The 128,413-nt window shown below is 35.6% G+C and overlaps 16 protein-coding genes, 1 long non-coding RNA gene, 1 other non-coding gene and 1 pseudogene across 26 annotated transcripts; 10 read left to right on the plus strand and 9 right to left on the minus strand.

Moving 5' to 3' along the window:
* Positions 1 to 1,595: 1,595 nt before the first annotated feature.
* On the minus strand, positions 1,596 to 4,019 carry LOC111198048 (annotated as a pseudogene).
* Positions 4,020 to 12,955: 8,936 nt separating this feature from the next.
* On the plus strand, positions 12,956 to 14,719 carry LOC106444497 (AT-hook motif nuclear-localized protein 24). The gene has a single exon (XM_013885970.3). The coding sequence runs from the start codon at positions 13,400 to 13,402 to the stop codon at positions 14,381 to 14,383; it is 984 nt and encodes a 327-aa protein (XP_013741424.1). The 5' UTR covers positions 12,956 to 13,399; the 3' UTR covers positions 14,384 to 14,719.
* Positions 14,720 to 16,248: 1,529 nt separating this feature from the next.
* On the minus strand, positions 16,249 to 17,948 carry LOC106440478 (probable sodium/metabolite cotransporter BASS6, chloroplastic). The gene is made up of 4 exons (XM_048764336.1): positions 17,836 to 17,948; positions 17,502 to 17,779; positions 17,340 to 17,422; positions 16,249 to 17,235 (listed from the first exon to the last, which is right to left on the minus strand). The coding sequence occupies exons 1-4, from the start codon at positions 17,946 to 17,948 to the stop codon at positions 17,164 to 17,166; spliced, it is 546 nt and encodes a 181-aa protein (XP_048620293.1). The 3' UTR covers positions 16,249 to 17,163.
* A 4,306-nt stretch (positions 17,949 to 22,254) lies between these two features.
* On the plus strand, positions 22,255 to 23,999 carry LOC111214280 (probable eukaryotic translation initiation factor 5-2). The gene is made up of 2 exons (XM_022716842.2): positions 22,255 to 22,373; positions 22,498 to 23,999. Exon 2 carries the CDS (start codon positions 22,629 to 22,631, stop codon positions 23,859 to 23,861), a length of 1,233 nt encoding a protein of 410 aa, XP_022572563.2. The 5' UTR covers positions 22,255 to 22,373; positions 22,498 to 22,628; the 3' UTR covers positions 23,862 to 23,999.
* Positions 24,000 to 24,005: 6 nt separating this feature from the next.
* LOC111214279 (probable sodium/metabolite cotransporter BASS6, chloroplastic) lies at positions 24,006 to 26,006 on the minus strand. Its single transcript, XM_022716841.2, has 7 exons — positions 25,738 to 26,006; positions 25,558 to 25,643; positions 25,290 to 25,420; positions 24,763 to 25,209; positions 24,430 to 24,683; positions 24,265 to 24,347; positions 24,006 to 24,182 (listed from the first exon to the last, which is right to left on the minus strand). Exons 1-7 carry the CDS (start codon positions 25,907 to 25,909, stop codon positions 24,111 to 24,113), a joined length of 1,245 nt encoding a protein of 414 aa, XP_022572562.2. The 5' UTR covers positions 25,910 to 26,006; the 3' UTR covers positions 24,006 to 24,110.
* Positions 26,007 to 36,003: 9,997 nt separating this feature from the next.
* On the plus strand, positions 36,004 to 39,512 carry LOC106440475 (protein TPX2-like). Its single transcript, XM_013882158.3, has 17 exons — positions 36,004 to 36,445; positions 36,600 to 36,713; positions 36,822 to 36,902; positions 37,084 to 37,216; positions 37,296 to 37,398; positions 37,507 to 37,557; positions 37,690 to 37,787; positions 37,874 to 37,949; positions 38,031 to 38,093; positions 38,189 to 38,275; positions 38,366 to 38,424; positions 38,534 to 38,612; positions 38,695 to 38,760; positions 38,854 to 38,916; positions 38,998 to 39,060; positions 39,154 to 39,300; positions 39,425 to 39,512. The coding sequence occupies exons 1-16, from the start codon at positions 36,298 to 36,300 to the stop codon at positions 39,256 to 39,258; spliced, it is 1,389 nt and encodes a 462-aa protein (XP_013737612.1). The 5' UTR covers positions 36,004 to 36,297; the 3' UTR covers positions 39,259 to 39,300; positions 39,425 to 39,512.
* A 32-nt stretch (positions 39,513 to 39,544) lies between these two features.
* On the minus strand, positions 39,545 to 41,095 carry LOC106440474 (leucoanthocyanidin dioxygenase). Its single transcript, XM_048763038.1, has 2 exons — positions 40,422 to 41,095; positions 39,545 to 40,334 (listed from the first exon to the last, which is right to left on the minus strand). Exons 1-2 carry the CDS (start codon positions 40,916 to 40,918, stop codon positions 39,755 to 39,757), a joined length of 1,077 nt encoding a protein of 358 aa, XP_048618995.1. The 5' UTR covers positions 40,919 to 41,095; the 3' UTR covers positions 39,545 to 39,754.
* A 726-nt stretch (positions 41,096 to 41,821) lies between these two features.
* On the plus strand, positions 41,822 to 44,046 carry LOC106440472 (PGR5-like protein 1A, chloroplastic). Of its 2 annotated transcripts, none has more exons than XM_013882153.3 (10): positions 41,822 to 42,227; positions 42,314 to 42,426; positions 42,521 to 42,617; positions 42,699 to 42,799; positions 42,883 to 42,939; positions 43,048 to 43,124; positions 43,238 to 43,400; positions 43,485 to 43,582; positions 43,670 to 43,749; positions 43,850 to 44,046. In XM_013882153.3, exons 1-9 carry the CDS (start codon positions 42,041 to 42,043, stop codon positions 43,737 to 43,739), a joined length of 963 nt encoding a protein of 320 aa, XP_013737607.2. In that variant the 5' UTR covers positions 41,822 to 42,040; the 3' UTR covers positions 43,740 to 43,749; positions 43,850 to 44,046. The 2 variants fall into 2 exon arrangements, with proteins under 2 accessions (XP_013737607.2, XP_013737608.2); XM_013882154.3 differs by having other exon boundaries at positions 43,856 to 44,046.
* Positions 44,047 to 46,645: 2,599 nt separating this feature from the next.
* LOC125590883 lies at positions 46,646 to 46,752 on the minus strand. Its single transcript, XR_007326885.1, has one exon. It is a non-coding gene; the product is annotated as a small nucleolar RNA R71 (small nucleolar RNA).
* Positions 46,753 to 54,688: 7,936 nt separating this feature from the next.
* On the plus strand, positions 54,689 to 57,703 carry BNAC07G37690D. Its single transcript, XM_013882152.3, has one exon. It carries the CDS (start codon positions 55,366 to 55,368, stop codon positions 56,380 to 56,382), a length of 1,017 nt encoding a protein of 338 aa, XP_013737606.2. The 5' UTR covers positions 54,689 to 55,365; the 3' UTR covers positions 56,383 to 57,703.
* LOC106440470 (protein FIZZY-RELATED 2) lies at positions 57,469 to 60,730 on the plus strand. The gene is made up of 9 exons (XM_048763039.1): positions 57,469 to 57,700; positions 57,772 to 58,243; positions 58,673 to 58,795; positions 58,892 to 58,996; positions 59,313 to 59,555; positions 59,663 to 59,857; positions 59,937 to 60,038; positions 60,131 to 60,262; positions 60,365 to 60,730. Exons 2-9 carry the CDS (start codon positions 57,785 to 57,787, stop codon positions 60,416 to 60,418), a joined length of 1,413 nt encoding a protein of 470 aa, XP_048618996.1. The 5' UTR covers positions 57,469 to 57,700; positions 57,772 to 57,784; the 3' UTR covers positions 60,419 to 60,730.
* Positions 60,731 to 61,194: 464 nt separating this feature from the next.
* Positions 61,195 to 62,727, minus strand: LOC106440469 (magnesium dechelatase SGR1, chloroplastic). The gene is made up of 4 exons (XM_013882148.3): positions 62,276 to 62,727; positions 61,953 to 62,126; positions 61,721 to 61,888; positions 61,195 to 61,637 (listed from the first exon to the last, which is right to left on the minus strand). The coding sequence occupies exons 1-4, from the start codon at positions 62,408 to 62,410 to the stop codon at positions 61,314 to 61,316; spliced, it is 801 nt and encodes a 266-aa protein (XP_013737602.2). The 5' UTR covers positions 62,411 to 62,727; the 3' UTR covers positions 61,195 to 61,313.
* Positions 62,728 to 63,014: 287 nt separating this feature from the next.
* LOC106440468 (dihydroorotase, mitochondrial-like) lies at positions 63,015 to 65,861 on the plus strand. 6 transcript variants are annotated; one of them, XM_013882146.3, is made up of 9 exons: positions 63,015 to 63,082; positions 63,798 to 63,859; positions 64,021 to 64,169; positions 64,287 to 64,468; positions 64,580 to 64,716; positions 64,788 to 64,953; positions 65,036 to 65,152; positions 65,245 to 65,405; positions 65,475 to 65,861. In XM_013882146.3, the coding sequence occupies exons 2-9, from the start codon at positions 63,821 to 63,823 to the stop codon at positions 65,667 to 65,669; spliced, it is 1,146 nt and encodes a 381-aa protein (XP_013737600.2). In that variant the 5' UTR covers positions 63,015 to 63,082; positions 63,798 to 63,820; the 3' UTR covers positions 65,670 to 65,861.
* Positions 65,862 to 66,024: 163 nt separating this feature from the next.
* On the minus strand, positions 66,025 to 73,671 carry LOC106440467 (agamous-like MADS-box protein AGL19). 2 transcript variants are annotated; one of them, XM_013882142.3, is made up of 8 exons: positions 73,435 to 73,671; positions 72,958 to 73,167; positions 70,360 to 70,438; positions 70,144 to 70,205; positions 69,958 to 70,057; positions 66,685 to 66,726; positions 66,502 to 66,543; positions 66,025 to 66,408 (listed from the first exon to the last, which is right to left on the minus strand). In XM_013882142.3, exons 2-8 carry the CDS (start codon positions 73,137 to 73,139, stop codon positions 66,256 to 66,258), a joined length of 660 nt encoding a protein of 219 aa, XP_013737596.1. In that variant the 5' UTR covers positions 73,140 to 73,167; positions 73,435 to 73,671; the 3' UTR covers positions 66,025 to 66,255. The 2 variants fall into 2 exon arrangements, with proteins under 2 accessions (XP_013737596.1, XP_013737595.1); XM_013882141.3 differs by having other exon boundaries at positions 72,958 to 73,176; positions 73,435 to 73,669.
* Positions 73,672 to 80,078: 6,407 nt separating this feature from the next.
* LOC106440466 (separase) lies at positions 80,079 to 90,214 on the minus strand. The gene is made up of 27 exons (XM_013882140.3): positions 89,544 to 90,214; positions 89,295 to 89,475; positions 89,119 to 89,226; positions 88,819 to 88,953; positions 88,290 to 88,741; positions 87,834 to 87,939; positions 87,626 to 87,751; positions 87,169 to 87,456; positions 86,992 to 87,108; positions 86,584 to 86,805; positions 86,389 to 86,499; positions 86,173 to 86,307; positions 85,701 to 86,069; positions 85,524 to 85,613; positions 85,136 to 85,399; positions 84,936 to 85,059; positions 84,074 to 84,829; positions 83,490 to 83,721; positions 83,213 to 83,315; positions 82,922 to 83,119; positions 82,780 to 82,835; positions 82,465 to 82,694; positions 82,147 to 82,390; positions 81,521 to 81,929; positions 81,133 to 81,372; positions 80,954 to 81,041; positions 80,079 to 80,844 (listed from the first exon to the last, which is right to left on the minus strand). Exons 1-27 carry the CDS (start codon positions 90,113 to 90,115, stop codon positions 80,270 to 80,272), a joined length of 6,531 nt encoding a protein of 2,176 aa, XP_013737594.1. The 5' UTR covers positions 90,116 to 90,214; the 3' UTR covers positions 80,079 to 80,269.
* A 220-nt stretch (positions 90,215 to 90,434) lies between these two features.
* LOC111207881 lies at positions 90,435 to 95,601 on the plus strand. Its single transcript, XM_022706356.2, has 16 exons — positions 90,435 to 90,749; positions 90,874 to 91,205; positions 91,298 to 91,523; positions 91,610 to 91,828; positions 91,901 to 92,016; positions 92,081 to 92,179; positions 92,269 to 92,356; positions 92,464 to 92,693; positions 92,797 to 92,981; positions 93,129 to 93,328; positions 93,422 to 93,760; positions 93,860 to 93,961; positions 94,244 to 94,541; positions 94,621 to 94,769; positions 94,836 to 95,120; positions 95,242 to 95,601. The coding sequence occupies exons 2-16, from the start codon at positions 90,907 to 90,909 to the stop codon at positions 95,428 to 95,430; spliced, it is 3,024 nt and encodes a 1,007-aa protein (XP_022562077.1). The 5' UTR covers positions 90,435 to 90,749; positions 90,874 to 90,906; the 3' UTR covers positions 95,431 to 95,601.
* On the minus strand, positions 95,566 to 98,376 carry LOC106440464 (UDP-galactose/UDP-glucose transporter 2). The gene is made up of 7 exons (XM_013882138.3): positions 97,803 to 98,376; positions 97,354 to 97,382; positions 97,062 to 97,263; positions 96,747 to 96,989; positions 96,565 to 96,666; positions 96,011 to 96,118; positions 95,566 to 95,933 (listed from the first exon to the last, which is right to left on the minus strand). Exons 1-7 carry the CDS (start codon positions 97,926 to 97,928, stop codon positions 95,703 to 95,705), a joined length of 1,041 nt encoding a protein of 346 aa, XP_013737592.2. The 5' UTR covers positions 97,929 to 98,376; the 3' UTR covers positions 95,566 to 95,702.
* Positions 98,377 to 102,174: 3,798 nt separating this feature from the next.
* LOC106444496 lies at positions 102,175 to 103,418 on the plus strand. 2 transcript variants are annotated; one of them, XR_001288258.3, is made up of 3 exons: positions 102,204 to 102,446; positions 102,767 to 102,943; positions 103,025 to 103,418. It is a non-coding gene; the product is annotated as an uncharacterized LOC106444496 (long non-coding RNA). The 2 variants fall into 2 exon arrangements; XR_007326283.1 differs by having other exon boundaries at positions 102,175 to 102,446; positions 102,767 to 103,418.
* An 8,120-nt stretch (positions 103,419 to 111,538) lies between these two features.
* Positions 111,539 to 115,849, plus strand: LOC111207536 (protein DETOXIFICATION 49). The gene has a single exon (XM_022705687.2). It carries the CDS (start codon positions 114,073 to 114,075, stop codon positions 115,693 to 115,695), a length of 1,623 nt encoding a protein of 540 aa, XP_022561408.2. The 5' UTR covers positions 111,539 to 114,072; the 3' UTR covers positions 115,696 to 115,849.
* The last annotated feature ends 12,564 nt before the right edge of the window (positions 115,850 to 128,413 follow it).

Consider the following 128,413-nt stretch of genomic DNA (forward strand, 5'->3'; position numbering starts at 1 on the left):
ATCATCGCAGTTGCTCTAGGTAGCTTAAGAATTGGTCTGTGTCAAGTCGTGATAGACGTTGTATAATTCGGATTAGACTAAGTCATGTTGGATTGTCTAAAAGATTCTTAATAAAACAAGATTGTGTATTGAAACTACGTGTGTTCTTAACTTTGGTTAATCCTAGATCTTTCAGGTACTTTATATAGAAACATCTAATGTGGTTACAGGAGCCAAGTGTTGTTTTATATATGCTTTACAGGGTGTGTGAAAATTGTGTAAAGGGCACTTTGATTCTTTATCTGTAAATAAAACTAGGTTTTGACTTATCACTTTAATCATTACTTTTGTATAGCTTATTCTTTTCTTTTAGTGAAATTTAGTTTAATCAATTTCAATTCTAAAATCATTCATAAACTTTTTAGGATTATCATTGGGGAAGCAATCGTTTATTGTGATGGTATTAGGGTGTGGTAAGATTGGTCAATTAATCAAAGACTGTAATACATTAAAAACGAATACATGCTTTTAAAGCCAAAAGCCTGTCTAGCTCAGTTGGTAGAGCGCAAGGCTCTAAAACTTCTGGTCGTGTGTTCGAGACCACGGTGGTTGATTTCTTTTTCTTTCCTCAGTCCACATAATTTTTTTTTTTGGCCTTTCAAATGAAATCCTACTCAATTCATAGTTACCATACATACACTAGCTCGAAACTTCAGTTGGTAAACTCACTGGAGCTTTCCTTATTCAAGTTTTAAATTTCCTGCAAAATATACACATTTATGACGGGATGAGTCAGTTCTACTGGTTAGAGCTTTGGGGGCCAATTGTCATGCTTCCAGGTTCGACGCCAGCCGGAGGCGAACTGCTCATCCATGTCACGAAGCGGGTACTGGGCCTTCGGGCTCAGGACATACCCTCCCGGGTGAAGTCGGTCCGCTGCCTGACCGGACCCAGGGAATGACCCGCGAAGCGGGAAACCCTGGATTACCAAAAAAAAAAATAATATACACATTTATATGTTGACTCTTATCTTAACTTGAAACCTTCTAAAACGTCTACTATTATAAGATCAGTAAGAAGCTACTTGTATATGAGCGTCCTTGAACATATCTATATTATTGAAATTGAATTACATTTTGGAGTTGTTTGGATACAAAAATGATATATTAATGAGAATTGTTTGAAATTATAGATTGCAGATTAAGTACTTTTTTTATTTATACTATTAGTCATTGTATTTACAATAAATTAAGTATTTCATTTTTTTGTATTTTCTTTTATTTGCAGATTCTATCACTACATTTAAAATCACTATAGTATTATTTTATTTAGTTTAGTCAAATATAAATATTTCGAGAATTCAATTTTCAAGAAAATAAAATATCATAAAATTAATAATATTTCATAATAACTAATGCAAAAAATTAAAAAAATTAGTGTGTTGTTTCACTTTAAAATAAATTAACAAAACAAAAGACAACATGTTAATATATGAATAGTACAATTGCATCAAGTTATAAATTTTTTAATATAATATCATGTATAAATATAAAAAATTATAATCAAACATCTAAATTATAAAATAATATATTCTACTCTATATGTAAATAATAAAATATAAAAAATATACATGAAATTTTTATATAAAACCAGTATTTTATGAATTTACGATGAACACAAGTTAAATCAAAAACCCGCGCGGGGCGCGGATCAATTTCTAATTATATCTTAACACATCAAGCACATACTTCTTCACGCTCATATTGGGATCATATCTTGTTTTGAGCCTTGTAGACTTTGTTCACCCTCTGCGTCACAAGTTAGAATATGTGCTTTACCCGCCTCTTTCTCCCAATCAATCCTTGCAATAAAAATGAGCAACGTCGAGAAACAAACAGATGCTCCAACAAGAACCCCTATCAAGAACCCTACAAGCCCTAGTTTAGCTTTAAACGCCAAACTCACCCCTAACGGCAAAGCCAACAGGTAGAACCCACCAAGATTCGCATACATTCCAGGCAACGGCTTTGCTGTTGCACAAACAATCTCTCCACACACCAACAAAGGGAAGTTTATAACCTCAAAAACGGCCATTATCAGCATCAGCTTCTTCACACCGTTTATGATCATCAGGTCATGGCTAGCGTACAAAGATCCCCACACACCTCTACACGCTATCATCACTAAAGCTCCCACGCAACCCGAAACAACACCAACAACGAGTGTAGTGTACGCTGCTCTATAAGCTCCTTTTGGATTATTCGCACCGAGCTCGTTAGACACTCGTGTAGCCACGCACGTCCCCAAGGAAAGCATCACAGCGTAAAGCAAGTAGTCGAAGTTGAGAATTATGACCAAGGTGGATACAGACTCCTCAGGGTTTGGTAACCTCCCGGCTAATATGACCAAGATCTCGTAGCACCACCGCTCGAGGCAGACGGTGAGACAACACGGTCCACTACGCTTGATCAGGTTAAGCCAGTCTTGACCACGTTGGTCCGACAACCCACCTTGTTTCCATTTGTTATCTTTCAATCCCTCAGCGACTATCACATATCCAGTTAGAAGAATCACGACGATAAGATCCGTTATCCAAACCGCCATTGCAACTCCCTGGATTCCCTTTGCTCTGGAGAGGAATATGTTGATGGGGATATGAAGAGAAGTGGCTGCAGCTGTGGTGTACATGATGGGGAGCGTGACGCCTTGTGAGCTTAATTAATAAGCCTTAAGGGGACAAAGCAAAGAGACAACTGGTAGATCAGGAAGGAGGTAGAGAAGGTATCTCTTGGCTATGTAGGAGATGTCTTCTTTTTGACCAAAACTGATGAGGATCTTGTCAACGTTTAGCCACAAGAGAGATATAGGGATTGATATCAAGAGAAGCAAGAACACCGCCATCAAAAGGGTTTTGTGGAGAAGCTTAAAGTTCTTGGCTCCGAACGCTTGGCCACATATGGGTTCCATTGCAGCAGAGATTCCGTATAAAACAGCAAAACCAGTAGCGTTCGCAAATGAAAACCCTAACGAGCCACAGGCTAGGTTATGCTTGCCTTGACGGCCAAGAAACACAGATGTACTTGTTATCTTACCAAACCACAATAAGTTCATAGCCACCAATGGTAGACCTATTCTCATTTGTACCTTAAGCTCATGAAAAATGCTCTGCATCAAGGTCTTTGAACAACACCCTTCGGAGACTTTCAATCCAGAAGTCTCCAAAGAACACCCTTCAGAGGCTTCTGGATGAAAAGTTTCTAACTTTGATGTCTCTGACATTTGGGTGTGTAGAAGAAGAGGATAATTTGGGGAAAAATAAGTTGATAAGTGAAGGAACAAAAGGAAGAAAAAAACTTTGGGAGATTTCAGCCAATTTTTAGCCTGGTTTTGAGAATTGGAGAGATAATTGCTTGTTTGTTTGTTGATAAGATCAACAACTCTGCAGGTAGAAAATGGCTTTCATGTTTTCGTGGAGGACTGTAAAATTGTAAATTAAAAGCATGGTTTGCGTGAGGGGTTGCGATTTTCTGGAGAAAGTTATTGTAACGCACAAGAAAAAGAGGTGGAACAACTTGGTGGGTTTCCTATGTACGTCTTAGTGCATTGATGATGATGAAACCATATCAGTCCCATTTTGCAAAAAAAAAAAAATTGTTTTTGATTTTGTTATTTAATTTTTTTAAATTGAGCAGCTAATATTATTACAAATATCATCTTCTTAAAGATTTTCTAAACTTGATTCCAGATTTTGTTTTAACTACTATGCAAAATTCTATGATGGTCAAAAGTATATAACTATAATGCACGGATTAAGGCTCCGATGATTACTGGCAAACTGATAGTTGAGCTATTCCATCTCTTCTCAGTACCGACTAGAAACTATACTTTTTATTTATTTACATAACTATAAATCTATGAAACAATAGAACACATTAAAAATACGAGGAAAAGTAATAAATAATAAGAGTCAAAAGACAAGAAAAGAGAGGATATGCAACCTTGGCTTTCTATTTTTCTTTATAGAAAAGCAACAAATAATTGCAATAAGGCATATAACTGTGTGATGAAAATTAAAAACACATGAATTTAATATACAAACTCCTTTTACGGATCACTTGATATTTCAACTTTATTTTGGTGCTTCTCAAAAGAGCTTTCGTCTAAATTCTATAAGAACCAAAAGAGAAAAATAAAGGGTTCAAAAACAATTTGAAAAAAGGCTCAAAAAAATAAAAATAAAATAATGGTTCGACTGGTTGGTACTTTTTTTTAGATAAAAATAATAAAATTCATTACTAAACTTTTAAGTTTTTTACAGAACAACAGAAGAACCAAAAAACTGAAAAACTGAAAATAATTTAAACATAGACTCAGACCTTGCTAAGAGAACCGACTACAAGAAATTTGGCATTTTCAATGAACAGTCCTTAAAGATCTATGTTGTCAAGAACAGCTCACGTAGCCCTTTTAATCTGCAACCTCCACGAACAGACAACGATACTCGTGACAAAGTGCACCCGGTTAGAGCTGTAAACTGGGTTAGCCCACGTCCATTAATCTATATTCATTTATCCATTTATTGTTTGTGGACAAAAAACAATCATGTCTATTAAGGACCAGACCCACTAACACCCATGTTTACATAGGCTGTCAAGGAGTCCATAATGGACCATATAAGAAAATTTTAAATTTTAATCTATAAGCCTACAAATTTTACAGTATTGGCAGAAAACTTGATTTTGCGTTTTCGGTAGAAAAATCAATTTTGTGGTTTTGCCAGAAAAACTCGGTTTTGACGGACAAACTCGATTTTGCGGTTTTGGCAAGAAAACTCGATTTTCCAATCTTGCAAGGAAAATTCGATTTTGCTGTTTTGGCGGAAAAACTCGATTTTACGGTTTTGGCGGAAAAACTTGATTTTACGGTTTTGGCAGGAAAACTTGATTTTTCGGTTTTGGTAGAAAACACGATTTTTCGGTTTTGGTGGGAAAACTCGATTTTATGGTTTTGGCGGGAAACTTGATTTTCCGGGTTTGGTGGGAAAACTTGATTTTCCGGGTTTGGTGGGAAAACTTGATTTTCCGGTTTTGGTGGGAAAACTTGATTTTCCGGTTTTGGTGGAAAAAATCGATTTTCCGATTTTGGCGGGAAAACTCGATTTTGCGGTTTGTCCGGAAAACTTAATTTTGCAGTTTTGGCGGGAAAACTCAATTTTGCGGTTTTGGTGGGAAAAATTGATTTTACGGTTTTGCCGAAAAAACTGATCATGTCCTCATTCCTCAAGTTTCTGACTAGGCAAAACAACAAAATGAGTCACAATGAGTTAGTTTGGATCAAGAAAACAGTCGAATTACTTTGCGAGACGAATTACAAAGCAACAACAACAGACGAAGGATCGCGATTTGTGAGTCGCCTCCGAGAGCTCAAGAGAAGATGAATGGAGAGTCGGAGACTGGAGAACGGAGAGACGACCGGAGACACTTTCTCCGATGGAACTCAGTTTCAATCGCCAAAATCGCCAAAGGAGTCGCAGAAACTCTCTTTCACGATGAAATGAAATTTTTCAATTTTCTCCCAAATTTTGGAAACCCTAGAATTTTTTTTTTAATTGGACTGTCTATGTCCATATTAATCAAATCCACAAACACCCATAGATTAATTGGTTTTCCAATTTTGACCATTTAAAACCCATCTGGAAATATGGGTATAACTTATGAAAGCCCAAATATATTTGGACATGGACACCCATTGGACAGCCCACCCATTTTCCAGCTCTACCCCTACTCATACTGAATTGAGCTTTATTCGGATAAGAAACCACCAAAAGCCGCCACAGATCACTGAACCTACACCAATAGACAGAGAAAGAAAGCACCACCTTGAGTTAAAGTGGACAGGAGGCAATCCTAGATATCGTCCATGAAAGCAAGCACCACCTTGAGTTAAAATGGAAATCATATGCATGAAAATATGATATCATCGTTCGTACTGATATGATTGCCACTCTTTCATCGAATTAAAGATCGCAAGATTGCAACTTTAGGTGAAACATTTTCTCAGAAGGATAATTTAGAAATAACTACTGCTTTAGAATCAGAGACGTTTAGACTTTTATACGTTAATAGCCCTAGTTATCACAACTTGACAAGTATGCAACAAAGGCTCATTTATTTGTGCCGGACCATCAAAGAGTATTTCAACGTCTGTCCGACACATTAGGCAACAGAACATGTTATTACTGCCGAGTCGATCCATTTGAATAAATAGGAAAAATAAAAGTAAAAATGAGCTTTCTTCTAACCTACACAACATTAAGTGAGTCTATATATGACTGTGAAGCTCAAACAATTGTATTGCATCACTACTGAGAGCATTTCTTGAAACCGCGGGGAAAATTAAACATGTGATCCTTGGCTAACGAACATAATGATTAGGGGTGGGCAAAAAAACCGAACCGAACCGAACCAACCGAACCGAATCCGATTCAAACCGAACCAAAGTCTATTTTAAACCATTCGGTTGAAGATTTCCCCAACCCGAATGGTTTGGTTCGGTTTAAACCGAACCGAACCGAGAAACCGATGTATCTTTGTAATTATTTAAATTTAAAATATTACATATACCAATATACTAAAATTCTAATACTAAACCACATACTTTTCATTTTATATTCATTAACATAAATTCTTCTAACCTAATATGTAATCGTCAAAATATTTGATTTAAAATATTTCATTCATTGCAAGCTTTTGAATTTTAATGATATAAGATATATTACTAATGATGTTGATTTTTTTTACTTTAGTTAACTTTCATTTGTTTTAATTTTTATATACTTTTGTGAATTTTAAAAAAAAATTGTTTCAGTTTTATATTGAATTTAGTTTATATAGTTTATGTTTACATAATTTATGTTTTAAAACATAATTTCTTTTAGAAAAATCAAACTAAGAAGAATCTAATTAAACTGGTCCAAAAAACAAACCGAACCGAATATAAACTGAACCGAATACAAACTGAACCAAATATAAACCGAACCGAACACAAACCGAACCAAACTAACTATGGTTTACTTCAGTTGAAAAAATGCTAGAACCGAACTAACCAAACCGAACCGAACCCGAACCGAACCGAAAAAATAACCGAAGTGCATGTCCACTCCTATTAATGATGCTTCTGTTGATATGTCGTTTGATATGTATAAGGCTTTTTAATCAAAATTATTGGAGAAAGTTAAACGAATATTTTGCTGAAATAACTTATACCTATAATAATTTCTAGAAAAACTAAAGTTAAAATTTAAATATTGGAGAACGTAAAGAAAATTACATGTATCTTCGGAGAAGTACGATCTGGGAAAGCAAAATCTGACTACAAAACTCATGTCTTCATATATATTTTAAGTTATCTTTCAGTTACGTACTAGTATTTTATAGTAATATGATTAAGAAGAGATAATTAAAAATTGCTGGTTGGCAGAATTAAGACAATTGCTGTCCAGAAACATTTTTGTGAGCCAATAGCGGAAGAGAGATTACCGTTCAATATATATTTAAAATCTTAATTGAATTTAACCCTCGACGAGCTCCTGAAAAGTTGGACGACTAACTTATAATTATTGCACAAACCAATATAATCAAAAGACCATTATTGTTCATAATGCAAGATTCCATTCAGACTGTGTTCAACATTTTAGTTAAGATGAAGGTTTCTTTCTATATCCTAAACCTAAACTGATCCAAAAACGCCACAATTTGCATACTAGATTAAGATCTCAACTCAAACAAAAACTATTACATGTTAAATTTCGTTTCACTTCGACCACTGTTATTCCTAAATCAAAGCTCCAAACAAGCATATTTTTAATATCTAACAATCATATTCTTATATAATATCAGAAGTCTTTTTTATTAGAAGTATCAGTTTTGTAAACTAAAATTTCTTTAATAGAACCTAACTATTAGCCGATGTTTGGAGTACTATCCACCCCAAACAAGAACACAGTTAGAGATTTTAATATTTTAATGGCGATCTACTCAAAAGAGTGTGATTGTATCTATGAAATGCGTATGTATATACGGCAGATATAACTTTACTGATAACACTGAGATTCCTAATGGAAAGAACCCTTGAATCATGTGAGGTTTCTTTGAGCGTTAGTTTGTCGTTAGCTTAAGTTCCAACTAGGCCAACTAAATGGTCCTCAGAGAACCCACTTGATCACTAATTAACCCACATGCCCCCCCCCCCCCCCCCCCCCCAAATTTGCTATTAGTCCTTAACTCTCTTATCTCAATGTTAAAATAGCTCTCTTAATCTGAAACTCTAAATACACAATTCCAAAATAAAAACTATAAACTTATTTAATTTTCTTCGAGAGAAGGTTGCTAACTTATTTTGGAGGATTATTGATTATATCAACTATAAATAGTTTAGCATTCACTTGACCTAATAGAGAGAAAAGAAATTCACTTCAACGTTTATATACACATTTATTTACTTACATATGGTGGGAGGGGACCATTAAATGGGTTCGTGACAAAAGCATAAGCACGATGTGATTTACGGAATTAGGTGTCTTCCATGTGGGACTTCCATTTCAATTTAATCAGCTAGCTTAATTTACTAACTTTTAACTTAATCTGTTTATCAGTTAGTATTACTTGGAGATCAGGAATAAACTTTCCTAAAAACTGTATGAAGTCCATGTATCTATATGATTGACACAAAGAGGCGTTAAGGTTTAAGTATATGTTGGCCTGGATGATGAGGTTTATATGTTTTGATGATTTCTCGTTTGGGAAAGAATTAATTATAAATTTTGTGGGTTCACTTTTTAGTAAATGATACACAATGAGTTGTAGTATAACATATTGATTTTACTGAACAGTCTAGCTGAATTCCAAAATGAGGAAGTTTTTCGGTAAAGATTCTTCGTAAGTCTAAACGCTGAAATCGAAGTTCAAGTAGGCAAGTAAAAATTTCACACGGTGAAGTTGTGATTCATTGTTATAGCCAATCTGTGTCTTTAACCCTAAATGCAAAGACATCATGCCACAGTGTACAGCTTAACAATTGTTTATATCTTTTTTTTTTTGGGCAAACCAAACAATTGTTTATATCTTAAATCTCAAAATACAATTTATAGATTTGAACCAATAATGTATTAAAAGTATCATGACATGAAAAGCATCAAAGCTAAATACAATTTATGTAAGATACTGTAGCATATTAATAAAGGCTAGTCATCTGGAGTATTGGATAGTGGCACCGCTGGTAGCAAAACATATCAATATATCAGTTTAATAATACCAAAGCATCTATATACAGACTGAGAGTATGACGTCTAAAATGGTTAACACATGTTCATGCCTCGGTTACTAACCTAAATAATTTAACTAACCAATTCACTTTGGTTTGATAGGTTCCATGCCTTTTGAAATTAAAATAAAATAATTAGTACTGACCTCATTTCCCAATAATATTATTGATTTTGGTAATTGGATAAAAAAACGTTAACATCCCCATCTAATTATTGGAAACAATTCCTTTATGTTAACTTCTCTGAGAATATCAAATACTATTGTACTTACAATATGAAATAGAAGCACACCATTTGATAAGTTAGTTGTTTCATGTACTGTCGTCAACTTTGTTTTAGGTTTATTATAGGAGTAGAAAAATTAAAAAGTGTTGCTCAAAAAAAGAGAAAAATTTAAAAGAAACGTCTGTATATTTCTATGATATTGTACACGTTCACATTTGTTTAGCATAATCTGCAATGTAACGTACATATATATAGGTTTCGGGTCCGACTGGTGACCATCCGGGAAACAAGAGGAACGAATAAAAAAGGAATGTACGGGAATAAAATACCAGGAATGAAAAGGAATGGTTATTCCTTATCAAATTTGACAAGCAATAATTTTTTTCTTTAATTCTCTACAAAAAAAGGAATGAAAGGGAATGAGAGGAAATTATTATTCCTTGTGAATGGTAATTTTTTTTAGGAACGTTAGGGAATGCATTATTCCTCGTCGTTCCCTGGTTTCGTACCTTCATGTTTTCTGTTTTAAATGAACCAAGTGAAAGTCAACCATGAGTAAATTATATCTGTAACTATATTTTGGTAATCATGCTTATCAATACCAACATTACCAGCACAATCTTCGCTTTACCTGTCCACCTTAAAGAATCTGAGCTGAAACCCATGATATAATTAAAGTAACCCCCGCACAATTCGATTATTCGATAGAAAATTGGTATCCGAGATTTTTGCGAACTACGTTCTCAAAAATGATAAGTTGTCAAACACACGCAAGCAGGGTAACTACCACACATGGATTTGGTTTTCAGAAAGTTGCTTATTTTTACTGGTTGATATAGATCGCAAAATTGCCTCGATGTAAAAAAGAAAGGAGAGGAGTGGGAGGAGAAAGGGCACGTGGAGCATGAGAGAGCCGACAAAGAGCATCTCTTTAAGACATTGGAGTTTGTGTTTAATCTCTCTCCCAACAGTTCATGCGATGCCTCTCTTTCTGTTTCTCTCTTTCTCTCGTGGTTTTGGAGTTGTCAGCGACATCTTCGCGTCTTCTTGTTATTTCACTCTCTCCAATGCACAATCTCTATCTATATATACATATGTGTATTCACAAACTTGTACCCCCCCCCCCCCCCCCCCCCCCCCCCCCTCCAAAAAAAAGTGTTCACATAATTCTATAAACAAACAACTTTAGTTGATATTGACAAATCGATCGTTTGACTATATATCAACTATGTAGACACTACATTTTATATAGAGACCAGCTTATTATATTCAACGCACAGAGCTAGATCTTATAACCGTGATGATCGTCAAGTACTAAAATAACATTACTAAAAAACATTACTAAAGTGGCTATTTTCTTTCATGACATCTAAACGTTTTAAATAATACTAGATCTTAACCCGCGCAACCGCGCAGATTTTTATTTTCATTTATTTTTATATAAATATTTTATTTTCAATTCTAAATTGGTATATATTATAATATATGTGTCTATCAATTTTTAAAACATAATAAGTTTACTGCGCAGATTTTTGTTTTCATTTATTTTTACATAAATATTTTGTTTTCAATTCTAAATTGGTATATATTATAATATATATGTGACTATCAATTTTTAAAACATAATAAGTTTACTGTATATTTTTTTCATTGAATAGATTGTTTCAGACTTTCACATGTATTTGTATCTTCTTCTGTATATATATTTTCGGATTATTATTTCATTATTAAAATTGTAACTATATATATAAAGATTAGTAAATATTGTTTTATTGTCATATTCAAAGATATTGTAACATTTCACAAATTTAGAAAGTTTTTAAAAAATTAAACTTTTCGCTTAATAGATTTGTATTATCGAGTAAATAATTAAACATTTAGTTTTTGTTTAATTTTTAAAATAAATTATATAGTTTAAAACTTGTTTTCATTGGTTTAAGGTAGTAAAGATTAATCATTGTTAGATAATATGATTTTTGTTATTTAAAAAAAAATCTTTATAATTTTAAAAGTTAACATCAACAAATATTTAAATATTTAGCATCTAGAGGTATAGTATTACAACATTAAATTATATCTATTTAATTTATACTATCTATAAATCCAATGGATCATCTATTGTTTAAATCCAATGATTGATAGCCCAATAAAAATTTCTGGTAGATCTAAAATTTAAATGATAAGATTAGATATTAAATATAACATGACTTTCTAGGAATAGGTCAATTTTTAAAAAATCACACATGAATCAAAGTCGTGACTTCTGTTTTAATATATAAGATTCATCAGCACTAGGCATGGGACGGACGGATCCGGATATCCGGGAAATTTATGGTACCCGGATCCGGATCCGTGGATTTAATATCCGGGTCCGGATTCGTGGTTTCCGGATATCCGGATTTCGGATATCCGTCTCTATATTCTATTACCCGCGGATATCCGGATCTGGATCCGTAAAAATAATTAAAAATATATTTATATTTTTTTAAGTACTACATTTTTAAAAATAATACATCAATTAAATATTTATAAATATATATATATATATATATATATATATGTGTGTGTGTCTATAATATTGTAAAAACTAAACATAATATTATAAAATTAATTTATATGTATAAATATTAATATATAAAATATAAATATTAATGAAATTTAAAATTTTAATGTGTTTTAAAAATACGGATCCGGATCGGATATCCGGATTCGGTTTGGACGGATCCAAGATTTTACTATCCGAATTCAGATTCTGACACTCCGGATATCCTATTTTCGGAGCGGATCTCGGATCGAATCCGAATCTCGGATAATAAGTCTCAGGCCCAATCAGCACAATGACATTGATCATCACACCATCATATTACCAAAAAAAAAAATCAAACATATGCTCAAGATGCATTCCAACATATTTTTTGCAATTGATATTTTTTGTACTTATCATTGAACGAACTAGCTGTAAGTTTGTTTGTTGGTATGTATACATGCCTATCAGATAACCATAATAACTTAAGAAAAAGATAACCATAATAATTATATAGAGGATAGTCAATTAATCATTTGTATATGTATTACAAAATAATTATCATTATAATTATATTATCAGATTCCAACTTTGTTTCTGTCTAATAATTAAAAAGTTTAAACCATTGGACTCTTTTTGCATTCAACATGTAATGCGTCATGTTTATAACATATGTGTTGATGTACTGAAATTAATGGTTGTAGAACAATCACTAGCTGCCAACTTTACCTGCTGATCTAAACAATGATTCATAACAGTTTAAGGGATCACAAAGTTTACTATCCAAAGACTGCATCATTTTTTCCTATCAAATTTTGATTGGCCTAATAATGACTTACTAAGTGATGTAACATTTAAGGTTTAGTAGGAAAGAGCGAGGAAGTGGGGACCAAAAACACTGCCCATACATAGAAGGAAGGAAGTCACATTCAAAATTCGTAATAAGCACAATAAAAACAAAATGTAATGTATTTATTTAACCCTAGGTTACCAATCACAAACCAAAGGCAGACTCTAGCTCGCACACATCTCAAATAGTAGCTTAAATAAAAACCCCTTTCTCTGTTTCCAAACTTCACTTCATCCAACTCAAAAAGAAGGAGAGAGAAGCTAGCTATACAACAAAAGTAGGGAGAGAGAGAGAGAGAGAAACCCTACAAAATAAAAAGGAAGAAGAGACGAAGATGAAGAAGATCCAGCTTGGATTTAGTTGTTCATCATTACTACTCTCTTCTTGGTAGCTTCGACAACAAAACAAGAAAAAAAGGTCAACTTAAAGATCTGAGCTCTTAGATCCACAGTTTCTTCTTTCTTTTTATCCAATTCATCACGCCATCGAATCATAGATCATGGATGGAACACAAAGCTCACTCCCTCCTCCGTTCCACTCAAGAGACTTTCAGTTACATCTCCAACAACAACAGCAGCAACAGCAACAAGAGTTCTTCCTCCACCATCACCAGCAACAAAGAAACCAAACCGATCAAGATGACCAACAAGGAGGAGGAAGAAACCGACAAATCAAGATGGATCGTGAAGAGACAAGCGACAGCATAGACAACATGGCTAACAACAGTGGCAGCGAAGGCAAAGACACAAACCAAGGAGAAGGAGGAAGCGGTGGCGGCGGCGGCTCAGGAGGAGATCAGATGACAAGAAGACCAAGAGGAAGACCAGCTGGATCCAAGAACAAACCAAAGCCTCCGATTATCATCACGCGGGACAGCGCAAACGCGCTTCGAACCCACGTGATGGAGATTGGCGACGGCTGCGATCTAGTCGACAGCGTGGCGACTTTCGCGCGCAGACGCCAGAGAGGCGTTTGCGTTATGAGCGGTACTGGAAACGTCACGAACGTCACAATACGTCAGCCTGGATCTCCATCTCCTGGCTCGGTCGTTAGCCTTCACGGAAGGTTCGAGATTCTCTCTCTCTCAGGCTCTTTTTTACCCCCTCCGGCTCCTCCTAACGCCACAGGGTTAAGCGTTTACCTCGCTGGAGGACAAGGACAGGTTGTTGGAGGAAGCGTGGTGGGTCCTTTGCTATGTGCTGGACCTGTGGTGGTCATGGCAGCTTCTTTTAGCAATGCGGCGTACGAGAGGCTTCCGTTAGAGGAAGATGAGATGCAAACGCCGGTTCACGGAGGTGGAGGTGGAGGAGGAGGAGGATCGATGGAGTCTCCCCCGATGATGGGAGGACAACTGCCACATCAGCAACAAGCTATGTCGGCTCATCAAGGGTTACCACCTAATCTTCTTGGTGGTTCAGCTCATCAAGGGTTACCACAGCATGATAATCAGCCTTATTGGTCAACGGGACGACCATCGTTTTGATCATCTCTCACCATCGTAGCTAGCTATATGTATAATTTATAGCTAGCTAACCGCAGAATCACGAGTTTATGAACGAATAAGACTATGAACTTAGTCGAGTACGATCGAGTTTCACTATATTTGAGTCGGCGTGTATCAGACGAATCAGGTTTTTTTTTTTTAATTTCTCTTTTTGGTTTGTTTTAGTTGGTAGATTTTCTATGTTGATTTGAATAACATTTTTCTTTGTTTCTTGCTTTTTATTTGATGAATTTCCATTGGTAGTTTAAATTTACTTTGTGTTGTTGCCTCTACGTATGGTTTTTTCTTATCAACATTTTATGGTGTTTTCCACAATTTTTATAGTTCGTAACATGTTCTTCATATGGAACTATTTGGATACACAAGAACTCGTTTTTATGATCATGGTTGTTAGTAATTGTTTGCTTTACATTTGAGTTTCCGATAGGGAGAGATGGTTTATTCTTTTACAGGCTCTCACATAAATTTCTCATTCTTAGAGTTAACCACATTATAGATAATACATTTTAGCTCCATAGTAAGTATATGTATGTTAATTTACACTACAACTATATACATATGCTGTATAACGCAGAATGATACTGTGGTCCACGTCAACTGATATATACAGCATAACCCATCGAATGTACTGTATTACACAGTTTCTATTGACTCAAGCAACAACAAAGTTCAAGGACGTTTCCTAAACTAGAATAGCACTTATGTTTCTTTTTGTTTGGGTCCAAACATAAGTGCCTAAACTAGAAAGGCACTTCCCAAATCAGATATGATCTTTGGATGTCAGTTATACTCCGCGAGGAGCCAAATTAAAGGGGATTATTAATCATGTTGATAATTATTATTGGTATGATGAAAAGGACTAAGTATTTTTATAAGTACAAACATTTTGTAGTGAGAGGTTTCCATCTCGTCTTTAATCATTATGGATATTTAAATTTCAATCAATAAGTCTATTTGGATCATAATCACCCTTATTTAGTCTTCATAACATAATAATGATTGTGCTATACACATGTCGTTTGTCGGAGTTAAACTTCTGTTGATGATGAAAGAAAATCGCATTTTTATGTAATGATGATGATGTACGTAAACACTATATATTAGTATTTATTTGTATAAATAAACATATGATTATAAATATGTTTATGTACATTAATTTTTATATATAAGAAAAAGCTGCAATACCGGCGGCTTAAACGGGGGTTAACAATTTACGAGAAAAGTTAAGAGGTATGGGAGCTTTATGTGCATGTTCTCTCTTCATACAGAAACTTATACGCTTACATATGAGCATCAATCAATAGATCTTTGAGTGTGTGTGTAAATATTTACATATATACTATGTATGTATACGCACAAATATATGTGTATATGTGGATAAGGAGACAATACATTTGTTCAACTGCTGCCTCACACGTGCGCTTGCTGGTGAATACCATGTTCTTTCGGGACTACCAGTTACAGACTCATATTTATGCATACAATGTTAACTATGCATAATATAGTCATGTGTATATAGTGTAATTATACATATATACTAGGTGTTTTGCCCGCACATGCAGACATAATTCTTTTGTAAATATTTATTAATAAATGCACAATTAGTTTAAAGATCAAAAAATTTAAATCAAACATTAAATTTAACTATTTTTAATTTATCAATTTCTAAATTTTATTAATTAAAAAAATTATTTGGTTGACAACAGCAATATTTTTTATTTTAAAATATGTTGTTATCTTTAACCATGTTTTTACTATATTAACTTATAAACAATTATTTAATTAAATAAATAAATATATAATTGTTAATATAAAGTGATGCTATTAAACCAAATTTTTGGAATTACTAAAACTTACAAAATCTCAAAATAAATCAAAAGCACAAGAATATTTAACCAACCCAACTTTACATATTATATTAATCAAATTAATTAAAACTATTGATATTTATATAATTATATTGTGAAATACCATCCATAATAACTGAATAAACACTCAATCAGACCCACCATGTTGACAAACAAAACATTAATATGTAATGTATAAGATAAGAACATTTTCTATATATTGTTATATTCATTTCTAAATGCTATAATAAAGAAAAATATGTTATAGTCAATCTCTATTTTTTTTTTATTGTCATAAATAAAGCTTAAGGACTTCTATCTAAAGACTTCCTGCATATTACCTTATATGCTCTATCCATTACCAAAATAAAAGTTTACTTGAGTCTCAATGTTGTAAGGCGAATAGAGATGTATAATGGTAGAAAGAAAAGTTCAAAATACAAACTCAGAGCGCAAGATGACTTGCTGAAGGTGATTACAATTGAGGGCAAAGTCACTTGCAGAAACAAGAAGAATGCTTACGTACTTATGCATTGGCTTAACTCCCCAGATATGCAATCATGGTGATAAAGACTGATGATGTGGTGACAACATGTAGAGGCTGAAGCTGGCCTAGAATTTTGACAAGATACTGTAGGTGGTTTAGAGTCTTTGACGTTGAATAAATGATCAGCTATAAAAGAATGGGGTCATAGTTTAACGGGATTAGCTTTTGGATTTGGTTGAGACACAGGCCCTGAGGAGGAATGGTCTGGGTTTAGACCAGCGTCCATGGCTAAAGACTCGTTCTTTTACAAATTTGAAGTTGTAGTTTAATTTAAACTGGGTTTATAATCAAACCATCCTTTATGGTGTAATCTATTTCTTATAAATGTTACAAGAAGTTTACATAAATTAAGAATTTTACATTGTTTAAATGCTTAGCTCTTTTTCGCTAGACCATATCATAACGAGTGTGAACCCCATCAATGACATTACCACCGTCTGCAAAACACACACACAAAAAACAATGCTCTCTATTATTATTATTACAAAAAGAAGAAGATTTTTACGATGTCTAAAAAAACAATTTCTGCCTTGGAGCTTACAGATATTGCAGGAGGAATCCCAACAAGAGGATCTTGAAAGAACTTAGTCGCCAGCGCTAGAGCCAAAAGACTACTCTGCATTCCTGAGAATTTTAACAACAAAATAAAAACATTTCTCTTCTCAAAACCTTTTAAAACCAAAGAGTTGGCTAAGTTCGTTACCAGTTTCATAGGACAATGTTCTTTGCAAGGCTTTAGAGTCTGGAGCGTTTCTAAAGACTGATCCGGTGAGGAAGTATCCAGAGAAGAAAGCTGAGAGATGGAACATTGTTACTAGCAAAAGTATGGTTGCTCCAAACGGAGACATAACCGAGTTTATGTTCAACGCGAGTGGCGCTCCAACGCAGCAAGCCGTGTCAAGAACCGATAAAACTGGGAGAAACGGTCTGATCGCATTGGATAGTTTTGGGAACAATCTATAGAAGAAGAAGAAGACACAACTTTGAGGAACAACTGTGTGCTCATATCAATTCTCTTTTCTAATATTCTAACTCACTTGTTTAGTAGCAATCCTGCAGCAATTGGTGCGATCACGACCTGGAGAATGCTGGAGATCATTCCTTTTACATCAACGGGTAGTTTCTTCCCTATAAGCAAGAGTGATAGCATCGGTGTGACAAGAACCGCAGTAGCGGTTTGATAGAGATGTCATGACGATGGTTAGGTGTTAGGTGGAAAAATAAGGTTTTTATTTCATAATATAATTATAGTTTAGTTCTATAATTTTTAATAAAAATTGATCCGATCCATTGCAAAAAATTATATAATAACAATAAAAAATATTGTATATGTATAAATAAAATGATCAAATATATAAAAAGTTATCGATAATATATACAAATAAACTTACTATCACTCTATCTTATCTTATTATAAATAATGATTACTTGATGTCTGGTTAAGTCCAACGTGTGATGTTGTTTATTCAGTGTTTAAATCAAATAGGTTGAATAGTCAAACTAATCATATATTATAAATGATGGTTAGATCCAGTTTAATCAAATGCTTTCTTTGTTTATTAAATGTATAAAGCGAGTTGGTTCAAAAGTAATCTTATCCCCTGTATATTATTTGAGAATCATTACAACTTCTTTTCGTACCCACATGTCATCATTAAAATGATTCTTAGAATCATTAGAGAAATATGTTGGTCCATCTAATTATATAATACGTTTTTTATTAAACTAACAATAAATTCATCATTAATGTACTTTATTATTTCCTTAAATAAAATTTACGGAATTGCCTAATGTGGCTAAAGTATATATGAAAATTAATGATTTTGAATAATAAAGATTTGATAAAAAATAGTGTATCTTCTATCATATTTGTTTAATTTTAAACTATTAAATAAATTAAACATCCACAATAACCATATAATAAAAAGTTAGATTTTTATGTATATGTTATATTTTGAATTTTTACAAATGTCTATAAATTACTAAAACTGTTAAAAGTCTCACATTCAAATTTTATGATCCATAGTTTAAAATTTTTGTTATGACAAAATACAAATGATTACAAAAATTATATAAGTAAAAAGTCTAATTTAATTAATTAAGAAAATATATATATCGTTTTAAATTAAACTATAAACCATATAAAATACAATATTTTAGTTTCAAATTTTACTTTGAACAATTTTTTTGATAAAAGTTTTGAACGATCATTGGCAACTTATTTTTAAAAAAAAATTATAAATTACTAAAACTATTAATCCCACAATGAAAATTTTGTTATCAGTAATTTAATTTTTTTCTATAAAAGATACAAATTATCAAAAAAACTATATGAGTAGAAATCATCATTTAATAGATATTAATATTAAAAATATACTAAAATATATTATCTATACCAATATCATTTAAATTTAATAACATATCCTATCAAATAAAAAAAATATTTTTTGGATTAATAAAATTGATTTATATGTTCGCACCAATTTAATTATATATTTAATAGTTACTGACTTTTAATTATTTAATATATATTTATAATTTCATAATATGTAAAATATTTAATACATAAAATAATTTATATATATATAATGTTGATTCCGCGCAAAGCGCGAATCTTAACCTAGTCTATTACATTAAAAAAGAATTCATAACTTCGTTGATGTGTAATATTTTAAAATAGACCATCTTCAGAAAATTAATTAAATAATTGTATAACAGTTTTACTTTAGAAAGTTGAGCCTTTAATTGTATGTATACATCACGTGGCCCATTATATCTAAACGATTGCATAACAATTGTTTTGCAAGGTGGTTATACTAACCGTATTTCATAAAAACAGTTAGGACCAATTTTCTTATGATATGTTTAAAGTGGTTATTTTATTCAATCTTTCGTTGTTAAAGGCTTAAAGCACAAGCCATTGTCCAATCTTTTGTCCCCAATGCATATAACTCATTGTGAATATGAAATATGTATTTTATAATTACTTTGACATACATGTTTGTTAATATATTTTCTTATATCTTACATTAAAGTTTGATGTATTTTATAAATCACAGTGGGTTACAAATCATGTTTATAACCATTATAGTATTCTCATAAAAATCGTCTCTTTTGAAATCAAGATATGACTAAACAATTTGAAATATATAAATTTATCTTTTTTGACAATTTATAAATTAATTATTTTCTAACAATATTTCAAAATATACAAAATAAATACAGATTGTATAACCACCTTGCAAAATAGTGAGTGATGGGTACAAAATATACAAAATAATAATTCCATATTGTCTTTCCTAAATTAAAGCAAAATATTTGAAAATTTTAACTGTATTACTTGAGTAAAAATCTTAATAATTAGTGCCAGAGTATTCAAAATTTTGTTAACATATTCGTTAAGATTTATATGTAAAAATATTTAAAATAGACTTCCGTATATCCTAATTATACACTATTTTCAATATTTAAAAAATATAATCAAACTAACAAAAACCTAAGCTAAACAATATCAATATATGACCCTAAAAATAAAAATATAACTAGATCTCGATCCGCGCAACCGCGCGGATTTTTGTTTTCATTTATTTTTATATAAATATTTTATTTTCAATTCTAAATTGCTATATATTATAATATATATGTGTCTATCAATTTTTAAAACATAATAAGTTTACCATATTTTTTTTATTGAATATATTGTTTCAAACTTTCACATGTATTTGTATCTTCTTCTATATATATATTTTCGGATTATTATTTCATTATTAAAATTGTAACTATATATATAAAGATTAGTAAAATATTATTTTATTGTTATATTCAAAGATATTGTAACATTTCACAAATTTAGAAAGTTTTTTAAAAAAATATTTTTTTGCCTCATAGATTTATATTATCGAGTAAATAATTAAACATTTAGTTTTTGTTTAAATTTTTAAAATAAACTATATAGTTTAAAATTTGTTTTCATTGGTTTAAGGTAGTAAATATGAATCATTGTTAGATAATATGATTTTTGTTATTTAAAAAAAAATTATAATTTTAAAAGTTAACATCGACAAATATTTAAATATTTAACATATGGAAGTATAGTATTACAACATTAAATTATATCTATTTAATTTATACTATCTATAAATTCAATGAATCATCTATTGTTTAAATTCAATTATTGATAGCCCAATAAAAATTTCTGGTAGGCCCAAAATTTAAATGATAAGATTAGAGACTAAATGTAAGATGACTTTATATGAATAGGTCCATTAAGTCCATTTTAAAAAAAATCACACATTAATCAAGGTTATGACTTCTGTTTTAATATATAAGATATGTTGGTAAAACTGGTTAACATTAGCAAACTATATAATACATGTATAATTAACATGTATTTCATTAAAACTAATACTATAAAATCTTTGTGACTACTTTAATCATGATATTTTTTCATTTTAAATATAATTTATATATTATATTTCCAAAATTATAATAAATCTGTTGAAAAGTATTTTAATAATATCTTAATTTTCAAAACTTTCATGTAAACATTTTTACCAATTTCGTAATTAGCAATGAACTATTATTATGTATTAATATATATATATATATATTAAGTTATCGTTTATATAATGAAAAATTTAAAAATTTATCCTATTTTTATTTACTTTATAATAATAATAATCATCATGTTAGATACTATTATTATATTGAACTAAACATGGTAACTATAAAATATTTATGTTAAAAGTATAATACGATGACAAAACGGTTTAAAATTAGCAAATTATATAATGCATGTCTAAACATTAACGTATCTTTGACTTTTGTATATACAATAATATATTATATAAAATGAATAAGCGTAAAAAATATTGGTAAAAAGAAATCCAACTTTGAAAGGCATGTCAGAATTAAGCATAAATTAAATACAAAACAATTTTCAAATATGTTTTTTCATGCAATTTTTTTAATAACTAAATGCAAATATAATAAGATAAATATATAATAAGAAGTGACAAATACATGCTAATTATTTATAACATGTAAATTAAAAAACTATTGTATTTTAAATAATTATATAAGTATATAATTAGCGTTAGAAATATATACCTATAATGATCTAAAGGAAATATCTATGTATATAAAATCGAAAAAACACCCTCGATCGTATATGTGATTTATAAATGATGTCAAAATATATTTTTTTACCGTATCAATTTTATAGGCCGCGTAAGTAATTACAGCCGAGTAAGTAAAATATTAATTAAAAATAAATGAAATAAATAAAATATAATTTTTTAAGAAAACCTATTTAAAAAAAAAAAATCACATATGAAAAAATATTGTAACTTATGTTTTAGTTAAGGATACAATGATATTTTTCTATTAAAATTTTAACAGTTAGTTAAGATAGAAATAAAATATAATAGAAAAAGGGTTAGATTAGGCAAATTCCCATTTAACTAATAGGAAACGGAAAAAGTAAAGATCAGCAAACAAACGCACGCCTCTCTCTCTCTCTCTCAAAACCAAAATCTTCGTTCCGAGCTTTTGATTCACCGTCTCCGGTTCAGAGGTTTCTGTTGAGGCTTATGATAATTCTATAGAGTTGATAGCCCTCACACTGTGACACTTTATATATAATATGTATATCCATTGTCTTGTGATTGATATGTTTGTGTTTTGATCTTGTGATGCAGTTTTTCTATAGATATACATTCATCACCCCTTTGCTATCTATCTGGTTGCTTGAAAAACACTATCATACATTCAGAAGTAAGAAGTTCAACAAGCTCTTGTTCCATCCCGAGACTCCTCCTCTCTCTCAAAGATGGCGCTGGAGAACATTGGTGCTTCCAACCGTAACGATGAGTTTTACAGGTACAAGATGCCTATGATGGTTATCAAAACTGAAGGCAAAGGTAACGGCATCAAGACCAACATTGTCAACAACGTCGACATTGCAAAGGCCTTGGGGAGACCTGCATCTTACACTACCAAGTACTTTGGTTGTCAGCTTGGTGCTCAGTCCAAGTTTGATGAGAAGACCGGGACTTCACTTGTGAATGGATCTCACAGCACGCCTAAGCTTACTTCTCTTCTGGAGGCTTTTATTAAGAGGTATGTTCAGTGTTATGGGTGTGGGAACCCTGAGACTGATATTATTATTAATACAAAGATTCAGATGGTGAACTTGAAGTGTGCTGCTTGTGGGTATATCTCTGAGTGTGACATAAGGGATAAACTGACTACGTTCATTCTGAAAAACCCACCGGATGCGAAGAAGGAGGCCAAGGATAAGAAAGCTATGAGGAGAGCTGAGAAGGAGAGGCTTAAAGAAGGTGAAGCAGCTGATGACGCCCACAAAAAGCTTAAGAAGAAAGCACCTTCTAACGGGAAGGAGCATGCTGATGATGAGAATATCATACCGAAGCATTTGGAGAATGCTCATGAGGTGGATGATGATGATGATGATGATGATGATGATGGTATTCAGTGGCAAACAGATACTTCTAGAGAAGCTGCTGAGAAAAGAATGAAGGAACAGTTGAGTGCTGCTACTGCTGAGATGGTGATGCTCTCTGTAAAAAAAGAAGAGGAGAAGAGTCTCGTGCAGGAGGAGATGAAAGAGTATCTGAAGAAAGGTTTACCTTTAAGCCAGCTCAAAACGTTCATCTCCTCTCTCTCTGAGCCTCCTCAAGATGTCATGGACGCACTTTTCAACGCTCTCTTTGATGGTGTGGGCAAAGACTTTCTCAAACAAGTTATGAAGAAGAAGAAGTACTTAGTGGCTGCAACGCAAGAGGAAGGAGGATCACAGATGCATCTGCTCAACTCTATCGGATCATTCTGTGGAAAGAGTGGAAACGAAGAGGCGGCTAAAGAGGTGGCTCAGGTTCTTATGGCATTGTACGATGAAGACATTGTTGAGGAAGAGTTTGTGCTGGAATGGTACCAAAGGGGTCCGAGCGGAGTGGACAAGAGCTCGCTTGTTTGGAAGAATGTTAAGCCTTTTGTGGTGTGGCTACAGAGCGTTGAGTTCGAGTCCCAAGAGGAGGATTGAGAGTTTCTTTTGCACTGTGACTGTTTTTTTTTTTTTTAAATGTTATTTTGGTTTTCAGTATTCTCAGATTCTTTTGACGAATCTAAAATCAATTGTCTGACTTTTATTATTATTCTTCTTTTCTGTATCTAAACTCTCTTTAAATAATCAAACCGGGTTTATAAATCAAACAATCCTTTATGGTGGAATCTATTTCTTATAAATGTTACAAGAAGTTTGTACATTAAACTAAGAATTCTACATTGTTTTTTAAATGCTTTGCTCTTTACCGTTAGACCATATCATAACGAGTGTGAACCCCATCAATGACATTACCACCGTCTGCAAACACACACAAAAAAACAATGCTCTCTGTTATTAGCATCATCACCAAAAGATGATTCTACAATGGTTAAAAACTTACAGATATTGCAGGAGGAATCCCAACAAGAGGATCTTGAAAGAACTTAGTCGCCAGCGCTAGAGCCAAAAGACTACTCTGCATTCCTGAGTATTAAAACCAAAAACACAGGTTTTAAAACCAAAACACAGGTTTTAAAACCAAAAAAGAGTTAGTTAAGTTCGTTACCAGTTTCGTAGGACAATGTTCTTTGCAAGGCTTTAGCGTCTGGAGCGTTTCTAAAGACTGATCCGGTGAGGAAGTATCCAGAGAAGAAAGCTGAGAGATGGAACATTGTTACTAGCAAAAGTATCGCTGCTCCAAACGGAGACATAACCGAGTTTATGTTCAACGCGAGTGGCGCTCCAACGCAGCATGCCGTGTCAAGAACCGATAGAACTGGGAGAAACGGTCTGATCGCATTGGATAGTTTTGGGAACAACCTAAAGAAGAAGAAGAAACACAACTTTGAGTAACAACTTGAGCTCATATCAATTCTCTTTTTTTAATTTTCTAACTCACTTGTTTAGTAGCAATCCTGCAGCAATTGGTGCGATCACGACCTGGAGAATGCTGGATACCATTCCTCTCACATCAACGGGTAGTTTCTTCCCTATAAGCAAGAGTGATAGCATCGGTGTGACAAGAACCGCAGTAGCCGTTGATAGAGATGTCATGACGATGCTAAGAGGCGCCAATGCTGGATCAGTCAAGAAAGTAGCGTAGTTTGATAACTGAGCTCCACTAACACACGAAACCAACATGATTCCAGCACCTATAGGAGTTGGGAGTTGGAAAAGAGAAACAGCAGCTAAGCCAAAGATGAAACCAAGGAGAGGCTTGATGAGATACTGTCCAACGTAACCAAGGAGTATAGCTTTTGGTCTTTTGAAGGCTTCGAGAAAGTCTTTCTCGTTTGAATTGATACCAACGGCAAACATCAAGAAGCCTAACGCGGGAACAAAGTACCTTAAAAGAACAAGAGAGTAAGAAAGAGCTTTTCTTTTTTTTTTTTATAAATAAAAAAAACAGTGTAAAGAGAAGAGAACCTGGAGGTAAACCAAGTGAAAGAAGGAGGATAGAGGAGAGCTAAGACAGTACTCGCCAACACAACATGAGGAAGAATTGAGTTTGCTTTCTTCAATGTTTCCACTATAGAAGTAGGCGTCTCATTAAACATCTGACAACAGAAAATAAACAAAACTTTGTCTGAAACATAAACATGATTGGTTCGAACAAATCATATAAACCTAACTAAACAACCTCCAAGTTCAACCGTCCAAAATCAAATCAAACCAAACGCAGGAAAAGTTGCACCTTGTCTGAACCAGCTCCAGGATCCAAACCCATGTCTGAGAACTTGTCGGATGCATATCTACGCCACAAATCTATCGATCCGCCACCTATATAAGTTACAGAAAACGATGAGAGAGGAAAAAAGGAGGAAACTTTGAATGTACCCAACAACCAAACAAGACATATAAGGTGAATCGAGACCTTGAGAAAGTGAGACAATGCGAGCTGGAGAAGTCAAAGAAGAGTTAGACAAGGCGTTGAGCGGGAGAAGTTGAACACGTTGACTTCGATATGGAGCAGGGGAAGCTCGTGGTAGAAGACGAAGTTTTGATTTAAGATGTAGAGTTTCTTTGGGAGTTGTGATCACATTCATTTTTATTTGCTTCCTCAGAGTTTCACGAGTTTAGCGTAAGTAGTAGTGGCGAATCTCCGAGTAGAGAGGTAATGGGGGAGGGAGATCGAAGAGAGTGAGAGAGAGAGAGAGAACATATCATCTCTTACACGCAATTCTTTGCCGGGCCAGGCCCAACCCAGCCCATTTAAATATGTGATACTATTTTAATACATGTGACATAATGAAAACAATCTTTTCTTCTTCTTAATGTATATTCACCGTGTGGATTATAGCTGTTGGATTCAATTTTCACTGTTTGGATCATGTACTGTCACTGTCCAGTGAGATTGTTTTTAAACTATCTGTCGTTTGTGTTGCAAAGGGAATCTTGTAAGAACAACATTAGAAGAAGCATCTTCTACAGATGAAAACGGCCTTTCGGCTACACACAACATTCTCGGCTTTTTAGGAACTGTAGCTACCACTATTCTCATCACAAAGTATAGCGAAAAGACAGCTGTGGATACCATGAAGAAAGAGGAAGAAGCATTGTTGCAATAAAATCCACGTGACAAGCTCTGAGCTGCTTGCTTTTGTCTCTCTGCTTTTAACCTGAAACATTATACATTGTCTTCTTACATAGTTCAGGTCCGCTCCAGTATGTGAAACAGCTCTGTTGTGCTCTTGTCTCATTGGTACTTCGTTTCATTATTAAATAGTGTTTTAAAATAAATAGGAAAAAAAATACGGTTAACCAATATGAACCAAGGTATGTACAGATCAAATTATTGTGACATGAATGATAAAAACTTTCTTGTTATTTGCAGTGTAATTGGGAAACGATTAAAATGAGAGAATCTTCGAATAATTTACTTTTCTTGTACATGTCAAATCGAAATTATTTATAAGAATCTTGTCAGAGCAAAGTTTAATATATCTGAATGAACTTAAATTATTTCGAACATGTTAATTGATGGATAGAAGAAGAATAAGAAGAAGAAGATAACTGCATCTATTGTCATGGGGATCATGTTAGGCCAAAGTACGTGAATATAAAAGTATAAAGATAGTGCATATAACTAAATGTCCGACAAATTTGATTACATGTGCATATGAATCAAGTTTTTCTCTATATTTAGTTAAATTTTCATTTACTACCTTTGAAAACGTTCAACCAACATCTCCCCAAATAAATGTATCTTTGTACTCCCAAAAGTAGCTTTGGTCCAGAACCCAAAACCCTTTGAACAAAACTTATGCTTTCAAAAACATATTATTAGATTTTCAAATTTTGTCATACCCCAAGAACCAGAAAATGATAATTTGTCCTTTTCTTTTACACAAATTTAGGTCTTTGTGTACTCTCCCATTGAACCGTATTAAATGACAAGTTTTGCTTAAAACAAAATGATGGATAACTTATTAAAATCCACAGTCAACGTCGCACGTACCTCATTTTCATACGAAACTGATTTCAAAATACTTTAAATAATGATCTAAATATATCATTTTGAAAATGTTACTTTAAAAAGAAAGAATTTCAATTTTAATGTAAAAAGCTTCTATCATCCCTCTAGCAATGCAATAGAGTGTTGCATTCGCACATACAATGAAAAGGGAAAAAAATATGGAATTTTCAATTTTGATAATTATTCCCACTTAAAAATAGATGTCTCAAAGCTATTGTATATGTTTATCCTAACATCATTCGAAGTGTTTACCTTACAATCAGAGCCCGCTCTTGGCGATGGATTTATAATTTTTTGTGTATTGTTTTAAAGGTTCATTTAATCTGTAAAAATAATAAAGAAAAATCATACTAAGTAAATTGAATTTACTTATTAAAAACAAAAAAATAAAAAATCTATATTTTTACTATTAGTTTTGAGATACTTTTTTATTTGTCTCAAATCTTAGAATTCGAATTAAAAAAAATATGAAAAAGAAAAAATATAAAAAATATTTGGGAGAATTGCCAAGTGTGACTCAAAACTTGGAGTCAAACCCAAAACAATACCCCAACTTGGGTCAAAGGCAAAAGTAACCTAAAAAGCTATTGAAAATACAACTATCCCCTTGTGACCAAACAAAAAACGGAATTTTTTTTACGTTTCTACCCCTCGCAAGTCGTCTGTTTAGACGACTTGAAAATAAGTCGTCCAGACGACTTAACTGAAAGTCGTCTGGACAGTTAGTCTTAAACATAATTTAAAAATTTTGTAAAAAATATTTTGATAAGTGAAAAATGGGAATTATGTAATTAACATATGTCTTAGGAGGTATAAATTAAGATATAACAAATTTCAATTGTTTTCAGCATAGATGAGTGAAAGTAGTGAGTCATGATATTCTTAAGTTTATGTTTCATCAACATATGTTGTAGTATTGTATGTGTTCTTAGGGTTAGATTTTGGAAAGCATTAAAACCGTTTTTGAAAATTTTTAAAATTACTTATGCGTGTTCATTTCTGTGTATAGTAAACACTATTTAAGTATAATTTGATTTTATAACGTGGTTAGTTAGTTAATCTAGTCATTTTAGTTTAGGGGTTCATTTTAGGGTCTAGGACGACTTAATATTTTGTCGTCTGAAAACAGACGACTAAATATTAAGTCGTCTGTTGTACATTATCAGCCAGAATAAGTCGTCTAAACCGGACCAAACCTTAAAGTTTACCAATGTACTTTTAAAGCTAACCGGATTATTTACCCAATATATAAGGTGATTTTTTTTTTTTTTCATTTTTCGCGAAATTCAGAAACCCTAACAGTTCTCTCTCAAAGGCGATTTCGAATTCCCACGATTTCCGAACAAACCATCGTTCTCAACGTCGGCTATCTATCTCACTTCATTCTCACCGTTGTCGCCGCAGCTTCTTCTAACCCTAGCGCCGCCGATTCCTCTAAACCCTAGCGCCGCCGATTCCTCTAAACCCTAGCGCCGCCGCTTCCACTATTTCCGAACAAACCGTCGCCCTCGCCACCGTGGTCACCAACATTCTCACCGTTTCACGTTTATTTTTTCAGATCTATAACCGCAATGACGAGTACTCCAACTCCTTCTGCGACTGGAAGACTTGTAAGTAATTTAAGTCGTCTGGAAAGTCTTCCAACTGGACGACTTAGTAGATGACTTAAATATAAGTCATCCATTTGGAAGACTTTCCAGACGACTTAATTATAAGTTGTCTACTAAGTTGTCTGGACTTATATTGTTGTCTTTGATTATTTTGCAGACAAAAAGGATGGATATTCCAGAACTCCCCCGTAGGTTATACACATCAGGGGAAGAGCCAGAAGCCCACAATAGCATTTCGTATCATACGGATAACAGCAAGTTGCATACTGCTCTTAGGAAAGCTCTTACTGATGACGAATTTGAAGAGCTCAAGGAGTCGAGTTTGGGAGTTTTCATCAAGTTCAAGGAGCAGGGATTTGGTTGGGCTTCAAGGCTGGTTCACTACATGCTCAGTTTCAAGCTGGACATTAAGAAGAAGTATGAGATGTGGTCTCTCGTTGGTCCAGAACCTTTGAGGTTTTCACTGTTAGAGTTTGAAAACCTCACTGGTCTAAACTGCGAGTACATCGAGGACCTTGAGACACCAAAATGTGACGTTACCCCAGAGATGGTTTCTTTCTGGGGGATGCTGGGAGTTCATCTGGAAGCTGGGCCAACTACTGATCAAGATAAACAGCTTACCCCTCTTGCCAAAGAAACCGGGGGTAGAAACAAACAGGCTACCCCTCTTGCCAAAGAAACCGGGGGTAGAAACAAACAGGCTACCTCTCATGCCAATGAAACCGTGGTTAGTAACCAGCCTCCTCCTCATCAAACCAAACAGCAGCCTCCTCCTCCTCAAAAGAAACAGCAGCAGCCTCCTCCTCCTCAAAAGAAACAGCCTCCTCCTCAAAAGAAACAGCCTCCTCAAATCAAAGAGGTTAGTATCAAATCCAGGGTTAACTAGTTGTCCAGACGACTGTAAAAGTTGTCTGGACGACTAGTTGACCCTGGACGACTTAAACGTAAGTTGTCTGGACGACTAGTTGACCACAGAAGACTTAATTTTAAGTCGTCCAGGGTCAACTAGTCGTCCAGACAACTTTTATTTAAGTCGTCCAGAGTTAACTTGTGTGCAACTTTTATTGCAGAGATGGTTGCCGGAGGATACAGCAACCGAGGCGAACTCGGTAAATAAGACCTCCAAAGAGATTGTTGCTGTCACTTCCACCGATCACCAACCGAGCCTCGCTTCCACCGATCAACAACCGAGCCTCGCTTCCACCGAGCCAAGCGATCCAGTTTCAGAACCGAGCCTGGTTGTATTGGACAAGCGTGCAAAGAGTAAACGAGCGAAGAAACCTGCTCCCACTGTGAGATCTCCTTATACGGCAGAGAAAAAAAAAGATAAAGTGGCAGCCTATAATTCATTTCCGCCAGTAAACAAAGATAAGTTGAAGAAACTCGCTGATTGGTTGAAAACTGATCCGTAAGTGATTGCTTTACCCATAATAGCTTGATTTAGTCGTCGAAAACTGATTGCTTTTTTGTTTGCAGTCATTATTTAACTAAGACCGAGGACAAACCACATACATCACCAACAAGGTGGTACCACTTCCTCCGGACAGCCAGAGGATGGCTGGAAGACTGCGTAAGTCTTCTGCACACGATTTAAGTCGTCTACAAAGTCGTCCAAGTAGACTACTTTCCAGACGACTTAAAGATAAATCGTCTGGAAAGTCGTCTACTTGGACGACCACGTAGACGACTTATATTTAAGTCGTCTGGTAACTTCTAACTTGTTATATTTAATATGCAGCATATAGATGCTTGGATTAATGTGCTAAGGCAGAGGTATCAGGAGAACCCACAAGCTTTCAGGAGCGAGCGAATGTGCTTCCTGGATCACAACTTTTCCCAGTCTTGGAGAGAGCAGTATCAGCTCTTCAAAACATCGGAACCTGATCACAAAGGTTTAGGAAGAGTTCTACCTGGTGGGGCGTCGTATTTTTATGACGGATCAATACCTTCATTTTGCCAATCAAACAAGAAGTGGGGGGAGGACATTGATGATATCTATGCGCCAGTGAACTTGGACGACAAGCATTGGGTTGCTATTTGGATATCGATCCCTAAGAGGCACATAGTCGTCTGGGACAGCATACCTTCATCTAGTGTACCAGACGCATGGGATGCGATAATGGAGCCTTTTCTCCAGATGGTCCCTTATCTGCTTGTTGAGTGCGCAGCCACCGACGAAATACGGGTCAAATACGGGTTGGAGCCATACACATATGAGAGACCGCTGAAAGGTGTACCCACGGCCAACAATGGTGATTGTGGCGTGTACGCTGTAAAGTACATTGAATGTCATGCTCTTGGTGTCTCCTTTGACCCTAAAGACTTTGCTAGGTGCAACGCGAAGAAAATGAGGGATAATATGGCGGTGGATATATGGAAGGAGCTTGTTGATCAGCATCTGAAAGAAAATGTGGATGGTGATAAGTTCGTGGGCATGTATGATTGTATTTGAACTTGTCTTTGTATTTGAACATGATTTTTTAACAAGCGAAGTATTTGTATTTCAGCTTGTCTTTGTATAGATTTGTAAATATATAAGTTGTCTGGAAGAAATAAGTCGTCTGGAAGGTTTTCCAACTGGACGACTTAAAAATAAGTCGTCTAGAAGGTTTGGACGACTTATTATAAGTCGTCTGGAAGGTTTTCCAACTGGACGACTTACAAATAAGTCGTCTAGAAGGTTTGGACGACTTGAAGGGATAGTAGAAGGTAGTCTAAAAATAAAATACACTTGAAGGGATAGTAGAAGGTCGTCTAAAAATAAAATACACTGGACGACTTAGTAGAAGGTCGTCTAAAAATAAAATACACTGGACGACTAAAAATTTAGTCGTCTGGACGGGTAATCAAGACTGGACGACTTAAATTTAGGTCGTCTGGACAACTAGTCAACTGGTTGTGTACATTGTGGTTTCGTATGGCCAGTTTCCTTGCAGTTTGAGCATCTCCGTGCCCTGTGTTTCTTCCTGGGTTTGTGTCCTCTCATCCTAGATAGCTCCAACCAAGATTGCCATCTTGATTTCTTCGGTCTCCCCCGACCACGCTTTAGTTCTGGAGGAAAGCATTCTCGTTCCTCAATATGTTGTGACACGATAGGATATATATTCTCTGAGTATCCTGCATACAGATAATTCTTTGAGTACAGTGGACATACAAGTGTGGAGATATGCAAACCAGCATGTATTCCAGCAGCTATAGCATGAGAGCAAGGTATTTTCTCCACTCCATAGACACCACAATCACACTTTGCATGTTCCAAATCAACCACACAGTCCATTTTGCCACCTTTGACAAAGAAATGCCATCCATCAATTGGTTCGACCGTCATCGTACCCGCTATCTCTTCTCGAACAGCAAGCAAGTATTCAACACCCCCGCTATGTTCAGTTGTGAGACTCAAAGCATCTTGTCTCCTTTTCCAATACCATTTTCCTAACTTCTGCCTTATGAACTCCAGCAGGAACGTAATCGGAAATCCTCTTGCTCGCTTCAGTGCGGAATTAATAGATTCAGCAATGTTGCTTGTTTTTATGTTGAACCTGTTCCCCTTACAATAAACCCTTGACCATAGCCTGACGTCGGCTTTCTCCAAATACGTTGCAAGTTCCGGGTTTGCACTCCGTATCTCAGCCATGTACCGGTCAAAATCGTAAACCGTGTGAGCATAAGCAGCCCCTTTCACCAAGTACATGAGATGTTTCCCTTTAAACTTTTTGACAATGTTATCTTGAAGGTGATAATAACATATTCCTCGGGTTGCCCAAGGAAACACCTTATCACACGCACTTTTAATGGCCTTGTGCCGGTCGGAGACTATCACCAGAGGCTTGTCATGAGATATACAACTAGCCAATTTTGTGAAAAACCATTCCCAAGAAGGTATATCTTCCTCATCCACGATCCCAAAAGCCAATGGGAATATCTGAAAATTGCCATCTTGTGCGGCTGCAACTAACATAGTTCCTCCATACTTTCCACTTAGGTGAGTTCCATCCACCACAATGACCCTTCTCTGATACTTAAAACCTTTGATAGAAGCTCCAAAAGAGAGAAATAGATACTTAAATCTTTTCATAGAATCAAGTTCTATCGCCGTGATAGAATCAGGATTTGCAATGGAGATTTGCTCGAGATATGATGCCAGACGCGAATACCCTTCTTCTGCTGATCCTCTCACCAATCTTTGTGCATATAACAGTGCTCTGTATGAAGTGGTGTAATCAAGCGCCATGCCAAACATGTTCCTCATTGCATCAGTGATATGCTGCGGAGTTATCCCATCAATGATTCCAACACGATCAATGAAAAGACTACCTACATACTTCGGAGTACAGTGTCTCCGCTGAGCGATTCGGTCTCCCGCTGAGCATAAATGTTTTTCCACATACTTTGTTACCCAAAACGTGTTTGTCCCATGTTTGACACTCGCTCTGACCTTCCATCCACAATAGCTAACCGGACATGTTGCCACAACGAGAGTTTTCGTTGATTTGTATAATCTGAAAGAAAACTTACCCCTCACTGCTGCCAACCGCAGCTCTGAAAGCAGTGCACCCTTGCTAACAAGACTCTGGTTGACATAGATACTGGTACCATTCGATTTTCCTCTTTCAATAGCATTTGTCTTAGCATATGTCTTTTGGATTTCTTCAAAACAAATATTATCATCATCTTCCTCGTCCTCATCTGGAACCTTTCCATAAAGACTGTAATCCCCACCATTCTGATCCGTTTCACCAACAATAGAATTATCAGCATCCTCCTCCCCATTTTCCTCCTCCCCATCTTCTTCCCATTCACCAGTTTCATCATTATCACCAACATCTTCTTCCCATTCACCAGCTTCATCATTATCACCAACATCTTTTTCCCATTCACCAGCTTCATCAATATCCCTTTTCTCTGAAACCGTTTCGACCTTGCTGCGGCTTGATACACAAAGACATACTCTATGGGTTTTGAGTATCTCTAGCAAGTTTCGAACTTGTCTATCACTTGTAACATGAATGGGAAGACTGCCTGGAGCCATCATCATTTCTGCTGGTAATGAGTAGCTAATCTCCACACTCACTGTTCTCATGTCCAGGTTATAATCTTCTTGAGCCATTGCAACAAGTTCAGCATGTGTTGAATCTTCATTCAATAAAAACAATCTTGCTCCTTTGAGATCATCAACCACAAAATCCCAACGGAAATCTCTCAACAACCATTCTCCATACACTGCATGTAACTGAAAAATCATCTGCAAATATTCAAAATAAAACACATTAGTAAACATAGAGAAAATGAAGAAGTTCAATAAACATTGCCGCAGACGACTTAGCATTAAGTCGTCCAGAAGACTTAAAGGTAAGTCGTCTAAAGAGGTCACTTTTGCAATTGAAAATTAAAAGGGACGACTTAATTCTAAGTCGTCCGGCTTTGTTTGTTAAAAAAAAAACTTCAGACGACTTATATATAAGTCGTCTACGAGAAACGGGCTAGTTTTGCATTTGACCGAATCGTGTCAGATCTTTGACTATTTCTGGACGACTTATAATTCAGTCGTCTCTGGGAAAGTTAAAATTTCAATATTTTATGAAAACTTGACGACTTACGTGTAAGTCGTCCTAGGTTAGTTTTGTAATTGAAAAATAAAACTTGAAATTTAACTTTCTCCAGACGACTTAGATGAAAGTCGTCCAGCTAAACGACTTAATTTAAGGTCGTCCGGGATAAGCAAGGTTTGACCAGAAAATTGGGAAAAATTCTGGACGACTTTGCTTTCCCCGGACGACTTTAAATTAAGTCTTCTGGAGGGACGACTTTATATTAAGTCGTCTGGTTAAAGTTAAATTATGAAGTTTTATTTTTCAATTACAAAACTAACCTAGGACGACTTACACGTAAGTCGTCAAGTTTTCATAAAATATTGAAATTTTAACTTTCCCAGAGACGACTGAATTATAAGTCGTCCAGAAATAGTCAAAGATCTGACACGATTCGGTCAAATGCAAAACTAGCCCGTTTCTCGTAGACGACGTATATATAAGTCGTCTGGAGTGTTTTTTTTTAACAAACAAAGCTGGACGACTTAATTTAAGTCGTCCGTTTGACCAGAAGACTCATCAGTAAGTCTTCTACATACAGATGACTTACTAGTAAGTCTTCTACGCGAACAGATCTTGAAAAAAAATTCAAATTCGTACCTTAAACTAGGTGAGATGACTTCGTTTGCACACAGGGTCTTCTCCAACCACCCAGAACCTCAAACGAAAGCAACCGTAAGTCAAAACGAAAGAAATATGGCTCTGTCAACCATAGCCCATATTTTGAATCAAAAGCTTGAGTTTTTTGGATGAATATAGAGAGAAAGTGAAAGAAATGTTGTTTTTAGTTCATAACAATTGAAACAGAGAGAGTGTAAAGAGATTTACGTGCATTAAAGGGCATTAAAAGCTCCAAACAGTTCATACAAGGTTGTTGCCACTATTCATTGCAGTGGCAATATTGTAAATACTTGAAGAAGATGAGGTTGAGACAGTAAAGAAGCCATTTTCGAAAAGAAAAAAAAAAAAATGTTAATGGCATTTTCGTAGATAAAATGCAGGTGTGGGGTTAAAATCTCAAAAAAAAAAGGAGTCAAAAGAAAAGGTTAGTTTTCTGTTTGACTCCAAGTTTTGAGTCACTTTTGCAAAAAGCCCAAAATATTTATAAAAAAGTTTATATTTCGTGTTTCGTCTAGGGTTATTATATTAGTTAAGACTACAGTGCTTACGATTTCACAGGAGTAAAAAACGAACTTTCATTTACGAATTTCAACCTCAATTTCATGGAATGAAAAACTATGTCAAAAATATATTTGTATGTCAAAGCGCAATGTGGCACTGAGAAAAGAATACAACCGTCAGTGGTAGATACGTTAATAAAGACAACACTTAAGGGTAATTATCGATCCAGCCGGAATAAGAGTGTCGTCGAAGGTCAAGAAAGCTCGCAGACCCAGATGGCTCTCTTATTTTGAATAGACGAAAACACCCTTGCACAGTCTCACTCGCAGGGGTATAACCGTCTTATCGACAGTCTTAATTACAATTCAAAATTTCAAGTCGTTACAATTGGAGTCGTTACAAAAACCGGAGCGTCCTCCTCGCTTCATCACAGTGCCAATACGATGTCGTTTCGTATGGGAAATTAAAATAAATCTGTTTTTTTTCTTTTGTCCGGTAAAACAAAATTTGTGCCGTTTTCTTCTTCTTCTTCTTCTTCTTCTTAGAGATTTCTGTAGAAAATTAGGGCTTTGTCTGCTCAGTTCCGTCAGGTTTTCGCAGAAAATTAGGACTTTTCTGCGCATTGTTTACATTTAGATATGGAAATGGAGCCAATGGTGTTTGAGGTTGATCTGGAGTACGAGTTTGATGCAGCTCGGTGGTTCGATTTCACTCGGGAGGAGTCACCGGCGGAGTCTCAGTCCGCCGAGTTCTGGTTTCATTCTGCTCCCTCCTACACCCCCTCTCGTGAGTTATATCTTCATCACATCACTTTCCTTTGCAATGCTGAATGAAACAATGTGATCAGATCACACTTATGTTTAGGATTATTCTGTTTCTACGTTTAGGAGTTTGCAGCTATCTACTCATGGTTTGTTTTTGGTATTTTGTATTTTTTCAGCTTTCGTGACAAAATTGTTGCTTGGAGAGGAGATTCCTGGTGATATGACCGAGGCTGCCTCCACGAAACCAGAGGATGAAGACTTTACTGTCCATGGTGGTGAGAAGGATGGAGGTATCTATCACCATCCATATTTGAATAAGTTAAAATGATGTCTGCTTTATCTACCACTAGATACGTTTATACATCCTTAAAAATACGGCTTTCTTTTTTTGGCTTCAGGAAATGGAATGCGTTTTGGGGCATTTTCATCCCAACAAGCTCATAACTCGAAGAAATTTCCAAACCAACCCATATACATAGGTGATCACTTTCTTCTTCTTTTTTTTTTTTTTTTTTTTGGCTATAATACTTCAATTATTGTTTTTGCTTTATACAAATATACACTATGGCTCTTTAGTTGTCTTGAAAAATTAGTTATCGGTTCCTTTTTCTTTTGTATTTACTTTTTTTGTTTGTTTGTGGGTCTCTCGCTTTTTACCAGGGCCAACGGTTAGCAATCACAACCACCCTGATAAACCAAACTTCCGAGCTAAATCAAGCATCAGACCTACTCCAAGGAGCTCTACGTTAATGAGACCCACTGCTAGTCAGTTAGCTAAACAAAATAATGCCAGGTGACGTCTGTTGGAAGCATGTTTAAATCTTTCTACTTTTCTTTTCTCAGCTTATATGTGAATTCTTTTTCTTGTATAGTAAATTCCATATGCAAGTGGACCAAGTTCATGACAAAGGCTTATGTGGGACCCAAGTTCAAGCGGCCAAAAGACAGAAACTTGACGGGGGTCTTCTCCGCAAGGTAGAGTTATTTATCACTCTGAAAACAGTGTATAGTTGGTTCCCTTTTGACAGTGCACTATGTTTATCTGAAATTAGTGGCAACTAAGGTCGTTTTATCCTGTTTCAGGTTGCTGATACAAAGCCTGAGATGACTTTTGTTCACAAGATACCCAAGAAGGTTTGCTTACTATTGCTTCTTTACTCTTTAATCTTACGTAAGTCTAAACAAGTGTCTGTATATGGAATATTCATTTTTTTCCTGGTGAATATGTAGCTCTTACTTAAAAACTAAATCATTTAAGTATTGCAGGATATAACTCTTGATAGAAATTCACAATATACCAGGACAAAGATTACTGTCCCACAGGAGCCTGATTTTGCTACATCGCAGAGGGCACACAGGATACGGTCAGACCCCAACTATTTGCTGAAAATGAGTTGTTACAGTAAAGGTCTCATGTTCACAATGATTTTTTTGCTAATGATTATTTCAGCCGCAAGAATGATGAGAACTTAGAACAGGACTCAACTACCATATATAGATTCAAAGCACGTCCATTCAACCGAAAGGTTTGTATCTGCTACTAAGAACTGTATACTGGAAATGATTTCATTGTCCTGGCCCAACTCAAGCTTGTCTATGATCTCTAGATATTTGATGCTCCTTCATTGCCCATCCGGAAAAAGAGTACTCCAAAACCAACAGAGTTCCAAGTACGTATTAGAAATGAATTCGTACCAGCTGATATCTTTCCACACAATAATCTGGTTTAAGACTTAGGATTACATTTATTGAGTTTCCTTAACAGGAATTCCATTTGAAGACTTCAGAAAGGGCTATGCAACATTCTTCAGCAGTAACAACAAGGTCAAGTCAGAGAAATGATGCGTATAAGGTAGCAACACTGTTACTTTATATTAGTTTTATTGCCTGCCCTGTGATCTTAACGAGTTCATCTCTTAAAAGTGAAATTTCTTTTTAACAGGGATCAGACAAAACTAATATAACTGATGCACTTGACGGTATTAACAGGGAAAGTAGGAGGTATGGACCTATAAAATTACATAGAAAATTGAGAAGGATTGCTTGATTTCTCCACTTCAACTTGTGTTTGAGGTGTATATAAACCCAAAAAGTTTAATTACTCTTGCAGACCAAGCGCTATGGATATATCTAAGCATGATGTCTCAGAAGGAAAACACGTTTTTAAATCTCGTACTCTGAACAAGAAGGTATCCTTTCTTGAGTCTCATCCGCCTGCATTATAAATATAGGTTTTCACACCTAATATAGGTTTTCACCCCTGTGAAACAGATACTTTCAAGCAGAGGAGACATGGGCCTCTTCAAAAATAGCAAGCGAGAAACAACATTTCCTTTGGTATGATAGTCTTAACAATTATTCTTTGCATTTGATCATCTGTAAATGGAGTTTCCTGATGAGGATGCAAACTGTTTTTGGAATGCAACGCAGGAGTTTAGTTTTCATTCAGAAAAGAGAGTTCAACCAGATTTACCGACAGACCTTTTCAGCAAGGTACATCTCATGGTTTAACGTATGATTTGTCTTATCCAGATTACTTTCATAGTTTCTTGACCCGGTTTTATTAACATACAGCTCTCCATCAAACCCGAGATCAAGCAAAATAGTGGATCCCGCACAAGATTTCCTCAAGCAAAGGTACAGCTTGTGAACCTCAATTTCACTTGACTATTTTTTTTCTTTCCATTTTCCAAGTCTAATCATTGAGTTTTACTTTATTCTTGGTACAAGGGCTTCAAGGAAAACAGAGTGTACTCTTTCCAAGCAGGGAATGAGGTAAGCTCTAAACTTGTTGAAAACAAAAGCAGCTTGCAACCACTTACAATCTGGTCATAGCGGAATAGTTCCTGAAACAAATCAACAATGGACCGCCAGTAGGTAAGCTAATAAAGTCAATCATGCAACCACTATCTTTCGTTACATAGTCGTGTGGTGGATTCATTGTCATGGGCTTATATATCATGCTACAACAGGTGTTTATATTGCTTTTCTAATTTGGCAGGAGCTTAGGCATTCGCTGATGGTGTATAGAAACAGCTTTTGTAGCATATGGAATCATCATCAAAAACTCCTTTTTACAGTTAGTAGCATAAGAAAAGAAAAGATATGAAAAAACAGAATGTAAATCAGAAAATATTCTCAAGCTCTTAATACAACATGTGGTTCATATATCTTCATGTGTTACTCGTTTTTACTAACATATATATCAGTGACACATTCTGTAGACATATGTCTTCACATCTTCAATAAGACTGACACAGGATTAAGACACAAACACACAAAAGAAAAGAGAGACTTGAACACATAGTTTAACATATATATAGACTCAAACTTAATCGTCTTTTTTCTCAGGCACCAACTCCTCTTGTTCGTTTTTTCTAAACAACTTATGCTCAATATGTTGAGAAAATGTCCTTGGAGGAAACTTAGCCGGAGTCTCAGCACTCACCATCTCCGGCAACGGCTTAAGAACGATCTTATCCTTGGGTGGCTCACAAAACACAGCCCAAGAGATCCTAACCTTCTCCTTATTCACCAAACCACGGTGCAGTATACTCTTAAACTTGCCATTACTAAGAATCTCCAACGTATCGCCAATGTGCATCACAATGGAATCAGGAACACATTTTGCAATAACCCATTTGCCCTCGTAGAAAAGCTGCAGACCAGGAACCATGTTGTGTAGAATGAAGGTCAAAGCGCTTACATCGGTGTGAGCTTCCACGCCAAGTGCTAGCTCAGGCTGAGGGCATTTCGGGTAATAGTTTATCTTCTTTTGTAGAAGAAGCTCTTCTAAACCACCAACTTCTTTCTCTAGACGGTCAGGCTCTAAGCCTAGACCGATAGAGAGAGCTTTGAAAACCTTTGTTGCTAGCAAACGAAGACACTTAGCGTACTCACTCGTGGCTTCTCTACAATTATCAACAAAAAAAGTTAAATAACCAAAACAAAGAATTGGTTTTGTGACTTTGTCTTAACCAAAAGCAATCAAAACTTACACATAATCACTTGGTGTCTTGGGCCAAAGTGAGAGATCTCTCTTGTCTTCAGGATAAACAAGATGGAAGAAGTAGTCTTCCCACTCTAGCTGTCCACTCGCGTTGTTAGCTAATTTACTTCCATACCCTTGGATCTTACCGGTGGCTTGATCGTTTGCATACTTCTCCTTCTCCTCCACGGGCAAACCGAAGAACTCTTCTCCTGCTTTCTTCACACGCTCCATCAGGTCAACCGGTACGCCGTGGTTGATCAGATGCATCACTCCCCAGTCCATAGCAGCCTTCTTGAGCTCCTCTGTGCATTTCTCACGGAGCGTTTCGTCTTCGGACTCGATGTTTTGTAAGTCGATGGTGGGGACTTGAGGGCCGTCTTCTTTCTTCTCTTCTTGGAAAACGTCGTTGATGCTCTCCAGCTCTTCTTTTGGACGGATGTATTCTTTTGGGATCGATTTGATTCCGCTCTTTGCTAAATTCTCGACTCTTTCCACTTCAACCATCTTCGTTTTGGCTGGTTTTTAAAGATGAAAACAGAGTACTTACTTTCTGTTTTAGATTTGTTGCCAGTAAATGAAATGTGCAAAGGCTTTCTTATAGCAAAATATATCTCCTTTTATTTTATTTTTATTAAAAAGAAGAAGAATTAGTTGTTGTATTAAGAAGTGTAGAGCTACCGGTTGTTAGTGGATTGTGTGAAGAAGGTTGGGTAAGTGTAAGTGAGTGACACACTTCATGGTCAACAGAAGATGATAGTTTGGTTTGACTGATGGTTTCACCATCCTTATAAAGATCTAACGGTCAAAAAGTTTGTTTTCTGAAAAAGGGGAGTTGCCGAGTCCTTGTTTGGTATGGGCTATGAAGCTCATTTAAATAGGCCCAATATAATAAACCAATCACTATCGACGATGATGTTCGATTCGGTAAAATCGAACCGAACCGATTTGAACCCCAGCATCACATTAGGTGGCGTTTCTTCTGCGTCCGTGTGCACGTGCCTAAATCGTGTCTCCACGTGTCGACTATTTATGTCTTCATCAGTATAAGTGTGTACATACATTTTTTTTTTTTTTTTTTTTGGTGACAATTTTAAAACCAGTTAATTACTAAAACATTTTGACTGGTTTTATTATCAGCCAGATCTTCTTTACATTTTTTGAAAATAAAAACAAAAATATATCATATTGTTCTCTTTAAAATTTTATTTATTAACTCATTTCTTAATCTGTTTAGATCTGAAAATACATAACTATTAGAAAAAATTATTAGTAATATAAATATTAATACGGGATTGTATTTATTATAGTTCCTAGCATAAAATTATGTCTATAAGCTAGTAAATTCGGTGTTTATAATTTATAAAGGGTGGATATTAATGCTGACGTGGAAGATCTCTTTCTCACTGATGAGAAGGGAAAAAAATATCAGAGATCTCATAAGAATTCATCTCCACACCTCTCTTATCTCTTCTTCCCTCCAAATTTAAAATTTTAATAAAAAATTAAAAAATAATCAGAACAAACCTGAAGCTCACAGTAACTCAATACTCATCTTCAACCATAGGTTCATCTTGACAAAACTTCCCCGGAAAACAGAGGAAATCTCTTTTCTTTCTCCCAAGGAAAATGGGTAGCAAGATGTTGTTCAGTTTGACAAGCCCCCGTCTTTTCTCCGCCGTGTCTCGCAAACCCACCGCTTCTCTCTCTTCTCCATCTCCGAGGACTCAGTGGGCTCAGCTCAGCCCTGCAAGGTCGATCTCCTTGAGAAAAAAATTCTTCTTGTTGCCTGCAAAAGCCACCACAGAGCAATCAGGTCTTCATCCTATCTCTCTGTTTCAAACTCGTTATAATTAACCTTTTAAATTTCTGAGTTTTTAAGTCGTTTGGTCTTCGTTAAAGGTCAAGCTGGAGGAGAAGACGTTGATAGCAATATCATGCCCTATTGCAGCATCAACAAGGCTGAAAAGAAATCAATTGGTGAAATGGAACAAGAGTTTCTCCAAGCCTTGCAAGTATATACATAAACCCATCAACCATCCTCTTTTTTTTTATACAAGTAACAAATCTTCATGAAGAGCTTGAGCATTGTTACTTTCTTTCTTGTAGTCTTTCTATTATGATGGCAAGGCGACTATGTCGAATGAGGAGTTTGATAACCTTAAAGAGGAGTTGATGTGGGAAGGAAGCAGTGTTGTGATGCTAAGTACAGTAGTAATCAACTATATAGTCATATCTTTTGTTTTGGTTTCTTAGGCAGAAAGTCATTGGTTTTATGAAAACGCAGGTTCTGATGAACAACGGTTCTTGGAAGCTTCAATGGCTTATGTTTCTGGTAATCCAATCCTCAATGATGAAGAATTTGATAAGCTGAAGCTGAAACTAAAGGTTCCATTCCCTTTATGCTCCACTCAAGATAGATATATTATTTCTACTAAGCTTCAGTTTTATGAATGTTTATGCTTCTATAGATCGATGGTAGCGAGATTGTGTGTGAGGGTCCAAGATGCAGTCTCCGTAGTAAAAAGGTAAAGATAACATAAACATTCATATGCTTAGTGTTATATACTATATATAAAGATATATATATATATATATATATATATTTACAGTCTTGTTAATTTTCTTTAATACAGGTGTATAGTGATCTTGCAGTAGACTATTTCAAAATGCTCTTGCTAAATGTCCCAGCAACCGTTGTTGCTCTCGGACTGTGAGTCTCTCTTACTAATACTCTTCTTCACTTTCGAAAATTCAGATCATTACAACCCTCCAGGTTCTGTCTTTGCTAACATGTTTCTCTTTTTTTGGACTGTATACTTTCAGGTTTTTCTTCCTGGACGACATTACAGGTTTTGAGATCACATACATCTTGGAGCTTTCAGAACCATACAGTTTCATATTCACTTGGTTCGCTGCCGTTCCTTTGATTGTATATCTGGCTCTAACAATCACCAAACTGATCATCAAAGACTTCTTGATCTTGAAGGTAAAAAAGACCATGACTCTCAAGGTTTGCATAAGAAAGAGTCCTTGACGAATGTTCTTGTCTCTTTATGTTTTTGTTTGGCAGGGTCCTTGTCCGAATTGTGGAACGGAGAATACCTCCTTCTTTGGAACAATTCTGTCAATCTCCAGCGGTGGCAAAACCAACACTGTAAAATGCACAAAGTAAGATAATAGCGTTAGACCTTTGCTTAAAGAGTTTTCACATATAGCAAAGTATCTGAATCTTTGATCAATCTTGCGTGGTGATAGCTGTGGAACCGCGATGGAGTATGACTCGGGTTCTCGGTTGATCACATTGCCGGAAGGAAGCCAAGCTTGAACTCTGTGAGGTACAGTACACACCTTCATATATACTAGTTCTACTTAGTTACTTTAAATTCACATGCAACTATGAGATAGTAAATTTTTTATATGTTCTGTTACAACAAGATGAAGATGGAAAAAAGAAGAATGGGTTTTGTCAGAGGCAAAATATAGATTTGATGCTGTATACTTAAAGATCTTGCATGTTCTTTCACATGTTTTCTGATATATACGTAAGTATTGTGTAAGCAATAAGGGAAATATTTTATGAATATTTCTTCACCATACCTTTCATAGCTAATATGATAGTTAATTCAAACTGATATAAAGCCATTACAAAACAAAATTTTAGTTTGGTTTTATTTATTCTGTGTGAACCAAATTTTAACATATTAAATTATAGTTAGGTTTTAATTTGTTCTTACTTTAAAACTTACAACATGAGTAAAATAACTGAACTGAAAAGTCCTATTATTTTGTAAGGTTTTGATTTCAAATCCAACTTAAAAATGATTATATAAGAAAAAAGTTGCACATGATGTATGTGATCCACCTTCAAAATGTAAGGTACATTTTACTTTCTACCGCTGTTGTTTTTCTTGCGATAAAAATTTGAGAGTTTAGCTTAGCAACAAAAAAAATTGAGAGTTTTTACTTTGTTCTTTCTACTTGCTCTACAATAAACAAGAACAATGACAAAAAAACATATTACAAACAGTTTAGTCCGATCTTGCAGATCATAACATCTGCTTTAGATAAAAATGTTTGCAGGTTCACCCTATATTCAAACCACCGGAGCGTGAAACGAGACACAGGATCGATCATAAACATGTTCATGCGTAAATGATATTCCGTGTTTTTAACGGTTTTAAACTCGTTTTGGAGCAATTAAATGGTCGGTTTTAATTAATTTTTTGGTCTATTTGATGCGTTTTGGTGTTCTTAAGTGTAATATGCAGGTTACTAGATAGCTTGAAAGAAAAGAACGCATTCGGGATTTATTCAGAAGCAAGATGGACCGAACAATGGACGAATGAAGCATTGATCGCACAGAGCACGAGATCGACCGATCCGGGCTACTTGGATCGACCGATCCCAGGCTTTCATACACGAGATCGACCGATCCGAGCCATGTGGATCGACCGATCTCAGGCGCTACGGGCTCCACACGCACAAACGAGCTTTTCACTCCTTTTTACCCACTCCCCTCAATAATTCACAAAAGAACTCGACTTTGGAGACTCACAAAAGACCAGGGGCGACCAAGGAGGAGATTTACAAGTTCTAGAGAGAGATTTGAGTGTTTTGTACTTGTTTTGGTGTGATTTGTGAAGATTTGTAAAGGAGTTCATCTCAAAACCATTTGGAGAAGATCTTCTGAACCTTTACTCTGTTTTAATACAATCTTATCATGTTTTCTTCATCAAAATCGTTTTGTTCTTGCTTAGTTATGTGTGAGTAGTCATCTAGTTGGGTTTAGGGGTTCTCATAGGGGATTTCTTGATGTTTTGATTCATAAAACGTGTGTAGACTAAGGGATTACGTTTTGGTTCTTCATCTAATGGGTTTCTTACTGCTTGAACTGAATTGATCACTTAGTTCATGATTTCAGATTGTTTGATGCACCGAAAGTGATTGTTTGAACTTCCGAAAATACTTTAGATGAGCAAAGTGTCCTTAACCCTCGGAAGTTGATGTTATTGCGCTTTGTGAACATATTGAACCTGTTCTTAATGCTTGTTTAGAAATTGAAACTCAGCGGAAGTTAGTGTGGAGATTTCTATAACATAGAGAATTAGCGCTACGGAAGTAGGTTAATTCTAATATCGTGTTTGAGTTCTAGACGGTTCTTAATATATCCCTGTGTCTGCCATTAATTGTATCTTGATTAAAAAGAAATCCCTGAGAATTCCCAATGCCCAACGTTTGTTTTAAAATAGTTTTCAAATCGTTTAAATCATCTTTTTACATGCTTGTTTATGCTTTGTGACACTAGAGAAAATTAAATAAAAACCATCAAAAATATATCTTGATTCGCTGTAGCTATTAACTTGTCTGCAACTCTACGTGTGATCATCGGTCCCTGTGGATTCGATCCCGTATTACTACTGCGTACTTTACTGTGCACTTGCAGTTAGATAATCGGGTTAAAACTCGAGACATCAAGTTTTTGGCGCCGTTGCCGGGGACCATTTGGTCACCCTAGAGTTAATGATCAGTTTAAGACTATAGCATTTTCTTTATTTTGTCTAATGTTTCTGTCTTTCTCTTTCTGTTTGTGTTTTCAGGTGAATGAGCGGATTTCATACTAGAAGCAAAGGATCATCGAATTTAATACCTTTGGAGTTAGAGCTCGGCCGCCTAGAGAGACAAGTGAAAAAGAAAAGACTTGAGTCCGCTGAAGAGGTTGAAATGGCTGAACACCAAGAAGACCAATTTCAGGACAACCCGCAAAATCCAATTCCTGTAAATGAACGAGAAGGCAACAATGCTGGTGATAATCAGCAGGCTGGTGTAGCTGCAAGACAACAGGCTGGAGACTATGGCATGCCTAGGATGACGCTTGCACATTATGATACACCAGATGCATTCTATGCCGATCGTTCTGGGATTCGCCCACCTCCCATTGAGAGAAGAGACTTTGAGATCAAGACTGGTCTCATTAATTTGGTGGAGAAAAATCCGTTTCATGGAAACCCGTCTGAGGACCCGATGTATCACTTGGAGCATTTTGAGCGAGTCTGTGACACCAGCAGACATAATGGAGTTCCTCAAGGCGCTTTGAAATGCAGGTTGTTCCCGTTTTCCTTAGCTGATAAAGCTATCAGATGGTTAAAGTCCATCCCTCCAGGATCTCTTACTACATGGGAAGAGACAAGAGCTGCTTTTCTACAGCATTTCTTCACCAAGTCAAGGTCCACATATCTGAGAAGCAGAATTGGAAGCTTTCAGCAGCTTGATTCAGAAAGCTTTCATGAGGCTTGGGAGCGTTTCAAGGAGTACACACAGGACTGCCCTCACCATGGCTACACTGATGTGAGTTTGCTGAACATTTTCTATAATGGAGTTCATGAAGAGAGTCAAGATGCCATGGACACAGCAAGTAATGGTGATTTCATGACCAAGACTGTTGAAGAAGCTTACACCTTGCTGAACAACCTGTCATCCAGCAAAGCAAACCGCAAGTCAAGGTTTGACACCAGCCAGAAGGGTGTTGGTTATGAATCCAAGAAGATAGATGAGCTGAATGCCAAGATTGAGATGCTTCTCAAGAGAGATCAGAAATCTGTGAAATTTGTGGAGGAGCAAGGCTATCGTTCCTCACAAGAAACTGTTGGTGATGATTCAGATGATATGCAAGCTGATGTGAACTACATTGGTGGTCAAGGAAACTACAACAGAGCTACAATCAGAACCTTGGATGGAATCAAAATCAGCAAAATAATCTGTCTTACCGGAGCAACAATGTGGAGAATCCACAACATCAGTCCTACCCTCAGGCAGGAAACAGGCAGAACCAGAATCAAAACCAGAGTGTGTTCAACCAAGGATTTCAGAACAGAAATCAATATCAGGGGAACAACTCGGGCAACTCAGGATTTCAGCAAAGGCAGCAGTACAACAACTATCAGAATCAAGGAAATGCCTCTTCGTCACAGCCTTCTCAGGATAACGAAATTAAGAAGATGCTGCAAATGGTGCTAGAAGGTCAGAAGAATAGCACTGCAGAGATAAACACCAAGGTGGATAACATGTATGGAGAGCTTAATGGGAAGTTCGAAGCTTTGAACACCCATTTGAAAGTTTTGGAAAAGCAAGTTGCTCAAACCGCCTCCAGCAGCAGAACAGCACCTGGATTTCTACCAGGGAAGTCAGAGACGAATCCCAAGGAGTTTGTGAATGCTATAACACTTAGGAGTGGAAAAACGATTGAGGAATCGAAAGAGAAAGAGATCGACCGATCTCAAGAACAGATCGACCGATCCAAGGGGAAGGAGATCGACCGATCCGGTCCATCTGGATCGACCGATCCCGTGTCGACGAAGCCAAATTCCTCTGAACCTGAAGAGGTGTATGTGGCGCCTCCTGCTTATGTTCCTAAGGCTCCATACCCATCCAGACCAAGGCAGAAGATCAAAGAACGTGAGTACGAGAAGCTAAAGAACCTTGTTGGGGAGTTACATGTGAGATTGCCATTTGTTGAAGCGGTGAAGATGGTACCTTCTCTTAAAAGGTACATGAAGGAGATTCTTACCGATAAGATGAGCCTAGAGCGGGGTGTGTTGATGCTCAATGAGGAGTGTAGCGCAGTTCTACAAAATGTCATGCCTAAAAAGCGTGAAGATCCCGGAGCATTTGTTCTACCATGCCGCATTGGATCACTTACTTTTGAGAAGAGTCTCTGCGATCTGGGTTCAGGAGTGAGCCTAATGCCTTTCTCTGTCTCTGAGAGGCTAGGCATGACGAACTACAAACCTACAAGGATCTCCTTGGTCCTTGCTGACCGATCAGTGCGAAGACCAGTCGGTGTACTAGAGAACATCCCTGTTGGTGTTGGAAAGGGATACGTGCTTACCGATTTTGTAGTTCTGGAGCTGGAAGAGGAACCTAAAGATCCTCTCATTTTGGGCAGACCGTTTTTAGCTACTGCTGGAGCCATGATTGATGTACAGAATGGGCATATAGACTTACGTCTAGGAGACATGGCGATGAGATACAATGTGGAGAAGGTGCTGAAAAATCCGACTATTGATGGACAGACTTTCTGGGTTGATACATTGACTGAACTGGTGGAGGAAATGGATGAAGAGTTGCACACTGATGATCCTCTACAAGTCGCATTGACCCAAAGGGAGAGTGAGTTCGGGTTCATGAACCAAGAAGTGGTTGGATTTTCTGAGATTTTGGATTCAGCCTCACCGATTGAGAAGCATGTCGCCTATGTCAGCCTTGAAGACTCAGGCACCGATAAAACCGTCAAACCGTCATCCTCCCAACCAGATTGGAGTGAGGAGAATGCTCCAAAGGTGGAACTTAAAGCCCTCCCAGCTGGGCTGAGGTATGCATTCTTGGGACCGAATTCCACATATCCTGTTATTATTTGTGCTAACCTGAATAATGTGGAGACCGCTTTGCTTCTTTCAAAATTGCGAAAGTATAGAAAAGCATTGGGGTACTCTTTGGATGATATTACAGGTATTTCTCCAGATCTTTGCATGCACAAGATTCACTTGGAGGATGAGTCAAAGACGTCCATAGAGCACCAGCGAAGACTGAATCCCAAACTGATGGAAGTTGTGAAAAAGGAGATTCTAAAGCTGTTGAGTGCAGGGGTGATCTACCCAATTTCAGACAGCACTTGGGTGAGCCCGGTTCATGTGGTTCCTAAGAAGGGTGGCATCACTGTCATCACAAATGAGAAGGATGAGCTGATTCCTACCAGAACAGTCACAGGGCATAGGATGTGCATTGACTACAGGAAGCTAAACTCAGCCACAAGGAAGGACCACTTCCCACTTCCTTTCATTGACCAGATGCTGGAAAGACTAGCCAACCACCCCTACTACTGTTTTCTCGATGGCTACTCCGGGTTCTTTCAGATACCCATTCATCCAGACGACCAAGAGAAGACAACATTCACCTGCCCATACGGTACTTTTGCCTACAGGAGAATGCCCTTCGGATTGTGCAATGCTCCTGCAACTTTCCAGAGATGCATGATGTCGATCTTTACTGATCTTATTGAGGACATTATGGAGGTTTTTATGGACGATTTCTCAGTCTACGGTTCTTCATTTAGCGACTGCCTTGCTAATCTGTGCAAGGTGCTGGAAAGATGTGAGGAGAAGAACTTGGTGTTAAATTGGGAGAAGTGTCATTTCATGGTGAAAGATGGCATTGTTTTGGGTCACAGGATATCAGAGCAGGGTATCGAGGTTGACAAAGCAAAGATTGAAGTTATGACCAGCCTACAGCCTCCCAGGACAGTGAGGGATATTCGGAGTTTTCTGGGACATGCCGGTTTCTACAGGAGGTTTATCAAAGACTTCTCTATGATAGCGAGGCCACTCACCCGTCTGCTGTGCAAAGAAGCGAAGTTTGTTTTTGATGCTGACTGCCTCGCTGCGTTTCAGATTCTCAAGAAGTCTCTAGTCAGTGCTCCCATTGTGCAGCCACCAGATTGGGACTTGCCATTTGAAATAATGTGTGACGCAAGTGATTACGCGATTGGAGCTGTTTTGGGGCAGAGAAAAGACAAGAAACTCCATGTGATCTATTATGCCAGCCGAACGCTTGATGATGCTCAAATCAAGTATGCTACCACTGAGAAGGAGTTGCTGGCAGTAGTTTATGCTTTCGAGAAGTTCAGGTCCTATTTGGTGGGCTCGAAAGTAATTGTGCACACAGATCATGCAGCCTTGAAGTACCTGATGACGAAAAAAGATGCTAAACCGAGACTCTTAAGGTGGATCTTACTCCTACAGGAGTTTGATATTGAGATCAGAGACAAGAGAGGAGCAGAAAATGGAGTGGCAGATCATCTTTCCCGAATGAGAGTGGAAGCTGAAACACCACTGGATGATACATTACCCGAGGAGAATGTCTATGTGATCACCTTGCTGGAGGATGAGTATTTGGATCAGGCTGATTGCTGTGCCATGAGACAAATTCAGGATGATCTCCCATGGTTTGCAGACTTTGCAAACTACCTATGTGCTGGAATTGAACCACCGAACCTGAAGGGATATGAGAGGAAGAAGTTCATGAGAGATGTGAACCACTATTACTGGGATGATCCCTTCCTCTACAAGAGATGCTCAGATGGTTTATTCAGGAGATGCGTTCTGGAGAATGAGATGCAAGGGATTCTTTTCCACTGCCACAGCTCAGAATACGCAGGCCATTTTGCAACATTCAAGACGGTTTCTAAGGTCCTGCAGGCTGGTTACTGGTGGCCTACACTTTTCAGAGACGCCCATGAGTTTGTCTCAAAGTGTGATGCATGTCAGCGGAAGGGTAACATCAGTAAGAGAAATGAGATGCCCCAAAATTTCATCCTTGAAGTTGAAGTTTTTGATGTATGGGGAATTGATTTTATGGGCCCTTTCCCATCTTCTTATGGAAATGAGTACATCTTGGTTGCGGTTGATTATGTCTCCAAGTGGGTGGAAGCAGTAGCCAGCAAGACAAATGACTCTAGTGTTGTCAAGAAAATGTTCAAGACAGTCATTTTTCCAAGATTCGGGATCCCGAGAGTGGTTATTAGTGATGGAGGCTCTCACTTCATCAACAAGACGTTCGATAAACTGCTGAAGAAACATGGAGTAAAGCATAAGGTAGCTACACCTTATCATCCTCAGACAAGTGGGCAGGTTGAAATATCGAACCGAGAAATCAAGGGGATTTTGGAGAAGGCTGTAGGCAAAACAAGGAAAGACTGGGCTGTGAAGCTTGATGACGCCTTATGGGCGTATAGAACCGCCTACAAGACTCCCTTGGGCACCACTCCTTTTAATCTGGTCTATGGAAAGTCTTGTCACCTACCTGTGGAATTGGAGTACAGTGGTTTTTGGGCAACGAAGTTGATGAACTTCGACATTAAAACCGCAGCAGAAAGGAGGATGGTTCAGTTGAACGAGCTGGACGAGATTCGGTTGAACGCCTATGAGAACACCAAAATCTACAAGGAAAGAACTAAGGCATGGCATGACAGAAAGATAATCCCGAGAGACTTCGCTGCTGGAGACAAAGTCCTTCTGTTCAACTCTAGACTCAAGCTATTTCCTGGAAAGCTTAAGTCTCGTTGGTCCGGACCTTTCACCATCACAGAGGTTAGACCTTATGGAGCTGTTGTCTTGGAAGACAATGGGAGGAAATTCACCGTCAATGGGCAGAGGCTAAAACCTTACTTCACAGATGCAAAACCCGAAGAAGGAACCAATATTCCTTTATCGGAACCTGATCTCGCCTAAGGACAACAAAATAGTCAGGCTCGCGACTTTAAACAAGCGCTGAGTGGGAGGCAACCCACATGGTTTGATTTTCTTTCTCTTTTGTGATTATGTTTTCTTGTGTAAATTGATTTTTGGTTGTGTTTTTAGATGATTTTCAGGCATGTATCACGATCAGGCAGAGATCGATCGATCCGAGGCCTATGGATCGGTCGATCTAAGGCGCTCACGACACCGCTGCTGGACCTGAGGCAGCGGAGGACTCTGATGATGATGGAGCCTTGGAGAGGCGCTCCAAGAGGCGTACTGACCGCAACGCCTGATCGGTAATCTCTCTTGGAATTATTTTCACACCGAGACGGTGTGAAGTAAGTCTGGGGGAGGATGCTACTTATGTACCATATTGCTTTTATTTCTTTTATTTTCTTAGTTTATCGGATTTGCTTGTGTTTTAAAAAACTCTCTCTACGTATCTTTCTCAGACCCTGTGATGATTATTAGACTATTTCCTTGTGTGTTGTGCATTACATTTCATATTGGCCATTTTTCAGGACTGTTGGCGCAGACAAACCGAGGAACCACTTGACCAAACAACCTCTCCTTAAATCTTTTATCAAGTCTCGGTGAATTGTAATCGACTCAACTATTTTTGACCATTAATGAATTTAATTTCTTTTGACCAGGAATCAACATCAGGAAACGGTATACCATATACACATTCAGGATTTTCTTTACCACATTCTACCACTTTTTAATAATCCTGAATGGCCAGACTCATCAATAGTTTGGTACCACACCTACACCTTACCCTTTTATTTCATCTCCATGCATTCTTACACACTGATTATATGTGCATACATGTGCAAAAACAATGGAGAGATTAGGGTAGACATGGTTCATCCGACTGCTTAGGTAGGATCGGAACATTTAGGTGGTTAGACACGGACCTGTGTGTCTAGAGGTGTAAATGGAAAATTGGGTGTTGTAAGTGTGTGATTGCATCGCAGTGTATATATTCGATTTCGGTTTGTATATGTTTTCACCAAAAAAAAAAAAAAAAAAAAAAAAAAAAAAAAAAAAAAGATATGATTCGATCGATTACCACAAAACATTTGCAAGTAATCGGTTCAAAAAAAAAAAAAAAAAAAAAAAAAAAAAAAAAAAAAAAAGATATTATTCAGTATATTTGATTTAGACATTTTATTTTTATTTTGTGTACCAGAGATGATGCGTTGTTTAAATTTGGGGTTAGAGTTTGAGATTTGTTGGGTTTTGATCATTTGAAACTTGAGCAGTTCGAAAACGTGGTTATCAATATACTCGGTTTCTCCAGCGATTTTGCATAATGTTTTGCATTTTTTTTGTTATCGCCGATACCCACAAACACTTGAGCCTCACCTAATTAAACACTAAAACAGCCTCCCAAACACCGAGCCCGTTATACCTGATGGAGATATCTTTGGTGGAAAGGTCACGCCCTTTTTAATGAATGTAAAGAGTTGATTACTTGAAACTGAGACTTGCAGGTCTGAAATATGGAAAGGTTTGCGCGGTCTTGGTGGGGATTTGGAATGAATGCCTTGACAGTCTCTGATTTAAGTGGTTAGCGAAATCACAAGGTAAGGTCTACTGAGGGTTAGTGAGCTCCCAAATTTTAATCCTCTTTACTTGAGGACAAGCAAAGATTCAAGTCTGGGGGAGTTGATATTCCGTGTTTTTAACGGTTTTAAACTCGTTTTGGAGCAATTAAATGGTCGGTTTTAATTAATTTTTTGGTCTATTTGATGCGTTTTGGTGTTCTTAAGTGTAATATGCAGGTTACTAGATAGCTTGAAAGAAAAGAACGCATTCGGGATTTATTCAGAAGCAAGATGGACCGAACAATGGACGAATGAAGTATTGATCGCACAGAGCACGAGATCGACCGATCCGGGCTACTTGGATCGACCGATCCCAGGCTTTCATACACGAGATCGACCGATCCGAGCCATGTGGATCGACCGATCTCAGGCGCTACGGGCTCCACACGCACAAACGAGCTTTTCACTCCTTTTTACCCACTCCCCTCAATAATTCACAAAAGAACTCGACTTTGGAGACTCACAAAAGACCAGGGGCGACCAAGGAGGAGATTTACAAGTTCTAGAGAGAAGATTTGAGTGTTTTGTACTTGTTTTGGTGTGATTTGTGAAGATTTGTAAAGGAGTTCATCTCAAAACCATTTGGAGAAGATCTTCTGAACCTTTACTCTGTTTTAATACAATCTTATCATGTTTTCTTCATCAAAATCGTTTTGTTCTTGTTTAGTTATGTGTGAGTAGTCATCTAGTTGGGTTTAGGGGTTCTCATAGGGGATTTCTTGATGTTTTGATTCATAAAACGTGTGTAGACTAAGGGATTACGTTTTGGTTCTTCATCTAATGGGTTTCTTACTGCTTGAACTGAATTGATCACTTAGTTCATGATTTCAGATTGTTTGATGCACCGAAAGTGATTGTTTGAACTTCCGAAAATACTTTAGATGAGCAAAGTGTCCTTAACCCTCGGAAGTTGATGTTATTGCGCTTTGTGAACATATTGAACCTGTTCTTAATGCTTGTTTAGAAATTGAAACTCAGCGGAAGTTAGTGTGGAGATTTCTATAACATAGAGAATTAGCGCTACGGAAGTAGGTTAATTCTAATATCGTGTTTGAGTTCTAGACAGTTCTTAATATATCCCTGTGTCTGCCATTAATTGTATCTTGATTAAAAAGAAATCCCTGAGAATTTCCAATGCCCAACGTTTGTTTTAAAATAGTTTTCAATTCGTTTAAATCATCTTTTTACATGCTTGTTTATGCTTTGTGACACTAGAGAAAATTAAACAAAAACCATCAAAAATATATCTTGATTCGCTGTAGCTATTAACTTGTCTGCAACTCTACGTGTGATCATCGGTCCCTGTGGATTCGATCCCGTATTACTACTGCATACTTTACTGTGCACTTGCAGTTAGATAATCGGGTTAAAACTCGAGACATCAGTAAAATATTCCGAAATAGCCTTTAATTATAACCTTCAATTTTAATTCTTCTCCACTCACTGCAGCTCCCAGGGAAAAAGATGGTTTATATGATTTAACCTGTAAGATAGATTAGCGTGATTAGTGCATAGTGTGAATTTGAGTGTAAAAAGGGTTCAAATTTGTGTGTAACATAAAGATTGATTGATAACAAAGATCTAAAGTCAAGAACACACATAATAAAAGGAACAGACAAAAACCAATACACAAAAGAGGAAAAGTCACACGAATATTAGCACGCCAATGTCTCTCTTCTTCTTTTGCCTTGTATATGAAATAATTTACTAACTATATTATTATTTTTGGTTAGGAAACAAGAGTAATCATGATCGTCATCTGCCCATGCTTCTATCATCATTCATATAATTTTCTCATCCACCACTACACCGATCATTTGCTTTTCTGCTGTTACGAAAAATCATTTAAACCTATACGTTAGAACGGTCATATGCTACTTTAATAGTTATCATGTCTTTCTGTATAAAGGTAAAAGAGAACTCTGACTAATGAAGTGTAAGTGTTTATAATGTTTCTCCACAAAAACACACATCCCCACCAAGTCAAACTCTCTTTTCTCTTTACTCTTCTCCACTTCCTCTCTCAACCCAAAGATCTCTTGATCCTCTCATGGATTCATTCTCCATATTCATCGTCATTCTCTTCACACTTCTCTTGTCATTCCACCATTCTGACTCTCAATCAGTTCAATCTACACATCTTTTAGATCTCATGATCAGAGACTACACCATAAGAAACTTTAAGCTCAATCTCAACACAGGCACCATACAGAAAATCCATCTCCCTTCTAATTTCTCCGGTATAGATATCGACACGGTTAAGTTAAGGTGTGGGAGCTTGAGAAGATACGGTTCAAGAATCGGCGAGTTTCACATCGGCGCTGGCGTGACGGTGGAGCCATGCCCTGAGAGAGTCATGCTGGTTAGACAAAACCTGGGTTCGAACTGGTCTTCAATCTACTCTACCGGTTATAACTTAACCGGTTACAGTTACCAGCTCGCATCACCGGTTCTTGGTCTTTTGGCTTACAACGCTAACCCTGACGGTGTGGCCACGAACCCTTACGAGGTTAACGTCGTTGGTACCGATCAAAACCCTATCTTGATCGATTTCTTGAAGGTCAAGGCGAGTGATAACCCTAAGCTGACGAAGAAGAATTCATCAGTCTTGTGTGCGTGTTTCACAAGCAACGGTAGCACAACGTTTAGTGATCAAGTTTCACCTTATGTTTGTAAAGGAACAAGACAAGGGCATTACGCTCTAGTGGTGACGACAGAAGCTAGAGGAAAAGATGATGACAGTAGTGGTCGTGGGATGGTGACGCCATCGACGGAGGTGGACGGCGGCAGCGGAGGAGGAAAGTTGAGCCGGTGGAAAGTGGCGGTGGGGAGTGTGATTGGGTCGGGGATTGGAGCGATTCTGTTAGGGTTGTTGGTGGTGGCGATGTTGGTGAAGGGGAAGAAGAAAGCAGAGAGAGAAGAAATGGAGAGAAGAGCTTATGAAGAAGAAGCTCTTCAGGTTTCAATGGTGGGTCATGTCAGGGCTCCTACTGCTTCTGGAACTAGAACTCTTCCTGTAATGCCCGATGATAGGTATAAAAACACCCATTTGAATCATCATCGATAAAAAAAAAAAAATATTTGTTTTCTGATTTTCCCAAAATTTTGTGTTAATTGAGTTTCTTAATATAATTTTTTTTACATAATTACTTTGAAAGAAATCCAAAGTGAAATTCCATTTTTTTGTTAATAAACCGTTAGAATCTTTTTTTTCTCCCTCTGCAAAAGTGAAAACTTTTACAGAATGGAACATTTTCTCTTTTAATGGTGCTATATATGTTTTTCTAAGTTGGTATATATACATATATGTTACGGTCAATTATATTATGAAAATTTAAATTTCAGATAGCTCCCCCCTCCCCCCAACTTTCACACTATGAAATTTGTTATTTTCATTTGAATTTTCTTTTACATTTTAATTTACCCTATTTTATTCTTTTATATTTCTGATTTCATGAAAAAGATATTCCCATCCTCCACACATCAACAAGGGACATGTCCTTAAAGTGAATGCTATTTTCACCAAACATCGTAATTACATGGAATTTCTTTTCTTTTCTTTTATTTTTAATTTGTTTGATTCTTTTGTTTATATATAAAATTATACAAATCTTTTCTCCTTCATTGCTACAACTGTCTCTTAATTAAATGATGCACTATATAGAAAACAAATCGCCTAACTCAGAACGTGAGACGTTAAAACAAAAACATCTACTCACTTCTTCATTACCTACTTGCAACTTGCTAGTAATATTCATTCATTTTAGCAAGATGTTGATTTACTTTTTAAAACCTTTTTCAATTTTGATTTATTAATTAATTAATAAATTTCCTACGATAGTAAATAAGTGAGGTTTTTATCCGATTGGTTTTATTAGTATGTCTAAGATTTAAGTTTTGTTTTAAAAAAATATTTAATTTATGTTTTGTTTGTTTCTCAAGAAATTTGGTAATGGAAAAAAATCAACTTGATAAAATTAAGATCTAATTTTATTTAATAAAAATTTATAGCTTGAGATTTGGCTTAGATCTATGAGATTTTGATCTAAAGATCTGCCATCTAAGATTTTACTCATCTAATGAAAATGGGTGAAAGTAGGGTTAAAAAACAATAAATAATTAGGCAAGAACTATATGGGCCTAGCTAAAAGCCCATCAAAACTTAAAAAAGTTGTAAAAAGGCATGACGTAACCAACCCCAAAACAGCACCTGATCAACCTCTTAATTCCGCATCAAGTCACATGTCGTTTTCAGTTTCCCTTAGATTTCCCGGGAAAAGGAAAATAAATAAATAAATGGAAAAAGTAAAAAATAACAAAAAGACAGAAGAGGTTTATGTTTCAACGCTTAGTTAAATCTGAAGAAGAAGAAGAGAAGAAAACAAGTCTATTGGGAGATCTAGAAGATCTATCCAATCCAATATTCAATATTAAGATATACATCAATATATTACAAGTCAAAACACTCAATGGAAGATCCTACCGCAAGCAATGCGACTCCTCCGGCGAATTCTTCTCCTCAACTCAGTCCACCACCGTCGATGAACACTCCGATCATCTCACTCGAGTCACGAATCAACCGTTTGATCAATGCCAACCAATCTCCGTCGCCATCACGGTCTATATACTCCGATAGATTCATACCAAGTAGATCCGGATCCAATTACGCGCTCTTCGATCTCGCTAAAGACGGCAAAGAAGACGGAGCTGGCTCTTACGCGACTCTGTTACGCGCGGCGATGTTTGGACCCGAGACGCCGGAGAAGAGAGACATCACTGGGTTCTCTACGTCGCGGAATATATTTCGGTTTAAGACGGAGACGAATCGGCGTTTGGATTCGTTTTCGCCGTTTGTGTCTGATGATGGTTCTGGTGTTAGTCAGAGTCCGATCAAGGCCTTGAGGAAGGTGTCGCGATCGCCCTATAAGGTTTGTGTTTTTTTTGTTTTTTTTTTGCTTTCTGTGTCCGATCGTGCATTGTCGGGATGATTTTGATTGTCGAATTTATTACAACCGATCTCGATCATGTGTTGTGTTTTTTTTTTTGGGGGGAGTTAGATGTGCGCATTGATTGTTTCTTTGACGGGTTGTTGTGTAATGTCTGGATATTTGAGTTTGGAGACTTTAGATTCTCGATCTTGTTGACTTTTGTTGTTAGATTTAGTTGATGCATGAAAACGTTCTGTGATGAGTCTTGAGGTAAGGTTGATCTTAGATCAAACCATTATTGAAGAATGTTTGTTGTTTACTTTTCTTTCTATAACAATGTCAAGCTTGATTGGACTTGGATATTTTTGTGTGTGTGTGCAATATTGGTATGATTATGATAACAGAGTCTTTCTTAATTTGTGTTGTCAGGTACTAGATGCACCGGCTTTGCAAGATGATTTTTATTTAAATCTGGTGGACTGGTCAGCGCAGAATGTTCTTGCGGTGAGCCTAGGGAACTGCGTGTATTTGTGGAATGCTAGTAGTAGCAAGGTGAATGTCCTCCTCCTCTTCTCACTTTCAAATTTCTAAGAAACTTTTCTAAGAACGCTTTGTTTTGATGTTGATCACTTCCTTGAATTTCAACAGGTTACCACGCTATGTGATCTCGGGGCTGATGATAGTGTTTGCTCAGTAGGTTGGAACTTCCGTGGAACTCATCTGGCTGTTGGAACTAGTACCGGGAAAATACAGGTTAGATCTTGTTTACCTTTTGTTGTTGTACCTTAGAATCTACGTTACAGCATCAAAAAGGAAAGTAACTACACATCTATATATATAGTCCAGTCACGCTGTAACTGTAAATTAGATAGTTCACGCCATATATGGAATCTTGATCATTAGTGGAACAATATCAATGGGGGGGGGGGGTTATTACAAATATGTTTTTCTATATTTGATAAGATATGCTCCAATATAGAGCTATCAAGGGGTTTTAGATATTTTAAACTAGGAATTTATGATGTTTTTTTTAATGGAATTTATTCGTTTTAATTGTGTGTTTGGATAGATATGGGATGCGTCGCGGTGCAAGAGGACAAGAACAATGGAAGGACATCGTCTAAGAGTTGGAGCACTGGCATGGAGCTCATCTGTTCTTTCATCTGGTAGCAGAGACAAGAGTATTCTTCAAAGAGACATACGTTGCGAAGAAGATCATGTCAGTAAACTCACAGGTCACAAATCCGAAGTATGCGGACTCAAGTGGTCTTACGATAACAGAGAGTTAGCATCTGGTGGAAACGACAATAGGGTATGTACCAACTACTATATTCCAAACTTGCGGTTACATTATTAAGTCTTCTTTTCAGCATGGGCTAAAATGGTTTTATTAATAAATGTTTTTTTTTTTTTTTGCAGCTTTTTGTATGGAACCAACATTCAACACAACCGGTATTGAAATATAGTGAACACACAGCAGCGGTGAAAGCAATTGCTTGGTCTCCTCATGTTCACGGGCTTCTTGCTTCTGGTGGTGGGACTGCTGATAGATGCATACGTTTTTGGAATACAACCACAAATACTCATTTAAGTTCCATAGATACTGGCAGTCAGGTATATTTCCTTAGCTTGACATGACTTCCACGAAACATAACCAACGGTTAGTAATCATTTTTGTTCTTGCATGTGACAGGTATGCAATCTAGCTTGGTCTAAAAATGTGAACGAGCTGGTTAGCACGCACGGATACTCCCAAAACCAAATCATAGTCTGGAAATACCCTACCATGTCCAAAGTAACAAATCTCTTTTACCTTTGACTTTGTATATTACTATGCATCATTAAGGATATGTAGTTAACTTAACCGTCTCTTTTTTGGGGGTTCAGGTTGCAACTCTAACCGGTCACACATACCGTGTTCTGTACCTTGCGGTCTCACCTGATGGACAGACGATTGTAACAGGAGCAGGAGATGAAACCTTAAGGTTCTGGAATGTCTTCCCATCCCCAAAATCTCAGGTGTAGAAAACAATCAACTTATCTCCATTTGCGTACTTAATGATCACAAAATGCTATTTTCAGAAGAAAAAAATAATTCGATTATTTTCCTTCTCTATGCAGAACACGGATAGTGAAATCGGTTCAACATTCTTTGGTAGAACAACAATAAGGTGAAAAGATCTTACAAAACTCACAAAGACAGATCATAAATGTCTATTTCAGTTCTTCAACATCAGCAGCATCTTGAGTTGGTCTTCTCAACCAACGTTTTTCAAACGGATGCAAAAAGATAACCCTTTTGATATATAATACCACCATCTGGGTTTGTCACAAAAATTTTCAAATTGTATATCTTTATTCAAATTTTTCTTTTTTATACGTCATTATATATAAAAATTTTGTTGTTCAAATTTACTTACGAACACACCATTTTTATAATGAGCCCATTAATTATAGATGCAATAATTCGTCGCCCTATTCTCCATATATTACTTGTCTGCTCTCTTGCCCAATATGCATGCACTCCATGGACAGAGACAAGTGAAAAGTCTCATACATTGTTAAACTTTCTTATATAAAATCCTTAATTGCTTATAACTTTTAAAATCTGACAAATGGGGTCGAATATACAAAGTCATCTTCGTTTGGTTTAACAACCAAAGAAGAAGATCGTGAGGAAAGATACCAAATAGATCCAAAAGAATGATTTGGAATCATTAGAAGCAAGGAGTGGCCGGTACGCTTTGTATCGTAGACCAGCACACAAGTCTTTTGCCGTCACTCTCAATCTCTTCACCTTCACGTTTCTCCTTTGGTTTCACGTGTTACATCGGTGTATTACGTCCTACTAATATACGACTATTCATACTTTAAAACTACAGTTTTAGTATCTACGTTACGGTCTATACAAACCAACTTCTTTGACTTCATTACAAGAGCAGACACATATATAATAATTAAACATGTTTAACTTAATTTAATACTATTCAACATACAAATAATCGTTACTTTCCTATACCACATTACGTACACCAAACCAAACCAGACTTGTATTATGTCGGTTGAATCACTAGAGTTTCTCCGGATTAGGAGTAGGCATTCCCTCGGTTTGAGTCCCAGAGTAGCCAGCCACACCTTCGTTACTAAGACTATGAGACCACGGAATCGAGCTAACCTGCGGGAAACAACAACTGCATTCATCCTTGCACCGAGTCTCAGGAAGAGTTTGAGTCCTGTGACCATCAGGCGAAGTAGCTTCCCAAAGCGGACCCCAACACTCGACTCTGTTGAACTCATCAACATTGGAATGGAAATAGACCCAAACAAGAGACTCTTGTAAATCGGGATAGTTGTTCAACAAGTTGCCGTCTCCGTGAACAATAGCCTTCAACACCTGATACATATATCAAAATAAACAATCAACATTTTTGTAATGAAACCAAGAAACAAAATAAAAATTACTTTATTTTTACTTACAACAGGTAGTTCTTTGGAAAAGATGTAGTATCGTAACTTTGGGAAGAGATCTAAGAGGAAATGGCCACCGCTTATGTGGCAGTGGACGTGAAGCGACATGTCCCCTTTAACTTTCTTCCATTCTGCTACCACTTCATCTCTGTATAGCCTATTTGCCCATCCTTGCAACTATATCAAATATACATCAGCCTCTATGTTGCTAAAACCATTGTAGCATAAAAGAGAAAAATACCTGAGAATTGTTAACGGAGTGAGAAATAGCTAAAGTTAGTTTAGCAGTAATGTCACTGTGAGTGAGAGTGTAAGTCCTTGGAAGCGTTGGTGGAAGCTTCTTGTCATCAACCCCTAGAAACAATACTTTCAACTTGGATGATTCGAAGATAGCCGGTCCAAACAATCTTGCCATCTGCAACCAAGATAAGAAAAAAAACCCTTCAAGATATGATATTTTCTTTGATTTAATGAATCATTTGTAGATTCTCAAATTCCTTGAATCCAAAACAAAACAATTTCAAGAATAAATCAAATTTAACAACTGATTAAAAGAAGCCTTACGGGAACAACGGATTGGTTCTTCCTCTTGGATCTTGTATTGGCGACAAGGAGTGAGTTGGTACTATTACCCAGTTTGTCTGAATAAGCTGGTTTCAGCTTTGTCGGTAACAACATGTTCGCTGACAAACTACACATCTCTCTCTGCTGTCTCTTGAACCAAACCAAAGCTTCAAATTTTTTTTTTTAGAATTAAGATAGAAAGATGAATACAGAGAGACCCTTTAGCGAGGCTTGGAAACCAGGTAGATCTCACACGATTTCTATCGTGTTCGTAATCGAAAGCTTGGGACTTTAACTGTTGATTGAAGCTTTGAGCTTGAGATATTTATCTTCTCTCTTCCTGGAATTTAGGGTTCTTCTGATGATGATGCGTATTGGGTTGGTTCTTGTCTTGGCTTGTGTGTGTTTAAATGGGTGTTTGCTTTACGTTTCACACTTGCTTTGCCCAAATCTTAGAGATGAGCATAAGGAGGATGCCACGTGTTATATAAATCTTTGAAATGAGCTGCCCAATGTGGCGTCATGGTGGGGCTAACAAGTGGCTTTGACAGTCTTGTTGGATTACTTAGCCATCATCATCTCCTTAGTTGCGACAAACACCGATTCGGCTCTAACCAACCCAACCTTATTTACGAACCTGTCGACCCGAACCCATTATTTACGGTTTAATCTAATCTAATTGGTTTACTCGGTTCAGATCATATCCAACTATTTCTTAAACAAGTGTTGCAAACTGGTACGGTACACTGGACTGGATTAGCATTATCGGTCGGTGTATATCATCTTCCTATCTCCAGATAACAAAAGGTCTAATCTCAATCTCATCTTCTAAATCCACCAATACTAAGCAATTAACTTTTTTTTTTCCAAATTCGACCTGATACGTTCTGTCACGTTGTGAAGCAACAAAGAGTTATTTCGCCACCTGACTAGTCAAAAAGCTCTGTTGTTGTTCGGACAGTTATTGATAAAAGTCCATCTCAAGTGGTCTTGACGCAAGGCTAAACTGTTCTTTTGTGCTGTTTGGTCTGAAAGATCCTTCGTCTAATAACTCTTGTTTACTAAACTTGGCTTTTTACAATTATGCCCCTAGTTATTTTTAAAACTACATTTGCTGGTATATATAGTACTTTCTCACGTCTATCGTCGGATCTTCGTTGCCGACGTTTTCCTCCAGTCACCACCGTCGACTTCTCCTTCACCGGCGTTTTTTTTTTTTTTTTCAAACTATCTCTTCTCTAAGTCGGTAACGTTTAACATTTTTTAAATATAATAAACTAAGCTTTAACATATATTGCAGATCAGTCGTTCGACGAAATGTATGAATGAGCTTTTGAAATGTTGTTGTGTGCTCAAGTCAGATATTGAATGCTTTTGAAATGTTGTTGTGTGCTTAAGTCAGATATTGAATAGAGCTTCTATGTTTTTTTTTTGTCTTCATATGTCATATGACAATTCCAATCGTTCCCTTGTTGAATGTCTTTTTTTTTTTATATATATATCTTATGTCATGACAATACAGGTGAATCTTGCACAGCCTTGGTGATGATCAAGACGTTGGTTTCTCCTTGTAGTGTTGTTGTTGTATGTACCGTGCCTCTCCTCAACTCTTGAGTCTTTTTTTTTTTTGTTTACCTTCGAATTATTCAATCCATGTGATGTGACTCAGTTTATATTTTATTTAATTATCTCCTTGTCCATGGAAAGTTAATGTGATAAAACGTAATATTTATTCCTTTGACTAGGGGTTTGGATCTCAAAAACTGAAGCTTGACAGATCTTGTAAGAAAGTGAAGCCGGGAGCAGTAAGGATGGAACTCACAATCTCTCAGCCTGATGATTGGCATCTTCATCTCCGTGACGGCGATCTTCTTCAGGCTGTTGTTCCCCACAGGTTTATATAACTAGGACCTACAATTTACATGCATATCAATTGAGTGGTTGTGTGTGTTTTCTTACATATCTGCTTGTGTTTTGTCTGTTGAGAAATGGGTTGTGTACATGTGTGTAGTGCGAGTCATTTTAGGAGAGCGATTGTGATGCCGAATCTGAAGCCCCCTGTGACCTCCACTGCAGCTGCCATTACTTACCGTGAATCCATCATGAAAGCTTTGCCAATTGAGAGCAGTTTTGATCCACTGATGACTCTTTATCTGACTGACAAAACCCATACTGATGAGATCAAGCTTGCCAGTAAGTACTTGTCCTATTGTTTCTTCATCATAGTCAACATTTTTCATCTTTCAAACCGAGTTTGTACTTCCGGCAGTTCAGTTTATGTATAATGTAAATCTTTTTTTTTAGGGGAAAGTGGTGTGGTTTATGCGGTGAAGCTGTACCCTGCCGGAGCCACAACCAACTCTCAAGATGGTGTCACAGACCTGTTTGGAAAATGCTTGCCAGTACTAGAAGAGATGGTCAAACAAAACATGCCTCTTCTGGTAAATAAGTCACACAACAGACTAATACTTTTTGTCATTTAGACTTTGTCTAAGGAATGTCTTTTGGTTAGGTTCATGGAGAGGTCACAGATCCAAGTATTGATGTCTTTGACCGTGAGAAAATCTTCATTGAGACTGTTCTGCAGCCTCTAATCCAACGGCTTCCACAGCTGAAAGTAGTGATGGAACACATCACTACCATGGATGCTGTGAACTTCGTTGAATCTTGCAAAGAAGGTTTTGTAAACTTACCTCTCTTTCATTCTTGTCTTTTTGTTAATCTTCCATGCTCAAATCCTTTTGTTGGCTTGGCTTCTAGGGTTTGTGGGTGCAACAGTCACACCACAACATCTCCTTCTCAACAGAAACGCTCTTTTCCAAGGTGGATTACAACCGCACAACTACTGCCTTCCCGTTCTCAAAAGAGAGATACACCGTATGCTCTTCACTTCCCCTCTGGATCATCCAGATTCCCATTTTCTATATCTGCTTTCTGAAGATCACTGTGCTTTTACTTCTTATCTACAGGAGAAGCCATTGTCAAAGCTGTAACTAGTGGAAGCAAGAAGTTCTTCCTCGGCACAGATAGTGCTCCACATGAACGGAGAAGAAAAGAATCATCCTGTGGATGTGCTGGTATTTACAGCGCTCCTGTTGCCTTGTCTCTATACGCTAAGGTCTTTGATGAGGTAACTTCAAACGGTTTTTTACTTTTTCTTTATTTTCATATCTTTTACCCCTTGAACTTGAACATTCAGGCGGGTGCGCTTGACAAGTTGGAAGCTTTCACAAGCTTCAATGGACCTGATTTCTATGGCCTCCCGAGAAACTCTTCAAAGATTACACTGAAGAAAGCTCCTTGGAAGGTTCCTGAGGTCTTATCCTTCTCATTTGGAGAGATCATTCCAATGTTTGCTGGAGAAACCCTTCAATGGCAACCATCTTTCGAGTAATGTGGTGGTTTGTAGTTTTCTAAACATTTCTCCCAAATTGGAGTACCTCTTGTATCTTTTAATTTTGGATTTTATTATGGCTGAGTTTAAGGTCTGCATTTGTTTTTGAGAAATAAAAGCAAGATACTGATCAAGAATGCTTATTTTGTGTGTTAATCTGTTTTCTTATTTTATTTTCTCCATTGAATCTAATCGTCAGAGTGTGCAAGATGTCCCATTCTCGTAAACGCTAGGGAAAAAGTAAAGTAATTTTGCTTCGATATTACCTATGATTTTTATGATTTCTACTTAATCACGTAGAAAATGAGATTGTTGTTTTTTTTTAATATTGTAAACATTATTTATTAAAAATACATTTAAACAAAATACTTAAAGCTTTGTTCTAAATTTCTGATACACACAAAGTGATAGAACAGTATTTTTATAGAAATTTTAGAAACTCAACCCATTGAATAAGAAAATACTACACTATGTTTAAGAACTTATTGACACCTCAACTTTTTGGACGAAAACATATAAAACATGAATAACATTCTTTTTGAAGTTGTGAGGCTTAACCTCTTTTTTAAAAAAACTTGGCTTAACTTCAAGGATGGAGTTTCTTGGATTGTCTTGGCTCAGGAGGTCCAATGAACAAACCAGTCTCCACTTCCATATTGTCAACGCTATCCGTGTTCACTTCAGCTGATGATAAGGTTGATGATGGTGATGCTCCTACTATTGCTCTCATTCCGCGCCACTTTTGTTTACACAATTCACCAAAACTCTTAAATCAGAAAATACTATAGTTCATGGTTACCGTAGTATTTATTACTGAAGGAAAATTTTGTACCTTCTCCTTCAGTTCTTTATTTTCCTTAATGAGATTCCCCTCCTGAGATTTTGACAACGAACATAAAAGTTTTCTTACTTGAAGTATTGAAAATATGATAACTTTATGTAATTATGTAAAGATATATGTACACATACATTATAAAAGAGCAAAAAAAAAAAGTAAAGGTGAATTTTGTTTTACCTCTTCCTTCAGCTTCTCAATTTCTTCGCGGAGTAATTGGTACTGAAAATAATTGAATTTGCGAATAGATGTAAGCAACATTTTACATGGTATAACATAATTTAAAGAATAGATAGACCTTCGCATGTACATTCTCATGAATCTTTAGTTAAGCCATTTATAATATATGGACACTATATGTAGTGGCGTTACTCTTTATAATATCATTAGTGAAGCCATGCATATCATGCACTTAAACAGCAACGATATACTCATGCATGGAATGCCACATAAAGGGGGATTAAGTGTGTTTTTTTTTCAAAGGGGGATTAAGTTTTTTTTTTTTTTTTGAACAACGGATAAAGTTTAGATAGCATGTTACATGTTATATTTAGTCAAAAAAAATGTTACATGTTATATGTTTAACAGAACGTCACGTATTGTTCTATATAACTTTTTCTGCATGGTAATAAAAAATGATGAAATTTTTTTTTTTTTTGCCAAAATGTGAATTTCATATATAATATGGGACAAGTTTGTAATGCTACAAAAGTTTTAGAGCTAAATTAGGTCAGTCTTGGCAAAAAATAAACAAGGTTAAGCTAACATTAAATGAGGACCCAAAAGATTACTCATAGCGTATCCAAAGTTGCATCAAAAGTTGAAATTTCTTGAGTTTTCTCCTGCCCAAGATAGCATCCTTGACGGAACGGTCAATGATCTTGAATAGAACAGCTGGAGTGCGGAATTCTTGTGCATGAAGCCTGTTGTTTCGCTCGATCCAGATGTTGTAAGTTGTAGCTTGTGCCACCATTCGTTTGAGAGTTCTGCTAGTTACCGAGTCTCTTGTAGCTGTCCAATCCGCAAACGATGTCCAGGTATGGAAAGCCCGAAATGAATATCCCAGCCTTTGTAGCGCCAAGCTCCAAAGGGCTTCACTGATCTCACACTTCAGGAACAAATGATCTCTGTCCTCCTCCCCTGTATCGCATAGACAGCAAGATGAAGAAATATTCATACCCCATCTCAGAAGCCTTGATCTGGTTGGTAACCGATCCTGATGTACAACCCATGATGTGAACGCATGTCGCGGAATATGACCCTTAAACCAGATGCTTCTAGTCCATGCTTGCTCCACTCCTCTGTTCCGCACCACATTCCAAGTTTTACTGGTGGAGAACTCTACTAGCTCATCCCCATTTACTTCCCACACATAATGATCAGTTGAAGAAGTAATAGTGGGTAGAGGGATAGTTGTGAGATAGGTCTGTAGTTCCTCTGCAGCAAGAGATCGTGCTCCCCTTAATAGCCAGTCTATGTTATCGCAAGCATCGGAAACTTTCGCAGAAATGCTTATCGACAGTTCCTTGGGTCATGAATCTCCAAATCTCTCGATAAGGTGACCCAGTGGTGTCCAGTGATCATGCCAAAAGCTGAGGAGCTGATCATTACCAAGCTTGGGTCGTAGGAACCTAGTAGCAAGATCACGCAGTGAGAGTAAGGATCTCCAGGTGGACGAAGTGGCCTTGTTCTGATCAATGCTCCAAAAGTTTTCGTCCCTCAGCCTATACTGGCGAAGCCATTGAACCCAAAGAGAATCATCCTTTGTAAAGAGGTTTCATATCAGCTTCAAGCAGAGGTTCTTGTTCCAACGGCCAATGTCCCTTAATCCCAATCCACCTTCAATCCGAGGCAAACAGACAGCGGTCCATGAGATTTTCACAACACATCTCCTTTATTCAGTTCCTCCCCAAAGAAACTGAGAGCAAAGGCATTCAATCTTTCTTATGCAACCCTTAGGAAGAATAAACGCTGATGTCCAGAAGTTGATTGAGCCGTAGATGACAGAAGATATGAGTTGTCTTCTCCCTGCGAAAGATAAAGCCTTTGCAGACCAACAGTTGAAGTTTGCAGAGATTTTATCAAGGAGAGGCCGGTAGTCTGAGATTCTTAGCTTCATGTACATCAAGGGGAGTCCTAAGTATCAGATTGGCATTGAACCCATGTTGAAACCAAGACGCGAGATGTTTAAGGTTTCACCATTGTTCAAACCAGCTGTATAGAGTTCTGTTTTTGACTTGTTCATGCGTAAACCAGACCATAGGGCGAAATCCTCTAACGTTTCAGCAATGCATTTCACAGAGTTTTCAGTGCCATCAGAGAAAATCATGAGATCATCAGCAAAAGATAAGTGAGTAGTCTGAAGCTCCGAGGTTTGCGGATGATAGCCAATAGACCCGTCAGTATAAATATTTCTCAAAAGTTGTGAAAAAACCTCCAGCGCTAGGACAAATAGATAAGGCGGTAGGGGGTCGCCTTGTCTTAGTCCTCTGGTTCCCTTGAAGTATCTGCATGACTCTCCATTGATAGCAACCGAGAATTGGGTCGTCGTTAGGCATTGGTTGATAAGGTTGATGAACATGGGCGGGAAGTCTAATGCCTCTAGAGTGAACAGAATAAAGTCCCAGTCTATAGTATCAAACGCTTTCTGCAGATCAATCTTTAGCATGCAGCGCTTCGATATTTTCTTCCAGTTGTAGCCTGAAACCAACTTTGTTGCTAATAGCACATTTTCTACCAGCAGACGGCCCGGAACAAAAGCTGACTGCGACGATGAGATAAGGGCTGGGAGGAGGTCCTTAAGCCTGTTAGCAAGCAGTTTTGAGGCGACTTTATATACCGTGTTGCAGCAGGAGATCGGTCGAAACTCAGTGATCCTGGTGGCATTAGTTTTCTTTGGAACAAGAGTCAGAACCGTGGCGTTCCACTGTTTCAGTAATTGTCCTGACCTGAAAAATTCTTGAACAGCATCAATCATATCACGACCCACTGATGTCCAATTTTCAATGAAGAATTCGGCAGGGTAGCCATCAAATCCTGGAGATTTGTTCTTCGGAAGTGATAGGAAAGCTGCCTGGATGTCGAGATCAGTAAACGGGGCTGGGAGAACATTAATAGCGGTTGGAGTGCACTTTGTTTGCAGCACCAAAGCTATGTCAGCTGGCGTGGATGTTTTAATGATGAAAAAACTGAATTTTGATTTAATGTGTAATTGAAAATGCAAAAACATATAACTTCCATCGCATTACGAAAACATAAAAATATAGTATGTTATCTACACTCAATATATCTTAATCTCATTAAAAAGATGATATTTGAAAGAAACAAAATCCTAATTGCATTTATCATGGGAAATGATAAGTGGTGTGCGTATGAAAGAACATATATTTTAATTTTGATATTAAATGAATATCTCGTGTGCAATTATGCAGTGTTTATGTAAAAAAAGAATACCTTCTTGGCTCTTATCCTGCTCAAGCCTCGCTCCAACTGATTCTCTAACTGTTGCAGCTCCTCAATAGAACATGCAACAATACCTTTCCCAAGCAATTTTCTGCAATTAATAAACAGTCGCATGATGTTATAGCTTCTAATTTATATCTATACGTAATTTTCTCAGACGATTTATGAATTACAAACCGTTTAGATATCTCTAGCTGCTCAATCTTTTTTGTCAAACCATATGTTTCGTCTCTTGCTTGCTGCAAAATAAGTAGTATAGTCGGTGAAACATATAAACACACAAATAATTTGTATGAAGAAGTTATTCATCCACAATATGTAAAACCCTAAATATGAATGATGATTTGTTTTAGTCATAACTAAAATCAAAGATTGAGATAGAGTTTTGATTACCTGAGAATTATTATCTCTCGTGTGGTTAATCCCAGTTTCTTTGACCCGTTTCTGATATCGTTCTATTGTTTTTGCTATGCTAAAAATAGTCAAATGCAAATCAAAGAAACGCAAATGTGGAATCAAAATATAAGCCTTTTCAATTTAATTCCCAACAAACAAAATTACTATACGTTATTATTTTAAAATTATAAAATTAAAGATGTGAATGAAAGGAAGAAGAAAATAGTGGTGCGAATTTATATGTAATTGGTCATTTTTTTTCTATTGTAACTAAACCATCATGACATTGTTGATTATACTGAAGAGATAATTATGTAGATGGAAATGGATATGGTTAAAATTAAGTAAGCGGAGACGATGTGACTTATTACTATAAATGTGTAATTATCCAATTTAAATATATATATATATATAATTTTATTTATTTATTTGTATTTAACGCACTATTTTGTTGAAATATCTTTTAAAAAATTAATTCATTTTGTATCCTCATATACAAAACTAATTGTTTCTTTAATCTGTGTGCACAAACCCCAAAGTGACACTTAAAATGAAATAGACGAGTTTAGTAATAATAATATACTGCATTCGTTTCAAAATGATACTCCCTTCGTTTTTAATATAAGTCGTTTTAGAGAAATTTATGTTCCAAATTTTATGACGTTTTCGGTTTTCTATGTAAAATTTATTAACACTTAATGTTATATGACCAATGATAATATATCTTCTATTTTATTATTGGTTGATTTGTGGTTAGTTAAATAATTAATGATGTTTTTGTTTAGAAAATATAAAAAAATAATTATTTCTTAATCTATGTGCACAATTCTAAAACGACTTATATTAAAAAAATGGAGGGAGTACATGTTTTAGCTTTTTCACACAGATTAATAAAACATATTAAATTTCAATATTAAATACATAACTTTCTGTGATTATCTATTTCCTATAATTTTAAACCAATAAAAATTCAGAAAATGTAATTAATTTTCTTGAAATTTACAATTAGTCATTATTATTAGTTGATAAAAAATGCATTGGAAATTGAAAAAATGTATCATTTCGAAACAAATTTTTTTTCTACAATATATTTCTTTTTTAAACGGAAGGAGTAGAACTTTGTGAAAACTGATTAATTAACAATCATTAAACACTTTCATTAGTTAACAACTACTCCCTCTGTTTTTAAAAAATGCATATTTTAAACTTTTCACATATATTAAGAAAACTCATTAAATATGCATTGTTTTTTGTGAATAACAATTTTTCATAACTTTTAGCCAATAGAAATTCAATAAACACCATTAATATTTTTGAAACTTACAATTTTTCATAAAATTATACATTGAAAAAGTAAAAAATGTATCTTTTTGAAACAATTTTTTTTCCAGAATATACAGTTTTTAGGAACGGAGGGAGTATGATTATGTGGTTAAGAAATGCCTAGTTAATTGTGATTGACCTCTCTTGGTTTTGCTCAAAAGACACTTAAATAGACGTAGATTGTTGAAATGCCTAATCGTTTTACTGTAACTCTACGTTTAGTCCAAATAACTATAACTAAGCGAATAAAAATAAGAGAAAAGAAAGGATGAATATAATTCTGATCTACACATGGGCTGACTCCTTCACTGCCATTGCTCAAGTAAACGTGTGTGCGTGAAGAAAAGTGAAGCAAAATGCATCATTGTTGCCACATTTTTACATATTTTTACATACATAATACATCCATATACACACGTACAAAAGAAGCATGTCGACTTACAGATATATACACACATATATATATATATATATATATATCAAAGTACAAACGTTTTATATCATGGGCTCACCATGCTTAGACATGTCCGCTCACACATAAATGAGTAATTCATAATTTCGAACGTTTGTTCACACACACATATATATAGAGTTAACTATATAAAAAACATTGATAAAACCATACTCACAGACACACACTTGTATGCATACATATGTAGAGAGACACATAGTACACATGTCTACATATGGAACGTTACTTCCTAACATGGCCATTTTGCCTAATTCATGAGCATTCTGATAACGCAGATAGACCAGACCTTATTCGAGTAATTAAAGGACACTATGTTCAAAATTCATATGTATATTGCCACATAATAAAACTAACTAGATGTATGGGTCCCCTAGATGTATCAATATATCATATATGTAGATAGTTAGCATTTGACTTTTCGTTGTTATAAATGGATGAAAATCAAGTATCAGATCATCAAAAAGATCTCATAAGAGAGAGAAAGTCAGAATGATCAACTCATCTACAGAAAATGCCATGTACACATATACATACATAGGTTGCAGTGCCATGTAAATCTGATTACTACAAGGGGATCTATCCTATAAAAAATAAAAGTACTCCGATCTACTTTTCTATAAACAAAAATCACCATTGAATCACTCTCTATCACAACTTTGATAATCACATAACCAAATATAATCCATCGAGTCTGCGAGTTTAAAACTGGACCAGATTAGCCCCTAATCGAGAAGTCGATATTTTTAGCACAAGTAGATCGAAGAACGAAGAGAGGATAAGAGAGACATGTATATATGTACCTAGAGCTAGAGAACTCATAGAGTTTGGATCTTGGAGAGAAGATGATCAAACCAACTTCAGCATCACAAAGGACAGATAACTCGAAAGCTTTCTTTAGAAGTCCATTTCTTCTCTTCGAGAAAGTCACTTGCCTGCTCGTTGCGTTCTCTATCCTCTTGATCTCAGTCTTTCCCCTCACCATTATTCACTTTCTTATCAAAGCCTAAGATCTAAATCGTCTGATTTAATTAAGTCAAACAAAAGCAAATAATTTATTTAGCTAAATAAAACGAATAGCATCAAGAAATTGAAACTATGATTAGATTGATTAAACATAGACTAATATAATTTCTCAAGAACATCATCATCAATAATAAGTAGAACTGGAAAAGAAGAAACTCATTGATTTGACTTTTAGAAGAAAAAAAGGAAACAATTTATTTGGTATAAATTGAAAAACATAGATCAACAAAACTGAAGATGGATTTCGAGAATACCCTCTTTGTATGTTCTATGATCTTGGCTTGATGAATGGCTCTCTATTTGTATATATATCTGTATGTGTTTGTGGAGAGAGATAGAAAAGAATAGATTTGGGGAAAATGGTGTGATACAGATTGCTGGGAACTTCTTAAGAAACCCTAGATTTATGATGTGAGAGAGAACCACAAAATTATATTTTCTTTATGCTTCATATTTGTTGATAATGCCCTTTTTTAATTATTTCTACAATTTTTATCTTGTGCCTACCAGTGGTCTATAAACCCAGTCCACCTGGCTCACTAGTAGCATTACGTTATTTCTTTCTTCTTTTGGTAAAAACTTTAAAATCCAAAGAAGAAGACCAAAATATATCAACAATAAAATAAGTGCAATAATTCTGGGAGGGGAAAGAATAAGTTCCGATGGGATTGACAAGGCTCATTTGATGATATAAACTTCTTCTTTTGAATTTTAAATTGTCTATTCAGTGGGTGATTAAACTATAATTAGACAACTCGTACGACGCACATAAATAAATATATTTGGTATGTACGACAGATTTATTTTATGGGATAACTGATTAGTAAATGATACTGTTGGTGTTGTTACGGATGATATCTTGAACTTCAAATTACTTCCCTCCGTTTCAAAATAATACTCTCTCCGTTTCATTATAACTGTTATTCAGATATTTTTCACACATATTAAAAGATGATTAAAATGTATTTATGTTTTCATTAATTACATCTAATTGACCAATAATATTTGAGATAAATAAATTTATTTATTAGATAAATGCATTTTACAATTAATATTCAGTTGAAGTAAGTAAAAATTGCATTGGAAATCTAAAATGACAATTTTTATGTAACAAAAAAAACACTTAAGTGACACTCTTTAAGAAATAGAGGGAGTAAGTGTTTTAGAGTTTTCACACTTATTATAAAGAGATATTACGTTCCATATACACGGTTTTAGCCTAAATTAGGTAACTACCCTGTGAACTATTCAATTTTCCATAATCCAATAATATCCCTATATCTATTGATATCATATCATGTACTCAGATTCTTCCCGTAGAAGACTGAGATTAAAGAGAAAAAAAACAAGAGATAAAAAGGAGACTAACCAAATAACAAAGATAAGACACACAACTTAATTTTTTGGTGACGTTGATTAAATTGAACCCAACAAACTCTATTCGGATCATTGTTAAGAATGAGGACGGCTTGAAATTCAGTACGCTGTCTCCTAATCTCGTGCAACCCCTCCGATCTGTTTCAGAATTTTTTTTTGTCGACGTACAACCACCCGGAGAACGTCAATCTTCGTCGCCACCGCCACCACTGGCGGATCTAGAAAGTTTTATCAAGGGGGGCAAAATTTTCAAATGTCAAAAAGAATAACATTCAACCCTATATTTAAGATTTGATGGGGGGCAAACTTAACCAAACTTTCCAAAATCTGTTATAAATAGTAAAGAAAATCCATTTTTTATAAAATTCATATGGGGCAGATGCCCCACCCTTTATGGCCGTAGATCCGCCACTGACCGCCACTGTAACCTCTATAATATCCGTCGACACCAATATTGTTATACACTAACATTACACGACTAAGATATATGTGGTACATTTTGACCAAAAAGAAAAAAAATATATATGTGGTACATTATTAGTTAACTGAGAACATTATGTGTATCGTCTAAGATATTTATTATTCGTTAATAACCCTTTTAAATACCTATTACACCATTGAAATTAATCTATATTGCATTTTACTTTGTTAATGTATACATTACAAGAATATTGTTATCTGCTAACATTACTTATCTACTAAGATATATGTTATACACTATTAGTTAGCCGAAACAATTATGTGTATCCTCTAAGATAATTATTATTCGTTAATAACCCTTTTAAATACCATTACACCATCGAAATTAATCTATCTTGCAGTTTACTTTGTTAAAATATACATTATAAGAATATTGATATCTGCTAACATTACTTGTATCTTCTAAGATATATGCTATACACTATTAGTTAGCCGAAACAATTATGCATATCCTCTAAGATATTTATTATTCGTTAATAACCCTTTTAAATACCATTACACCATTGAAATTAATCTATCTTGAAGTTTACTTTGTTAACATATACATTATAAGAATATTGTTATCTGCTAACATTACATGTATCTTCTAAGATATATGCTATGCAACCTTCACGATTGTCTTTACTTATGTGTTCCTCTTCTTTTGAATCTCAAGATTCACTCTCACCATCTGAAAGAACATAGAAAAAAACTTTGTACATAATATTTTACCAAACATGTAATTAAAGAAAGATCGGAAGATTCAAACTCTCGCTGCCACCTTCTAGCATCCCAGAGATTCACTCTCACCATCTAACTACTAGAACAAATGATTCTCCTAATAATTTTGTGGTTCTCAAATAAGAAAATGGTCACTAAAGAAGAATTATCAATAAGTAGAGAGAGAGGAACAACTAAAAACATGTTGATTGTTGATGAAGAGTTGAGGAGGCAAAATAAAGAGATGGTAAACATTGACGATAATGAAAATAGGATAAAGAAAAAAAGAAAAAAACTATTAAAAATATAAAGTATATGGTTTAAAATCAATGTGCTGGCAAACCTAAGAAATGAATAGAAAGCTATAATTTACGAGGCCAAACCTGATGAGATCGTAGAAAAAAGGGCATTATGGGAAGAATACAACAAAAATGCTACAGAGAAATAAGGTCTAAGGTGCGTGGGGTATTTAGCTAATATTGGCTCACATGATGTATATACAACAAATTGACTCTATTATAAAACTTAGTTATTAATGCATAGTTTTTTGTAATATTATATTTTCTATATTTCTAAACTAATAAAACTTCAAAAAATGCAATTAATGTTTTTGAAATTCACAATTTTTTATTATTAGTTGACAAAAAATGTATTGAAAATATAAAAAATACATCTTTTTGAAACAATTTTTTTTCTAGAATGTATAACTTTTTGAACAGGAGGAAGTATTAAGTATCGGTGATTTTAGAACCGGTGTCCGCCAAAGTAGGCTTCATCAATTCATCTGTAGACAACCAGCATCTCTGTCGGTTGCCAGTTCTTCTCGGACATGATGTGCTCAATAGCTTATTCGCACACGCACCTGACCTTCTGATCTCCGCAGAAATTGAAAGAAATAAATAGATAGAAAGAATCTGACAACTAAACGGGTAACTGTTTAAGACAAAAATTTACTGAAACAATCATACATCTTAAATTCTTTTCGCTGTTAAACAGTTTAGGGATATTACAATGTTAGTTCTTCATAGTATATAAACCGTTTCAAACAAGTTCTTACCTAAATAGATATCTGCAGAATATAATTGAGATATCTGCATGATAGATGATTTAATGATGCTTTCTACTGATCTAAAACTTTATTTAGATCCCTCTTTTTTTTGTTGCTAAAATGTAAATATTATTTTAAGAAATAAACTGTTGAGTCTCGCAAGATTAATAAACTATACGACCTTTATTAAATCTGTTATCATTCTTTTTATATTTGATTATTTTCTGATGTAATGAGTGAATAGCATTTCATAACACATTCATACTTTATAAACATATTAAGTACAAATGGATAATTCTGACCAAGAGTGATAATGTTTTTACCAAAAATGTGAAGATATAGTAGTTATTACAAGTGTTTCAAAAAAAAAATAGTAGTTATTACAAAAGATATGCATTATTGTATTATTATTTTTTTTTTTGTAACACTCATTATTGTATTATCAGTTTACGGAAAACTCCGTGTTTACATGGAAGAAAAGAGGTGATAGTTGTGTAAATACTTCATTAATGTTTTTAATTATCCAATACTTTTCAAGATTTAATATGGGAATCCACTTTTAAAAGAAAAAAGGAATCGTCAATAATGAAAAAAAAATCTTCAAAACGAAAATTTATAGATATACCTTTTTTATCAACTTTATTTTAATCAACATTATACCTTTACTTTCGTTTTATTATGCGTGCGCTTTGGTTTACACTTTAACCACAGAGATGAAGAATTCGCAGGTGAGAACTAAACTTTTCGCGACTTAAATCGTTGTGATAAATTCGTGACAAAAAAAAAAATCAATGGCTGTGATAAACAACGATGTGTCCGTACAAATCATTTTATTTTAACAGCGATCACACTCTCGCCGTTCTCACACGTCAGTGACGGACCAACTAAATAACACCACGTATCATATTCCAACGTGGTAGCTCTACCTTTTTGTTCGGTGCCTTCTTTGACTCATTTTGTTCTTCCTTTTTTACTTTATTAGCTCGGTTTTAAATTGTTTTAATTTATTTTTTTGAATTGTTTTAAGGGTATTTTCAAGTTTTTTTTATCACAGAAAATGACCAAAATATTTTATTTAATTGATAAAATAATCATAATGTCCTAGATATATAAAAAAATAAAAATAATAAAAATAATTTTTTTTATAGTCATATGTTTTCAAATTCAGACTTATTTATAAATTTTTTTTTTATAAATTTCTTTTTTCGAAATTTTTTTTTTCAAATTTTCTTTTTTGTAGTTCGAAAATATTTTTTAAAACTATTTTTAAAATTTTTATTTTCAAATTTTTAATATTTAATTTTTATTTTATAAAATTTTAAATCTCAATCTTAAATTTTCCCTCTTCAACTTTAAACCTTAAAGTTTGGATTAGTTAACCCTAAGAGTATAAGTGTATATTTACCTCTTTAATAAAACATTTTGATCAATATTTGTAACATAAATTTATTTAGTGCTACGTATTTCGTTGATTTAATTATTATGACTAATCTCCAAGACCAAGTGGTTATCCGCTTTTTATTATACTAATAATACATTCCGAAATATTTTGTAGTTATTCATCTTTCTACATCTCGGTACAGGTGTCGCACGCTAGTAGGACCACATCCCTTTCACGATGAGCTAAGTAATGTGTGTGTATGTTTTCTTGTCCCTTTTACCAGCCATTGAAGCTTGTTGAGATGACATTCCTTACATTAAAACAAGAAAACAATCGAGATTAATAATATAGGCTTATGATTCAAGTGAAGACAATAAGTTGATGAGACAACTCTTTCATTATACTTTTTTAAAAATAAGAAATTATATATATGATATTCAACTTTTCCAAATGATCTGATTTTCACAATCTACCAAGACCAACTTTTCTTCTCCATATACAAGTGTTTTATTGTGAGTTTTCATATGCTGATTTTTAGTCTCAGAGTACATTTGCTTGTATATTTTTAGTCTCTTGTTTAAGCAGTACAATATATATACTACCATATACCAAGACAAGGGATGTTACACAAAACTTTTCTATATTCGATTTATTATTTATAACTTATAAGAAGATGATGTTTGATGATCCTAAATCACTTAAAAAAATTGATGATGCAAGTAGACAACAGTCCAACTCAAACCGCAAAACTTGGTAATGAGAATTTCTTTTAATATTTATTTCGGTTTGGTTTAGTGGCCAAACCAATTTCGAAATCAATTACTTCTCGTCGTGCTCATAGCCTATATAAACCTCATATTGCTTCACTCTCTCTCTCTCTCTGCTTGCTTCCTCTAGCACAAGTGAGCTTCGTGAGCCATCAATGGAGACATCACATTCAAAACACACGGACGAGAAATGCAAATGTACATATCATGTACATAAGTTCTCTTTTATGTGTACAGTTTAGCTTAGATTGTTGGGTTTACAGATAAATTAAAGATTTCAGCTAATAAGCAGCCAGAGTTTTTTTGATGCTTGCTTGGCTGCAGTAGATTATTCCTTTTCTTTGCTAGTCAAATATTCCATTTGTAAATTTTATTCAATTGAAAAATGGAATCAAGTACAGTAAAATTTCTATAAATTAATAATGTTGTGATTTTGAAATTTTATTAATTTATAGAGATATTAATTTACAAAAAAAATTTTATTTAGATTTTTTATTTTAAGATATATTTATTCTAAAATAAGAAAAATATTTGATTTTAGTGTATAAACATTTATTGTTATTTTTTTGAAATTTAACATTTATATTAATATTATTATTGCGCAGAACTTAAATGTGATTTTAGATATTGCATAGAACTTAAATGTGATTTTAGATATAATTTTACTAAATCTCATCAAAAATATATTAAATGTTAAGAAAAATATAAAGATAATTCCATTGTGAATATAAAACAAACAATGTAATAATAGGTTCTTACTTATATAAAATATGTATACATATAAAATATTAATTTATTATAATTTTAATGGAACCATATATTTACATAGAATTTTCTAAAAAATTATTATCTTATTATTTTATCGATTTGTGTCAAATTTTGAACCGGCCCAAATTGGGACCAACGAAATTTATTAATTTATAAATAATATTAATTTATCGAGTATTAATTTATAGAAGTTTTACTGTATGTATATCTGGAGAATACTTCTTTTGCAATTGAATCACAACTTCACAAGTAAAGTGGATTCAGTTTCATAGACATTTTGCAAAGTTTTAATTCAGTAGAGAATCTGGCTCATATAACGGTCAACAACTATTTTTTCATCTGTTAGAGATCATTAGACCGTGGAAGCTAAAAGGAAAATGCTGTAAATAAACTGATATATAAAACATGTGATTAGTGATAAACATTTTTTACAATTTGACAATATATATATAAGAAGAAAAAGAGAGATGGGATCTCTTATATTTCTCTAGTCTCCTTTTTTTTTTCTCTCGTGTCAAAATCTCTGATTTACTTCGTTCATACACGTAAGTATCCCTCAAAATTAAAGTCTAACAAGAAGATGAAGAAGGAAGAAGAGCTTCAATTCCTTTCTTCCTTGTGATACCAGTTGGTACGCCATAACAGACCGGCGCAGCCCCAATCAAGTATGGCAACGTACACACTTCTCTAGCCGCAGCTATGAATGATCCGATTTTGCGTCCATGATTATGATTACACTCCATCTTCCCTGACCCATCAGCATTCGATTGAGCTGGCTTGTTACGCGAAGATGGTTTTCTTGTCCTCTTGGTGGTGTTTCCTTTTAGATTCATGGCTGCAAGTTCGTTAGTTAATGACTCACACTGGCTGCAACCACCTTCTGAAGAAAAAGGGGAAGGAGAATCTGATCTCTCTCTCAACCAAGCTTCCAACAGCGCTTTCCCAAACCGATCAATGTCTCGGTCTGTTACGTCCCACAGATTCGCCACAATGGCTGGAGATCCAGCTAAGAGATATGAGAGTGGCATGCCTTGTGGGATGTAGCAGCCTTTTAACCATAGCGAACCACTACTGCATCCCATTAGAAAAGTTGCACAACAGTTTTCTAGCTTCTCTATTTCCCGACTAGATAGATATTGTGATCCTGCGAGTATCAGATACAGTAGGAGATCTAATTAGAAAACGAATCTCAAAGTAAACGAGCATTGCACCAAAGACAGGTTTAACGATTAAACAGCTAAGGACAGTCATACCACTTCCATGACCGAAATATAGAAATAGATCATGGCTTTTTAATGCTTCTGTCAACTCTTCCGCACTTGGTACCGATCCAGCTTTCCCCTGAAAGTATACGCAATGATGGAAGTTTGAAAATTTTAGCATCAAGAAAAAGGTTTACTGCGAGTAATGCTGGCTCTATATTATATGTTACCTCAAAGTTTTGATCCCTGAACCAACTCTCGAATTCGACTTGTGTCTCGCTGAGATCACCACCCGGATTCAGCAAGTAGAACGAATCTAGCGGATCAATAAGAGGGAAGGAAGCAGCTTGAGATTTTGCTGGCTCTCCTTGGAGACATCGCTTCTTTAGCACAGCAAATATGCTACCTACAGAAGGCATTCGGTACACCTCCTGTTTCCTTAGTATCGGAATATTCTCCCAAGGAAGCATCTAATAAAATATCAGAACACAGTTTTAGGTAAGAAGATCTGTGAACGCAAGGGATAAAAAGGACACTCTTATTTGCTATAGACATCACATGACAGTCAAACGTTGTAATACATGTGCACGACAGTGATAAAGGATATAATTGACGAACCTGAACCTCGGGATCTAAAACAAGAATGATAGGTTCTCTATTGTCACAACCGTCATGTTGCTCTAATTTGGTTGCAGCTTCACGTATCAGTTGTAAAGCCAATCCATGCCTACTTTCAGAAGTAGATGCAGCAGTAGGAGTTTTACAGCTATCTTCTTCATAAAGATATCCCCCTCTACCTACATAGCAACCATTACTTAAAGAAAGCTGAGCAACGCATGCTTCTCCTTCAAAGTTTTCAATCCCGCCTCCAAGAAGAACCTTTAAAAGCATCTCGTTTACTTCCATTTTGCACTTGGACTTGAGATCTTTTACCAGTTTTTTCTGTACTGAGTCAGGCAATTTGAAGTTTGACAAGTCTCCAAGAAGCAGACATCTCCAGGGACCCAGCCAGGAAGCTTCTAGATTCCTAGAACAAAAGAGTGGTTACCGAATGTTGTTAACAAAATTGTAGACTCGAACCTAGTTGTGGAATTTATGCCATAGTTTAAAATCTATGCCATAGTTTAAAATCTTAACAAGAAGAGAATAAAATGTAAAAGTTTTTTTGGGCGTGACAAGATTCTGCAAAATGTCAAGAAATATGAAAAGGATTGATCAGTCTTTCTGAAAGAGAGCCGTCATACCTTAGGAATTTTTTTAGATGATGATCAAGTGTTTTTCTCTTTTTCCACCATGAATTTCTATGCTCTCTCGTGTCTTCTACAGGAGATCCAGATGAAATGTGGCTTTCCTCCAATATTGATTTAAATGCTGGAGCTACATCATCAACCACGGTGGAACCCCATGGACAAAGCCAGCGCCTCTCTAAATTCTTGACTTGAGTCGCTTCCGTAGAACTAATAGTTGCACTGTCGTCGTCTGACATGTCTAGTGGTTCAACGAGATCATGAGTACAAAGAGGAAAACCTTATTGATCAACCAGTAGGCAGTTTATAATTTACCTTCTAGAACCGAATCTACAGGCAAAAGCGTGGCAACCGGTTGGCTTTTCAAGGTGAGGCGTGATACGAGAACCCAGGCACAAACGGGGGAACGAATTTGCATTAGCTCCTGTAACAATTCATTCAAAGCGCCTCCAAGCAAACTAATACAGATGATTGTGGAGCTTGGAAGATTGCTGAAGAATTCTTTAGCAAATTGAACAAGATCTTGAGTACGCTCAGGAGCAAGCCTACAGTTGCGAGTAAGACAAAAATAGAGTAAGCCAACAGGAAATTAATAGCATGCCTGGTTGCTTAAGTGAACTCATGTCATACCTGGGTAAGTCCAACTCCTCAGGAACCATGCAACTTGAGCAAGTAGCCTCAGTACACTGAAAATACAAGCTGTCAGATAAGAGAAGCAACACGTACTTCCAATTGACAAGCTGAAGATACCTATCCAGCCTCTTTCTCTTACCTCTTTATCTGAGAGGCACTGTGGTTTGTGTCCTCGGCTCAAATTCGAAATGAATTGGTAACTAATATGGGTACCAAGCGAGGCTTGATGGAAGTATGAGACCCAGTGACTTGTAGACAGCTCCTTTCCATCACATAAGAATGAGAACTCATCACTTGAGGAAGACAGCATGTATAAAGAAGCAAGCAATCTTGAAACCTGAGGGGGGGAAAAAGGTTTATACCAGACAATAATTAAGACTGAAACAGAGGCATCAGAGAAAGGTTACCATAGAATAAGCTGAGCATTTACCTTTTGAAAGACTGTTGGAACCTCTCTGCTGAGTATAAATGCTAATGTCAACCATGACACCAGTTTTGGGAAAGGAATATGAGACAGATCACAGCAAATAAACCTGTTAAAAATAACAATCAAGAGGGTAAGGAGGATGATAGGTACAGAATTCTAAAGGGTTTATTTGATCAATTCAACGTATGACTTCTCTCGTGGCATAAATTTAGCATCAGAAAGAACAAAGCTTAAGCACGGAAAAATTGAGAAGAGCACAACCAAAAGATGTCACACATACCTGCTCTCCCTGCAGTGGTAATTGCGCAAACTAAACCAGCATAAGTTGTATAGTATTATTGCCCTATCAATAGCAAATACATCCATTGTAGCTTCTTGGCCAATAAATTCCAGCAACTCACTGACAGAAGGTTGGTTGTGGCTGGACCGGTTACTTTTAAATAAAACAGAGATACTATGCAGTAGTGCTTCATGAGCTAGATGAACTCTACCAGAGTCCGCCAAACATTTTCCTGAATTGGAAAACAAGATTTAAACGATGCTTAGTGACTGAGATGTGTATATCTCACATATTTCTTTCAGCAAATAAACAAAGGATATTTTTCATGTATATACAAGACAATGGCCAGAAAACAAAACGAAAACATGAGAATAAGATCAAAATATTTTTTTGTCAAAACTCACTCAAGGTTTCCAAGACCCTTTACTTATTAAATCAGCAATTACGAATTTAATGCTAACTGAATCTCAGTTCGCGTCTACCCAATCAAGCTATTCGATTGTAATCAGCAGGAACATGTCAAAAGGAAAATTTAATATGCATGCATTCACGTTTCCATGAGCAGATGAGGTATTAGAGCGTACCGAGGTTAACAAGTATTGAAGACGCAAGCCTCCTATGGCAGAGTTCCCATTTCAAACTTATCAAACTGTTGAGAGACCCAGATGCCAGTACTTTTACAGATAGACACTGCATACATTTTCCTTTGTAGCAAATGCAAAAACCATGGACTGTGTTTTTTGTGTCCAACAACACGCTTTCAGCCCCAGAATAATCAGATAAATCACAGAAGCTAGGCTTCTTTGAAACAACTTCAGGCATAGAACAGTTTTGGCATTGGTCTTTACGTGACTGGCGCATTGAACGAGTCAATCTTGAAGTTGGCTCCGATATCAAATAATGCTCCTTTGACACACAAGTTTGGGAAGCTTTAGCTCTCCGGCCCTTCCTGGAGCCTTTGCTTTCAGTTGGCTCTTTATTGACACAGAGTTTTGTTTTTCTTGCTTTATGTTCTAAAACTTCCCCTCCATTTTTGTCAATCGCTGTTCCATCAGTAATATCTTCTCCATGAGATCTAATGCAGCTTTTCCATGCTGAGCAACATATTTTTCCCAGGGCAGCACTAAACAAGCTTTCAGCATGCAAGAATCCATCAGTCTGGGAAACTCTATCAATTTGTGTTCGAGATATGTCTCCAAGCTGCTTATCCAGTGTAACTTCTACCCTCAGTTTGCACTTTATGCATGAAAACTCTCGCTGATTAGTAACTAATATCTCTTTTGCATTTTGGATTTCCTTTTCTGCCAGATCCAGACTCTGCTTTTTGTGGTAAAAAATTCCTTGCGAGAATAAAGAAGAAAAACCAAGAGAAAACAAAACATCAGGTGGCTTATTAACAAAAGGAATAAGACAATACTTTGAGAAAGAAAAAAAGTTATTTCATACCTAAAGCAGAAGAAAATGCAACTACAAAAGGGAATAGACTTTGCGAGCATGAAATGGCTTTCCCCCATGACAGAAGGGATTCCGCCTCCAACCCATTCCCTATCAGCTCATTAGCAATTCCAACCTGCACATTTGGCACCAAATTGAGAAACAGAGAAGTGATGGAACCCAGTTAAAACAGGTCTGAGCGGAAACAGAACCTGAAGGGTGCTTTCCAAATAACATTGGAGTACATTCCAACGACTTAAGTAGCAGTGATTAATGTCCCAGGAAAAATTCCCACATGGCCAAAAGTTAGTTGCTAACGATCTGTACACTTGGAAATCTGTTATGCTATAACTCCGTATCTCTGATATTTTTCCTGCGTCATTGTATTTTTCGAACTGCTTCTCAGCTGTATACTTAAATTTCTCTTGAAATAAAAGAGTTCGTATTCTGTAGGCTTCTTTTGCATATGACAGAGCCTGCAAAGAAAACACATTACCATTAAGTGCATGCAACAATGACTGGCAATAATTCACAACAAAAACATTGTGGAAGTTTTGTAAAATACTTATAACAAACGTATAACAAATTTAACAAATTCACCTCAGAAAGCTTGCCAAACGATATGAGCCTTTCAGAGAGATCATAATAAAGATATGCAGCTGTGAAAGATGATTGACCAGAAAGTGAGGCCTGAAATGACATTCATTAGCAAAATCTAATATCACCATAAATAATATTTGGCGAGAAAAAGCTATGCAAATAAGTTAAATGTCTTACACTTGAAATGAGTTCTGAAGCTGCATCTGTGATATCATCTATTGTGATATCTGAATGAAAGTGACCTTTATCCTTTTTGGAGCTTCGCAGGAAATCATTTTGTAAAACATGGAAGTTCTGCTGGAACCCAATTAGCCTCGCTTTTGAATCTTTCAGGCAATCTATCCAGAAGTCAATGCACGTAGATTTGTCACCCCAATTCTCTGATAAGCCCAGGATAAACGCATCACTTATTGGAGAAGGGCATAGGGCATGACTTAGCCTTCTACTTTCCCACATCATTCCAAGGCAGACCTCCAATTTGACATGCTTCCGTTTGAATAATCTGAAAATCAGCTGGTATATATGATGATGGAACTCCGTACATCCCTGGGAATGGGACAAAAGTATCAAGCGCCAGATAAAATGAAGCACGCACAATAAAGTATGCGACTAAAAACTGTAGTCCGACTAGAAAATAGGAAAAAGATACCTTCACTGACATCAAATCGAACATATTATACAGTAATGGAACTATGTTTTCTGTTGGTAGACTGTCCTCACTATCATCTAGGCTAGGAATCCTCAGCCAGAGATTTAGCGAAGTACTAATATCTTGAAAGACTTTCTGCGCGAAAGAGACGAGGCAAAATCTTTCAGTGAAAGATCAACTATTAACAATTAGAGGCTATGTCATACGCATTTACACCTTTGAGTTTGGTTCAGCTTCCTGGGTACAAAAAGCTCTCAAGCAATACGCAATAGGTAACTGGTAAGAAGATGACACTCCCTCTTTATTTGGCCCATGATGTACCTCACTCTGCTTTCATACACAAAATAACTTGGTCACGAAATATATTATTTAATTAGTGAGCTGCTAATTCTGACGTAGTGAGAGGTATACCAATATAGAGATTGCTTCTGACAGGAAACGAATGCAGTCAGCTAGATGTTCAGTTCCAGATGCCCTTGTTATTCTTGCTTTCCATACTAAGATTCTTGCTCTCTCTACATGCATATCCTCTGTGACATAAACATTCTTCAAGAGGATATCTGCTATTTCGATTCGCGTTTGTTGACCTAGTTTCGAGCTCAAAGAGAACATTTCATCATAGGCCAGAAGCTCCTACAATCATTTACAAAGAAGAAAAAATACAAATTAAAAAGTATACCAGTATCATTTTCACCAATTTTACAGATACGTAAAGTATATCCATCGATATAAGAAAAGGTAAAAAAACGGGATTTATAGTAGCTTAGGGCAAGTACAAACTCTACCCAACCAATAGCTGAAAGGTTATTAGGATCCAACCTGCTGTAGGATTTTTCCGATAGCTCGATTTGACTTTTTCTTGGAAGATGATAGCAATGAGTACAAAGTTGTACAAGAATCAACCATATCCAAATTCGTGTGACATCCTCGTTCTATCTGTTGATAGCACGCATTAAGATATATATATATAAGAAAGATAATTCATTAAACATATACCTTAACCCACTGTTTCACAATTGCCGCAGGACCTGGTAGCCTTCTCATCAGATGTTCAGCCGAAAGCCAATTTTCCAGAATGTGCACGATAGTCTGTCTAATTTTGCATCTACTACATTGCTGGAGTACATCCAAGTAGAATGCAGACCTATTACATGTTTCACCCACGAAATCCATAATGGCATCTTCTGACAGCTCAGGTGAACTAGATTGATTTACAAATATCTGACAATCTAGTTCAACACATCTCCATGATGCCTTCGAGCACAGCTTGAGCGCCTCACAAGCCTGCAAGGTAGAACAGTTACTTTATAAAATGTACTAAGAAAACGAGTAAGAAGAATATATTATACAGATAAATAAGTCCACACAAATAAAGCAGGAGCAGATTTTCATCCAGTCTTCATACTTTTTTGCATGGAAAATATATAAGAAGTTAAAAAAGCATGTACTCCACCTTTTTTAGCTCCTTATTTCTGTACAGAACGACACCAACATTGTATAGCGACGCTAATATATACTTGAGTTCTTGAGATCCGATCCATGGACTAGCAATTACATTCTCAACTAGATGGACGCTGATCTGGAAAGGAAGATGTTGGATCACTAAATGAGGTATACGATGACATGCTGTAACTTGTATGCACTGCACCTAAAAACCAAACCTCCAATTTTTGCTGGGTTCTCAACGAGACAATGAAAGCAGCCATAGCCACGTTTAACAAAGCTTTGTTATTGTCAGTTTCGCTACCTCCCTTTTCAGATGTGCATCTAAGAAATAGCCAAAGAGGAGGTGAGAAAAGCATTCAGCCCACATACAACGATTTCACATAACAATTAAATAGCTTCCAGTTTCTAAGTGCATTGAAGATTTAAACGCCATCTTAACTGCATGAATCAGATTTTACATCTTAACTGCCAACCATTTGCATATTAACATGATAAAAATAAAGAGAAAAAAGTAGTGCATGAATCAACAACTTAAAAGACGTAACTTCTAAAATTCCTTCAAATATATTGGAGTTATTTCCACCATTGACAGGCAAAACAATCTTCCCGAAGAGCACGATCCTGACTAACAGCTACTGAACTAAGCGTAAGAGAGATAATGATCACCTTACCTCTGAAGGAAGAGACAACCATCACAAAATTGAAGAAAGGCATCATGAATAGTAGACAAATGAGCAGAAGCGCAGGACATTTCCGTCCCCAGCACAATTTTTCTTTTCACTGAAGTTATCAAGGTCGCAAGCGGTAGGCACAAGAATTTCAAGGCATCTACATATTGTAGCCACCAATTCTTCATGTTTATGCCTGAACAGCTATCATTTGTTTTACTGAGGTAGCTTTTATGTCCACCAACCAATGATAAATCAGTCTGATTGCCCAAATCAGTCTGATCCACCATACCGAGTAAAGAAACTAAATTTTGCCATCTAGTCTCGTCATCGAGCAGGGCTTGAATCTTCCAATCATCAGTTGCATCTTTAACCTTGCTTTCTCTGGAATCGTAAACCATGATGGACAGCCCAGACGAATAAAGTCTAAGAATCAGATTAAGTTGTGGTATCGCCTGCCAAGCAGTCAGTTTATAAATCAACTCCATGAATAAGTTGAGGCGGGTTTACATGCCAAGGAGAGTAAAAGTACCTCGGAGAAAATAGCTGCCATCTCATTTAACCTTTTTGAAACTTGAATACAGTACACGTCTCCTGCTGATCGAAACTTGTGAGCGCAATAAGAGACGTGCTCAACAAAATCCACTATATCCTCATTAGTTTTAACCTGAAAAAGGAGCAGTGTTATAGAGCTTCATCTGAGAAGCTAGCAGAAACCTAAAGTCGAAAAAAAAAAAAAGAAAAGATAAAGGAGAAGGTGACACCAGGATATATGGAATAGTTACTCAATGCACACATGACGATAGATAAGTACGATGCAAAGCGTACGAACCTCGAAGTGGCAAGTTAAGCTGCGCAACACAGACATTGAAATGTCAATGGTCATTGACATTCTTCTATCCTTAAATCCGAACAGAACCGAAAGCACATCGCGAGCAAACTGGGAATGGGCATTGGATTAGATGACAGCAAGAGCAACAAGGAAAGACAACAAAGGAAGAAACCCACCTTGTAAATCCGATCTTTCGACAACGCAAACTTATAGTGTTCCTTCACAGTCGCATCGCAAAAGGAACGCACTAAACCCCCATCAAAACGCGCAGCTTCTCTAACAAGAGAAAGAGCACATTTACCAAGATTCGTCACGAGCACTCTATGCAACTTCTCATACGCCTTAGCATCTAAAACCCTGCACAATAACAAAAATCTCAGCCTATGCTATAATCGAAGAAGAAAGTCAATCAACCCCACACTGACCTGAGCCAATCTCTAACCTCCTCGACCATAAGAAGCACCGTTCTATACGGCTCATCATCTACTTGCTTACACATCGCCACACCCTTGAAGACAGCCGCCACAGCCTCAACCAAAACCATCGCAAGCTCCGCCTCTCCTTCCTTAACCTCCGGCAACAACTTCGACCCAACCTCACCGCCTCTAAGCTTCTCCACAACCTTAAACGCCTGAACAATCACGCTCTCGTGAAACCCCCAAGCATCGAGACAGTAAATCATCCGCAATCTCTGGAGCTGAAGAGTGTGAGGCTTGCAGGCTAACTGAGCGGAGAAGGACTCCAAGCAATCCAAACAAAGCTCGTACGCGCGGAACAGATCCCCGGCCGATTCGCGAGCTTGGGGATTGGCGGTTGCGGAGAGGCGTTTGGGGAAGAGGGAGATCGATTTGTTGAGGAACGGGAGGAACTGCTTGCCGAGGGAACGGGAGGAAGGTTGTGGAGAGGTGAAAGGGCGGAGGTAATCGGAGAAGGAGGTGAAGATATCGTCGGAGGATTCGATGAGAGAGAGGAGACGGTGGTGGTCGTCGGAGGACATTGTTTGTTTTCGAATTTTTTTTGTTGGGAGTTTCCCGCTGCTAATGGAAGACGCGCATTTTCTAGGTCTTCTCTTATGCGCTTCACTATACAGTTGACTGATCTATAAAAGGGATGGGAGATGCTCTCTCTCTCACTCTCACTCTCTCTGGGTATCGAACCTGGGTTTCTTGTGGAAATTGTTCTTTTGTTTTGGGCCTTTATGTGATATTAAAAGCCCATTATATCAGCTGATATTTGATAATAGCCCAATTCTAATCAAGCAGGTTTGCGTCGCGACGGTCTAGACTGTAAAGAACTCGGAATAAAAGGTTCGGGAATCTATTATTTCCTTTCTTCTATTTATTTATTTATTTTTAAAAATTATATTTAAAATTCAGAAAAAATGGCGACTGAGAGAATCAGTCGAGATACCTCATCTCTCTCCGGGAAATTTGGGACCTTTTCAGGCAACCACAAATTATTTTGAACTTTTTTTAAATGAAATAATTTTTTTCTTTTTGAAACACAAATGAAAGCTTGATTCACCACAACAATATCAACGATGCTCTTTCTCTAAATCCAATCCTAAGAGAATGTATGTCGAGGGTTACAGTTTGATTGATGAGCCAGCGTTCGCGTGATTCCTATTGAAGGTATATATAGTTTATTGCTGTAACGTTAATATTGTTTTTGATCCCATTCATTACCAATGCCTTCTTAGTCACAAGATTCTCTCTTCTGAATTTATTATCCTAACCATTCTTTACTTCTATCAAGATTTGGAGCCTTTGTCAAGAGTTCTAAGGAGTTATGGGCTCTGATAAGCACTCTGCTCGTTTCCTCGATAAATTAAAAATGGAGAGGGTCAGGACGATGCTAACGCACACTTACCCTTATCCACACGAACATTCACGCCATGCTATGATTGCTGTCATCATGGGTTGCCTATTCTTTATTTCTTCGGATAACATGCACACCCTCGTGGAAAAGCTTGACAATAATTTCAAATGGTGGTCAATGTATGCTTGCTTGCTTGGTTTTTTCTATTTCTTCTCATCTCCATTCTTAGGAAAGACTATTCAACCAAGCTACTCAACCTTTAGTCGTTGGTGAGGATTATCACTTCTTCCATAAATTGTATATTTGAATCAAATGTGTGTGTCGTTTTTTAAAAAATTATTTAATTTGTAATATTGTGTAGGCACGTTGCTTGGATTTTAGTAGCAGCGTTGTACCATCTCCCAAGTTTTCAATCAATGGGTTTGGATTTGAGGATGAACTTGTCCTTGTTTCTAACTATTTACACATCATCCGTAGTCTTCCTTTTTGTCTTCCACGTCGTTTTTATTGGGTTTTGGCATCTCGGTCTTGTTTCTCGTGTCGCTAGAAGACGCCCAGCGATCTTAACCATTCTTCAAAACTGTGCTGTAAACTACACAATCTCCAAACCTTGTACAATAAAAAATCACTTGCTTGAAAACATTATTTTGAAGGAAAATTCAAAAATGTGCAGGTTCTAAGCATAGCGTGCTGTATATTCTACAGCCATTGTGGTAATCGTGCTATCCTGAGGCAAACACCACTTGAAAGAAGGCGTTCTAGCAACAGTACCTGGCTCACTAAACTCGTTCAGATTGATGAGCTTAAAGACCAAGTCTGCTCGTCATGGTTTGCTCCTGTTGGATCTGCTAGTGATTATCCGCTTTTGTCCAAATGGGTCATTTATGGGGAGGTCTGTCTAACTTTTTATAATTATTTCTAAACTTGTTGTGTATGTTCTAATCATATCTTTTTTTAGTTGCAGTTAGCATGCAATGGGTCTTGTCCTGTAACATCTGATGAAATTTCTCCTATATACTCGCTGTGGGCAACGTTTATTGGTCTTTACATTGCTAATTATGTAGTGGAGAGATCAACAGGGTAAGTGTCAGCAACACATACAGAATAATTATTTCTTTTGTTTTAATTTTTGTTGTACGGTTAGGTGGGCACTGGCACACCCTGTGTCTGTCAACAATTATGAGAAGCTGAAGAAGCAGCAAATGAAACCTAATTTCTTAGATATGGTTCCTTGGTACTCAGGGTACGTCCATGTTTTTTTTTTAAGGCATTGTGAATTAGTTGAAGTGGGATATTTTAACACTGTCTGATCTGTCTAATTATTTATTTCAGAACTTCAGCTGATTTGTTTAAAACTGTGTTTGACCTCCTCGTATCCGTGACTGTGTTTCTTGGCCGCTTTGACATGCGGATGATGCAGGTATATACATATGTTTCTAGTGATATCTTATGATAAGATCCTCTATCTTTCTATTGTATTCCATTTTTTTTTGGTGACCTTCCTCCATTTATAAATAAATCTTGTAGGCTGCAATGACCAAAACTTGTGATGGTGACGAGAGAAAGGAACTATTATATGATCATTTCACTGATATGGATGATTTCTGGTTTGACTTCATGGCGGATACTGGTGATGGTGGGAACTCATCTTATTCTGTCGCAAAACTTCTAGCTCAACCTTTTATCAACGTCCCACTTGATGATGATATTATATCTCTACAAAGGGGTAACGTGTTGCTTATTGGGGGAGATCTTGCGTAAGATTTTTTAGTATTGTACTTGTGATTTTTCTATATTCTCTGCTTTTTTTGCCATGTTTGGATGTAACAAAATGGATGTCTTTCTTTGATATATTGTCAGATACCCCAATCCATCAGCGTTTACATATGAAAAACGTCTGTTCTGTCCTTTTGAGTATGCGCTGCAACCTCCTCATTGGTATAAAAACGACTCAATTTCTGTTGAGAAGCCTGAGTTACCTGAAGGGGTTTCTGATCTGAAGCATTATGATGGTCCTCAATGTTTTCTTATCCCTGGAAACCATGGTGGGTTTTAGCTCTCAATTTATTTTTGACTCTAATAATATTCACATTTTTTTGGACACTAAATCTTTAATAATATTCACATACTCCATGCATACTTGGTTTTGTTGGTAGTGCTTTTAACTGTAATAATATTGTTTAAAATTTTAGATTGGTTCGATGGACTCAATACTTTCATGAGGTATATATGCCATAAAAGTTGGCTTGGTGGCTGGTTAATGCCCCAAAAGAAAAGCTATTTTGCCCTGCAGCTACCTAAAGGTTGGTGGGTGTTTGGTTTGGATCTCGCGCTTCATGGTGATATTGATGTGTACCAGTTCAATTTCTTTTCTGAACTAGTGAAGGAAAAGGTAGATTCAGCATCATCTTTGAATTATTATTGTTGGTGACTCCTCTATGATACTATTCAATATCCAGTTTTCTTTTTAATCTTTTCATTTTAGGTTGGGAAGGATGATGGAGTGATCATTATCACACATGAGCCGAACTGGCTTCTTGATTGGTATTGGAAAGACGATACAGGAAAGAACATGAGACACCTGATATGCGACTTTTTGAAAGGCAGGTGTAAACTTAGAATGGCAGGAGATTTGCATCATTACATGCGTCATTCTTGTACTCATCAATCAGATGGACCTGCTGCTCATGTCGAACATCTCCTTGTTAATGGTTGTGGTGGGGCTTTCTTGCATCCCACCCATGTGTTTAGCGACTTTTCAAAGTTTTATGATGCTTCCTATGACAGTAAATCTGCTTACCCTTCTTTTAAAGATTCAAGCAGGGTAATTCTTTTTTTTTTTCTTGTTTCTTGGGTCTCTTATATGATTTGCCTATTTTTCTTTAGCATTCAAAAACTTTATATTGTTTGTTGTTCCTTGCAGATTGCTTTGGGAAATATTTTGAAGTTCAGGAAAAAGAACTGGCAATTTGATTTCATTGGTGGCATCATATACTTTGTCTTGGTCTTTTCCTTGTTCCCTCAGGTGCGGTTTTGACCTTTTTAAAACTCCTTTTTCTCATGAACTGTTTCTTCTGCCACCATGCAGCTTGTATTGGGTTATTAAAATTGTAACATCTTCGGTTTGGTCTAAGTTACCAGTGATCGGCTATGCATGTTCTTGTTTGATTGTTGCATGGCTGGTCGAGTCAACTTGTACGTGTAGACCAGATCGGGGGTGTCACAAAGGTCTTGTCTACTAAAACAGTACACATTATCAACATCCACTAACACTCATGAGAATGTATTTATTCCTTGTTGATCTCAGTGTAAGCTAGGCCACATCTTACGAGATGATTCATTTTCTGGCCACTTGGGGAGTTTCTTGGGCACAGTTTGGAGCGCCTTTGTGTACGTAATAGAGCAGTCATACGTGTCATTCACCGGTGTTGTCATGTTGCTAGTAGCTGCAATTATGTTCGTTCCCTCAAAAATATCTCGGAAGAGACGGATGCTAATCGGAGTTCTTCACGTTGCTGCACACCTTACCGCTGCTTTGATTCTTATGTTGCTGTTGGAACTCGGCATAGAAACCTGTATTCAGCATAAGCTCCTTGCAACCTCCGGTCAGTTACGAATGTTGTTTTGTCCTTGACCCTCATTACAATGTCATTGACACTAATGGTAACCACAATGTTGTTACAGGGTATCATACATTGTATCAATGGTACAAATCAGTAGAAAATGAACACTTTCCGGACCCCACTGGCCTTCGAGTCCGTATCGAACAGTGGACCTTCGGATTCTATCCAGCTTGCATCAAATATCTTATGTCAGCATTTGATATTCCTGAGGTAAATGTATTTTTGTCAACTTAGCATTTGTTTTGGGACCAAATGTGAACGTGTTTAACGTTTTAGGTGATGGCGGTTACACGGACAAACATTTGCCGGGAAGGAATGGAGTCGCTATCTCGAAGTGGAGCAGCTATATATTATGCTTCTGTCTTTCTCTACTTTTGGGTTTTCTCAACTCCTGTTGTGTCTTTGGTCTTTGGAAGTTACTTATACATCTGCATCAACTGGCTTCACATACACTTTGATGAAGCTTTCTCTTCTCTCCGCATAGCTAATTACAAATCATTCACCCGTTTCCATATCAAATCTGATGGAGACCTTGAAGTCTTCACTCTCGGAGTAGACAAGGTAAGTCTCTGAATTAAAAATGACAAAAAGTAACAAGTTTTGTGATTATGGGATTATTAGCTTGTTGTTTATTTTGTGATTGGTCTTTAACAAGAGGAGTATATGTGCTTAATGAGTCCAGGTGCCAAAGGAATGGAAGCTAGACAAAGACTGGGATTCAGAGCCAAGATCGACGGTAAAGATGAGTCATCTCAGAAGGTTTCCAAGTAAATGGTGTGCAACAACATTGCAACAAGATCCTATCAACACTGTAAAAATCGTTGATCATTTTGTTATTACTAGATCAGATAAAGAAGTTGGAGGATCTTAGTTAGAACCAGTTTTTCAACGATTCTTTTTCTCTCCTAAAATGTAGTATTAGTGTTAATGCTTATTAATTTATCATATTTATTAATTTATTGAATATTTGATTCATAGAGTTTAATAGTAAAATTATATTTAAATATTTTTGTTTGGCAAATGAAAACAATTTTTATTACTCTATCTGCTTTCACCCCATCTTTTGTGTTTCTTTTTTTTTTGTCTATAAATCCTTTAAGCTTCTGAAATAAAGTATATATAGATAGATACATGGCAACATTATTAAACCAATGACTTCCTCTCTTCTTCCTCTTCTCTACCACCCTCACCTCCGGCGTTCCTAGCCGCTGGTCTCGCCGGAATCTTGCTAGGAGGTTTACTATCCATAGGAACCATCTTCAACACTATTCCCATTGCTATCAACAGCAATCCAGACCCGTGCTGCTCAGTCAACGGCTTGGTGAATATCAAATACGACAGCAACAACGTAACGCCTTTCCTAGCCGTTGTTATCTACACACAAAACGTTTTAAATGTGAGCTTAGAATGCATACTATGTGTATGTGTAGTATACAAGATTGGAGGCTCACCAAGGCGGTTGTAGCGGCTCCAAAGAGGGCAATGAGGGATAGAACCGAGACTTGACCAATGAATGTGGCCATTGCTTCGAATACAAGCACTCCGTACACATACGGATGCTGCCAAAGAAGATATGATTTTAAAAATACATCAATCAACTAATGAATGATTAAAGCGTTTAACTGTTAAAATATTACACGTTGGTACTTTACTTATGGATTCAATCTCAATGTACATGACTTTATTATTATTATTCAAGACAACTTGGCTTTTTAATAAAGGTTGGTAGATTTAGGCACGTCGTCGGTCATTTCGAATCCGACAAACTTTGACTTCTTTTAATTAAGAGTCTAAACCGAAGAAGCTGACTCTGATTTGAACCATTTACCGAGTCAAAACCTAAACCAAGAACTTTTCAAACCCAATAAAAGTCCTTTCTTTGTCACTTTGGATTCAAATGGAATACGACTCATGATGATATCAACCAAAAACTAAAGCGTGTTAATTTGGTTTAATTAAGCTTTACGGTTTACCAAAACCGGACAAAACAGAGGATTGGACTTACTTGCCAGCACGCAGTCCAAGCACGGAATAGCTCTCCGGTTAAGACCATGGGAACAAACAAGAACGGTAATCCAACAACCGTCGAGCAGAAAAGCATCTCCATCTGCAACAAATGCATTACAAGAATCTTAGATGCAAAACAAAACAGGAAGAACCGAGTTTTTTTTTATTGTGTTTTCTTGCCTGAGTTGTCTCGGGATTCATTGTGAAAATGGCTTCTTGGAGATTACCCAAGAAAGCATCCATGATCAATGCACCAGTAATCATCAGAATCCCAATCATACTGAAGTTTGGAGACATTTGTGCGTCTGCTAATGTGAATAGTATCAAACCAAGAACCAGCAAGAAGGCTGAAATGTATTCATGGACCGGGTATTTTCTCCTCAGACCGGGTATGAACGCTCCCATTATCATCACAGGCAACACCTGAAACCCATTTGAACAATTCTCTGAACAACTTGGCCCCTTTAAACTCAATGGGATAAATTATGGATATACCTTGGTGGATTTAAACATGATCTGAGCAGGATAATTGAGATAAGCCAAAGAGCCTTTGGTTAAACCATGTGATCCCATGAGAACAGCAGAGAGTTTGACATAAGTTCTCATAGGATTCACAATATGCTTTGTGGTGAAGCCTTGAAGGTAGATGAGGAACAAGTAGACAAATCCTTGTATAAAGGTGAAGTACCAACCAAAGCTACAAGAAACAGAGAAAGAACATATCCCATTATTATTATTTTTATTTGTTAAAATCTAAATATTAGGAGAAATTAAAAGTTGAGTTTACCTAAATTGCAGGCGATTATAAACATATTCCTGTAAATATAAAAAAAATGGACACAAATATCAGAAAAATCAAGTCAATAATCACAAGTACAGATCCAACAAATTCTCTAAAGTCTGTTTTTTAACAAGATCACAACTGTTTTTGTGTGATCTCACAATATCTGCAATTTAAGAGGATATTTTTATAATTTGAATTATGAAATACAGAAATCAAAAAGCTTTTGCGTGTGTGTTAGGAGAGAGTTTAGTTGGTCATGCAATGAAACATCAAACACTTAGCATGCAAATGATTTTCTTAATGCACCATAATCAGGAGATAATTATGCTGAATTATCTCAGCAAACAAACAAAAATGATCAACGTTATCTATTACTACAATTCGGGATCCTCGAAATGAATAAAAACCAAATAAAATTAAAAAGAGATAATTAAATGAATTATGAAAAGAACCTCGCAAACTCCGTTGACGAGGTAACCAAAGAAGAAACCAGACGTGCAGATGAGAAACTGTTGCCATGTTGGTCGATCAGACAGAGAGATTCCAAACAGAGATCTTGACTGTTCCTCGTTCTTCATCCTTTTCTCCTTCTTTAGAACTGGGAAGAATAAGCAACGCTTCTTTTCTTTGAGAAAATTAAAAACAAAATAGGTCAAAAGAAACCCAGAAAAATAAAGAGTAGAATCACAAGAATTTATGTAAAGTCATTCATAACGGTATAACACTCCTCGAAATAACCAAACCAAACCAAACTCTTTTGTAATTCACTCTTCAAAGTCTCGCTGATCAAACGAGACAGAGAGAGAGAAATAAATAGTGATGTACGTATTGGGAAATGAGAGAGAGATATAGAGAGGGGTTTTAAAACTGAAGGGTAAACACACATGAAGAAGAAGAAGAAGAAAGAGGCAAGGGGTCTGAGACTCGTCGCGTGATTCGCCACTCTGTGACACGTTTTTCTTCTCTCTCTAAGAGACGTTCTTCTTTTCTCTTTTTAGTTTTTACGTTTTCATTTGATCTCTTCTTTATTCTTCCGGTTAAACTTTAAAGTTTTTCAAATAAACCACCAAACTTATCTATATTTAATTATTTATCTTTCAATACTTTTCACTTCACACCATATCAGAATATTTATTATTTAATATCATCCGCGTGACACCTCTCTCATGAATGCTAAATTAAGACAGTATCCCATCCCCGGTTCGGTCCGGTTATTCATCTCTTCTTTATTCTTCCGGTTAAACTTTAAAGTTTTCAAATAAACAACCAAACTTGTCTATATTTATCTTTTAATACTTAGCTTTAGAATATTTAATACATTTGTATCATCCGCCTGACACCTCTCTCAGGAATGCTGAATTAAGACAGTATCCCATCACCGGTTCGGTCCGGTTTATTTATTTTTAATCATGAAAAAAGTTGGATGTGTGTCTACTGTCTGATCATTGGATCTTTTCTCTTTTATAGCCGGGTCTGTGAAATGTGAATAGATATACAATCTTATTTGGATTAATTTTTTTTTTTTGTTAAATTGATAATATTAAATGCAATAGGTAAATTATAATAGATTAGCTTTTCTACAAATTGACAAGTAGCATATCAAAAATAATAAGTGCTGAACAAAAATAACATATCAGACATTTGTTAACGTAAATGTAAATGTTTATTTACATTTGTTAAGGATAATTTCGGATCTTGAGAATATTCTTACAACAACCTTAACTAGAATCACGCATATGATTTAGTCGAATCACAAGTAAATAAACAGTCTGGCATTGTTTGTACCTTGGTAAAATAAAAGGCGCTATTCGTAAATTATATAACTTGTGGGCGATTTTCGTATTTGATTAAGGAAGTTTAAAAGAAATAATGATTCTATCAATGCTGGCTTATTAGTCAACTTTTCGATTTAAGATAAGTAAGTTATTGTCTCAACTCTCTATAGAGACGCCATTACAGCCTGTCCATTACAATTGTACGACCATTTTTCGTGGTTTTATTCAACTTTTATCGATCGGAAGAATTTTTTAAATGCGTTAGGCCTCACTATAGTAGCTCATTAATCTCATGACTCATGAGTAACATAAGTCAGTACATGTTTTTACTATTAACCTTCTATATTCATAAGTATTAACTTTTAAGCAACTTAATCTCACGGTGTTTAAAAAAAAAAGCAATTAATCTCACACATATTTCGTTGACCAGCGAAAAAATCTTAAGCATAGTTAGGAAATTGTTAGAGAATTTTTATAAAGTAATGAAATCAAATATTGAATAATGAACAAAATGGAGGAACACAAACAAATTGAGTCAACAAAAATATAGTCGCTGTTTTAGAATAATTAGGTGGCGGCCAATATGGTACATATTATATGGAATAATTAGCTTTCGCCTTGGAATCACGATCAGCATAAATGGTATGTGCCAAATAAAATCAATCTTACAGTAACAATTACAAATATATCACATTTATTAGAGATTTGTTCTTATCAAAACTAACATATATATTTGTATTTAAAAGAAAATTGTCCATCTAAACTAAAGCCATGGTAAAAGCAGATGAATATAAACCCATATTATGTGAAATTGCACATATGTTTTTGAATAGTCATCAATTATCATTCGTGTGGTTTGTAATAACCGGAAGACTCCGCGTCGAGACTTTTGGGGGTTTGGACGCAACCGGTCACAATTCACACAAACTATTAACAAACGAATCACAGCGTGGCCCCGGTAGGTCCAGCTTCGGCCATATTGTACCGTGTACCAGAAAGTTACCAACCCCAGGACAGATCCTATTACACCGCTGTTTCCTTCTTGCCAAAAATGAACCAATCTCAGATTGTGGGCACTGTCAACGCCGCAATATAGGGTTGGTAAAGTAGAAATAGTATAGGTGATTATCGCCCAAAACGTTTTTCGGTCCTTAATTTTTTTTTTTGGTTAAAAAAAAAAAAATTAACCAATCGCAGACCGCCACGTGTTGTGGAACCCGCAAAGGACGCAGTGCAAACGTTCTTTATTTTGAGACATTGTAGCACAGTAATTAAGAAAAGGTGCAAGAACCCTCCTCCACCACCGATAATGTTTGTTTTAGGTATAATTGTAGACTTTGGGTTTCATGATTAGACAAGAGAAGTTTAACGTTGCATGTACAATTGTTTTATCAGATCAAAGTCTCATGGATGCAACGACGTATGTGTGCAATAGTTAAATTAGCATGTCTATGTTCAAAAATGTTTAAAATATATGTGTATGCATTAAAAAATACAGTGAAACGTATTATGTCGCGATATTGGGTAAGCGAGACAAAATGCAAATGATTAAAATCTTATTAAAAGATACTAGTGAGGGAGTAGTAAACAAGTGTTCAGATATCGAATTTTCTTCTCATCCGTTTAAGTGTCTTTCTCTAAGACAATGATCTAGTATATGTGATTTATTATATTGTAGCACTTATCATACCTATTGAAATGATTAGTTATACAAACGTTTTTTTTTCCTTGCGAAAATGTGTAAATGGACACGTAAAATACAAAGTTTAAACGTACGACTTTCTTTTACGTTTGCGTTGTTAATTTCGTTTAACGTTCACAAAAACAATATGCTGTAAGTTTGTAGATAGATACTATCATACTACCTATCCTTGTTTAATTTTTTCCGTTGCAAGCAATAATACTACGACATAAACTTATCCGCTAGCAAAAACAATAGATTTACATACACTTAATTTTTTTTGGAGGGGTCAAAATACATAGATTAGAACTATCAACGTACAAGCGTTAACATCTCCACATCGTTGAACCAACAATGACAAAACAAACATTTTTTTTTTTTTGTTGTTGTCGTTGTCGCCAATGCGAACAGTACGTTTGACACAGACTTTTTTATTTGTTTAAAAACGTTTGACGCAGACTTGAACACTAATGTACATACAGAGACCAAATTATTGAGAAATTAGGTGAAACAGCCTTCATAAACAATGCCCAAATTAGCCTAATAAGTAATGACACAATTTACAAAATAAAAGATTTAAGAATTAAATTGATAATGGTTTGAGAGCCAAGGATAAATATATGGATCACTTATCCCGATTTTATCAATGGGCTATTCTCTGGGCTCGGATTGGGTTTCAATGGTTTTAGACTGATTAAGAAAAAATAATTATTAGATTAAACATGTGGAGCATGAACGTTATCTCTACATATTGAGCAAGAATTATGAAACAAGAACTTCCGATCAAATATATAATGTAGCCTGTAAATATATTATCGTTTTGATAAGTATGAGCAACAGAAAACCGATATATTACATTTTTTATAAACAATAATATAAGACATTATGTTTATGAAGGAGATAATAATATAACCGGAGTCTCCAGCTCTTGTGGTAAAGGGTTCATAACAGTGAGTACTACCATTTGGATTCGAGTTCGGCTACCCAGAATGTTTTAAATGGTAAAAAATGTGGATTACGCGGGCCTCGTGATGATTAGTCTTTGGACCTATAAAACTTTTGGGATCACACCACGGTTATAAAAAAAGATAATATATTATCCGCGTATTATATATTGCTTATACAAAATATATTTTTTATAAAAAATAAAGCATAGTCAATCTAATTATGTAAGCTAAGGCATATATATATATATATATTATCTCAATAGATAAAATATATTGAGATAAAATATTTGGGATACTGTAACTCATAAGAGTCTAAAGGTGGATATCTATATATAATAGCAAACCCAATGTTGATCTAGATGAGCTAATCATTTTTTTATAGGAAAATAAAATTTAAATCTAACGGTTTCGTTTAACAATATTTTGTAATCTAACGGACATGATCATCTCTTATTTATAAGATCCGACGTCATCAATCTCTTTCACCAAAAGGCGTCTCAATCAACTGCTCTCTGAACGAGCACCCCTTATACATCCGCCTCTTTGCAAAGGACACCTCATTTGCCTCCTTTCGGATTCAACCCGTCTCTAAAATCCATCTATATATTGAAGTTTCAGATTTCTTATCCCTTTGCATATTCCATCATCATTCTGTCCATTTACATTGTCCATCATCCTCATCCAGTTTTAGATGTAAGAATTTCTCTCATACAGTTCATCACCATCGTAGTACATGTATCTGTCTTTGGTTTTTTTTACTTCGTTTATTATCTGGAAATAAATCAATCCAGTGTTCGTTGTTTTATTTAAAGGGACAGATTTTCAAAAAAAAATTAACTGTTTGGTACTGCGTGGGAGGAGATGGAGTGAATCACGTATTTTTTTTGGCCGAAGAACAATCTATGTTCTCAGATTACTTATAGATTTCGACTTATTTTGTCTCTGAAATTGGAAAATTCCCAAGTTTTTCTTACTGCAGTTGATTAAAATGTATTTTTACTTGTATGGTCCAGCACAGCCTTAATAACATCCATAAGTGCATCACTCACGCGTGTGCCTTGAAGTGGAGAAGTTTGGAGTTGGAAAAGAAGTAGAGAGACTCCAACGGTGCGTTTCTATGGGAACCTGATCTTTATGATGTCACAAATCATTAATTTATAAATACAAGCATAATCTATTCATAATAGAAGGTACGTATTAATGTAAATTTCATGCTTTTGAGTTTTGAGTGATTAAAAGATTCCATATAGTTGTGTTGTTCTGTTCCTCAGAAAGAAACACTGTAAAAACAGATGAAGAAAGAAACCAACGATGAGTTCATAAAAAGTTGTGATTATATTTTTTAGTTTCATCAATCTTGTAACATGTGAAAGAAAAGCCTTCACGGAGAAGCAGAGAGAAGGACGAGTAAACGTCCTGGCAAAGAGTAAATATAAGGTTTTCCATTGTTAGTTTATTATAATTGAGTTTGGTATGATTAGATAATAATTATAAAGTAACTGTAAACCCAATAGGTGCATTTGTAAAGTCGTGAATTGTTTGTAAAGTCGTGACTTGTTGGAAGAGTCACAAGTAGTTTTCTTTACGGTTACTTAAGAAATATATGTAAGTCATGTTGTCTTATGTAAAAAGTGTCAACAATAAAAGATAAATTTTCCAAATGTATTTTGTTCTCTTTATTTTGTCCAACATTCTTTACTGCCGCACCAGTCTCTCCCGTTTAACAGACACGTAGTTGATATTGAAGGTTCCTTGATAAATGAGGTTGGTGAAAGGTTGCAATGGATTATACCTAAAGCTCATTAGTTTGCTGTGTTCACATTATTACAAGGCAAGGCAATGTCAAAGATTAATCCCTAATTGCTTGCTCGATTAGATACCCTGAAACTCCAGACCAAAGAGGAGAAGAAGTGAGTGAATTGTTTATACGCTGCGGTGTCTTGTTATATGATCCGAAAAGCAACTTACTACAAACTAACTTCTCCAAAACTCTGGAAGGGATCCTCCCTCTGCAACATCATGTGTGAAAGTATATGACTGAAGGAGAATGACCAGTCCAATAACTTACCAACTCTCCCAATAACATCAAATTCAAAAAACCAGTTCTATATATTGTCATCAAGTTCAGTATATGACTGAAGGAGATGTAACACGGTGCTGGAGACAAGCCTTGCCGTTAGAGATCCATCGCCTCTCTCTTTTGGTCGCTGTGCATCGGATCCGAGAGGCTTTGATGTAGAGAAGAGACGCACGTACGCGGAGCCATCACGTAGAGCACTTCCGGTGCCGACCACCAAGTCATCATCTCATCGGAGGAGGGTCCGAGATCCTTGCCGTGCCGCCGGAGCCTTTATCAACTCTCGACGTAGCCGTGATCATAACCGAGAGATGCGGAGGAGGCACGATCTAAATTGGAGTTGCGGCGTTTAACACCAACCACCACCATCGTTAACCGTGAGACATAGGAGGGGAAAGCCATGTCAGCGGAGAGTCGTTTCATGATCACCGAGTTTGAGCCAGCCACCATCATCAACCGTAGTCCAAGCCGTGTAGCAGCTAAGTGTTATCTTCTTGTTACTTGTGTTACAAGCAACATATCTAGCTTAAGCTAAATGTTTCATGCGTAGGAAACATGCAACTTTGGATGTTATTATTCTAAAACCTAAGCGAGGCATTTTCCCATTATCTCCGACCTTGGCTAACATGAGGGTATTTTTCTCAACTTCTCTTACACGGCTGTATTAAGTTTCTGAAATATGGAGATTTGAATCCAACGAATTAAATATTATAGATATTGTAGTTAATGGATTATATTGTTTTTTAAGTTATTCTTAACTACAATGGAAGTTACTTTATTTTGTTAAGAATTGTTTAAGATCACTGAGTTCAATTTTGTTGGTAACGATTTGTTTTTTTTATGAAGAAGTTAAGTCTCTTACTCGATTCCTTCAATTAATAAATAGTAGATTGTATTTTCATTTGGTTACAAAATCTATATTATTATGTCTAATAGCCGACTGCAAAAAAATATCATTATTGTAAAACTCTCTACAAAGAATATTTAGTGGTTTGGTAACGTTATTGGGTAATATCAAGAATTTAGGGTTTTACAATAATGATACTTTTTGTATAGAGTTTTACAATAATGATATTTTTTGCAGTCGGCTATTAGACACAATAGTATAGATTTTGTAAATATGGTTTAGGGTTTGTGAATTGGGTAATATCAAGAATTTAGAGAATATAATACGTATTGATGTTTAGTGTGTTTCAGAATAAATCATGTGTGAATTATGTTACCATATATTTGTGTATAAAAATGAATAATATTATAGTTACAATTAGTTTATGAACGATGAGTGAAAAAAAGCCATAGGTTCAACTATTTTTTAAAAGTTAATAACAAAAAAGTAAAAAATAAAGAGATTAAAACGTGGGTGTTACCCATACGGTTTTAATTAAAAATTAAAAATTAAATAATGAAACGGCATAATCTTGTAAATAAGTTGAAAAATAAGGACATAATCTTAGTAAGGATTGTGTTTTAATAGTATAGATATGTGAAATAGATGAAAAGTGGAAAACATGCCATGAAAGTAGCATCACTTTGGATACACCAGATCAATTGCTTATTTTTCAAATTAGTTCACTATAAAATTATAATTTCATAGATAATATGGTGATTAATGATCATACTGGATTTTGCAAAATACATGAAATTCTAGGAAAATAAGCTTTTTAATTTCAATCAACAATTTTATGAAAAATTCATGGGTTTGAATCTTGAAACTGAAAAGAAAAAAAATTCTTATAATCATCATATAGTTTTGTGACTATAACCAATTATTTTATGAAGAGTTATAAAGATATTATGTATGAGTAAAAATATTAAGGCTCCGACTGGTGACATGTAGTATTAAAATCGAGTTGTAATATGTATTACAATTCGATGTAACTTGCGGTAAAAATCATGTGGTAAAAACTGTAACTTTATGTGGTAAGTTTGCAGTAAAAATAAAAGTTACAATCTAAAGTATGGTTTTTAATCAAATAAATATAACATAAGACAATGAATTCTTATTAATAACAAAAAAACATTAACCTATTAAAAATAAATAAATAATAAAAATAAATGTATAAAATAAATTTTAACAAAAATTATGTTGCAATATATATTTTTCTAAGAACTATAATTACGGATTATAATATTTATCAATAACAAAATAATTTATAAATTTCTATTACAAATAAAATTTACAAATAATAAGATTTTGTAAAATAATAATTAAAAAGAAGAAGTTAAAAATACAAAAATAAGAAAAAGGAATAGAATAAAAAATCTTTGACTAACACAAAATTAGGTGAAGTTGTATAATAATGTTAAAAATATCTGGGAATTTTTTTTTAAAAGCAAAAAATGATAACTATGTCCCTTTAGACTAATCTCATATACTTTATGTCCCGTTAGGTTAATTATTTTCAAAATAGCAATAATTCCCTTAAAATTGTAATTTTTAAATATAATAAATAATGAGTTCGATCAAGTGGGATCGATCGATCCAAAATTATAAGGTCGAACTGATCGATTGATCCTGATCATTATGCAGAACAAAAAAAACACGGAGCATATACTGATCGACCTGGTCCATTTCACTCGATCGTCAAAGGTCCATTTCATACGGATCGACCGATCTTGAATTATAGACCGATCGATCCGTGAAAGCATAGATATGAATCATGGTAGAATTAATGTGAAAATTTTGTGAACAATCAATGGAATCTAGAAGACGGCGTGAGAAGAAGGTTACCACTTTTTTCGTTTTTTTTTTTAAAGATTGATTTTTCAAAATATGAAAGTGAATATTCTCAAATATTTTGTTTCCAGATTTTTAGGAATTGATTTCTTATCCGTAGAATACATCTAATATGTAGAAATCGGTTTCTACAGGTTTTTAGAATTATAGTAATGTGTAGATTTTGATTTCTACATGTTTTATATTTACAGTAAATCTGTAGAAGTCAGTTTCTACGTGTTCTAGATTTATATTAATATGTAAATTTTGATTTCTAAAGATTTTAAATTGGTAGGTTAAGCGCGGAATGTGTACTCTAAATATTTTTAGAATACTCTTATTTATGTAGATCACGTTTTCTAAACATTTTAGATTCAATGAAAAAAATGGATTTCGTTTTCTACTTCGTAGAATGTCATTTATACTTTATTTAGAACAGAATCTGAAAATTATGTTTTAAACATTTTTAGAACTGAAAAAAATATCAGTAAGTTCATATAGGTATTTTATCAATAGTTACTATTTTTCCAAATTTTTTTGTTTGTAAAACTATTTATTAAATTTTATTTTCAAAAATATTAAAGGGTATTATAGGTAAAAATGACACAAAATAGATATTAGTTTAAAAGAACATAGTTATCATTTTTTTTTGCTTTAAAAAAACAATTTTCCCAAAATATTTCTAGAAATAAGAATAAGATATTGCCATGGTGGTTTTGGAAATATAAATAACATTTTATTTACAAACAAAAAATTCCAAAACATTGAACATGAAAGCTTTTTTTTTACGTGGTGTGTTTGGAATTTATTATGTTCACTTGTAATTTTGATAGAAACTTTAATTATGACTGTATCTCAACTCTAAAACATGAGATTAGGCATGATGTTGCATTAAATTTTGATTTAACAATTTTATAAAGGGTATAACTCAAAATTGTAACTCAACCATAATACATGATAACTCAAACGTAAAATAAAAAAAAACTAAATTTAATACATGATTGGTGACATTTTTGAGTTATCTATGAGTTACACCTTTAACTCAAACTAAATCAATGTTATCACATGTTACCCCTGTTCTAAAAATCGGCCGCCTAGCCGCCTAGGCGCTATGCGTCACTTTTCCGCCCCGATTTATGCCAAATCGGTTTAAAAAATCGGGTATTTCCGCCAAGACCGCCTAAATGACCGCCTAGCCGCCTAATTTTTTTTTTTTTTTTTTTTTTTTTTTTTAGTTTTAATAATATTTTTATTTGTTTATTTGATCTAAAATTTTCTAAATATCATTTATATTCATAATTTTGATTAAAATTACACTATATTAAATTTATATATTCTATTTGTGTGTTTTTACAATCATAAACATGAAAATGTATTAATGTTATACACAATTAAAGATTAACATGTTTTATAACATAGTAAACCATTTAAAAATTCCGCCCCGCATAATTTCCGATTAATCCCCGATTTTTTCTTTAGGCGCTAGGCCCAACCCGACCGCCCGACTAGCGCCTACCGCGTTCCATAACAGGGCATGTTACCAATCAAAGCCTAAGTAGTCAAATTTTTTACATATGTTCAATTTTCAACCAAACATGTACGAAACAAAAGCCAGCAACGTACCATACAATTATGTTTATCCAATATAATATTCGCATGAATATATTCATTCTAACAAATTCATCTGTTGGGGTAACATCTTTTAACACTTGTCTCTTTTATATAAATATTATTGTTTCACCAAATTTTGTTATATACGTTTTTACCTTAATAGTTTTATGATCACTTAAATAGTTTTATGATCATATATATTACTTTTCATGTATTTTCACTATATTTTATTTTGCAATTTTTCCTTCTGTAATCTTAATATTCGAATGGAATGTTATAAAAACTATGTATTTTATCATCATTTTTAGTTTATATATTTTCACATATAACCACTCTAAGCAATTCAGTGTTGATAATAGTGCAATAGAAAACGATGACAAGATATTTGATTTTTAAGAATATTTATATATTCTTTATAGCATTAAACTAATTTTTGAAGGAATTATTAGTATTTTTATTTTAATAAAATTTTATATTATTAAAAAATTGTGTTGTATTTTGTTATCTATCTAATTTTAGTATCAATTATAGTTTATTTTAAAATATCTCACTTTATATATAAAATTTAATATATAGTTTCCCGCGAATTCGCGGGGTCCGAATCCTAGTATATATAACAAAAGAGTTGCTGGCAGTCCAATTTACACATATTTAGATTTTACTATCCTGAAAAGTCCAATATTGTGGCATCAGATGATGAGACAACCAATGAAGTAACTTTGAGAATAATCCAGAACTGCTACCTCTATTGATAAAGCATTCTTAAGGGTAGAAGTTTCTGGTTCAACTGATCAGCAGCTGTGGGGAGGAGATTAAATAACCGGCTTTTATCCATGGTCCAAAGAGACTATGGGATTAGGTCGAGAACTTCTTGAATTCAAAAAAAAAAAAAACTTTTAGGAATGCCTCTTTTTCCACATTCAGCTTAGTAAAGATTGTATCCTAGTTTGGTGTTCCTAGTAGTTGGAAATAGTTTTGGACTGTTCCTTTTCTTTAGAATTCCATTAAGTTCTATTGAAGACTTATAATTTATCTTGTCTAGGATATGATATATAGACGAACATAGGACAATACCCTAATAAGTAATAATGTCCGGCAATGAAACAATGTCAACATCGGTGCCAATGGATATATCTAACTGATAGAAAAGGATTGACGAAATAGTTTTCTTATCGAACTTGGTTCTCTCAAACTCTGATATATAACTAATTTTTGTCTGATACTACATGATCGATGCGAGGTGCCTTCCAATTTCCCATACGACCAACAATTTTGTCTCGTAACCAGATATCGTTTGATAACTCTAATGGTTTTCTTTTGAAAAGATGATCGAGTTATCTTTAAAAAAATTATATAGAGTAGTGAAGAAACTCGCGCGTTTAAAGATTTTAAAAGGCATGTATATAATTTAAAACTTAAGACGATATGCAAAGTAAATCATGTGCTGTTAAACAACTTTATAAGATATACGTAAATGATGTCTAAGATCCCACGTATAGTACTTTATTTGCTCTCTGCTATCGGATAATGGTTATCTCATACATAGAAGTCACCAAATGACAGACAGAGGTATGTCTAGTTTCTAATTTTTTTTTTAATCTAATTTAAAAAAAAAAAATTAAAATCATATCTATTGCGGGCCGCCACGTGTCGGTGAGGCCCGTAAACAGTGCACAAAACCCATCTGAAACGGTCTTCAACTCACGTCTTCTGTCACCATTTTTAAAATATTGGTAGAACCCACACACACCTTTTTGCCTAAAAAACCATTTCACATACTGCGATAATGCTGTTCTTAGAGTTCCTCATAGTACATAAGATCTTAATGGTCTTCCTTTCTTCTAGGCCAAATATATTAATACATTTTGTACAACTTGACATATATATTTTTGTTTCTCAGGATATTGTTGTTTTTGTTACCATGATCATATGAAGATATGGTTTCTAGAATATCAGTGGATAAATGCTTTGATTGGTAACACATATTAGAATTGATTTAATTTGAGTTATGCATAAAAATCAAAAATGTTACCAATCAAAAATGTTACATCGAACTATAACTTTTTTGGTAACTCAAACTACTACACATTACTAATCGGAGCCAACCATTAGAAAAATGTGGTACGCTGATTTTAGTATATCTTCGCCGAAAAATATAATCAAACGTTGACAGAATGATGCACAATTATTAGTTTGTGTTAAGAAAAAAAAGAAACAGAATTTTATTCATAAAAAACAGAATTTAGCTACCATAATAATAAATACGTTTAAATATAATGAATGGCATCGATCCCTCAACCGGAAAGTTTCTTATTATCAAACAAAATCACTTTCAGTAATTTAATATGTGGTTCATTATTGACAGTGCCGGACCAACTTTTTATATTGCCCCAATCAAAATTTAAAACTATGCCTTCATAGATGTTTTATCAAAATCACAAAACAGTATAAAAAAATAATTTAAATTTTCATTAAAAAAATCAAATTTCATAATATATTCATAAAAAACATTGATATAAAAACACTTATTGCTGAAATATAGATCTTCTTGCATTTTTCCCTGCAAAATCATCCATTAAACTCCTATAGTCAAGTTTTTTGACCATAGCAGTCTCAATTGTTATGTTTCTATTTTAGAATTACGGTTTTAACTATTATCTAAAATATAAATTTACTAATATATTTTAAAAGTTTGACAAATATTATTATAACTAAATATGCTCAATAGATAATATTTTAACAAAATAATCTACAGATTTTCTTTTTATGTATATACTAATAAATTTTTTTTTTAAATATGCCCCACTAATTTGGATGTCCTAATCCTTGGTTTGGGTGGTTTTCCCTCCAAGGCCGGCCCTGATTATTGAGCTGCACAAAACCTAAATTCTTCCATAATATATAAAATATATCTGTTAAAAAATATAAAATTATAGATCTTATCATATAAGTTCTCCTTTTTCGTCCCATTATTTCTATTTACAGTTGTGAATTATTTTATTATAATATAGTAAGCGATCGACATAACTCGTGATAAGAAAAAATATATATATATTTTTTAAGCATATAATTTTCGGTTCCCATCATCCTAAACTTAAGCTATATTAATGGTCCACATTCTATAGAAGTCAAGCATGTGACATTATAATAATGTCTATGCACAAACAATAAAATTCTTATTCCAAATCTATACCATAAAGTCATAAAGTCATAAAGTCATAAAATATTTCATTTAAAACGAATTATGGAAGCAAGCTTTACTTTTTCGCGAAACTATAATTTTCCTCTCAACTACATGAATAGGATGGTCCAATAAATTATTGTGTAAAAATTTTAAATGTGTATTAAATGGGTATATTCCATATAATTCTTCTCACTTTATTGCAAGCATCAACATCTTCCTTTTTTTTTGTTATAGAAAGCGTCCATAATTTTGAATATAATTCCGTAACAACTTGATATTAATCTTTAGGGAATTTAATGAAATAAACTCTCAACTATTGGCTCATCCATATTTAAACCCTCTAGTATTTTTATAATAAAAAAATTCCTTAACTAAAATCGGTTACAAAAACAAACCCTCTGTCTTTGCAAACGTTTATAACCTAACGCTTTTACTTTTTAACCATTTAAATGAAATAAAACAATAAGACACATTTACTAAATCATAGAAACGAAGATTTTTATTATAAACTACACAAAGTTTTGGGGTTCATTAACTCACAACAAGAAGCCCTAAAATCATAAAATGTTGAACGATAGGTGGGCAACAGAGACGGAAATTGCTAGCCTGATCCGAATACCAGTGCACCGTATTCTGTTTCTTTTCCGTGGCCCATGATGATAAAGTAATAAAAAATGGTGAGGAAATACAACAACCAAGAAACGAATTTGATTTTTTCTTTTTTTACGTTATGTGAGTTCAGTGGTCAAGATGTTCATATTAACGAGTCACCATATTATGTATAAGTCCAACTCTTTTATTTCCTTTCTTTACTGTGTCTAGAGTTTATTTGATCAAAAGGTTACATTTTTATCTTATAAGCATGACACACAAAATCAAAACATTGACATACATAATTTATTTATTTTTGATGCAGGACAAGTTTCTTTAGATTATATGTGAGTGGATATTGGACTTCAGATGGTTCATATATTGGTGATATAAGACGATGCAAAGTAGAGTTTGAAAATCCAAGTGTATCAATGCTAGTAGGCATGGTTATGAATGAAGGCTAAACATATTATAAATCATAATTTCCATATGCAGTAACTGTCAACAAGTTGGACACACAATACGTTCATGCAAGCGTGAAGCCGTGCCTAAACTATTTAAGAAACCTCGAGGAAGACCGCGTAAAAAACAGAAGGCTATAACTGAAGAAAATGTTATCACTGAGCCAACGCATTCTTCTATAGTTTCTTAGAAGATAGTTTTTTTTTTGTTTTTCTTAGGTTGTGCTTTTTATGAAATTAGTTTGTTTCGGTAAAACTATGGCCCTTTACCATGCTCTGTTTTTTGGTAAAATAAAGTGCTTTGTTTTAATGATAAAGTTTTATTTTGATATATATTGCTAGCAACCAAACATCGTGCGATTTAATAAAAAAACTTTCTGTTTTTGTGCTAATATAATGCCTCGATTTCTTTTATTGAAATGGTATAAAGAGAAAAACATGTTAAGGAATAAACGTTTGCGAAGACGGAAGGTAAGTTTTTGTAACAGAGTTTAGTTAAGGAATTCTTTTATTATAAAAATACGTGTGGGTTTAATAATGGATGTGCCAATAGTTGAGGGTTTATTTCATTAAATTCCCTAATCTTTACTTAATTTATACATTGGTTTACAGAAAGGAAAAATAGAGACGAAATTGGAAGTATATAGAAAATGTAAGGGTCATTTTCTTGTATTATTGGTCAAAGACTCAAACAATTGGAAAATCAGTTTTATTTACACCGTTTATAGTTAGGAATATAATTCTCTAAAACGTCTCAAATCTTATCTTAGAAACTCAATTTCTGTTTAGTTGTATCTAACAATCAAATAAGATGTATTGCAAATCTAGAAAGTCATTTCAATGTATAGTGCATATAACAACTATATATTTTAAGCCAGTCTTTTATGGACCACAGTTCAGCCTAAAAAGAATTTCCAGCTAATGCATAAGTCTTGTAGCTTATCATTTTTATTTGAAATATGTGAAGTTCGTCAATAATCAATTAAGTAAAATCCTGTACAAAATGAGAATGTTTCAAAAACGTAGAAGATGCGCAGTGAACCAACTATCATTTTGTGATGTATTAGTTGCTGATGTAACAAAACTTAGGAAATAGTAAAACTAACAAACAAGAAAATTATAAACAAAGACTATTATTTTTCAATATAAGCTGAGATGCATGCATTCAGAAAACGTGAAGAAAAAAAATTCCAGATAAAGGATAACTTATTTAGGCCTGGGCACGGATCGGATATCCGAGTTTTTGAAGGTATTTGTGATTTGCTTCGTAAGCCACGGATATCTATCTAATTTTTCGATTTGTTTTGCTTCGAAAAAATACGGATATTCGGAAAAACGAATATCCGGAAAATAAATAGATATTTGCGGATATTTATGAATACTTACGGATATCTCATATATTTTGATTAATGCAAATAATCTTAAAAATTTGATACAAATTTGTTTTGTAAAATAATAATTCCAAAATAGACACCAAAAAATTATTTTTCGAAATTTATATTACTTTATAGTATTTTATAAATGAAAATAAAAAACTGTTGCCAGTAGGAAGACTGGGTCATAACAATGACATAATGGCTGGTCAAAAAAACCGCCAAAACTGTTCTGTTTCTATTTGGAGGAAAAAAAAAACTTAACTGTTCCTTAATCACTTGTCTAAGCTTAATTAGCCACTTAATATGAAACTTATAACACGCCTTTCACATATCGACAGCACCTTCTTCTCTTTTCTCTCTCTCTCTCTCTGTCTCAAACCTGCAAACATGGCTGTTCCTTTGATCCTCAAGAACCAAACAGATCACCGACAAGATCCTCACCCGAACACGACCCATCTCTCCTCTACGCTTCAAGAAGCCAAATCAATCGCCAAAATATCCCTCCCGATGATCTTAACCGGTTTACTCCTCTACTCTCGCTCGATGATCTCAATGCTCTTCCTCGGCCGTCTCAACGATCTCTCTGCTCTCTCCGGCGGCTCGCTCGCCCTCGGCTTCGCCAACATCACCGGATACTCTCTCCTCTCCGGTCTCTCCATGGGCATGGAACCCATCTGCGTCCAAGCCTTTGGCGCCAAAAGATTCAAACTTTTAGGCCTCGCTTTGCAAAGGACCACGCTTTTGCTCCTCCTCTGTTCTCTCCCCGTCTCCATCCTCTGGCTCAACATCAAGAAGATCCTATTGTTCTTCGGACAAGACGAGGAGATCTCGAACCAAGCAGAGATCTTCATCCTCTTCTCTCTCCCTGATCTGATTCTTCAGTCTTTATTACATCCTCTCCGTATTTACCTCCGGTCTCAATCCATCACTCTTCCTCTCACATACTCTGCTTTCTTCTCTGTGATCCTCCACATTCCGATCAACTACCTTCTGGTTTCTTCCCTTGGTCTCGGCCTCAAAGGTGTAGCCTTGGGAGCGATATGGACTAATGTGAATCTCCTAGGGTTTCTGATCATTTATATCGCGTTTTCGGGTTTATATGAGAAGACATGGGGAGGATTCTCTATTGATTGTTTTAAAGGATGGAGATCGTTAATGAAACTAGCAATCCCTAGCTGTGTTTCAGTATGTCTAGAATGGTGGTGGTACGAAATAATGATTCTTCTTTGTGGACTGTTACTTAACCCGCAAGCAACCGTCGCGTCTATGGGAATCTTGATCCAAACCACTGCTTTGATCTACATTTTTCCTTCCTCTCTTAGTGTGAGTGTCTCTACACGCGTGGGGAACGAGCTAGGCGCGGATCAGCCTGATAAGGCAAGGATAGCTGCGAGAACCGGACTCTGTTTAAGCCTAGGGTTAGGTTTAATCGCCATGTTTTTCGCTTTGATTGTGAGGAATTATTGGGCTAGATTGTTCACGGTTGAGGAGGAGATTCTGAAGTTGACTTCCATGGTTTTACCGATCATCGGTCTTTGCGAGCTAGGGAACGGTCCTCAGACCACAATGTGTGGAGTTTTGAGAGGAAGTGCTAGACCTAAACTAGGAGCAAACATAAACTTGTGTTGTTTCTACTTTGTGGGAATGCCTGTGGCTATATGGTTAAGTTTCTTTAGTGGGTTTGACTTCAAGGGACTGTGGTTAGGTATGTTTGCAGCTCAGGGATCGTGCCTGGTTTCGATGTTGGTTGTGTTGGGTAAGACTGATTGGGAAGCTGAGGTTCATAGGGCGAAAGAACTCATGACTAGATCAAGTGATGGAGATGGTGAAGATGATAATGGTAGTGGAAGTAATACAATGCCGTTTTTGTTGGATTCTTTGGATATAGAAGAAAGTGGGAACTATAGGCATTTGAATCTGTTTTGATTTATTGTAGCACTAACGATATTTGTTTTCATTGTAAACTCTCTAATTGATTATTTTAGGAAGGAACCACTTTAAACATTAGATCGTTGGATTTTTTTAATTTAATGTAAAATATGATTTGTGAGATATATTGCATTTTTCTAGTTTAATTTCCCTTTGTTGAATAGTTGAAAGCAATGCTATAAAGTTACAAAAATCTTATCTGTCTCCTGTGATTAAATATCATGGGTGTGACATGATTTCATGAGAATGACTTAACAAACTTTAGTTTTAAACATAAACTCTCTTTGTCAAGTGGTCTTGAAGTAAATATTATATACATGTAAATGTGTATGTATACATATGAATCTGGTTATGCAATTAAAGGACAAGATAGAAGTTGGTTTCGTTGCCGGGAAATTCTAGTGCAAGAGTAAGATAAAGAATGCTTATAATAAAATAAATGTTAAACAACATGTGACGTGGTCCTCCATGAACGCATGTGTTTATGCTCCTAAGCGCGTGTATCTAACGGAAGAAGTTGTGATGCAACTTTGACGACGGCGAGAAATTTAACGTCTCCGTCAAGGTCGTCGTTTGCGACAGCGGACGCCGTGAATGACCCGCTTTTCTTTTGTATCCTTCGATTAATCTTTTTTTATTCCACTAACATCGCCGGCTTGACCCGATATCCCGTCCACTTTTTTGTTTATTTCTGTAAATTCCACACGGTTGGAAGAGATATAATATTTGTGGATTACACCTTTTACGACCACTTGATTATAACACTTATAAGAATGTATAATATTTCAATTGTAGACTATAAATGTAAGTTGTAAGTTGTAACTAATGAGGATCGTTGGCAATCATATATAGCTTTTGGATCCCCTCTTTGGCTCAAGGAACTTTGCGAGTCTGGAAGTAACCTTACCTCTTTGTAATGTTATTGTTGTGACGGACGTGAGAAAGAACAGATGCGGAAATGGATGAATAAACGCGATGTAACTACGACACAGATATTTAACGTGGTTCACCTATAGGGTTACGTCTACGAAGAAAGAAAGATCTTATTATTGGAGGTGATATTGAGCTTACAAAATGCAAGTTTAGGGTTACTTCGAATACAAGATATATATAGTAGCATCTCGCATCTAAAACCCTAGACTATACGGACACATGGGCCTAAGCCCACGATCAGATGTAACATCCATAATAACTTGATGCAACGCTCTTGATGCAACCGAGTCGGTATGATGTACGTGATGTAACATCCATCGCCAAGATGTAACATCCTGATTCAAGGCATATTAACATTTATGTTTTTGTTTTTAATCTATATGATTGTTGTTGATCCATAGGGCATAGCAGTGGTGAATAATGGATGAGTCTCTAGAAAAAGATAAAATATTCTTGTTTAATTATGTAATTATATTTATTTATTTTTAAAATAATTAAACTAATAAAATGTTGACATGTGGAGGACAAACTCTTGTAAAGAAACGAACGTCTCCTTATGACAAAACGATTCTTCTCTTTCTCTTCTTTTCATATTTACTTTCTATTTATTTTCTTTATTTTAAATCATGAGAAACTCGTAAAATTTCACCAATGTCCATGCTCTTGCATCTTCTATAAAAGTATCTCCGATGTACACCTTTATATTTTCCTCTAAAATAGAGATCTCAATTATAGAGCCGAAAATGTTTCAATGTATACATCTATAATAGAGTTCTTCTATTTTAGAAGAAAATATAGAGGAAAATTACTTTTTGCCTCTATATTCAAAGGTAGAAATATCATATCTCTATATTTCCCCTATAAATAGAAAAACTCTATTATAAAGACATACATTGGATCATTTTTACTTCTATAATAGAGTTTCTCTATTTTAGGAGAAAATATAAAAATAGAAATAGGGGTGGGTTGGAGATAGGTCTAACAGTTTGGAATTTTGTCCCTCGTTAGTATAAATGAATTCAGATGGAAAAAAAATGTAACAAAGTCATGGTGTGGATTAGTTGGTTACAAAGGAACAAGAAAGGGCCATAAGATGAAACAAAATGAACACTACAAGAAAACACATGCTTAACTACGAAAATTAACGAGGAAAAACAATCCTCGTAAATTTGCGTCGAGTTTACGACGAATTTACGTGAAAAACTAAAGTCATCGTTATTTCCTCGTAACGTAACGACAAAACTGTTTCGTCGTAAAGTGGATGTAATTTTACGAGTATTTTACGAGGAAAAACTATTTCCTCGTAAATACGACGTAAACTTTGCGTGGTATTTACGAGGTAATAGTTTACGTGTATTTAGCGAGGAAATTTTTGAATCCACCAACTTTATAGGTGTTACACGTTTTTTTTGCCCACCTAATTAATTTTCGTCGTAAATTCATAGCAAAATTACAACTACCAGATTCGAATTTTCCTATAAATATGGATGTTTGAACATCATTTTAAACACACCAACAACAAAAAACGTGAAAGAAAAAAAATGGCTGGCTCCGGGACTATTTACGAGTTGCGGAAGTGGATGTATATGCATAGAGATGCTAACGGGAGAGTGACGAAAGAATACCTTGCGGGTCTGGAGACATTTATGCATCAAGCAGATTCAACACCGCTCGCCCAAGAAAGTGGTAAGATGTTCTGTCCTTGTCGGAAATGCAACAATTCGAAACTGGCAAATCGTGAAAATGTTTGGAAGCATTTAATAAATAGAGGTTTCACGGCAAATTACTATATCTGGTTTCAACATGGAGAAGGTTTTAATTATGATCAGAATGAAGCAAGTAGTAGTAATAGCAATTTTCAGGAAAAAGAACCGGTTGATCATCATTTGCATAATGAACATAGTTACCATCAGGAGGAGATGGTAGATTATGATAGGGTTCATGATATGGTAGCTGATGCATTCGTAGCTCATGATGAAGATGAAGAACCTAATATAGATGCAAAAAAGTTTTACGAAATGTTAAACGCGGCGAATCAACCACTTTACAGTGGTTGTAGAGAAGGTCTCTCTAAATTGTCGTTAGCTGCTAGAATGATGAATATTAAAACTGATCACAATCTACCTGAAAGTTGCATGAACGAATGGGCGGACTTGTTTAAAGAGTACTTGCCGGAAGACAATGTGTCTGCTGATTCTTATTATGAGATTCAGAAACTGGTTTATAGTCTTGGGTTGCCTTCGGAGATGATAGATGTTTGCATCGACAACTGCATGATCTATTGGGGAGATGATGAGAAGCTAGAAGAATGTCGATTCTGCAAGAAGCCATGATTCAAGCCGCAAGGACGGGACGTAATAGGGTACCGTACCAAAGGATGTGGTACCTACCAATTACAGATAGATTGAAAAGATTGTATCAATCAGAGCAGACTGCTGGAAAGATGAGATGGCATGCCGAGCATACTCAGACGGATGGTGAGATGACTCATCCATCAGATGCAAGAGCCTGGAAACATTTCAACAAAGTACATCCAGATTTCGCTAGCAATATCCGGAATGTGTATCTCGGATTATGCACAGATGGATTTAGTCCGTTTGGAATGTCAGGGAGACAATATTCATTGTGGCCAGTCTTTCTTACTCCATACAACCTGCCACCGGAGATGTGCATGCAACGGGAGTTACTATTCTTGACCATATTAATACCTGGTCCGAACCATCCAAAAAGGTCCCTGGATGTTTTCCTACAACCACTGATAAAAGAGTTGAAGGATTTGTGGTCAACAGGGGTGAGGACGTATGACTGTTCAACGAAGACGAATTTTACGATGCGAGCGATGCTTTTGTGGACCATAAGTGATTTTCCTGCCTATGGGATGTTGTCTGGATGGACTACACATGGGAGATTAGCTTGTCCATATTGTAATGGAACGACAGATGCGTTTCAACTGAAGAATGGTAGGAAGACAAGTTGGTTTGATTGTCACCGTCGATTTCTTCCCATTGGCCATCCTTACCGAAGAAACAAGAATTTGTTTAGGCACAAAAGGGTTGTGAGAGACACTCCTCCTCCATATCTAACTGGAGAACAAATTGAAGCGCAAATCGACTACTACGGAGCTAACGAAACAGTTCGTTGGGGTGGTAATTGGCATGTCCCTCGTAATATGCCAGATTCTTACGGTGTTCATCACAACTGGCACAAGAAGAGTATATTTTGGGAGTTGCCATATTGGAAGGATCTTCTTCTGCGCCACAACCTCGATGTGATGCATATAGAGAAGAATTTCTTTGAGAACATCATGAATACAATATTGAATGTCCCAGGGAAGACAAAAGACAACATAAAATCGAGGTTGGACTTGCCGGATATTTGCTCAAGAAGCGAGTTACATATTAAAAGCAATGGACAAGTTCCCGTTCCGATATTCAGATTATCTTCAGAAAAAAAGTCGGTGTTGTTCAACTGGGTGGCATCAGAAGTGAAGTTCCCCGATGGGTATGTTTCGAATCTCTCTAGATGTGTTGAAAAGGGTCAAAAGTTCTCCGGGATGAAGAGTCATGATTGTCATGTATTTATGCAACGACTACTGCCCTTTGCATTTGCGGAGCTACTTCCAACAAACGTACATGAAGCACTTGCAGGTACGTAGTGTATTATATCACAATAATTTACAAAATAATATATGACTAACAATGTGTTTAATTTTTTTTTGAATATAAAAGGCATTGGAGCATTTTTCAGGGATTTGAGCACACACACTCTAAAAGAAGAAGTTGTGGAACAGCTTCAGGAGAACATTCTCATCTTATTGTGCAACTTGGAGAAGATATTTCCTCTCGGATTTTTTGACGTCATGGAGCATCTAGCTGTCCACCTCCCATATGAGGCATTGCTTCGTGGACCTGTACATTACGGATGGATGTATCAGTATGAGCGAGCCATGAAATATTTGAAGGGAAAAGCAAAGAACCTCGCCAAAGTTGAAGGTTCTATAATTGCTGGAAGTTTGACAGAAGAAGTTTCTCACTTCACATCGTACTACTTTGCGTCAAAAGTACGTACACGGAGAAGAGCTCCAAGAAGATATGATGATGGTGGTGTTGCGCCAACATATGCAGTTGCTGGTGTTCCAGACATCTTTAGCCAGATTGGGCGACTCGGTGGGAAGTCTAAAGAGGTTTGGTGGTCGAGTGAACAAGACGCTCATAGTGCACACACCTATATTCTACTCAATTGCGAAGATCCATTGATTCGTTATTTTGAAAGGTAACATATATTGACACTTCGAAACACATATAAGTATAATTAATTGTATAATTGCGAGAGATTCATTCCTATAAAATGTGATTTTACAGCCTATTTGTTTCTCAAGTCGAAGAAACATTTCCTGGTATATCCACAAGTGACGTAGACAAAAGGAAAGATCAACACTTCATTAAGTGGTTGCGGAATCAGGTATTAACTAAAAAAATTTTCATACATTATCTGTATTTCATTAACATTCTCTTTATTTTTGCAGGTTGATTATGACGACGACGATGCAGATTATCCTAAGTGGTTACACGAAGTAATTCAATCTCCACTTGTAAAGGTCACCACATCACAGATGTATTTCACACGAGGCTATACTTTTCATACATATGACTATGGTAGACAACGGGCGACCAGTAACTATGGAATATGTGTGAAAGGGGAAACAGATTTCTACGGGATCTTGACGGAGATTATTGAAGTCGAATTTCCAGGGATACTGAAGCTGAAATGCGTCCTCTTCAAATGTGAATGGTTCGACCCCGTCGTCAACAGAGGTGTTCGGTCTAACAAATTCGGTGTAGTTGATGTCAACGGTGGACGAAGGTACAACAAATTCGAGCCTTTCATCTTAGCTTCACAAGCAGACCAAGTTAGCTTCCTTCCATACCCTCGGATGAGAGATTCAGGTATAAATTGGTTAGCAGTAATCAAAGTTACACCTCGAGGACGAATCATCAGTGGAGAAGAACCACCATTGCAAGAAGAACAGATAAATGAAGTTGAGGAACCTGAACAAGAAATTGATGATATCCTTCTCATTGATCCGCATAATCACGAGTACGAAGATCTTACCGATGATGCCACAGACGAAGCTGTTGAAGACGAGTTTAATGAAAATGATGATGTTTCTAGTGATGACGAGAATGTCGATGTATCCGATTGATGTATTTGTTTTATGAATAAGATGAGGGAGTTTGTTTTATGAATAAGATAATGTGGGGTTTGTTTTATGAATAAGGTAATGTGGGAGTTTGTTTTATGAATAAGCAAATGTGGGAATTGTGGTTTGGAATGGAAATAAAGATGGGGTCTGAAATATATGAAGTAGAAAATAAGGAATATGGGTTTCGGGGTTTCGAGTTTCGGGTTTTGGATTCTAGGGATTTAAACATAACACTCGTTAATTTCACGTAAGCTTAAATCGTCGTAAAGTCCTCGTATTCCAACGAGTAAATAACGACGAAGGACTCGTTAATTCCACGTAGGACTAAATCGTCGTAAATACCACGTAGGATGAATTCGTCGTAAAAACCACGTAGGATGAAATCGTCGTAAATATAACGTAATACAACGAGGAAATAACGACGAAACCTAAAAATAAATATGGGGTTTGGAATATATGAAGTAGAAAATAAGGAATATGGGGTTTGGGGTTTGGGGTTTCGGGTTTCGGGTTTCGGGTTTTGGGTTTGGGGTTTCGGGTTTTGGATTTCGGGTTTCGGGTTTCGGGTTTCGGGTTTCGGGTTTCGGGTTTTCGGGTTTCGGGTTTCGGGGTGTTCGGGGTTTGGGGTTTCGGGTTTTGGGTTTCGGGTTTCGGGTTTCGGGTTTCGGGTTTCGGGTTCTAGGGATTTAACCATAACACTCGTTAAAAATAACGACGAAACTTAAAATTAAATATGGGGTTTGGAATATATGAAGTAGAAAATTAAAGATGGGGGTTTGGGTTTCGGGTTTCGGGTTTCGGGTTTGGGGGTTGGGGTTTGGGGTTTCGGGTATGGGGTTTCGGGTTTTGGGTTTGGGTTTCGGGTTTCGGGTTTCGGGTTTCGGATTCTAGGGATTTAAACATAACACTCGTTAATTCCACGTAAGCACAAATCGTCGTAAAGTCCTCGTAGGATGAAATCGTCGTAACTACCACGTAAAATGATTTAAACAAAACACTCGTTAATTCCACGTAAGCAGAAATCGTCGTAAAGACCACGTAAACGGATTTATACATACACACGTCAATTCCACGTAAGTACAAATCGTCGTAAATATCTCGTAGTGTACAAACTTGAAAAAAAGGAAAAGGAGAGAAATACCAGATTAACATGTGGCAAGACTTCCAGCAATTATAATACGTAAGTCTCGCCCACATGAATTCTAATATCTTCTCCTTTTCCTATTTTTTTCAAATATTTATAATTTGAATAGGATTTTTTTGAGGATTGTGATTTGAGATAAGGTGTGATTTGGGAGTTTGTGTGTGGTTTGAGAGTGAGAGTTGTGGGTATATTTATAGGAAAGCAAGCCTCGTTAATTCCTCGTAAGGTAAATCGTCGTTAATACCTCGTATAAAAAAACACGGGCCTTTGTGATTCCTCGCAATTTCCTCGTAAAAAAAAGACGGGCCTTTGTAACTGCTCGCTATTTCGTCGTAAACTTACGAGGAATTTGCGACGATATGTAATCTTATATATACACCCGAGCGCTCACTCTTTCTTTCCTCTCTACTTCCTCTCTACTTCCTCTCCATTTCGTAGCAATGGTTAGCCTCTCTGATTCCTCTCTAATTTGGTTAGTTTATGATAGATTAGGTGGTTAGTATAGGGAATTTAGATAGGTTTGCGGATTTTATGTTGTTTAGTGTTGATTATGTGGATAATGTTGGGAAATATATTGTTGATGTTAATTTTAAAAATTTCATTTTTTTTCCAGGTTCGAAAAGGAAGACTTACTGCCCATTACAGAGAGATCTTCGGTGAGCCGGGTAGTCGTTTAGACCCGGCCTCTTCTTCCGCTCCCAGTTCTTCGGGCCAGGAGACTGTCCCCGAGACTCAGTACACTCAGAGAGTCTCTGGGTCTACTTCTTCTACTGCACCATCGGCTCCTCATGTGCCTCCTCCGATGCCTCCTCCTGTGCCTCCTCCGATGGCACCTCCGATGGCCGCCGATATTCATCCTGATTTGATGGTGCCTCCGAGTGCTCCTTACTCGCAGTACACTGTAGAGGACATTCTCAGTCTGCCAGGCAGAGAAGGTTTACCAGTCATCGACCCAGACCGACCGGACGGAACTTTGTGGTATGTTGCATTAATTTTTTTTTAATTCGTTTAAATTTCTTTTATAACATTAAAAAATAATTTATATTTTAAATTTGTATTTTCCAGGTGGGGGGTTGACGGATGTCTTGCATCGGACGTAACCGACACGATCAAGGGTTACTTCTCCATGCCACATCCAAACTGGAGTAAGACGCCTCACTACGTCAGAAAGACGTGGTTCAAAATTTACGCTGTAAGTTTCTATTAATTAATTATATATACTTTAATTTTTTCATGATTTATATATATACTTTCTAAAAAACTAATTGTTAATTTATTTTTCCAACAGCAAAAATATACTTGGGCCTTGGGGATCACTGAGAGGGTGAGGAAGAAGTTTAACGCGAAGGCGAAAGTTCGCTTGTTGGACACGGTCTCCAACTGGAAGGGTGACTGGATCGTGAAGGGGTATGAGCGTGGCAAACCCGCTGAGCTCACCACGGATGTGTGGGATGGCCTCATCCGTTATTGGCGCCTTCCTGATTCCATTAGAATCGCCCAGGCTTGCTCTAACTCCCGTAACACGGTCGATGAGCACGGGAACGGGCCGATGCTTCACACTACGGGCCAAAAACCCCACGCCGGTGTCCGTTTGGAAATGGTAATTAAATATTTTATTAAATAATTTTTTTAATATATATATTAATTTATTCTAACTTTCTTAACTGTTTTTTAGGCCAAAGAGACGGGACATCTCCCTTCTCTTATGGAACTTTACGAGAGGACCCACAAGAACAAGGCGGGCGTATTTGTAGATGGCAAGTCCGAGCAAATCTACAACGACGTAGTTGCTCGGGTTGAAGACCGCCAGACTCAGCTGACCCAGCAGTCTACCGACGGATTACCCGTCACCTTATCCACACTTGACGTGGATAAGATTTACGAGGAGGTAAATTTTCAAAAAAATTAATTTTTTATTATTCATTTAATTTAACTTTAAATTTTTACTTACAATATTTATTTTTTGTTTTTAAGGTTGTCCCTAAAAAAAAGGGACGGACGTTGGGTATTGGTTCCGTCAACGATGTTCCGAGAGCGACATCGTCTTATGGTCAGCGACGGGATGATGAAGTCACTGAGCTGCGTAGAGAGTCCGCTCAGCTGCGTAACGAGTTGACCGCGACAAAATCTCGTATGGGTGGAGTCGAGGGTTTCTTGGACGTTATTGCGGCCACAAATCCGGAATGGGAGTCCATGTTGAGGAACATGCGACAACAACATCCCATTCAAGGCGAGTCATCCGACGTACATAACGAGGCGGATGTTACGAGGAGGAGTGATGAATTCTACCGGGCGATGAACGATCCTTAGTTTTTTTTTGGGTTGTTGTATTATATAAATTCAAAACTTATTTATATATAAAATATTTTCATTTTGATTTATTTTTATTTTAAATTTTAATTTATTATTAAATTAAATAATTTTAATTATTTTTTAATTATATTTTTAAATTCTGTAAAAATAATAAAAACGAAGTAAATTCGTAGCTAATGTACGACCTCTTTACGTGGAAACCTTACGAGGAAATGACGAGAAACAATTAACGACTATTTTACGAGGAAACATTTGCGAGGAAATAACGAGGAAAAGTTTACGAGTATTTTACGAGGAAATCGTTTCGTGGTTGTTACGTGTATTTTGCGAGGAAATTCTTTCAAGGTATTTACGTGTAGGTTACGAATAACTCATTTCGAGGTATTTACGAGGAATTGTAGCGACATCTTTGCGTGGAATATTGACGTGGTCTTTACGACGAATCGCCCTACTTCGTCTTTACGACGAAATATATTCCTCGCTAAGTTACGACGAATTAGCGAGGAAATATGTGTTACGACGGACGAGTAACGAGCAAACGCGATTCCTCGCTATTTCGTCGTAAAGCCTCTTTTACGACGAAATAACGAGGAAAACCGCCCTCGTTAAGGTGATGTTTTCTTGTAGTGGAAAGGCAAATTAGTTGCGAGTTTGCCACTAAAATCAAACCTCTATTTTTCCTCAAGTGTCCCAACTTGCTTTTATATAACCATAGCTTCTCATGTCCTCCATCCTCCATCACCTCACTTTCTTTTTTTTGTTATTTATTTTGTCCACTTATATATTTTCTCTGAAAACAGTTGAGATTATCTTTTTGAATAGGAGTTGTATTTAATCTTTTGGATTTTAAATTACTTTTACTAACTTAATTAAAATTTTATCCACCTGTAATGACTGTTAAAAAACAATTAAACTAGTCATTCTTGTGTTTTAAATAAGATTTGCACAAAACCCATCAAGCTCAACTTTTAAGTTGTCACACAAAAAGAAACGAGAAAAGAGAAAGTGAAAAGTTCTTTTGTATCCCCCAAAATTTTCGAGATTTTCATTCCGAGCTTTAAATATCATTTCTTAATGCTAATCTTGGTAAGTTGATATGCACAATCACAATATTAGTCTCAATTATTAAGTAAGAGATATATAAAGTGAGAATATCACATGCAACCAAGAGCATCTCCAAAAAACACTTTATAACTTCAAATATGAAGTTTTTTGCTCTCCAAAAAGGAACTTCAAAACTTCAAATTTGAAGAGTGAAACTCTATATTTGAAGTTTCACTTTTCAAAACTTCAAATTTGAAATTTCATACTTTTATTTGTATTTTGGTCACTACAATTACACATCACATTTATAATTCATAAATATTTTCTTGTTTATTATTTTAATCCTTATAAAAATTATATCTCATAAATATTTTAAGTTTTGTTTACAAAATTTAAGTTTACACATAAAATTAAATAAAACTTTAAAATAAGATTTAAAATATTTAAAACTAGATTTAGATAACAAAAGTATACTAAAAAAACTTATCAAAAAATCTTTTAAAAAATTACATGAATACATAACTATCACATGGATTTAAATATTACAACAACACTAATAATCAGGTAAGTTTGATCCGGAACCTTCAAAATTTTCAAATATTGTCCAATTTTTTTTTGTGTAATTGAAGATGGTTGTTGTTGTTGTTGTTGTTGATGATGTCTTTTCGTACAATTCTTTCTTGTTCATATTGAATATATTAATGAGTATTAATATCATCGATAAAGTTAGTCTTTTAGCAATACTTTATGTTTCTCTTTTACTTTTTTTTGTTATGATCTAATGTATTTACAAGTATTAATATCTCCTAATTTCAACAATTTTTATCTCTAATCTACAAATTAAAAATGAGGAGAGCTATTTTTACTTCGAAATGCACTAGTAGATCATATATGCATTACGAAAATCACTTTATAGAATAATATGGTATTTTGTTTGAATTTTAATATTAATTAAGTTATTTTGTTTAAAAATTATATTTTAATATAATATTTTATTAATTAATATTGTTGTAATATGTTCATATATGTGCTAGTTATTTACAAAATTTTTATGAATTCAAATTAATTATGACAAATATAAGGACCATATTATAAAATACAAATAGTTTTGAAGTTAAGTTTGAAGTTTTGCTTTAGGAGAAAACACCTTTAAACTTCAAATATAGAGTTTTGGAAACTTCAAAATAGAGTTTCTTTTTGGAGTTGCTTTAAACCAGCTAATATAAACTGCTCTTTTGATTTGAAGATTATTAAACATTTGGACTCTATATCCGAAATGGTTTCCTTTTATAGCCGACCTCATGCTATTTTGACCCAATTGTGTTTGGCTTCATTAACAACAAATAATTTCTGAGTAACTTCTATGGATTAAGAAAAGAAGAAGAAGACATCTAAGTTATGGAACTCCCAAACAGATTACTCATTTTTATATCAGCTTTAAGAAGCTTCTTGGTTTCTCGTAAAACCAACCTCACTTAGCTAGAGTCTATGAACTTTCCCCATAGCCAAAAGTAATGCCGAGGATATGGCCTTATCTATTTTGATTACGTAAACATACCATTACCAACTATACGTCTCCAATGAAATATTGTATATAGCATAGCATTCTATGGCACAAAGTACAAACCACGTACTGGGGTGGACAACTATACATACCAACTAAAGAAATATACTAACAATACGTCTTCACATTTCTCTAAAGTTGAAAATTGCAACTGAGAAAGAATACGATTTGTGGTTATTAAGGTTATATTTTAGAATAAATGGAGGTTAAATTCATACAAATCATGCATACAATACAATGTTTGGGTCTGACTGGTAACCATTATACCTAGGAACATTACGAATGAATAGGAAAAAAAATGCAGATGAATAAAAATATAGAAATGAAAAGAAAAATGATTTTTTATCAATTCTATTGAGAAACAAATTTATTTTATATTCATTTAAAATAAAAAGAATGAGAAAGAATGAAAAAGAAAAATAATTTTTAATAAAAAAAAAAAAAAAATAATAAATAATGCATTATTTCTTTTCGTTTTTTGATTACCAGTTATACCTCTGTGTTGATTGACTTG

This window comes from Brassica napus, chromosome C7, assembly GCF_020379485.1.
Source record: "Brassica napus cultivar Da-Ae chromosome C7, Da-Ae, whole genome shotgun sequence".
Taxonomy (NCBI): Eukaryota; Viridiplantae; Streptophyta; class Magnoliopsida; order Brassicales; family Brassicaceae; genus Brassica; species Brassica napus.

Bases quoted from the DNA above. Each gene is read 5' to 3' on its own strand.
- BNAC07G37690D (XM_013882152.3), top strand. From the start codon at position 55,366: ATGGATTCATTCTCCATATTCATCGTCATTCTCTTCACACTTCTCTTG.
- LOC111207536 (XM_022705687.2), top strand. From the start codon at position 114,073: ATGAAACTTATAACACGCCTTTCACATATCGACAGCACCTTCTTCTCT.
- LOC106440475 (XM_013882158.3), top strand. From the start codon at position 36,298: ATGGAAATGGAGCCAATGGTGTTTGAGGTTGATCTGGAGTACGAGTTT. The intron at 37,217-37,295 runs GTGACGTCTGTT...TTTCTTGTATAG, and splicing joins GCTAAACAAAATAATGCCAG to TAAATTCCATATGCAAGTGG. The intron at 38,761-38,853 runs GTATGATAGTCT...AATGCAACGCAG, and splicing joins GAGAAACAACATTTCCTTTG to GAGTTTAGTTTTCATTCAGA.
- LOC106440470 (XM_048763039.1), top strand. From the start codon at position 57,785: ATGGAAGATCCTACCGCAAGCAATGCGACTCCTCCGGCGAATTCTTCT. The intron at 59,556-59,662 runs GTATGTACCAAC...TTTTTTTTGCAG, and splicing joins CTGGTGGAAACGACAATAGG to CTTTTTGTATGGAACCAACA. The intron at 60,263-60,364 runs GTGTAGAAAACA...TTCTCTATGCAG, and splicing joins TCCCATCCCCAAAATCTCAG to AACACGGATAGTGAAATCGG.
- LOC111207881 (XM_022706356.2), top strand. From the start codon at position 90,907: ATGGGCTCTGATAAGCACTCTGCTCGTTTCCTCGATAAATTAAAAATG. The intron at 91,206-91,297 runs GTGAGGATTATC...AATATTGTGTAG, and splicing joins TACTCAACCTTTAGTCGTTG to GCACGTTGCTTGGATTTTAG. The intron at 91,524-91,609 runs GTAAACTACACA...AAAAATGTGCAG, and splicing joins CCATTCTTCAAAACTGTGCT to GTTCTAAGCATAGCGTGCTG.
- LOC106440472 (XM_013882153.3), top strand. From the start codon at position 42,041: ATGGGTAGCAAGATGTTGTTCAGTTTGACAAGCCCCCGTCTTTTCTCC. The intron at 42,800-42,882 runs GTTCCATTCCCT...ATGCTTCTATAG, and splicing joins AGCTGAAGCTGAAACTAAAG to ATCGATGGTAGCGAGATTGT. The intron at 43,583-43,669 runs GTAAGATAATAG...GCGTGGTGATAG, and splicing joins AACACTGTAAAATGCACAAA to CTGTGGAACCGCGATGGAGT.
- LOC106440464 (XM_013882138.3), bottom strand. From the start codon at position 97,928: ATGAAGAACGAGGAACAGTCAAGATCTCTGTTTGGAATCTCTCTGTCT. The intron at 97,383-97,802 runs GTTCTTTTCATA...TTATATTTACAG, and splicing joins TCGTCAACGGAGTTTGCGAG to GAATATGTTTATAATCGCCT. The intron at 95,934-96,010 runs GTGAGCCTCCAA...TTTTGTGTGTAG, and splicing joins GAGCCGCTACAACCGCCTTG to ATAACAACGGCTAGGAAAGG.
- LOC111214280 (XM_022716842.2), top strand. From the start codon at position 22,629: ATGGCGCTGGAGAACATTGGTGCTTCCAACCGTAACGATGAGTTTTAC.
- LOC106440478 (XM_048764336.1), bottom strand. From the start codon at position 17,948: ATGCTATCACTCTTGCTTATAGGGAAGAAACTACCCGTTGATGTAAAA. The intron at 17,780-17,835 runs GTGAGTTAGAAT...TGTTCCTCAAAG, and splicing joins GCAGGATTGCTACTAAACAA to TTGTGTCTTCTTCTTCTTCT. The intron at 17,423-17,501 runs GTAACGAACTTA...TAAAATTCTCAG, and splicing joins AACATTGTCCTATGAAACTG to GAATGCAGAGTAGTCTTTTG.
- LOC106440466 (XM_013882140.3), bottom strand. From the start codon at position 90,115: ATGTCCTCCGACGACCACCACCGTCTCCTCTCTCTCATCGAATCCTCC. The intron at 85,400-85,523 runs GTGAATTTGTTA...TTTTCTTTGCAG, and splicing joins CGTTTGGCAAGCTTTCTGAG to GCTCTGTCATATGCAAAAGA. The intron at 83,722-84,073 runs GTACGCTCTAAT...TTTCCAATTCAG, and splicing joins TTCAATACTTGTTAACCTCG to GAAAATGTTTGGCGGACTCT.
- LOC106440467 (XM_013882142.3), bottom strand. From the start codon at position 73,139: ATGGTGAGGGGAAAGACTGAGATCAAGAGGATAGAGAACGCAACGAGC. The intron at 66,727-69,957 runs GTATTCTTTTTT...AATTATTTTCAG, and splicing joins GCAGGATAAGAGCCAAGAAG to TACCAATTACTCCGCGAAGA. The intron at 66,544-66,684 runs GTAAAACAAAAT...TCAAAATCTCAG, and splicing joins TTGAGAAGCTGAAGGAAGAG to GAGGGGAATCTCATTAAGGA.
- LOC111214279 (XM_022716841.2), bottom strand. From the start codon at position 25,909: ATGAATGTGATCACAACTCCCAAAGAAACTCTACATCTTAAATCAAAA. The intron at 25,644-25,737 runs GTCTCGATTCAC...TAACTTATATAG, and splicing joins CATTGTCTCACTTTCTCAAG to GTGGCGGATCGATAGATTTG. The intron at 24,183-24,264 runs GTAAGTTTTTAA...GTGTGTTTGCAG, and splicing joins GGATTCCTCCTGCAATATCT to ACGGTGGTAATGTCATTGAT.
- LOC106440468 (XM_013882146.3), top strand. From the start codon at position 63,821: ATGATCAAGACGTTGGTTTCTCCTTGTAGTGTTGTTGTT. The intron at 63,860-64,020 runs GTATGTACCGTG...TCCTTTGACTAG, and splicing joins CTCCTTGTAGTGTTGTTGTT to GGGTTTGGATCTCAAAAACT. The intron at 64,170-64,286 runs GTTTATATAACT...ACATGTGTGTAG, and splicing joins CAGGCTGTTGTTCCCCACAG to TGCGAGTCATTTTAGGAGAG.
- LOC106440469 (XM_013882148.3), bottom strand. From the start codon at position 62,410: ATGTGTAGTTTGTCAGCGAACATGTTGTTACCGACAAAGCTGAAACCA. The intron at 62,127-62,275 runs GTAAGGCTTCTT...TCTTGGTTGCAG, and splicing joins AGAACCAATCCGTTGTTCCC to ATGGCAAGATTGTTTGGACC. The intron at 61,889-61,952 runs GTATTTTTCTCT...TATTTGATATAG, and splicing joins ACTCCGTTAACAATTCTCAG to TTGCAAGGATGGGCAAATAG.
- LOC106440474 (XM_048763038.1), bottom strand. From the start codon at position 40,918: ATGGTTGAAGTGGAAAGAGTCGAGAATTTAGCAAAGAGCGGAATCAAA. The intron at 40,335-40,421 runs GTAAGTTTTGAT...TGATAATTGTAG, and splicing joins AAGACACCAAGTGATTATGT to AGAAGCCACGAGTGAGTACG.
- LOC106444497 (XM_013885970.3), top strand. From the start codon at position 13,400: ATGGATGGAACACAAAGCTCACTCCCTCCTCCGTTCCACTCAAGAGAC.